The sequence below is a fragment of the Miscanthus floridulus genome, chromosome 6 (assembly GCF_019320115.1).
Source record: "Miscanthus floridulus cultivar M001 chromosome 6, ASM1932011v1, whole genome shotgun sequence".
Classification (NCBI taxonomy): Eukaryota; Viridiplantae; Streptophyta; class Magnoliopsida; order Poales; family Poaceae; genus Miscanthus; species Miscanthus floridulus.
In genome coordinates this window covers 138,792,387-138,934,161 of record NC_089585.1, presented here as the reverse complement: position 1 = coordinate 138,934,161, position 141,775 = coordinate 138,792,387, and the positions used below count along the sequence as shown (strand labels likewise).

At 47.0% G+C, this 141,775-nt stretch overlaps 9 protein-coding genes and 1 pseudogene across 15 annotated transcripts; 5 read left to right on the top strand and 5 right to left on the bottom strand.

Annotated features, from left to right (window-relative positions):
• Positions 1–2,306: 2,306 nt before the first annotated feature.
• On the top strand, positions 2,307–6,073 carry LOC136459866 (protein TIFY 9-like). The gene is made up of 5 exons (XM_066459706.1): positions 2,307–2,586; positions 2,708–2,795; positions 2,899–3,007; positions 3,309–3,369; positions 5,847–6,073. Exons 1-5 carry the CDS (start codon positions 2,558–2,560, stop codon positions 5,860–5,862), a joined length of 303 nt encoding a protein of 100 aa, XP_066315803.1. The 5' UTR covers positions 2,307–2,557; the 3' UTR covers positions 5,863–6,073.
• A 2,100-nt stretch (positions 6,074–8,173) lies between these two features.
• Positions 8,174–48,020, top strand: LOC136459864 (protein TIFY 9-like). 7 transcript variants are annotated; one of them, XR_010760277.1, is made up of 6 exons: positions 8,174–8,241; positions 8,325–8,605; positions 8,756–8,864; positions 21,702–21,759; positions 41,326–41,486; positions 42,558–42,662. XR_010760277.1 is itself a non-coding variant. In XM_066459702.1 (5 exons), the coding sequence occupies exons 2-5, from the start codon at positions 8,468–8,470 to the stop codon at positions 47,672–47,674; spliced, it is 321 nt and encodes a 106-aa protein (XP_066315799.1). In that variant the 5' UTR covers positions 8,174–8,241; positions 8,325–8,467; the 3' UTR covers positions 47,675–48,020. The 7 variants fall into 7 exon arrangements, 6 of the variants coding, with proteins under 6 accessions (XP_066315799.1, XP_066315800.1, XP_066315796.1 ...); XM_066459702.1 differs by lacking the exons at positions 41,326–41,486; positions 42,558–42,662 and adding an exon at positions 47,659–48,020; XM_066459703.1 differs by lacking the exons at positions 41,326–41,486; positions 42,558–42,662 and adding an exon at positions 47,217–47,620.
• A 9,193-nt stretch (positions 48,021–57,213) lies between these two features.
• LOC136459863 (E3 ubiquitin-protein ligase At3g02290-like) lies at positions 57,214–61,560 on the top strand. Its single transcript, XM_066459698.1, has 6 exons — positions 57,214–57,417; positions 58,282–58,419; positions 58,557–58,682; positions 60,474–60,906; positions 61,002–61,111; positions 61,244–61,560. Exons 3-6 carry the CDS (start codon positions 58,563–58,565, stop codon positions 61,268–61,270), a joined length of 690 nt encoding a protein of 229 aa, XP_066315795.1. The 5' UTR covers positions 57,214–57,417; positions 58,282–58,419; positions 58,557–58,562; the 3' UTR covers positions 61,271–61,560.
• Positions 61,561–61,789: 229 nt separating this feature from the next.
• On the bottom strand, positions 61,790–64,665 carry LOC136459862 (uncharacterized). Its single transcript, XM_066459697.1, has 6 exons — positions 64,420–64,665; positions 63,494–63,665; positions 63,044–63,394; positions 62,747–62,935; positions 62,475–62,657; positions 61,790–62,390 (listed from the first exon to the last, which is right to left on the bottom strand). The coding sequence occupies exons 1-6, from the start codon at positions 64,566–64,568 to the stop codon at positions 62,145–62,147; spliced, it is 1,290 nt and encodes a 429-aa protein (XP_066315794.1). The 5' UTR covers positions 64,569–64,665; the 3' UTR covers positions 61,790–62,144.
• Positions 64,666–67,996: 3,331 nt separating this feature from the next.
• On the bottom strand, positions 67,997–73,874 carry LOC136457117 (probable glucuronosyltransferase Os01g0926400). Its single transcript, XM_066457162.1, has 2 exons — positions 73,444–73,874; positions 67,997–69,300 (listed from the first exon to the last, which is right to left on the bottom strand). Exons 1-2 carry the CDS (start codon positions 73,544–73,546, stop codon positions 68,156–68,158), a joined length of 1,248 nt encoding a protein of 415 aa, XP_066313259.1. The 5' UTR covers positions 73,547–73,874; the 3' UTR covers positions 67,997–68,155.
• Positions 73,875–78,400: 4,526 nt separating this feature from the next.
• Positions 78,401–95,901, bottom strand: LOC136457116 (pre-mRNA-splicing factor ATP-dependent RNA helicase DEAH10-like; annotated as a pseudogene).
• A 13,058-nt stretch (positions 95,902–108,959) lies between these two features.
• Positions 108,960–115,704, bottom strand: LOC136457115 (probable glucuronosyltransferase Os01g0926600). Its single transcript, XM_066457161.1, has 4 exons — positions 115,318–115,704; positions 110,367–110,755; positions 109,963–110,204; positions 108,960–109,874 (listed from the first exon to the last, which is right to left on the bottom strand). The coding sequence occupies exons 1-4, from the start codon at positions 115,406–115,408 to the stop codon at positions 109,361–109,363; spliced, it is 1,236 nt and encodes a 411-aa protein (XP_066313258.1). The 5' UTR covers positions 115,409–115,704; the 3' UTR covers positions 108,960–109,360.
• Positions 115,705–117,859: 2,155 nt separating this feature from the next.
• On the bottom strand, positions 117,860–121,460 carry LOC136457114 (probable glucuronosyltransferase Os01g0926700). The gene is made up of 4 exons (XM_066457160.1): positions 120,951–121,460; positions 119,841–120,229; positions 119,183–119,424; positions 117,860–119,059 (listed from the first exon to the last, which is right to left on the bottom strand). The coding sequence occupies exons 1-4, from the start codon at positions 121,063–121,065 to the stop codon at positions 118,546–118,548; spliced, it is 1,260 nt and encodes a 419-aa protein (XP_066313257.1). The 5' UTR covers positions 121,066–121,460; the 3' UTR covers positions 117,860–118,545.
• A 9,359-nt stretch (positions 121,461–130,819) lies between these two features.
• LOC136461339 (uncharacterized) lies at positions 130,820–131,511 on the top strand. The gene is made up of 2 exons (XM_066460675.1): positions 130,820–131,046; positions 131,133–131,511. The coding sequence occupies exons 1-2, from the start codon at positions 130,820–130,822 to the stop codon at positions 131,509–131,511; spliced, it is 606 nt and encodes a 201-aa protein (XP_066316772.1).
• Positions 131,512–137,117: 5,606 nt separating this feature from the next.
• On the top strand, positions 137,118–140,605 carry LOC136459861 (uncharacterized). Its single transcript, XM_066459695.1, has 6 exons — positions 137,118–137,538; positions 139,053–139,311; positions 139,487–139,523; positions 139,604–139,709; positions 139,868–139,981; positions 140,110–140,605. The coding sequence occupies exons 1-6, from the start codon at positions 137,443–137,445 to the stop codon at positions 140,251–140,253; spliced, it is 756 nt and encodes a 251-aa protein (XP_066315792.1). The 5' UTR covers positions 137,118–137,442; the 3' UTR covers positions 140,254–140,605.
• The last annotated feature ends 1,170 nt before the right edge of the window (positions 140,606–141,775 follow it).

Genomic DNA, 141,775 nt, shown 5'->3' with positions numbered 1-141,775 from the left:
TGTTTTTTCAGCGAAGCGAACGGGGCCTATGGTACATGTGCATGCTTTTGGAAATGAAAAGGGCAAGGGAATAATAGCCTTTCTTGTTCTGTTGTGCACGCAGAGATGATGCCCATGGCAAGCAAGAGATCTTTGCAGCGCTTCTTCCAGAAGCGCAAGGAGAGGTACGCATGCATATGCACCTCATTTCCTGCACTATATTATGTGATACTCTCTCCATTATTTTCATTTATAAGTCGTTTTGGTTTTTTTTGGACACACAACTTTCATTATTAATCTAGACACATATCGTGTATTAGGTGTATAGTAAAGTTATGTATCTAGAAAAGTCAAAAAAAATGTATAATTTGGAACTGGGGATGATATATATTTAGGTCTCATCATGATAAGTTGTTATTTTGTTTTGTTGCTTCTAGTAGTGCAATTGTATAAAATTAGTCAATAAGAAAGTTTAATTTAGAACAACGTTTGAGTTGACCATGCAATTGGTTTTCGCGCACCGGAGCTGACTGCAACATGACAGCCCAACCTTGTTGATTCCATCGACGTCCCGTGACTCGTGAGCCAATGAAAGAACAAACTGTGGGAGATCCTTTCAGTTCATCCTCGTAGGCCATTGAAAGAACAAGCACGTTTGAGTTGACCTACGAGTTGTGCACTCGTAGGTAGGGGGGTTTCCCATTTCTGATAAGATGATGAGAGGGAATTCAAAAGGGATTGAGAAAGATTAAAAAGGATTTGATATGGATTCAATAGGGGAGTTGGGAGGAATCCCAAAAAGGATCCGAGGGGAATTGCTATGGATTTGTGCACTCCAAATTCCGAACAAACTCAAACACAAAACCGACTCAAGAGCACGGGCACTCTCCTACAATCAATTCTATATGGATGCAACGTTTTGTTAGCGGGTTGGACTTAGGTTCGATCTAGCGACTACATGATCCACACATTGCAGAATTTTTTTAAAGGTTCTTATTTTTTGTTGCACAAAAACCCGGAATGTTACAACACCTATATAAACAATCTTCCAAAGCCTAGGATGAAGTAAGATAAGATGCATCTTCATTTGATATGCCCAATCAGTATAGTGTACCGTATCAAAATGAGGCGTTTTACCGGTATTGAGCAGAGCCAAGTGCATATTAGGAACTTTAGCAACTTGACAATAATCAAATTGAACTCTAGCAAACCAATCTCTTGAGTATGTTGTGTGATTAAAAAAAAATCCTAGAAAACTTGATGTTCTGGTATTGGACATGCACTGTCTCTGTGTGTCTCCATGCAACGTATTTTAATTGGAAAACTTAACCGTGGCATCCCTCTTCCTATAACGAAACATGGGTACTAAAGTTATTTCTGTCCTCCATTAATCTGTACAGGTAATTCAGCAAACAAATGGTACAGGAAATTTCCTATTACAAAACTGAGGACTGAACATGGCACACATATACGGCTCAACAACCATGGCTCTGTTTTTCTTTCCCCCTACTAATTTCATCGCAAACTGTGAAGCAAGAATTCTCAGTCTGATTTTCCCGGCCTCAAGAAAGAAACCGAGACCAGCGTCTGGTACAGCAGGCCGGTGAGGCACACGGTCATTCCGAGCCGGCGATCGCCGGACTCGGGTATTCGTGGTACTGTAGCTTTCGAGCATAGCCGTAAGCCTGTAAGTTTCGTTGGCAGATAAAGGCCGATATGGACACAGTTTTGTTGTCTCCTCGATCTGGTCACCACCAATAATCCTGCTCCGTGTACATGGCCACTAGTAGCCCACTACCATATATTACACGTGCTCATTGACATTGAAATAAATTTCTTCCAGATAATGTACTGTAGAGTGGGATGAATTTCTCTCCTGGACGTACACAGCGTGCCAGCACCTCTGGTTGAAAACAATTTTTCTATCTCTGTCTGTTTATCTATCTGGTTATCTAGACTAGAGTACTCACACGGTTCCAAAAAACAAGTATACATATATACATATATCGTTTTTTTGACAATTTATTTTTAATTTAATTTTCATATAGATATACTATACTTTTAATATATAATGAGTATTATTATGAAATGTATTTTTACAATAAATATATTAGGACTTAGGAGCTAGAAATGCTGAAACTATTTTGCTTGTCTCTGTCGTAGTGTCGTTCTCCTCTCTACGTCGTTGTGCCTGCTCTTCAACGGGCAGCACCCACGCGGCTGATGTCGTCGATATGTCCGATCGAGCAGGGCTGCAGGGGCACCCATCAGCTGATTCGCAACCCCAACTCGTGCTTTTATCCTCATCGTCCTCACCTCCAGCTCCAGGCAACAGTACACCGTGTGAACACAGGCATGCATATCACATCCCCTAGCTATTATCTGATACCGTATATAGTTGCTATATAGTACACCGTGTGGCCGGCCGGCTCCTAGTAGTCCTATATAGTTGCTGCGGATTTGTCCTTCTGTGTGATCACGTCGGTCGGGCTCTCAAAGCATATATACCGCTTGGCCTACGACCGGCCGGCGGCTAGTCGGCGTGCATAGGATCCTCGCCCTGCTGCTGACGACGAAGATGGCCAGCTCCTCCGGCGACTTCACCAGGTAAATAATAAAACTCAAATCCGATTCCGATCTTATTAGCCGCCGTAGGCGGTAGGCCGGCCTGCTGCCTGACTGACCGACTGAACGCCGCTGTTTGTTATTACGTCCATATGGTACACAGCGCCGCCGGCGCCACGGCGACGACGACGAAGCCTCTGACCATGTTCTACAACGGCGGCGTCGCCGTGTTCCATCTCCCGCAAGATAAGGTCCATGCATCCCGATGGCTTTCGTTCTGTGTGTACGGTCGACCAGTCTTGCCTCGCTTTCTCTCATGCCTTGGCGTGTGCATGCATCCGGCAATGGCGACAGGCGGAGGCTCTCATGAAGATGGCGGCGGGTGATGAGGACGGCGGAGACGACGGCCGCCGCCACCGGCGGCCAAACCACGGCGAGGAGTTGCTCGCCAAGTTGAGACAAGGTAATAGTAGTAGACGATTATTATTAATCAACTCTAGCTAGCTATCTACAATTTTCTTTGTAGCCTCCAAATATTTCTTTGTAGCCTCCAAATAATAAACCTGCGGTCAGATTTTTAGGCAGCCTGTATTTTATTTAGTGAAGATGCATGGATTATATATTCCACGATTACTACTTTTCTTTTTGCACTTATGTAAAGTCTAGTGCATATCATGTCACTATGTCATATAGTACATGTGCATGCTTTGGGAAATGAAAAGGGCAAGGCAATAATAGCCTTTCTTGTTCTGTTGCGCACGCAGAGATGATGCCCATGGCAAGCAAGAGATCTTTGCAGCGCTTCTTCCAGAAGCGCAAGGAGAGGTACGCATGCATATGCACCTCATTTCCTGTACTATATTACATAATATATACTCTCTCCATTATTTTCATTTATAAGTCGTTTTGGTTTTTTTTTGACACACAACTTTCATTATGTATCTAGACACATATCATGTATTAGGTGCATAGCAAAGTTATGTATCTAGAAAAGTAAAAAAAGATGTCTAATTTGGAACTGGGGATGATATATATTTAGGTCTCACCATGAGTTTACTGTTCTAAACAAAGCTAGCTAGCTCAAACTACACTGACAAACGAGTGGTTCTTTTTTTTGTGAGGGAAACAAATGATAAGTTGTTATTTTGTTTTGTTGCTTCTAGTAGTGCAATTGTATAAAATTAGTCAATAAGAAAGTTTAATTTAGAACAACTTTAAAGTTAATTTTTTATTGACATATGAGAAAGTATATAACAAACGAGTACTCCCTCTATTCTAAATTATAAGACGGTTTGACTTTTCTAGATTCATAACTTTTATTACGCTTCCAGATAAATGTTGCGTCTAGATACATAGTGAAAGTTATGAATGTAAACATGCCAAAACGTCTTATTATTCAGGACAGATGAAGGTTTTTTTTTCCAAGGAAACAGACAAAGAAGTTGTTAATTTTGATTTGTCATGCATGACAACTGTAGTACATTTGTTTTGTTGCTTCCACTAGTACACACAGTATACTAGCCGTGTAAGTAAGCCCGTGTTCAGTTACTACCCAAATCCCAAAAAGTGCTACAGTACCCGTCACATCGAATCTTGCAATACGTGTATAGAGCATTAAATGTAGACGAAAAAAAACTAATTGCACAGTTTGGTTGGAAATTACGAGACGAACGTTTTGAGCATAATTAGTCCATGATTAAACACTAATTACAAAATAAAAATAAAAGTGCTACGGTAGCCCAAATTACCAAATTCACCCAACTAAACACGCTCTAAGTAGTCATGACATGAACCCATCCAGTAGACTGTAGAGTGCTATAAATATAGGCGGCGTGAAGCACGTTTGAGTTGACCAAGCAATTGGTTTTCGCGCACCGGAGCTGACGCAACATGACAGCCCAGCCTTGTCGATTCCATCGACGTCCCGTGACTCGTGAGCCAATGAAAGAACAAACTGTGGGAGTTCCTTTCAGTTCGTCCTCGGACGAGGCCATGAGGGCAAAGAGTTCCGCTTGACGTGAACTTGATATTCCTTTTCTTTTCGTTGCAGTTATCGGTTCAGCACGTATATAGAAAGATTCAGAGCAATTCCAAGAATCTCTCTAACATTAAATTTTATTATGTTTAATTAGAGGCTCATTTTATGAATACTTTTTATATATCTCCCGTGTCTCCATGAACAGTCTCTATGCTCCAATAACTTGTCATAATTTTTCTTGTGTGAAAAAAAGTCATGAGGGAACTAAGGACGTGTTTGGATCACCGGACTAAAGTTTAGTCCGTCATAAGATAATAGGCACATAGACTAATAAAAAAATTCTAATGAGTTCTAGCCATCAATTAGCCTCTTTTAGTTCTTATTAGTAGTCCATGATTAGTTCATATTTAGTCATTCTATTTTATCCAAAACCACAACTAAAATTTAGTTTAGGTGATTCAAATATCCCATATCACATATATGAATTCAGAGAGCGATGTAGCCTCTCCATTAACAGAGAGCAAGAAGGGTGGTTTTAATTTTTTTGTTTTATTTTCTAAATTTGGTGATAAAGTGTCATGTCTCTTGAAGATGCTCTTATCATGTGCCACCACCAACAAGACGTTGCGGTGGTTTGTCGTCATCAATTCCTGCTGGTACACTGTGTTCATAGGTCAAGTATCAGTATAGGACATTTTCAAAAAAAAAAGAGAGAAAAATGTCAGTGTAGGAAGTCTAAGCTACCATGTATACTCCGTTATTTCTGTGAGTACAGGTTGCAAAAAGATAATTTACGTGTTTTGACCCCGATGCAGTTAGGGGATTTGTAACTAACATGTGGTAAAACTAGTACTCCCTCCGTCCCAAAATAAACGATGTTTTAGGTTTGTCCTAAGTCAAACAATTTCAAGTTTGACCGTATCTATAGACAAAAACATCAATAATTATGACACTGAAGAGGTTGGATATGAAAATATACTTCGTGATAAATCTAAAAATACTTATTTGGTATCATAAACATTAGTAATTTTTTTTGTATAAATTTGGTCAAACTTGAAATAGTTTGACTTAGGACAAAAAATAAAATATCACTTATTTTGGGACGGAGTGAGTACATTGTATCAATTCCTGAAAGAATGCTGTAGCCCTCAGTTAGCTTTTGGCTAACCTGTTGTAATGTTGTTTGGCTCTGTTAAGTTTTAATGCAAGCGCTGGGGAGCTCTGCTCCACAGTTTTCGTTCAAAAAAAATCCTGAAAGAATATGATTTTAGTTGTGTCGCTGAACTGCTGAAGTTAATTTAAGCATGTTGTTTCGTTTCTGCAGGCTGTATGGGCCTTGATCACCAGCGGCTGATGGTAGTGGGCAGCCAGCTCAATGATGAAGGGCCTACTTTTTTTAAGTTACCACTTAGAAATGCATATGGAGGCCCGCTTGGTTTAGTTACCACTCAGTAATGTATATATGGATTCCATCTTGTTGGTCATGTATTAGTACATGTTATTCTATCCATTCACAACTTATGTCGTTTAAAATCTATCCACAAATATTAAGATGAGGAATGCATATATGGATTCCATCTTGTTGGTCATGTATTAGTACATGTTATTCCATATTTCCATCCATTCACAACTTATGTCGTTTAAAATCTATCCACAAATATTAAGATGAGGACGTCTTTAGTGATCTGCTAGCTCAGAGTTAGTTGAATCAATTTTCTCGCTAAACAGTACAAAAAAAACAAAAGAGACTAGCGTGTAGCGAAGATATAGTCTCGCACGCTTTACGATGCATACCTCTCCCATAGCTTGTAGTAGTATTTATCACCTTAGACCTAGTGCTAGCCCATATTATTGGAGACGCCTTGAGTACCCACTATTAGAGCAACTCTAGCAGATGCCCTCAAGTTACAACCACTACTTTTGATTTTGAGAGCTCCCCTCATTTTAGCTTGATTTTCTACCCAGCACTAGCCCTCAAATCCATTATAACAAACACTTGTATAAGGGACCCTCAAATCTAATGCTCAATCTTATGGTCTCTAATTCAAAACGAAGGCACACTAAAATCGCATGGCATACAACTTAAATCCCCATCCTCCTTGGTTAGTCTCATGCACAATTTATCTTATAAATTGTTGGGGGTACCTTCCACCTTGAAATGGCAGATTGTGTGTGTAATGGATCATTTTTTTTTTGAGATTACACGATACAACGAATCCGTTCACAATGCACGCACACTCACCCCGTGAAGGCACGCACGTGTTAGCACTAAACTCCATGCTTTCAGATGATAAAACACATCATTAACAACTTCTTGGGTGCTCTTCCTTCGTTCCCCACTTTGTTGCGTGCAGACCACCAACACCACAGTAGTAGAAAAATCCTCTGTTGATTATCACAGTTCAAATCCCAAATTTTTTCTAGTATTTCTCTGATGGAGTATAAAGACAATAACGTACCCCTCACTTGATCCAAATTCAACAGCAGCCAACGTAGCCTGTTGGTTCCGTGGCTAATAAAATCCGACAGCGACACAGTGATAATAGTATATCTCCTCGATCTGGTCGCCACCAATTCCTGCTCCTACCTTATTTTACACGTGCTCATTGACATTGTAATAATGCACTCCACTGTAGAGTGGGTGAGATGAATTGTTTCCTGGGCCCTGTTTAGTTCCACCAAATTCTCAACTTTGATACTATGTAAAAAGAAGATTCCCCATCACATCAAATTTGCGGTATATACATGGAGTACTAAATGTTGACGAAATCAAAAACTAATTGCACAGTTTGGTTGTACTTTGCGAGACGAACGTTTTGAGCCTAATTAGTCAACGATAGGATAATTATTATCGAATACAAACAAAACGACAGCTACAGTGATTTCGGCGGCGCCTTGGCGCAACTAAACGTGGCCCTAGACGTGCACAGCATGCCATTGCCAGCACCTCTCTAGTCTAGGCCTCGTTTAGATTGCGGTTAGAATCAGTATTTGGCACTGTAGCACTTTCGTTTGTATTTGATAATTATTGTCCAATCATGGTCTAACTAGGCTCAAAAGATTCATCTTGTAGTTTACAATCAAACTGTGTAATTAGTTATTTTTTTATCTACATTTAATACTCCATGCATGTGTCCAAAGATTTGATGTGATGGAGAGAGTGAAAAAACTTGCAATTTAAACGAGGCCCTAGCTGAAAAGGATTTCTCTATCTCTATCTCTGTTTGGTATCTAGGCCTTGTTTAGATTGCAAATTTTTGCAATCTGGACACTGTAGCACGTTTCGTTTGTATTTGACAAACTTTGTCCGATCATGGACTAATTAGGCTCAAAAGATTCGTCTCGTGATTTACAACCAAACTGTGCAATTAGTTATTTTTTTACCTACATTTAATGCTCCATACATGCGTCCAAAAATTAATGTGATGGAGAAAAAGTGAAAAAATTTGGAATTTTGAGGTAATCTAAACAAGGCCCTAGCTAGAGTATTCATTCATTCATTCACAGCAGGCCTCGTCTCCTCGACTCCTTCCTCTCTGTGTCGTTGTTTGTGCCTGCCCTCCAACGGGCAGGGGCACCCGACTCCAACTCCTCCTCGTCCTCACCGTACAGGCAGGCAGGCATATCATATCCCCTATCTGATATCTCCATCAGCTCGATCGGCCGGCCGGCTCTTGTATAGCTGCTGCCGATTTGCCTCTCTGTGTGTCATCACGTCGGTCGGGCTCAAATTAACCATCCTCCTCCTCACCTCATCTGATTATATATTGCTCGTCTCATTTTTTGCGTCTCTCTGCTGTAGTGCTGTGTGTGTGTTTGCCCATGCATATCGATCCATCCCTATACATCTCCAACCACCGTACAGCCTTGGCGTGTACCGCCGGCTAGTCGTCGTCGTCGTGCGTGGGATCCGATCCTCGCCGCCGGCCGCTGCTCACGACGAAGATGGCCAGCTCCTCCGGCGACCTCACCAACGGCGGCGGCGCCACCGCCAGCGCCCCGACGACGACGACGACGACGACGAAGCCTCTGACCATGTTCTACAACGGCGGCGTCGCCGTGTTCCATCTCCCGCAAGATAAGGTTCGATTCGTCATGGACTACACGTCCATCCTGAATTCCTGATGGCTTTAATTCTGTGCGTGTATCGATCGGGCGATCAGTCTCCCCTCGTTTAATTTTCTCATGCCTTTGGCGGCGTGTCTATGTACATGCATGCGGCCATCACGACAGGCGGAGGTTGTCATGAACATGGCGGCGGGTGAGGACGGCAGAGACGACGACGGCGGCCGCCACCGGCGGCCAAACCACGGCGAGGAGTTGCTCGCCAAGTTGAGACAAGGTATAGTACTAGGCCAATACTCAACTCTGTTTAGATATAACTGTGTACAGTTCTTTTTTCGAAACCAAATAAATCTGTCATGCTTAACCATCCTTTATTAGGTTATATATCGTGGAATATATAATCCATCTTTGCTATGTTTGCTATGTTTACATTTATCTGAAAATTGAAACAAAAAGAAACTGTGACAAGGATTGTAAATGGTCTTTATAATAACTGCTATAAACAGCTAAAGTTACATCATTTTTATGTTAAGGAAACAACCAGAAACCATGTGAGGGGGGAAACAATAGCCAAGGTGCAAAGCAAAATCAGATGTCTCAAGATTCAGACTAAAAAATCGACAGATTTTGATGTACAGATTATAATCTATGAACATATTACGTACTCCCGCAGTCCTAACACTACTGGACACGGGTTCTTTGCCGAGTGCCCTAAACACTCGGCAAACCCAAGTTTGCACTCGGCAAAGAGTTTGTCGAGTGTTACACTCGGCAAAGACCCACCGGCATAGCTTTTGTCGGCAAAGGGTTCTTTGCCGAGTGCAATATATCGGGCACTCGGCAAAGCCTTTGCCGAGTGCCACGTCAACACTCGGCAAAGAAAAGTTGACCTAACGGAGACCGTCCGTCTGACGTCCCCTTTGCCGAGTGGTAACGTGTCGGGCACTCGGCAAAATATTTTTTTATTTTTTTCCAAAAAATTCTTTGCCGAGTGCCATAGCGTCGGCACTCGGCAAAGTACCCAGTTTTGCCGAGTGCTATGGACGAGGCACTCGGCAAAGTGCCCAGTTTTGCCGAGTGCTTTGGATGAGGCACTCGGCAAAGTGCCCAGTTTTGCCGAGTGCCATGACTATAGCACTCGGCAAATCTGGGACCTGAGTCGGTTTTGCCCAGTTTTGCCCAGTTTTGCCGAGTGCTTTTTTGCTTTCCATCTTTACAGACAAACAAATCACATATTCACAACCATCACATGCCTAAAATCACAATATATATCACATAAATGCCTCGTCCATAGCAATATCCATCACATACACGATATAGATCACAATGTATATCACATCCACATCCATCACAATATCCACATCCAACACAACCATCACAATATCCATCACAGGATCCAACACAAGTCTAAGTCCATGAAACATAAGAAAAGAGACCAATCCAAGGTACCTACTGCCACCCTTGCCACCCGGAGTGTGAAGAAGGGCCACCTGGCCCCCCGGGCTGTGGAGGAGGGCCAGCTGGCCACCTGAACTGTGGAGAAGGGCCAGGTTCACTTGGATGCATCGAGTGGTGCCCTTGAGGAGTCGGGTTCGAACCTGCGGACGGTGGCTGCGCAAAGGAAAAGCGAATTCATGAGTTTCTGCAGGAGGGTCGCACAAGCTAAAGCAATAAACAACCATACTCACCGGACTAGGATCAGGAGTATGAACCACTGGAGCGAGGAGCGAAGGTGGCACGGCTATACCCGTCGTGGCCTGAAGGTTCGCCATGAACGCGTAAAGGTCATGCAGCCTCTTCTCCTCGGCCTCCCTCCTTCGCTCTTGCTCCGCCTGCTCGGCCGAGTGCCTGGCCTCCAGCCTCTGCACCTGGGCCTGCAATATTTCACCCGCAATGTTTCAACAATGCAAAGACAAGATATATGTAAAAGCAATGAACGACGAATAAAATAGGCTAGCCTGGAGTTCCACCACCTGCTGCTGTGCACTCTGCTGCCGAGGTCGTATAGGGAGGGAGGAGCTCGTGCTCCTTGCTCGAATCTGGGAGAGGGTGGGAGTAGAGGCCGTGTCAACTTGGTTGTCCGCCATCCAGTACCGGCCGTGCTGCTTCCCTCCTCCAAGCCTCATCACGAGGTCCGCATCTAGGGGCTGGGAGGCCAGATCGAAGTCCTCCCCATGGCGCGTGCGAGCCGCCGAGGAGTACTCGCTGAGCTTGCTGTGGACGCTCGTGTTGGTGTACGCCTCGGGCAGGTCCTCCGGGTTGTAGGTGAGGTCCGGGGCTGTCGCCTTGCCCTTGTGTGCCAGGGCGTACGCCATGAACTCATTGCACTCCTGGCCACCATGCGACTGGGACTGCGAGGAAAACACCAAGATGATTACAAGTAATGAGAATTGAGCGTTCGAATGAATAAAGAAATAAATATAAAGAGCGTTACCCATGTCCTTATAGTATGCTGTTGTGAAGTTTGACACCTCCTCCATAATGAATGCCGCTGCCACGGACGCCTCAATTTTGGCTTTATTTCTACACTTTTTGTGAAGAACCTTTAGACATCTCTCGATTGGATAGCACCAACGGGCCTACACGGGAACCCCCATTCGTGCCTCGTACGGTAGGTGCAAAATCAAATGCTGCATCGGCACGAAGAAGCCGGGTGGAAAGATCTTTTCCAACTTGCAGAGCAACACATGTGCCACTTTCTCTAAGTCAACAACCATGGCTCGAGATAACTCCTTGGCACAAAGCTGACGAAAGAAATAGCTCAACTCTGCCAGCACGCGCTAGACATTCTCGGGGACATATCCCCGGGTCATGGCAGGAAGAAGCCGTTCAATCCATATGTGGTAGTCATGACTCTTCATCCCTAAGACTCGCATAGTAGACAAGTTCACTCCCCTCCTCAGATTCGCCGCATACCCATCAGGGAACATTAACGTCTAGATCCACCGCAATACCTCCTTCCTTTCATCCTTTTTCAAGATGAAATCGGCATGAGGCCTTTTCCATTTCTTGCCGGGCGCAGGAGGCTTCATCACTAGCTTTGGTCTATCGCACAACGTCGCCAGGTCTAGTCTAGCCTTAACGTTGTCCTTTGTCTTATCAGGAATGTCCATGAGTGTTGCCCAAAGTGCCTCGGCGACATTCTTTTCAGTGTGCATTACATCAATGTTGTGTGGAAGAAGGAGGTCATTGAAATAGGGGAGCCTAGTCAAGCCCGATATATGAGTCCACATGTGATCCTGACCATATCCAATAAAACCACCTTTGTTGTCATCAATTTTGAGAGCCTCTATCTGAGCACAGACCTCGGCACCGGTCATCATCTGAGGTGCAGGGTCAGTGACTCGAACACCTTTCGTAAAGTTCTTGATGTCTCGTCTGAATGAATGGTTAGAAGGGAGGAATCGATGATGTTGGTCGAACGAAGAGAACTTGCCACCCTTCTTCAACCAACTGAACCTCACAGCTTCCTTCCATACTGGGCATGGGAACTTCCCGTGAACACACCACCCGCAGAATATGCCATACGCTAGGAAGTCATGCAGGGAGTACTGGTACCAGACATGCATTTTGAAGTTCCTCTTTGTAGCTCGGTCGTATGTCAGTACCCCATTTTCCCAAGCATCGATCAATTCGTCAATCAGAGGCTCCATGAACACTCCCATATTGTTCCCCGGGTGTCCAAGAATTATGAGCGATAGGAATACGTTCTTGGGTTGAAACATGACGCCGGGGGGAAGATTTAGGGGGATCACGAACACGGGCCAACAAGTGTACGGGGCCACCATCATTCCATACGGATTGAACCCGTCTGTTGCTAGCGCTACACGTACATTCCGAGCCTCCTCAGCTTTACCGGGATGTTTACCATCAAAGTGGACCCATGCATCACCATCGGATGGATGTACCATCTTCTCAGAATTGTATCTTTTACCATTTTTGTGCCATGTCATCTGTTTGGTGGACTCCTCTATCATGAATAGCCGTTGGATCCTTGGTATAAAAGGAAGGTACCGTAGGACCTTCTCGGGGATATCAAGCTGCTTCTTCTGGCCATCACTAGAGTCTACCTCTAGAAACCTAGAGGATTTGCACTTTGGACAGTGCGTTGCTTTCTCGTGTTGTTTCCTAAATAGGACGCAACCATTCAGACAAGCATGGATCTGCTGATATGACATCTTCAGTGCACGAAGAAGTTTCTGTGACTCGTACATGTTCTTCGTCAGAACGTGACCCTCCGGAAGCAGGGTCCCAACAACTACCAACATAGCATCGAAGGCGTCTCGACTTAGGCTATACTGCGACTTGAACCCCATTAGGCATCCAATGGCATCCAGTCACAAAACCTCGGTCTTTTTGTGAAGGGGCTGCTGTGCCGAAGACATCATGTTGTAGAATGCCTTTGCGGTTTCCTCTGGTTCCTCCTCCATTCCTTCACCAAACTATGCCTCATGAAAGTCATCCATCATGTCTGGTACCCCGGCATCACCATCAAAATCCTCGAGGCATTGTCTCACCGCCTCCTCTCTCATACGATCTGCTTCACCATAGAAGATCCAGCGGGTATAGTTTGGCGTGAATCCAAACTTGCAAAGATCTTCCCCCACCTTCTTCCTATTTTTTCTTTTCCTGTTGTCACATTTGCTACAGGGACACGGCATCCGACTCGCCCCTTGAGCAGCTGGGCCAAATGCATGGTCTAAGAAAGCAGAGGTATTGCACATCCATTCTGGGGTCATCTCTGCGTGGCCCGTGTACATCCAGTCACGGTTATCCATCCTCTAACATATATATATATATATATATATATATATATATATATATATATATATATATATATATATATATATATATATATATATATATATATATAAGCGAGTAATAAAACCAGCAATTGCATCTACACGGCGTTCCTACTATCTAATAGGTGAAGGATAGGTCCTAATCCCACCCGTGGATGCGTAGATGAGGTTAGTCTCCATGCTCTACTCCTATCCAAGACGGAATTTCGGCAGCACCTCCCCGTTGTTCTCCCGATACACGTCCTGGCAGGGAGAGTGTGTATCCGGAGAACAACAGGGAAGAGCTACCGAAACTCGGTCTTAGACCAGAGCAGACCATGGAAACTAACCCATCTACGCATCCATGGGCTGTCCAAAAAACATGGACAATCCGAAACAGATACGGTCGTAGATATGCAAAGATCCGCATACCTACGACCGTATCTCTTTCGGACGGGAGACGCCTAACTAGGTTACGCAATCTAAGACAATGATACGAGAGGAGGGCTTATTTATACCTAGGGTGGCAGTGGAGTTAGGCTAGCGGGGCAGTGGCGAGTCGAGGCAGTGACGAGGCGATGTTGTGCAGGCAGACCCGCAAAGCCGACGAAGAGGATCGGGGTCGCCGAGTCCCCTCTGACATGCTCTTCTCTGCAAAAGAAGAAACACAATATTATAAGTTGAAAATTTTGGCAGAACCTCCCCTGTACGGGGAGGTTTCCAAAACCTGCAAGAAAAAACCAGCACGATGGCCGACAACCACATATCAAGGGAACAAATACGACACGATGGCCGATAGCCAGATATATATTAATCCACCGCCAACACACCACCACCTCCACCACCACGACCACACCACCACCACCACAACCACCACACTACCACCACCACCACCACCACGACCACACCACCACCACCACAACCTCCACCACCACGACCACACCACCACCACCACAACCACCACACTACCACCACCACCACAACGACCATGACCACACCACCACATCCACCACAACGACCACACCACCACCACCTCAACGAACACACTACCCTCCTTCTCCACCTCCACCTCCACCTACACCTCCACCATTGCACGCCACCACCACCTCGACCTCCACCTAGACCTCCTCCTTCACCAGCATTGTACACCATGAAGCGAGGGAAGGGCATACCTGGACGTCGGAGGGACGTCGGAGGCCACGGACGGGGCGAGGGTCGTGGACGGGGCGGCGTCAAGGGGCCGGGGCAGGGCACCTCCTCCTCCTCTCTTCTCGGTCTCCTCTCTTCTCCTGTTCCCCTTCTCCTCTTCCTCCCTTTCTCCCACCTTCTGCTTGGAACAGGGGCGGGCACGGCGGACAGCGTGGACAGGGTTAACGGGTGGCGCGGGGTCCTCCTCCTTCTCCGGTGGCCGGCGGATGGTGCGGAGGTTCTCCTCCTCCTCGGGGTGGGCCGGCCGGCGGGCATGGGCGGGCGGCGCGGTCGGGGCGGGGCACCTCCGACGGGTTGAGGCAAGCGGCGAGGTGAGGCTCCTCCGGTGGCCTGCTCCTCCTCCCTCCTCCTCTGGCGGCCGGGGGCCGGGGGCGCGTGGGGTGGCGGTGGTGGGGTGGCCGGTGGAGGGGTGGCGGTGGCGGGGGCGCGCGGGGTGGTGGTGGCGGGGTGGCCGGGGCCAGGGGCGCGCAGGGTGGCGGTGGCGGTGGCGACGGCCGGGGCAGCACGGGGCGGGGCGGCGTGGGGAGGCAAGGCGGCGGCGCTGTGTGTGGTGTGTGTGAGTGTGTCGGCCGGAGGCCGACGTATTTTTTTAACCGCCCACAGCTTTGCCAAGTGCCAAGATCTACGGCACTCGGCAAAGAAGATTCCCTTTTTTTTATTTAAAAATCTTCGCCGAGTGCCAGGCGTTAGGCACTCGGCAAATTTTTTTTTATTTTGGCCACCAATTTTTTTGGTAGCCCTACAACAGTACCAGGAACCACATATTCAAATTTTGCACATTTTTACTGATTTTTTCTATATTTCATTAGTTTATTTCATTTTGTTGATTTTTTCGGAAAATACGAGTTTGAACTGCAGGTGCATCGAATATTGGATTTGAATGATTCGAAAAATGACATTCATGTTTGTGAGTGTAAGTTTAGGCCAAATCCAGGAACTGACCTGAAATTTCGATCAACTTGCTCACGGGGCAACGCCACCAAATTGCGTGCGAGTTGTTTTTTAATTCCATAAAATGCAAACGAAATCGAAAAAACATGAAACTTGTGGAGATGCCGTGTTATCGTATGCGTAGGCTGTGGTAAAAATTTGAGAAAGTTTCGAGCACGTTGTCACATACCATGCTTACAAACCAGGACATCTCCACATGTGATCAAATGCAAATGAAATCGAAAAAACATGAAACTTGTGGAGATGCCGTGTTATCGTATGCGTAGGCTGTGGTAAAAATTTGAGAAAGTTTCGAGCACATTGTCACGTACCATGCTTACAAACCTGTAGATGTCCTGGTTTGTAAGCATGGTACGTGACAACGTGCTCGAAACTTTCTCAAATTTTTACCACAGCCTACGCATACGATAACACGGCATCTCCACAAGTTTCATGTTTTTTCGATTTCGTTTGCATTTTATGGAATTAAAAAACAACTCGCACGCAATTTGGTGGCGTTGCCCCGTGAGCAAGTTGATAGAAATTTCAGGTCAGTTCCTGGATTTGGCCTAAACTTACACTCACAAACATGAATGTCATTTTTCGAATCATTCAAATCCAATATTCGATGCACCTGCAGTTCAAACTCGTATTTTCCGAAAAAATCAACAAAATGGAATAAACTAATGAAATATAGAAAAAATCAGTCAAAATGTGCAAAATTTGAATATGTGGTTCCTGGTACTGTTGTAGGGCAACCAAAAAAAATTGGTGGCCAAAAATCAAAAAAAAATTGCCGAGTGCCAATCTGTGGCACTCGGCAAACTTAATTATTTGCCGAGTGCCTAATGCCTGGCACTCGGCAAAGTTGACGGCGTTGGATTCGTTATGCCTCTGACAATATTTGCCGAGTGTTCTAGTTTGCCGAGTGCCTATATTTTGCCGAGTACTAGGCACTCGGCAAAATAACCTTTGCCGAGTGTTTTATTTTGCCGACGGCTGCACTCGGCAAACTGAGTCTTTGCTGAGTGCCCGATATTTGGCACTCGGCAAAGTATTCGACACTCGGTAAATTACCAGTTTCCCATAGTGTAAACTAAACTTTCTAAAAAATTTCAGACATATTAAAAACTTTGGCAAAAGACGTGTGTATCCCCATCTCCTTTCTTTTTCCAAAGGATATATCCTTCTAAATTTGGCAATTATCCTTTGCATGCATCCATGATTAGGTTCTGCATTAGAAGACAATGTCCCATTTTTAACTCCGCCTATATTGTCTCAACATAATAGGTCCCAAGCCCTGATAAAGAAGGAGGGTTGTGATAGGCGTGGCGAGCCAACGTTAAATCTAGCCATTCTAATGGAGATGAAACCCGAAAGAAACCGTTGGGGCATAACCCTCTTAGCGACGCGCCATATCGGAACCCGGGTATGGTGTTAAATGGGCAAGGGCTGGGTCGGCACCCCCTTGGTGACGCACCGTGTCGTGATCTGGGCATGTTGTCAAGTGAGCAAGGATCGGATCGTCGCTTCCTTAGTGGCGTGCTACATCGGCGCCCGAGTGTAGTGAAAAATGAGCAAGGGTCTTCACATCTGAGTCAACGGGTGCGAAGGGTAAGGAAGCTAGTCGAACCAACTATGATCCATTTAGGTAGTTGGAATGTAGGGTCACTTACAGGTAAGTTAAGAGAATTAGTTGATACCGTGACTAGGAGGCGTATAAATATATTATGCGTTCAAGAGAGTAAATGGAAGGGTCAGAAGGCGAAGGAGGTGGACAATACAGGTTTCAAGCTTTGGTACACATGGACAGTCATGAATAGAAATAAAGTAGGAGTTTTTATTGATAAGAGCGTCAAGAATGGTATGGTGGGAGTGAGAAGGCAAAGAGATAGGATTATCCCAGTCAAGCTTGTCGTTGGTGATATGGTCTTGAACGTAATTAGTGCGTATGCCCCTCCCCCCCAAGTAGGCCTCGATGAGAGTGCTAAGAGACAGTTCTAGGAAGATTTAGATGGCCTGATTAGAGCTGTACCTAGTAGTGAGAAGTTTCTATAGGAGATCTTAATGGGCATGTAGGTACTACAAGCGCGTAGGTTTCGAGGCAGTTCATGGAGGTTTTGGGTATGGTAGTAGGAATCAGGAGGGGGAGGAAGTTCTAGACTTCACGGTAGCTTTTAACCTGATGATAGCCAACACTTTCTTTAGAAAGAGAGAATCTCATCTAGTGACCTTCAGTAGCGAACAACACTCTAGCCAGATTGACTTTGTCCTCGCAAGAACAAAGGACAAACGAGCATGCTTGGGTTGCAAGGTGATACCAGGGGAGTGTGTTGTTTCTCAACATAAGCTTTTGGTGGCAGACTTTCGTTTTCAGGCGCGTGCCCGTAGGGATAAACAAGCCAAGATTGAAAGAACAAAGTAGTGAAAACTAAAAGAAGAGACGTCAGAGGTATTCAGGAAAAGGGTTATCAAAGAGGGCTCTTGGAAGGAAGAAGAGGACATAAACAACATGTGGGAGAAGATAGCAACCAACATTCGGAAGGTGGCCTCAGAGGTGTGTGGAGTAACCAAAGGAAGTGGAGGCGAGGCTAAAGATACTTGGTGGTGGAACGAGGAAGTCCAAAGGGCTATTAAGAAGAAGAAAGAATGCTATAGACACTTGTACCATGACAGGAGTGTGGACAACATAGAGAACTACAAGGTGGCAAAGAAGACTGCAAAGCGAGCTGTAAGTTTGGCAAAGGGTAGATGAAAGGGGACCGTGACGCCTAAGAGGGAGGGGGTGAATTAGGAAACTTCGAACTCTAACTCTAAACTATGGTCTCTTTTTCTAACCTTAGCAAAACATATGCAAAAGATAAACTATCTAGATGTGCAACTATGGTTTTGCTAGTGTGTTGCTATCTTTACCGCAAAAGGAGTTATTGCAAACAATGTAAATGCGGAAGCTAAGGAGTAAGTAGAGATTTGCAAACTCCCCGTCGTCGACTCCGGTATTTTTACCGAGGTATCGAGAAGCACGCAAGCTTCCCCCTAGTCCTCGTTGGAGCCCCTCGCAAGGAATCCCTCGCAAGGGCCAAGCTCCCGATCGGGTAACTCCATGGATAGCTCCGGGCCTTCCCCATGCGCAAGTGGGTCTTCGGTGTGCCTTCCGGCAAGCCTCTACCGGACCACTCCCCGCCATCTTTACTATCAAGCTTTCGGCCAAACCACCACGGGCCTTATTCCCTTTGGTACACGGTGGCGGCCACACCACAAACGCGGTTGGTGTGATCTCGCAAGACTACAAGCCCCTCCAATGTACAACAATGGTGCGCGCAAGCACCGAGTGGTAAGAGGTATGCAAACCTCACTAAACACTAGGCCTAAACTTAGAGCAAGCGCATAAGCGGTGGTCTAATCAACCTAAGCACTTCACAAAAGCACCTACGCTAATCACCTAATGAATCACTAAGCACTATGTAAGTGGAGATCACTAAAATGGTGTATCAACACCCTTGGTATGTTCCCTCAGCTCCACTGTACTCAAATGGCCGGTTGGGGGTCTATTTATAAGCCCTACTGAGAAAGTAGCCATTGGGGAGGAAACCCGCTTTTCTGTTACTGACCGGACGCTGCTGTCGTCCTGACCAGACGCGTCCGGTCACTCACAATGGTCACTTGATCTTCAGCGCGGTCAACTGATCGGATGCTGATAGCGTCCGGTCACATGCCACCGGACGCGTCCGGTCGCAACTTCGCCGCTCTGGAACCTCTCTGTACTTGATCAGACGCTGTAGTTGTTGTGTCCGATCATTTTGCCGCCAGCGTCCGGTCAGTACTGAATGTGTTGCCGGGATGATGAACGGTGCCATCGGTGCATCCGGTCACTTTCAGTCCTCAGCGTCCGGTCGCTGCTGCTGACGCCTGCTGTTGCCGAGCCTCTTGATCAGACGTGTCCGGTCACTATAAGGCCAGCGTCCGGTCACTCTGTGAAGCTCATTTCTTCGCGATCTTAACGTTCGGCTTGGTTCATATCTTCGTGCTTGGACTTTGCTTGATATCTTATGTCCTCTCTTGTGCTTCTAGGGTCTTGCTTAAGGTGTTGATTATCGGATTATCACGTCTTGCACCCTATTGAACTACAAAATAATCACTTGCAAATTCATTATTCCAATTTGGTTGTGTTGGTCATCAAACGCCAAAATCCAAAGTAAATGGGCCTAGGATCCATTTTCCTTACAGTAGAGCATACGAGGATCTTTACCAACATTTGAGTACGAAGGAAGAAGAGAACGACATTTAGAGGATGGCTAGGGTTCGTGAGAGAAAGATAAGGGACTTCAACCAAGTTAAGTACATTAAGGAAGAAAGGGAGCATCTCTTGGTGAAGGAGGATGAGATCCGACATCAATGGCAAGATTATTTTGATAAATTGTTCAATGGTGAGAATACGGACACAACTTTTCAGTTGGATGACTCTTTTGATGACACCAATAGGCGCTTTGTGTGGAGAATCCAAGAATCTGAGGTCAGAGAGACGTTTAAAAGGATGAAAGAAGGTAAGGCGATGGGACCGGATGGTATCCCAATCGAGGTGTGGAGATGCCTCGGGGACATAGCTATACTATGGCTAACCAAGCTGTTCAACCATATTTTTCAATCGAACAAGATGTCTGACGAGTGGAGGAGAAGTATATTGGTACCGATCTAGAAGAATAAAGGGGATATTTAAAGTTGTAGTAATTACCGGGGAATTAAGTTGATGAGCCATACTATGAAGCTATGGGAGAGAGTTATCGAGCATCACTTGAGAGCAATAACGCGGGTCTCTATGAACCAATTTGGTTTCATGCCCGGAAGGTCAACCATGGAAGTCATTTTCTTAATAAGACAAGTTATGGAGCGGTATAGGGAGAAGAAGAAGGACCTATACATGGTTTTTATTGACATGGAGAAGGATATGATAAAATACCCAGGAATGTTATATGGTGGGCTTTGGACAAACATAAAGTCCCAACGAAGTACGTCGGGCTCATTAACATGTACAACAATGTTGTGACTAGTGTTCGAACAAGTGATGGAGACACGGATGACTTCCCGATTAGGATAGGACTACATCAAGGGTTAGCTTTGAGCCCTTATCTGTTTGCCTTAGTGATGGATGAGGTTACAAGGGACATACAAGGGGACATCCCTTGGTGTATGCTTTTCACGGACGATGTAGTGCTAGTCGATGAAAGCCGGACAAGAGTGAATCAGAAACTGGAGTTATGGCGGGAGACTTTGGAGTCCAAAGGTTTTAGACTCAGTAGAACTAAAACTGAGTATATGAGATGTGACTTCGGCACTACTACTCGGGAGGAGGAAGATATTAGTTCGGAAGGTCAAGTAGTGCCTAGGAAGGATATCTTTCGATATTTAGGATCAATGCTACAGAGAGACGGGGATATTGATGAAGATGTTAGCCATAGAATCAAAGCAAGGTGGATGAAGTGGCGCCAAGCATCTGGTGTACTATGTGACAAAAGGGTACCACAGAAGCTAAAAGGCAAGTTTTATAGAACGGCGATTAGACCTACTATGTTGTATGGTGCAGAATGTTGGCCTACGAAAAGACGACATGTTCAACAGATAAGTGTCGCGGAAATGCGTATGTTGCGTTGAATTTGCGGTCATACAAGAAGGGATCGAGTTCGGAACGATGATATATGTGATAGATTATGGGTAGCACCAATTGAAAAAAAGCTTGTCCAACACCGGTTGAGATGGTTTGGACATGTCCAACAAAGACCTACAGAGGCACCGGTGCGTAGTGAAATCTTAAGCCAGGATAGTAACGTGAAGAGAGACAGAGGAAGACCGAAGTTGACTTGTTTAGAGACAATAAAAGGAGACTTGAAAGGATGGAATATACCCAAAAACTTAGCCTTAGATAGGAGTGCTTGAAAAATAGCTATTTACGTGTCTGAACATTGATTGTTTCTGCTGAGTTTCAACTCTAGTGTATCCTAACTTGTTTGGGACTTAAATGCGTTGTTGTTGTTGTTATAAAGTTATTTATTTTGTGACTGTGAGAGTAGTATAATACACCTTATTTCTACTTTTTTTTGCACTATAAGTGTAGTGCATGTCAATGTCAGTAGATGCATGCTTTGGGAAATGAAAAGGGCAATGGAATAATGGCCTTTCTTGTTCTGTTGGGCACGCAGGGATGCCCATTGCAAGCAAGAGATCTTTGCAGCGATTCTTCCAGAAGCGCAAGGAGAGGTACGCATGCATGCACCTCATTTCCTGTACGTAGTATATAATATTAGGTTTTTCATCATGAGTTTATTGTTCCTAACAAAATCTAGCTAGATCAAAGTCATCAAACTATATTACCAAACGAGTACTAGCACGTACTAGTTTTTTTCCAAGGAGGAACAAACGACAACAAGTTGTTACTAATTATTTGTTATTATGTATGACAACTGTAGTATACTATTTGTTTTGTTGCTTCTAGTAGTGCAATTGTATAAATAAATTAATTAAATTAATAAGAAAATGCAACTCAGAACAATTAATTCTAAAAGTTGATTTATGAGGAATTGAGAGAGTATACTAACAAAGAAAACTACTAGTATTTTTTTCAAGGAAACAAACGACAAGTTATTATCAGTTTGTCATGCGTGTGACACTGTAGTACAATTTTTGCCCTTTCCTTCTAGTAGTACAGTACCGGTAGAATACTAGATTGCTACGTATAGGCGGCGTGAATAAAGATGGCAACGGGGAATTCACAGTCGGGGAATGCCTCCCCATCCCCGTCCCTGTGGGAAGATAAATTCTCCATCCCCGTCCCCGTCCCCGCAAAAGCTAACGGGGGAAGCTTTCTTCCCCATCCCCGTCCCAGCATGGGGAAAATCCCCGTCGGGGATCCCCGCCCCGCATTAGTTTATCATCATCACCATTCACATAAGGCGTTGATATGAAATTAGGGTACAACACGAATTACAATCCAGAAATAGCAATCAAGAAAATATAAATAGCCAAATAGCAAGATCTTGAGTTGGGAGTAGGGACGCGGAGGACAAATCCATGGACCACGGTGGTGGTGATAAGTCTTGATCTGAAGCTCCAGTAGCTACCTACTTCAAGAAGCCACTACTATCCTTGGGGAATGGGGAAGCACGCACTGTTGCCAGTGGGGAGCACATGGACACAAGCCGCTGCTCTTGTGGAGCACGCGCGGCTGCAGGGTGCAGCTACCCATAGTGTCTGCGCGTGGATGCGCCGTCGCTACTAGAGGATCACGCGGATGTGCCGTCGCCAGAGGTGCACAGATGGACAACTTGCGGGCTTGCTGGAGCCGTCGTGCAGTAGTGGTGAGTGGTGACGGGCACCTGGAAGCCTGGCGACGGCGGGAGGGGTGGCTAGGAGCCTAGGATAGGGAACTCGAGGGTGGAGAAGTTAGGGTTATCGGTGTTATATAGTTGGATGATATTGGGCCTTCATGGGCTGGTTGGACCATCAACAAAGAAAGTGAAGTTTGTGTACTAAACAGGGCGGGGGAGCATATATCGGGTACGGGGATTGATCCCCCACCCACGTCCCCGCCAGACCCGACGGGGGGCAATTTTTCTCCGTTTAGATCCCCGTGGGGATGCCCATCTCCATCCCCTAAATAGGGGAATTTCCCACGGGGAATCGGGGGATTGGACCCGTTGCCATCTTTAGATGTGAAGCACATTTCGATTGACCAAACGATTGGTTTTCGATGAAACCGGGAGCTGACGAACTATGCTGCTACATGACATCCAGCCTTGTTTATCCCATCGGTGCCCCCGTGACCTGGTTGTGACTCGTGAGCCAATGCAACCACAAACTGTCTGTGGATCAATGCATCATGCATGCTTTCTTTTCGTCTTGTCGACTTGTTGTCCAACTGCGGCACGGCTCCCTTAGTCAGTGGCGTAGCCAGGATTTATAGCTATGGTGGTCCATTGTCTAAATTTTTTTAACCACTATAAATTTAACTTGTCAGTACACAAGTATATGAATTACAAAATACAATTAAGGGAAAAAGGACATATAGAGTTCATAAAATAGACGAGTATAGCTTTCTTAACGTAGAATTGATCGAAATATTACATATCTATAATAGTTGAAGAAGAATGTCACTACTTCTTCTTCTTCTTCTTGTCAGGCCTTCGCCTTCTAATAGCCATAAAAGTGTTGATGATCTCTTCTTCACTCAATTGTAAGAACATATCCCGCTCAATAAAAGTCACTAGATAATCATTGAGAAGGCTATCACCCATCTTATTTCTCAACTTATTCTTGATAAAGGTCATTGCAGAAAATATTCTTTCAACACTTGCAGTAGCCACCGGTAGAAGCAATACCAATTTGATAAGTAAATAGACCCAATGATAAACTTTATCCCTCTTTGTTTCAACAAGTTTTACTGAGTGGTCAACAAGATTGTTTAGGCCTTTGAACATTTCATCTTTTCTCATGTCATCAATAAAAGTTTCAAGCTGCAGATCGAGTCTTAGCAAGTCAGAGCTTGAAAAATCATTAGGGTAAAATTTAGCAAGTCTATGTACCTTGTTTGCATCAAAAGAAGCGAAGGAATTTGCTGGATTCAAAGCAGCCATACAAGTAAGCAACTCCATATTTACCTTATCAAACCGACTATCAAGCTCTTGACTAATTTTATCAATGACTCCAATATATACTTCTCTTCTGAAGTGATCATCATTTGTTTGGTCCTGAGCAAAACGTGTTGATCTTCCATATGGCACATAATTATGTTCCATTCCAGGAACTTGAATACCATATTTGTTGCAAAATATTGTAACCCTTTGAAAAAATGAAACCCACCCTTCAGACCTCATTTGCTGCATTTTACTCTTTGCCAAACGGACAAGTGACATTGCATTAAGGATATCTTGGTCTTTTCTTTGCAAACACTCAGACAATTCATTTGTATGTCCAAGAATATCAAGCATCAAATGAGCACTGAAAATGAAATCAAATGACTCAAATACTCCAACCATATTATGTATTTTTGGCCATTCACCCCTTTGTGAAGTATCTCATCCAAGAGCTATGAGTACATCATGAATTGTGGGATACATAGCAATCATGTTGACCACAATTTTATAATGAGAGCCCCACCGAGTGTCACCAGATCTAGGCAGCCCCATCTCTTGATTTAACCCACTTCCAGATTCTAGTATACCACACTCAAGTGCTTTAATGACATTGGCATATTGGTGATGTCAAAGCATGCCATGACGCTTACAAGAGCTACCAACAATATTTAGCAAGAGGGATACTCGATCAAAAAACCACACACAATCATCATTGTCTTTGGCAACAGCAACAAGAACCAATTGGAGTTGATGTGCAAAACAGTGAACATAATAAACAGATGGTGATTCTTTCATAATGAAGGTTTTCAGCCCTTTAATCTCTCATTTCATGTTACTAGCCCCATCGTAGCCTTGACCATGGATTTGAGTTATAGTCAAACCATGACTAACTAGTAAAGACTGAATTGCTTCCTTAAGTGATGAAGAAGTAGTATCATCTACATGAACAATTCCAAGAAACCGCTCACATGGTCTTCCTAATTTATCAACATAACGCAAGCAAAGGGCTAGTTGTTCTTTATGAGAGACATCACTAGACTCATAAGCTAAAATTGTATAGTGATCATCCCCAATTTCCTTAATGATTTGATCTCTAGTCTCTATTACACAACATTGAATAATTTCTTCTTGTATGTCTGGGCTAGTTAATGTGCAATTACCTAGAGCATTCTTCAAAACAAACTTGTCGACCTCTTCATTATTTGCTGCAAGCCACTTCAAAAGCTCAATGAAGTTCACTCTATTGCTAGACTCTTCACTTTCATCATGCCCATGGAATGCTAATCCTTGCCGCAAAAGAAATCTCAAACATCTAAGTGAATAAGTCAACCTAATCTTGTAGAGACGGCGCTCCTCATTATCCACCTTCATAATTTTATCATCAATTGCTCCATGGGGAGTCATAAATAAGTTACATCTTTCTTAAGCTGCGTTGTGAGCACTTGTTACACCTCCCACATGTAAATCAAGTGCATCATTTCTATTCCAATTTCTCCAACCACCTTCAACAAATGCAGATTTCTTACTTTTCTCCTTTCCAAACAAGTAGCACACAAAGCAAAATGTTGCTTCCTTCTTGACACTGTATTCAATCCATGGATATTTATAAAACCACATAGGATTGAATTATCAATCCCTATTTCCAATTTTTCTACTTTCAAATTGATGTGCATAAGGTTGGAATGGACCTTTAATAATATATGATCGTCGAACTGCATCTTGATCATTGACTGGATAATTTGCAATGGGTTGTCTTTCCCTGGATCAAGTGGAAGCCGACTGATATCATAAATAGGTTCTTTTTGGGCAACTGGAGGTGGATTTGGAGGCATTGGAGTTGGAGTTACATTTTCTTCAATCACCCTATCTTGATCTGGTCCATCTTCTTGTTCAGACATTGAAGTTGGAGTTACATTTTCTTCAATCACTCTATCTTGATCTTGTCCATCTTCTTGTTCTTCCATTTGCTCTTCTGGAACAGCTGCAGCCACAGAAGGAGATTGAGAACAAGCCTTCTTCTTTGACTCATATTTCTGGAAAAGAGAGGCAATATCACCACTCCTCTTCATTTTTAACAAATCTACATGAGAATTATATGACGTTTCAATTTACCAAACCAATAATCCAATACCGTAAAAACATATAATTAAAATTAAATCAGTTTTATATACCCATACCTTGTGCACTTTTGCTGTTCCTGGCTTGCCAATTGTAGAAACGTGGATCCTCTGAATCTCCGATCCTAGCTGAAAGAAAAAGGAGAAACGTGAGTACAGAGTATGGCTTTGGCTTATCAAATAGCAATTGAGTCTTCATCTTAGGCTTTTGATGTACATACCCGATCCTAATGGCTGCTGAGTTGCTGGTTGCTGCTCACGGCTTAGCATTTGCCGTCGTGGACTCGAGGTCCTCGTGGAGTCGCCATGCCCTGTGCTCGATCCGATCTTGATGGCCGCACCCACACCGTACGGAGGAGAATACGTGAACCATCAGTCTCTCGCGAGTCGTGATTCTAGAAGGCTGGCCAAGCGACGTACACGATCAATTCTCCAGTACAGACTACATGGATGGGCTTCGGTTGGGCTGAGCGCAGGGTGGTCCGTGGCCCACAGGGACCACCCTGTAGCTCTGCCCTACCCTTAGTCCCGTTCGGTTCCTCCTCGCATGAGGGTGAGAGTTCGTTGTGTTTGATGTGGACTCTTGACATTTCTTTTTCTTTTCATTGCAGTTATTGATCGGTTCTGCACGAACTCCATGAATATTCTCTTTATTTATACTCTTTCTAGATAAATCAATTTCTATAGTGGTCTTAGGTCAAACCTTTTTAAGTTTGAACATTATTATAGAAAAAACATCAAGATTTATGAAACCAAATTAGTATAATATACACCATGTCGATGAAATATGGTCGGCAGTCTACCTAGGGGTATGCCCAGGGTAGTAGATTATCAGCAGACAGATGCGCAAGCTACAAATAAGATGGTGACGCAAGACAAACATGAGGTTTTATCTAGGTTCGACCATCGTGAAGGCGTAATACCTACGTCCTGCGTCTGATTGTATTGATGTATGTCAATGAGAGATGTTTTTTAGAGGGGTCCCCTACCCGCCTTATATAGTCCGGGGGGTAGGGTTACAGATCTAGAAACTAATCCTAATCAGTTACAATTGCCATAGGTGGCCGGATAAGGATTCCTATTCTAACCGACCAGGATCTTGCTTGATCTCCAAATCTACCTTGATTCCTTGTGCGGGACTCCGAACAGATTGGCCGGGCCACGCGTCATCTTCTAGTGGGCCAGACCCCCTGGTCCGGGCCGGCCCAAGCCTAGCCGTAAGGGTATAGGGGTTAATACCCCCACAGCTAGTCCCCGAGCACCATGTATTATGCTACGACACGCTGTTCGATCTCCTTCGGCTAATGCGATCCGTCTTCATGTCATCTCCATCTGGTTGAAACATTGACCAAGCGAATGTGCCAGTATTCTGGTCAGAATAGAAAGCAGTAGACCACGATTATAGCCGAAGATTCCGGTTGTCCAAAGAATGCATGGTGCTCTAAAGAAAAAAGAAAAAGATTTCTTTCCTGATGAAGTGTGCCCACTTGTATTTCTGAAAAGAAATGTAAGTGACCCTTGTACAATAGTAGTTATGGCCAACAGTCAGAGCGTAGGGGTCGATAAAATAAACACATTCACCGCAAAGTGAAGTGTGCCCACTTAGTCCCCGAGCCTGGTAGTAGGTGACGTAGGCACGTGGTGCTAGGGTCTAAAAAGAATTCCCACTGAAGTTGAGAATCCAATCGTCGTACAAGCAATACGAGATGCACTGGTAGGTGCATCGTACCGATGTAGTCACTGAGCTTGCTGGAAGGCGAGGTATCAGCCTTGTAGCAAGGTCTAAATAAATGCCTCTCAACTGTATGTGAGTACAAATCACATGTAGCCGAGGAGAGCGGTCTTCGAGAAATGTCAGGAGAGTGGTCGGGGCAGTCCCCGAGCATGAGAGTGGTCGGAACAGTCCCCGAGCACGATGATGGTCTGGATAGTCCCCGAGCACGATGGTGGTCTGGACAGTCCCCGAGCACGATGGTGGTCTGGACAGTCCCCGAGCATGATGGTGGTCTGGACAGTCCCCGAGCACAAGGATAGTCGCGACAGTCCCCGAGCACGAGAAGTGTGGCCAAAAACCATATGTCACTTGTACTATTATTTTTTGCATTTATTTATTTACTTGCTCTGTCAAGTCCAATCTGACACGTCTGGTCAAAGAAGTAGACGGGTATAGCACGTCATACCGCCTTTATGTCTTTTCAAGCAAACAGTTGCGTGGCTCTTGTAAGTAGGTGCGTCAGCGTGGGCCCTCCCACACTGGCAATGAAGAGACAAATATATTGGCATAGATCTCGAGGCTGTGAAAACAATCGTCTACGGCGCGTGCGCACGTCTCCCAAGAATCTCGGGCAGATGAAACGACATAACTCTTGGGTTAAATATAGTATAAGATAGGTAAGTTACTTTTTACTGAACCCCATTGCCATTCGCAGCCGCAGCCATCTTCTTCCTCTCGCCAACCCTAATACCTCAGAAATTACCACCCATCAATCCTCCACCATTTCCTCGTTCATCGGCAAGGCCAGAGTCATGGCGAAAAGCGATGCGCAGAAGAAAGCAGGAGTCATGGCGAAGGAGTGGTGGAAATCAAGAAGCAACGAGCAGACCATTGAAGACCTCGTCACCATGGGGGTACCCCACAACAAGGAGCTCATAGGATGGCGTGCGCCGGAGGGCGAGGGGTACCCCAATCCACAACCAGGTGAGATCATGGTGTTCGAAGACTTCTTTAAGCGGGGATTTGGGGTTCCGGTACATCCTTTTCTTCAGGGGCTCTGTCTTTACTACGAGATTGGGATTTGCAATCTGCATCCCAACTCGATCCTCCTTGTCTCCACTTTCATACATCTTTGCGAAGCATATGGCGGCTTCCAGCCATATTTCGATTTCTTCCGCCATCTCTTCTGTCTGCGGAAGAAAGGAAGCGGCGGTTCGAAGATAGCCGGGGGTGTGTACCTCAACCTCCGTGATGGCATGAGATCCCAGTATCTGCACTGCCCATGGAACACGTCGCTAGACGACTGGTACAAGAAATAGTTCTATATCCGCGAAGAGCCGAACACGATTACATTGTGAGGCGTGGGGTACATTCTAGAGAAGAGGACAAGCTGGTCAGAGAAGTCCGAGCACCTGGAACAGATTCCAGAAATATTTGGAATGATCCCGTGGAAAAAACTGGATGGTCCGAGCATGGTCGGGAACTTCATCAACCGACGAATCCAGCCCTGCCAGAGGAGAGTACATCCTAGCTATGAATATCAAGGTAGCGCGGACCCGACGATGACAAGGCAGGAGGCGGTTGACAAAATTGAAGTCAAAGCCAGAATTGGAGAGCTATTTAACTTAGCTGATCCAAATTATGCCAGATTGAATGACATCGAGCACGCTTTCAAGCTTGCCCGACATCCCCCGAAGGTAACTCGTCTTACCCTGTACCCGTAGGTTTATATTGTGGTAGGATAAGTGGAAACTTACTGTGTTCACCCATTTTTGTTACCCAGGTTAATGATCAGGATAGAGCGACAGTGTTTGCGTCGCCACCCCTCGGAGTGGAGTGGCCACAAGGAGCTGGTCCCACCACCCAGACCAGCGTCGAGATCAAAGAGGAGGACGTCGACTGGGCGATGCTCGGAGCTAGAGAGGAGGCAGCGGCCCTAGTCGCTGGTAAGCGACCGGCTGCCCCCAAACAGCCGAAGAAGAGATCAGCAACCACCCTGCTCACTGGGGGGCGCTAAGTATCAATGAGCCCAAGGAGGGCCCAAAGGAAAAAACTGCCAGCAAGCGTCGACAGGCGATTTTTTCCTGGTCGGACGATGACGCAGAGGAGGGAGAGGACGCAGATACCTTTCAACTTGTCCCTCGAAAGAGGAGGAAACAACTGGAGTATATGGAGCAGGGTGTCTCCTCCGTGCCTATGGGACCCACATTACCGACGGCGGTGAAGGATGCAGTCGGGTCGACCTCGGGAGTACCTGGGCAAGGAATGCAACCGGCGACGAGAGAGACAACCCGACCGACCACACCACCGACCACTACAACGCGAAGGACAAGCGATGGAGGTGTCAGGCACCAAGGCCCAGCGATAGTGCTGGATGTAGAGGGAGACCAGGAGTCACCCTCACAGCACGTGGAGCAAGTGCGGTCGAAGAGACGTGCATTCGCCACATCATTCCGCGCTTCTAATATGTAAGTATTTGTAACCTTATTATAAGTTAGCAATTTGCATTGAATATGGTTGCCTTCTAAACTTTTCTTGGATGTACTAGTCCGGTGTCCATAGAAAGTCTGGACCAGCTAGCCAGAAGTGTCGTGGTGCCACCAATAAGTTTAGAGCAGACTGCCCAATAGCCAGCCACCGAGGAAGCCATAGCAGAAGATCCGTCGGGGCCCCAGCAAAGGAGCAGTCAGACAACAGTCCCCGAGCAGGTGGTCGAGGGACCAACTGAGCTGGGCATGAGTGCTCCGAGTGCTAGACCTGCTGAGGGCAACACTTCAACATCGAGGGTGACGGAGCAGACCGAGGAGCAACAACCGGAGGTGAGAGCACAGCCCACATTCACCGACGCTGAAGCCCGTGGGAAGGCTTTGGTGATCGCAGAAGCTGCTGACGCCGGACCAGCATCGAGACCCGAAGAAGAGCTCGAAGAGGACAAAGTGGAGGAGGTCCTGGGCCATCTGTAGGACAAGCGACAACATGTGTATGTGTCGTGTTGGTGGAACAACCAATGGGTTGTCCATGAGGAAATCCTAGAGGTCGAAGAAACCAAGAAAGTTGAACGGGCGGCAAAACGGCTGGTGACGGAAGTGCAGGTAAGCTTCGCTTCACCCCCTGATCTCGCTGTCTAGTCGCAGCTATCTTACTTAGCTATCTGCGCATAGGACTTAATGAAGACCACAAGGTACTGGAAGAAATGCTTTGACCAGATCAAGGGAATCGCTGCAAGCAACAAGGAGCTGACGGCGGAGGTGGAACGCTTACGCCAGCGACTTGAAGCCGCCAACCATGAAAAGACGATGCAAGAGTCCCAGAACCAGAACCTGGTCATCCAGCTCAGTAATAAAGAGCGGGAAATAACAAGTAAGTAGCCACTTTATCACAACGATGACTGACAAGTGCTGTTGCGTTGTTGGTAGTAACGGCTGTAGTGCAGGCTTAGAAGCCGAAGTGGTCCATCTCCGAGAGGAGAATAGTCATGCGGTCGTGGAGTGTGATTGCCTGAAAGAGGACAACAGAAAACTGGCACAAGACCAGTCGCAGCTCCAGGACCACACTACCAAGATGACAGAGGAGCTGAAAGGTAAGTTTTCCAAACCCCTTTGCCCATTTTTTTTGCCTGCCATAGTTTGGCGTAATATAGCGTCTTAACAGCATGTACGGTTTGCAGTTATAAAAATCAATGCGAAGAAGCATCTGGAGGCCATGATAAAAGACCATGACGGCTGGAAGGCGCAGTGCCAAGAGATCACCAAGGATCGTGACACCTGGAAAAACCGGTGCCAGGAGGTGGCAACGGGCATTTTGCTGGTCCTTAACCTCATCGATCCGACGCTAACAGAAGACGTGCCAAGGACGCCGCAGCTAAGCTTGATCGAGAGATGTCGAAAGGCATGGGGATGGTTCTAGGAGTTCGTGAAGGAGGCGGGTGAGTACATAGGCACACATGTGCTAAGCATGGTACGTGCTCACTACCCCTTGATCGATCTCAAGCGCCTGGAGGCTAGATACCTAAAGGAGGTAGATCTAGATAGGGCTGAGGAGCTACGGATGACCCAGCTGGACTTGTCGGCGAAAATAATTAGCGACATTAACCTGTGTGGAGGCGCGACACCATCTGTACAGGGAACGACATCAACAAGTCAGCTGGAAGCGCTGTCATTTTTAAGCCAACCGGCGAAGCCTATGGGCTCGACCAGCCAGGCATCGGTGGGGCCATCTTCTTTAGCTCGATTAATGCCAGAGTCTCCGAGACCCTTGCACGATGTCAGGCCTAGCGAGCAGCAGGTGCCGCGTGCCCTGACCAGCCAATAGTATAGGCTATAGCTGTAGAAGAAGATGTAGTTGTGTTATTGTAAACTTGGACCTTTTCAGGCAAGCTTGTAATAACATAACTGTATATCTACATAAGCTTGTTTGTTTTGTAGAAAACGTATTTAAGCTTGGATATCATGTTGGTGTAACTAAGTGAGAACATGTTAGCGTTCTGTTTAGTTGTACCAGTTTAGTTGACACGTCATCCTGAAAGGTTTGTATGGCCCTAGTTTGTCTTGTGGTCAGAGTGTGAGGTGCGTAGCTTGTACACACGTAGACACACACAAGTCAAACCAGAGAGGACCTGCCGATCACCTGTAGCGTAGAGAGCAGATCCCATGCACACGTTGGGAGGAACCGGAGATAGGGCCTGCTCCGAAAACCCGAGAAGGAATGGTGGTCGGTTTTAACTGGTTGAGTTAGAATAACAATAGACTTCGAAGTGACACATTAGAGTGGTCGGAGAAATCATAATAGCTTTATTGAATTAAATCAAAAGTACAAGAAGGGTACATATCTCAGTAACTAAGCATAGAAACACCTAAGCTTGTCGATGTGCCATGAATTGGGTACGTCTGTATCGTCCAGGTGAGCTAACCTGTAAGATGTTGGTCGTGTAACCTCCTTGATCATGAATGGCCCTTCCCATGGGGTTGCGAGTTTGTGGACGCTAGCCTGATTCGTCTTCCACTTCAGGACCAGGTCCCCGACCACGAAGAACCACTCCTTGATGTTCTTGTTGTAGTACCTACGCAAAACAGCGAGGTATTTGGCTGTACGTACGCAAGAATTGAGTCGCTTCTCTTCTGCACTATTCACTTTTAGCTCCCATACTTCAATGGCCTTGTCTTCATCGAAGTTCTCTACTCGTGCTGATCTGAAGGCTATATCCGCTGGGAGCACTGCCTTAGTGCCATAAACCATAAAGTATGGTGATACGCCGGTATTACGACTGCGCTGGGTTCTAAGGCCCCAGACCACGGCTGGCAACTCTTTGAGCCATCTTCCGGGAGCTTTGTCATTTTCTCTATACATCCTCTTCTTAAGTGCGTCCAAGATCATACCATTTGCCCACTCGACCTGTCCATTAGCTCTAGGGTGCGCCACCGAGACGTATTTTACTACTATGCTCCTTTCATCGCAGAAGTCCCAAAAAACGTTCTCGGTGAACTGAGTACCTAGATCAGTGATGATGCTGTTGGGTATACCGAAGCGGTGGATGACCTAGTCGATGAACGCAACAGCCTTTTCTGAAGATGCCTTGACCAGGGGCATGTACTCTATCCACTTGGAAAACTTGTCGATCAGCACAAAGACGCATGTAAATTTCTCAGGGGCCGGTTTGAAAGGCCCGATCATATCCAGTCCCCAGCATGCGAAAGGCCAAGAGGATGGTATTGTCTGAATCTCGTGTGCTGGCACGTGGATTCTCTTGGTGAAGGAACTGACAACCTTCACAATGGCGGACTAGCTTCTCTTCATCGGCTACGGTTGACGGCCAATAGAAACCTGCTCGAAAAGCCTTGCCAACCAGCGTTCTTGAGGCCGCGTGGTTGCCGTAGGAGCCAGAGTTGATTTGGTCTAGGAGATGTTCACCATCCTCCTGGGTTATACACTTCATCAAGATTTCCTCCTTTGTATTCTTACGCCACAATTTGCCATCGACGAGCAGATACTGCTTGCTGCGACGCATCAGGCGTTCATTTTTTGTCCGATTGGTGTAACCGCTACCATCTGTCTAGTACTTGATGAAAGGTACTCTCCAGTCAGGGTCCTTAGTGGTTGGAGGTGGTTCGGTGGTGTTTGACGCTGGAACCGTAGCCACCAATGGCTGGTCTAGAGGCTTGTCGACCGTGGGATCTTCTTCATCGATGGAAGGCGTGAGCAGGTCTTGAACAAATACGCCATGTGGGACTTTGGCTCGGGATGATCCTAACTTTCACAATGCATCTGCTGCTTGATTTTTGTCCCAGACCACATGTGTGTACTCAATGCCATAGAACTTGCCTTCTAGCTTTCTGATCGATTTGCAGTATGCATCCATCTTTTTGCTAGTCGTATCCTAGTCCTTGTTGAGTTGGTTGATGACCAGAGCCGAGTCTCCGTAGACATAGAGATGTTTGACACCGAGCTCGACCGCAATGCGCAGACCATGTAGGCATGCTTCGTACTCGGCGGCGTTATTAGACGCCGGGAAATAAATCCTGAGGACGTATCGGAGCTGCTCCTTGGATGGTGACATGAAAAGGACTCCTGCTCCTGCACCATCGATGTTGAGAGAGCCATCGAAGTACATCTTCCAATACTCAGTGGGCCCCTGAGAGGCAGGTGTGCTTAAGTCTGTCCACTCGACGATGAAATCGACAAGTGCCTGAGACTTGATTGTAGTACGGCTTGTAAATTCCAAGGAGAAAGGGCATAGCTCCATTGCCCATTTGACGATGCACCCGTTCGCATCCTTGTTGCGAATGATGTCTCCCAGAGGGTACTCGGTCATGACCACCACACGGTATCCATCGAAGTAGTGTTTCAACTTTTGGGATATAATCAGTATGGCGTAGATCAGTTTCTGAATCTGTGGGTACCTAGTCTTGGATTCATTGAGTACCTCACTGGTGAAATAGATTGGTCGTTGTACCTTGTAGATGTGGCCAGGCTCGTCGCGCTCGACCACCATGGCAGTGGAGACCACCCGATTAGTTGTCGCAATGTAAAGCAGGAGGGTTTCATCTTCTCTGGGAGCAGTAAGGACCGAAGGTGATGTAAGGAATTGCTTTAGCTATGTAAAGGCAGCGTCTGCTTCCTCCGACCACTCAAACTTCTTGGTTGCTTTGAGCAGCTTAAAAAATGGCAGTCCCTTTTTGCCTAATCTTGATATAAAATGACTGAGGGTAGCCATGCATCTGGTGAGCTTCTGAACATCCTTCACCTTTTTAGGTGGCTTCATGTCCAAGACAGCTTTTACCTTCTCTGGGTTAGGGCGTGTGCCGTCATGACTGACGACGTTGCCGAGCAATATACCAGATGGAACACCAAAGATACACTTCTTTGGGTTTAATTTCCATTGGAATGTGTTAAGAGCTGTAGAGGTATGTTCGAGGTCGTCAACAAGGGTGTATGCTTCCTTGGTTTTAACAACTACATCATCAACATAAGCCTTGACGAGGTCATCTTTTATCTCGTCGTTGAGGCAGGCCTATATGGCGCGTTGGTAGGTAGCCCCAGCGTTCTTGAGCCCGAACGACATGGTCGTGTAGCAGTAAGCGCCGAAGGGCGTGATGAAGGATGTCTTGATCTAGTCGTCCTTTTTGAGAGCGATCTGGTGATAACCAGAGTAGCAATCGAGAAAGGAAAGCAACTCGCAACCGGTAGTTGAATCTACGACCTCGTCTATGCGAGGTAAGCCAAAGGGGTCTTTAGGGCAGTGTTTGTTGAAATCAGTGTAATCAACGCACATTCTCCATTCATTATTCTTTTTGCGTACAAGAACCGGGTTGGCTAACCACTCCAGATGATACACTTCTTTGATAAATCCGACTGCCAAAAGCCATGTAACTTCTACCCTAATAGCCTCCTTTTTGTCACGAGCGAAACGTCATAGCTTCTGCTTGATAGGTTTGGCCTTGCCGTCGACATTTAAGGAGTGCTCGATCAAGTTCCGAGGTACACCAGGCATGTCAGCGGGTCTCCATGCGAACACACTCACGTTGCTCCTTAAGAACCTAACGAGCGTGTCTTCCTATTTAGGATCCAGGTTGGCCCCGATAAGGGCCGTTTTGCTAGGATCACCATCGACCAACTGGATCGCTTTGTGCTCTTTAGACTTGATGTTCTTGTGTGGGGCCTCGAGCTCTGGGATCTCTAGGTGGTCGGCTGGCGTCTTCTTAGCGTCGAGCGTGGTCTCGGCCATGTGAATAGAGAGGTCGTGAGCCTCTGCTATTTTGAAGCTATCGTCCTCGTAGGTATAAGCTGCGTATACGTTGCCCCTGAGAGTTAGAACCCCTTTCTCGATAGGCATCTTGAGCATCAAATACCTATAGTGAGGTATGGCCATGAATTTGGTGAGCGCTGGTCGACCAAGGATAGCATGGTAGGTGCCGTCGAAGTCAGCGACCACGAAGTTGACGTAGTCGGTGCGAAAGTGGTCCGGGGTACCAAATTGCACAGGTAGCGTGATCTGCCCGAGAGGTGTGGAGCTCTGTCCGAGGAGAACACCCTAGAACTGTGCCTCGTATGGCTTGAGATCAGCCTGGGTTATCTTCAGGGCTGGCAAACTATTTTTGAATAGTATATCGATGGAACTACCGCCGTCAATCAGCACTCTATCGAACTGGACCTTGTTGATACAAGGATCGAGAACCAGAGGAAAACATCCTAGCTCAGGTATTGCGGCCCATTGGTCCTTTCTGCTGAAGGAGATCTCACGGTGAGACCAAGGAGGGAGCCGCGGATCGGCGATGAGGTTGTCGGCGTTGGCCACGTTCAAGCAAGCGTGGGCGAGCAGCTTGCGTTCTCGTTTGGTCTCGATGGACACTTTGCCTCCAATGATGGTGTGGACGCGATCAGTTGGCTTGACGTACTTGTGACGGGGATCTGCGTCTTCATCGTCATTGTCCTCGTTACGCTGCTCCCCTGCGTCGTTAGGCTTGTCGGATGTATTCAGAGCCTGTTGGCACGTGTAGATAGATTTGAGGACATGGCAATTCTCCATGGTATGGTTTGACTTAGGATGGAGCTGGCAGGGTCCTTTCAATGCTTTGGCGTAGTCTTCTTCGTAGTTGCGACGTCCGCCACCTTTTTTAACGGTGTTGACCTCACCGTCGTCTTCCCGAGCATGCTTGCCCCTGTAATCGTCACGGCGTTTACGCCGCTGATTACGTTGGTCGCAGGAATCGTTGCGCTGGTTGTGGTGATCAAAATTATCGTTCCGACCATGGTTGCCACGGTAGTCGTCGCGGTGTGGGGGGTGGTCGGAGCATGGAACCCTTGCTGCTTCTTCGATGATTATCTTTTTAGCATCATCGGCATCCGCATATTTTTTTAGCAGTGGCCAGGAGCGCTGTGACTGATTCAGGTCTCTTGCGGAGGAGCTTGTCCCTTAGGGCGTCGTGGAAGCGGAGACCAGTGGTGAAAGCCTCGATTTCCTCATTGTTGGAGATTGATGGGACCTTGATGCGCATCTCCGAGAAGCGTCGGACGTACTCGCGCAGTGGCTCATCTTTGCGATCTCGAATCCGCTACAGATCATATTTGTTGCCGGGTTGCTCGCAAGTAGCAATGAAGTTGTCGATGAATGCTTGCTTGAGCTCTCACCAAGAATCAAAGTAGTTTGCCGGTAAGCTGACCAGCCACTAGTGACCTGCATGGCCAATGGCGACCGGGAAGTAATTAGACATGACGTGCTTGTTAGCCATGGCTGATCTGCACGCGGTTTCGTAGAGCATGACCCATAATTCAGGGTTCTCCTTGCCGTCGTACTTCTGAAGTTTTTCGAGCTTGAAGTTCTTGGGCCATATGACTTGGCGAAGGTGTGGAGTAAAGTGCTTCAAACCCGGAGGGCCGTGGGTAGTATCATATTCCATACGGTGATAGCTTTCGTGGGATGCACGATCGTTGGCTGTTTGGTTAATGCGATCGCGCAGATCGCGTTCTCCGAGGTAATGGCGGAGATCGTTATTGCCATCATGGCGATCCCGGTTGCCACCCTGGTTAACCCTGCGACCGCGGTTATCACGGCGATTATCGCGGTTGTCTTAGCGGTTGTCGTCCCGGTAGTCGTGGTGGTTGTCATTCTGACCACCATCATGGCCACCGTTTCCGCCTTGACGGTTGTCTGATGGGTCGTTGTTGCGCGAGCCACATTGGTTGGGTGGCTGTGAGCGACTTGAGTACTGGCGGCTGTGGCTTGATTCGACTAAGATGGATGGAGCCCGGGCTTGATTTACAATCTCTGCGGTCTGGGCCATAGCAGCCGTCAGGTAAGCTTGTATATCATCATGAACTGCCTGGGTTTCCGGGGTATTGGGTAGTCGTTGCATTATCACCATAGCAACAGCTATGTTTGTAACACCATAGGTGTTTGTCACTAGTTAAGCAATGGGTTTAAGCTCAACCTTGACATATTAAGTGATGATGAAGATGTCAAGGTCAAACCTATGAAAATGAGCCCCAACCTAAACTCGGATATTGCACCCTTGCTTTACATATAGGCCCTTTTAAAGATATATGATTGGCTGGTGTTATTGGAATATCTTCATGTGTCTCACATCAATACCCATCTATATGGATCACTAGAAAAGTTTCATGAAGTTTGGAATCAAAAAGTCACATGAAATGATAAGTTATATCCTTATTGGAATGACTTTACTAAGTGCTTGAATTGCACTATTAAGTGAATGGAAATGTAGGTCATCAACCAAACCTTGCAACCTTGCCCAAATGACTCTGATTGAACTCCACAACAAAAGTCATGAAGGGTTCATATTGAGCAGAAGTCAAGAAAATGCCTCAATCGGTCAATAACTCTAATTTAAGCTTTACAGCGACGATACTTTGACCTATGTTGACCAACCACTTACAGTGCTTGCATGGAGTTGCACCTTAAATAAAAGTTGAAGATTGAGTAGAGTAGAACAAACTTTGTTTTTGGAACAAGAGCCAGATCAACTTAGAACTAAGTCAAACAGAGGCTCGAAAATTGAATCAGCGGCTGTTTTCAGACTTAAAATTTTTCTAAGTCCGGAATTCATCGTCGTCGCCATTGGCGTCTCGCGTTCTCCGAAATTCGTTAAGCAACTTGAGTTGGTCTAAAAATAAAAGTTGAAGGTTATATTATGGAGAAGAGCATGCAAAAAGTTGCACTGAGTTTGACCGAGTTTTGACCTCCTAAAGCGAATTCCCGTGACCGTTATCAACATGTTGACACTATCATATTAAGGCTTAATTAACTGCTGATCTGTTGCTCAAATGACTTGGCACCCTTAATAAGAAATGTAGAGCAGACCGAGGTGAGCAAACTTCGTTTTGGGCCCATGGACCAAATCGGCCCGTAGCTAGCCCAAACCTACGCTCCACCATGTTCACTCCGTCGCTCGCCAGGTGTTCGCGAAAATGCCCCAACGGATGCCGCGTGCCCCGTGCGTGGCGGCCATGCACGAGCAGCGCCCCCACCTCCATGCCGTGTGCCCCTGCGCCTGTTGCGGATGAGGAGAGCCCCGGCCGAGCGCTCCACTTCCTTCCTCACTCGTGCTCGCCACCTCTCGCTCCTCTGCTCGCGCTCATCGTCGCCGTGTGCGCAAAACGGTGCGCCGCCGCCATGGCCGAGCGGTGAAGCTTGCCACCACCGCATCCCCGCCGCTCTAGGCTCCCTCGCGTCCTACCGTGTGCGCCACCACCTTCCCCGTCGTGCGCCACCCCTTCTGCTCCACTTTTCCGGCCACCGCAGCCGTCGTAGCGCCGTCGCCGCCGGAGCAACCACCGGCGCTCCACCTGCTCGTGCGGTCGGCAGGCCACAGGCCGCCTCGGGCCGAGCTGGGGAGCCCAGTGGGTGCGCATGGACCCTTGGTCCCTCCCCGCCACTTTCCCCGCCACCGACGAGCATCCTCCGGCCGGCAAACGGCGGGCTCCTGCGCAGCTCCTTCAAAAATCGCGAGCAGGGACCTTGGCTTCGAATTCGAGTTTAGGGAGGGGCCTTTCTGTGAACCTGTAGACTCAGATGAATAGTGCCGATAAGGACCTATTTGTAGTAATTTGCTGAATCTTTGGAAATTCATAGTAATTCATAGGAAATTCGTAAAATAGCAAAAGAGGACTTTTTGGAATCCTTGTGAAATTCTCTATGCATTAGATCTATAATATGGCATATTTTAGTTTCAATATTTTGCGGTAAAAATAGATTTGTGCAGTAAGGTTGTAATGCTAGTTGAATTTGTTATTTTCCATAACTGTAGATCTAGGGCTCCAAATGAAGTGAATTTTTTATGGCATGCTACTCATGTGATAGTTGATGTGTGGTAAAAATTTCATGAGTATTGGGTGAAGTATGAGTAAGTTATTGGTTTATCTCGCTCTCACATGATTTCTTGCAATAGCAAATTGTCTTTTTCGTAGAGGCAGCTATACTTATGCAAATGGTATGAAATTTGTACAGTAGACTATTGAGAGGATATGTGAGCCACTGTAATTTTTGTAGAATTTATTGTATATTTTTGGTATATGTTCATTAAGTCACCTTGTTATCTAAAATAAATTAAGAAATGCATTAAAAAATTTATTTGGTCATGGACACTAGGTTCTCTGGTGTTCTTTAGTCATGTGTAACATGTTGGTAAAGTTGGTTTTGCCTAATTATGTGTTTGCAACATAAGTTAATATTTATTTTCTTGCAAATGTGGTTTATGGACAGATCTGGGAACTTAGCAAAGTTCTTCATGACAATGTGCTTTGTTGTGAAACTTGTTTATACAAAAGTTGTAGATAATTTATGTATCTAGCTACTGTTAAAATTTGGTATCATTTGGCCGAGTAGTGTTTGAGTTACAACTGTTTAAAGTTAGAATACAGGATTTGTTGCTCTCTGTTTTGTATGAACCAGTTTCTATAAATGTATAATTTCAACCTACTTAATTTGGGAATCATGCTGTGATGGTTATAGATAAAATGTAGATAATTTCATAAGCTTTCCAAAATGTCTTCTTGCAAGTCATTTGGATTTGTGTAACTCCAGTTATAGCTAAATCTTGTAGCTGCTGTTTGCATGTCCAGAAATTGGCAGATTCCAATTATAGTGTTTGCTTGTATATTGTTAAGTGTGACTTATGCCTTGAATGATGACTGAGTTAGAGCACCTGAGATCTTGGGAAACTTGTGTCATGCTTGGTGTTGTCGCCTTCTTTGCCATCTTAGCATGATAGATTGTGTGATGTTTAAGTTAAGCATCGCAAAGTACTTAAGTGTGTTAGTGTAAACTATGTTTGTCTTGCTTGCTATCTTATGATGCGTCTCATGGTACTATTCTTCATATTTATGCACTTGTATATTGCATCTCATCTAGGTACGCTAGATGCACCACGTGAAGGATGCGATGTTGGAGCCAAACCCGAAGATTTGGTTTGGTGGATATATCCCGAAGATGGAAGGACTAAGCAAGTGCTAGGACCGGAGATGTCACCATGACGATGCAAGCTAACTGAACTGACTTGTGTCGGATCCCAGGCAAGCCCCGGAGCATATTAAGCCTCCTAATTTCCGAAATGCAGTTAAAGTATTATTGTTACATATATATATTGTTGCATTAAGTTTAGGTGTTGGATGCAAACACTTGCTGCATTGGTTATTCAATCCTTGTCCAGATATTGATACCCTGAATCCTATGTAGCTCAGGCTCGTGTAGTGCTTAGCCCTGCTTAAACACGGTAGAAGTCAGGTGATTTCCTATCACCTGCGAGATATAGGGATATACATATGGCACGGTTGGCTATATTTGCTATTGTGAAAAAGAACCTGTCTTAATTTGAAATGAAGACCGGGCGGAGGCTTGCTAGTTTGTAGTGACTCCGTCTGTGTCGCTTAAGGACTGAATCTTGGAGCCTTTCCTGTTCATGTTGAACGCATGGCTCTCTCTTAGTTGGCCGTGTCCGAAGACCGACCACGAAGCCGAGTAGCTCACCTCAGGCCGGGAGTCGATAAGTATAAAGTACGCCTCGGAAGGGAGCCGTAGGCGTGAGTCCAAGGGTAGGTGATTTAAAAGTCCTGATCATCCTGGCAGAAGGGTAATCCCTGAGAGTGCTGGCGCTGATCGAACCCGCGAATTTGGTTCCTGAGTTGTCCCAAAGATGACCCACGGCTACCCTTGCAAAGTATGCTAGGGTGAGAGTTAGGAATACCCCCTCAGCTGAGTTGTAATTCGATTCGAGTCGCCGTCTCTCCCGGTTAGTGAGAACTTGACGGGCTTATCTCCAAAGTAGATACACTAAATAACATAATGGTTCAGAAATGATGATATGATGATGACAGCCTTATTATACCTGCTATGGTTAATATTGTTTGCTCCTAATAAGTGAGTGCTTTAGTACAGGTGCAAATCTAGTGGACATGTAAATGATGATAAACTTGATGCGAAGTTTAAATTGGTTACTATATTCATAAGCTCTTTTATGCAACTGTGTCCAGCTAGCCCACCTCATAAGCCTTGCATGACCCTTGGTGTCATTTATTTTTGGTTTCCGACGGGTAAGTCTGGCTGAGTACATTCGAGTACTCAGGGTTTATCCCACCATGTTGCAGGTGAAGTTCTCGGCCTGTTGAAGATGGTGGCTAACCGCCGATGGGCTCGGTGATTCTATAGTTACTTCTCATCTATATGCTTTTGTCGGATGATGTCACTTATGCTAGCAATGTATTTGGAACATATATTAATGTAATCTTTTGAAAGCTATGTTGTTTTCACTAATCGGTTTTGAAACCCAAACTTGTACTATTATTTGTGAATTCATTTGTAATATTATTTTCCGCTGCAACCCTGCGTATGTGATGTGTATTTGCTTAATCACGCGATCTTGGTTGTGATGTTGATTTACTGAGGTCTTTCGGGACACTCGGCGGACTACCGGGTTTATATGAGTGAAAGTATGTGTGTGTCAACGTGTTAGCGGGGACAGCCGTACTTGATCTTGTATAAATTGGGCAGTTCTGTTACAACGTTGGCGCTTGGAGTCCTGAAGACCTACTTGTCCCCCACCCTATCAAAGTCATTGTTAAGGTCGCGCGGTTGGACCCTTATGCGTCGTGCCTCCTCTTCTGCCTCGGCTTCGATTTGTCGGTGATTAAATAGGTCAATATTGCGTGCTTCGCGTGCTAGCCTTTCTTGTTCTGTTTCGTCAACTATCGGTGGTTCGTCATTACTGACAACATTGATCAAGTCTCCTCGCCTTGGTGGGATAGATGGGAATCATGGGAACCCCAGGGCATGGTCTGGGATATCCAGATCGTATTCAACGCCTTCATTGTCATGATCCTGGAGCTCGGTGTGGACGGTGCCATTAGATGCGATGCCGGACGAGGAGCTTGAGCCACCCTCTTGAACTGTGTGGACCGATCCTTCTTTATAATCCTCAATCCGGACCATGTTGACGAAGTTGCGTAGGCCGTAGGGCTGGGCCTTGTAGTTCTCCATCGAGGCTTCGTACTCGGAGAGCTGGAGACCCGTTGCGGGGGCTGGCTGGCGACGAACAGAGCGCCCTTCAGGAGTAGAAGTGACCACGAGATCCGTACCGAGTCATGCAGGACGACTGGCCCGAGCTGGTCGGGTAGATCTATTGTGGGTTGTGGTTACCTGCTCATTAGGTTGACTTTGAATCGAACTTACCAGAGCTAGGGTTTCAGCAAGTTTGGTGCCGACCCGATCGATGGAGTCGAGCAGGTCGGTGTTGTCGATCTGCCTCCCTTTGTAGCGAGGAAGCGGACGACGGGTTGTCGGCGTGGCTAAAGACGATGCTGGCGTGGCCGGAGCTAGATCCACCGCGGTCGGAGCCATAGCCGATGCAGATGAAGCAGTGGTCGACGCAGATTGAATCCGCGCCTCCTCCGTGGTCATGGCGATGTAGTCGTCGGAGTCAGTGGTCCAGGTGATCTGGTCGATGGTAAGCGTGAGGCCGTTTGGCATAGCCATGGAACCGGGGATGATGACCATCTTGTTCGTCTGGAGAGCAGTACGCACAGCCCCTACCTGGCGCGCCACTGTCGACGAAATATGGTCGACAGTCTACCTAGGGGTATGCCCAAGATAGTAGATTATCGACAGACAGATGCGCAAGCTACAAACAAGATGGTGACGCAAGACAAACACGAGGTTTTATCCAGGTTTGGCCGTCGTGAAGGCGTAATACCTACGTCCTGCGTCTGGTTGTATTGCTGTATGTCAATGAGAGATGTTTTTTAGAGGGGTCCACTGCCCGCCTTATATAGTCCGAGGGGCAGGGTTACAGATATGGAAACTAATTCTAATCAATTACAATTGCCATAGGTGGCCAGATAAGGATTCCTATTCTAACCGACCAGGATCTTGCTTGATCTCCAAATTTATCTTGATTCCTTGCGCGGGACTCCGAACAGATTGGCCGGGCCACGCGTCGTCTTCTAGTGGGCCAGACCCCCTGGTCCGGGCCGGCCCAAGCCTAGCCATAAGGGTATAGGGGTTAATACCCCCACACACCATAAAATATATATTTTTCTATAATTTGTTCATTTTGTGTCATAAATATTTGTGCTCTTTTCTATGATTCTGGCCAAACATAAAAATATTTGAATTAAGACAATTATAAGAATTGATTTATTCAGTGACGGAGGGACTATACTCCAACGACTTATCATATTTTTTCTTGTGTGAAAAAAAATTCATGAAAGAACTAACATATATTGAATTTAAAGAGTGACGCCCTCTCTAATAGTGAGCGTGAAAGGACCTAGGATGCTGCCTAGAGGGGGGTGAATAGGCGTTTCTGAAAATTAACACCTTTAAATGCGGAAACAATTAGAAAGGGGAGTTTCCAAAATGAAAACTCCAAATCAAGAGTACTACCACCCCTCACAAGTTAGCCACAAAGTAAACAAGGTATAAAGGATATATCTAGAAGCTACAACCCTGCAACACCAAGTTAGAACAGAGAATAAATATTTTCAGTGCAGGCAGGAAATACCGGACGTGTCCGGTATACACGATTTCTGCAGATCAGCCCCGAACTTGCTCCTTTCGTTTTCTATCTTCAAACCAAACTGCATGCACCTAATAGAGATGACAATATACACAGAGAACCTGCAGCACAGCTAGAGCAACACAAATATCAAATGGAATGCGAATTAAGACACGATATTTGTTTTACCGAAGTTCGGACTCGTTCGAGTCCTACTCTCCGTTGAGGGGGCTGCGGGCGACCCAGCGAAGGTCAGCCCTAGAGGGTACCACGAAGGTCACTCTAGCCGGAGTCTTTTCCAACTCCTTTTCCTCCTTCCACTAATTTGATTCCGAGGCGGCGGAATCGACCGTTACAAACTTTCCGAAGCAACCACAATCTCTCGGTTGCTCTCCGGCGACGCCTAGCCGTCTAGGACCGAAGAGTCCAAGAGTAACAAATGTGAATCACGAGATTAACAATATGCACAAGTGCTCAAGTGGTGGCTTGCTCTCTTTTTCAAATTCTCTCTTAACCCACAAATTGATTTTGCAATTTGGATCACACACTCACTAAGAGAGGGTTTAGGAGAGTTGGCAAGGCTCAAAAACGTGTGTCTATCTCAGCAGAATCAGCAGCCTCCAAAGGTGGAGGCTTGGGGGTATTTATAGCCCCCTTGAAAAACTAGCCGTTTTATAGCCGTTGCAATACCGGACACGTCCGGTATGCATACCGGACACGTCCGGTATGACTCATACTGCGCCAACGGTAACTAAGTTACAGTGAAGTTGTGAGGCGTCGGAACTCCCGAAGAACGCTGGGACTTCCGACCATCGGAACTCCTGACTCAAGTCGGAACCCCCGACCCTCAGTAATTTTGAAAAACATGTAACTGAGTTAAAGTTAGTGAGGTGTCGGAACTCCCGACCGTCGGAACTCCCGACTTACGTCGGAACTCCCGACCCTCATGGCTTTTGAAAACTAGCCGTTGGCTTCTGGTCATCCATACCGGACACGTCCGGTATGACCAGGACAGTGAACCCTCCAAGTCGGTCGAAGTGCGACACGTCGGAACTCCCGACTAACCAACCCGAGAACAACAATTTTACAGCTGCTGGACAAATACCGGACACGTCCGGTATGAATACTGGACACGTCCGGTATTGCCAGAACAGCAACAAATCAGTTAGCTCTTTTGTCTCTCAAATACTCAAAACTCACATGGGTTGGCTTGAGCACTTATGAAACATTATCTATCAACATGATGCATCCCTCTTAATAGTACGGCATACCTATTAAACTCAAGATAAACGGAAATATGAATTTGTACCACTTGAGTTGTTCTTTTTGAATTGATGCCGTCCCTTCCAATCTTCATCAAGTAAGGGTGCTAACATGTTGATGTTGATCTTTTCACTTGAGCATGGCCATCTTGAGCATGTGACTTGATTCCATTCATCAAGTTTGAATAATCCCAAATGTATCAAGTCACTTCTATCAAATACTTCATTATAGATTTGATCCTTCACATCAATATGACCATCTTAGCTTGATTAGTACCTCAACTAAATGCAAGTACTTTCTTCTTCACCCTAGCTAGGTTCTTCGGCCGCCAAGCCGTCGCTTGCCCTTCACCCTTGCTTAGTACCTCGAAGCCTTTCCTTGCTATCTTCACCATCTCAAGCCATCAAGTCACATCTTGTGTTGAATCATCCATTCATATGTATTGTTATCCTTTTTCATTTTAATTTAGCAAGCTTCAAATATGAGACCATTCCATATGCAATCCCTCATGTCTCATTAACTAATAATCATGAACTTGCTTTCTCATAGTACATGGAAATCCCACAAGAAATAAGCCTTCACATGAATTCCATTTGCATTGTTGTCTTGTGCTTGAACTAGATTGTTTATACAACAACACATCATTTTGGCTTTCATTAAGTACCTGTGAGATAACCTATTACCTGTTCACACTTAGCAAACGGGTTAGTCCTTTAATCACGTTGTCATTCAATCATCCAAAACCCACAAAAGGGCTAGATGCACTTTCAGAGCGAGAATGGTAGTTTTGAAGAAAAGGAAAGATGGGAAATGGTTTCGAGAATCTATTTTGAGCCTGATTTTTTATTTTTTTTTCTAAATTTTGTGATAAAATGTCATGTAGAGAGTTTTTTTTTTTTTGATGCTCTTATCATTCGCCGAAGAACGTTAGACGAACCAACCAGTTTTAAAGTCTCTAACAGCTACTTGTTCTTTAATTTTTTTTCTCTAGAGATCTTGTGCAATAACCAACAAAACGTTGCGGTGGTTTGTCTTCATCAATGTCTGCTGGACTGCTGGTACATTGTGTTCATAGGTCAAGTGTCAGTATATGAACTGTCTAAGCTAACGTGCAATGTATACTCTGATCGGTTGTTTGTGCGAGAGATAATAAGTTACATTTTGCAAAAAAGATAATTTCTTTGTTCTGATCACAATGTAGTTAGGGATTTAAAACAATCTCCATTCATGAAAGAATGCGGTTCTAGTTGTGTCGTTGAAGTTCATTTAGACATTGTTTGGATGCATGCGTATTCACTTCAACCCACATGTGTTGGAGTGAAATGGAATGAATTTTAGTTTAATTTCACTCCAATCTACTTCGACACATATGGATTGAGATAAATACATGCGTATCCAAACAAGACCTTAAGCATATTGTTTCGTTTCTGTAGGCTGCATGGGCCTTGATCATCAGCGGCTGATGGTAGTGGGCAACACTCATGATGAAGACGAGGAAGGGCCCACTTTGTTTCGTTACCATTCCACTTAGAAATGTATATGGAGGCCCGCTTGGTTTAGTTACCACTTATAGTAAAGTACAGTACGTATGGATTGATCTTGTATTAGTACGTACCTGCGTGCATGTTATTTTCCCTCCATCCACAACTTTTGCCGTTTAAGGCCTCATTTGGATGTATATGTATCTACTCCAATCCATATGTGTTGGAGTGGATTGAAATGGAACTTAGTGTAATTTCACTCCAATCCACTTTCACACGTGTAGATTGAGATGAATACATGCACGTCCAAACAAGACCTAAAGTGTATCCGCCACAAATATTAAGATATATATATATATATATATATATATATATATATATATATATATAGGGAGAGGCTATTCAGTAGCCAGCTACAGAATAAGTTATTCTGTAGCCACCTCCATTTACCATAATTTTATATACTAATTTACGATAATGTCAATATATATTTACTATAGTTGGGTTACTATAACACACTGGGATATTTACCATAACGTTACAGTAAACCACTTAGTAAAGAGTTACTATAATCTCATAAATTAACATAATAATTATCGTAACTCAAGGTGGCTACAGAATAAGTTATTTTGTAGCCAGCTACAGAGTAGTAGTTCTATATATATATATATATATATATATATATATATATATATATATATATATATATATATATATATATATATATATATATATATATATATATATATATTCACTATTAGACGCTGCTAGTGGGCTTAAGTTTGTGTTGTGTTCGGCCAAGGACCGTGCGCCTAGGGTTGTCTCTTTAGCAGCGTGTTTGGTATAGTCACTGGCCTTCCATATTCGGCATGCCCTCATCCCGCAGGCGCCAGCACCGCTGCTGCTCATGAACAAGATTACAAGAGTGGCGATTGTGGTTGCCAAGGAAGAGCAGGATGCCGCTAACTGTGCCTTCCACGAGCACGACGCAGAGCTGGTTGTTGCTTTCGTTCATGCCCACATGGACCGCGACATGAACGTGGTTTTCTGCTCTTGCGTAGGTCGAGGCCACTGAGTAAGAGGTCATCATCTCAATGCATTGTGCATGCGCCGACCGCCTCCGCTCCAAAGCCTCCCTTATTTGACCATTTATCCGATCCAACTCTCAACATCCACGATGCCATGGTCCAACATGGTGGCGCTGCCATTGTCAACCTTCATGCTTAGTAGGGCTGCCAATGTTCAAAACATCAGTGCACTTGTGCCCGTCGTACTCGTCCTCACCTTGTAAACAGTGTTCTTGCGGCACCGCCCTTTTCATTCTCGTCTCCGGGTTTTGTTTCGCTGACCGGCCCCGTTCGTTGGGCTGAATTTGCCTAAAAAAACACTGTTCTGATTGAATTATTGTGGAACAAGCCGGCTACAGCACCACTACCGGAAACAGTGACTTTGCCGTGTGCCACAGGCACTCGGTAAAGACAAAAAAGCACTCGACAAATGGTTTGTCGAGTGTCAAATTTGACACTCAACAAAAAAAAATAGTTTGCCGAGTGTTTTTTCAAAATACACTTGGCAAAGGATTATTGTTTGCCGAGTGTTTTTTGGAATTACACTCGACAAACCTATTTTTCAAAGAAAAATAATAATTTTTTTCTCAGCATACTATTATTGTTTGTCGAGTGTTTTTAGGAATTACACTCGGCAAACCTATTTTTCAAAGAAAAAAATTAAATTTTTTTCTCAGCATATTTCAGTTTAATAGCTGTCATACAAAACACTCTTAGTACACCATATCTGTATGCACATCGTGCTCCTGGCAACATAATTCTCATAATAACCATATGGACATAGAAATGAAGATGACAAATTTAAAAGACTAATGATAGGTATAAGTTCAAAAGAATCAACATCCAAAAAAAATTCAAAAACTATGCTACCAAAATAGTGAAGGTAAAACCATCAGCGTCCCAGTAGACATGTCTTATACTCCATTCTTCATGAAACTAGCTTCTTCATTGCTGCAAAAAGAAAGAAATGTGAACATAGTTTGTTGTCTCACCCTTAGGTATAGAAGTAACCACATGTTTACACACGGATAAGTAACTATATCATTCAAATTCACTGTGAACTTTGATTTTGCAGCAGCTAACCAGTGCACAGCCAACTCCAATAGTTATTCTTTTATTTACTTTTCTGGTCACAGGCGGTAAGACTCTACCGCTTGCAGCAGGCCCGCCCTTCTATTGTTATGCTTTTATATATTTAAATAAATTTAATGTTTGATTTTTTTTTAAATTTCATTCTTTCTTCAAAACGGAGAAGGGAGATGGAGCAACACTTGGCTGTTTGGAATCCTGGTTCTACCCAACATCTGGCCTGGCTCTGGCCAGCTCGAGCATGGCTGCTGTGGTGCAACCTCGTGTGTTTGTTTCCCTGAACCAAAATAAACCGGGCCGAATAGTAGTGACAATATAATTTTAGTCAGGTACTAACCCATTCTCTCTTGTGGTGACTGAACTCACTGAACTGTACTTCTATCACTTCTAGATTCAGTCTCCCATTTATCACCTAGTGTCCCACTAGCTTAGTGAATCTCGCTGCTCGAGCTTATTGAAAAGATTTAGAACCTTTCTGGAGACCAATCTGAAACCAAAACAATAGTTTAGAGAAGCAAATTTCAGTGATGTGTCATGAGATACATAATTCCAGTGATGTGTCAGTTCGTTTGTATCCATGGACAGTGAGATACATATTTTTTCAGTGATGTTATTTTAGGTTGAGTGCATCACTGTTAACTCTGCTGAATTTGGAAAGGCAGTACAGCAGAATCACAACTGAAAGTGTGTGGAGCAGCTGCAGCTAAATAAACACAAAAAACTATGCCAATCTCGATATCACTATAATCTGAAACTCCAGTCCAGATGTAGTGTTTGACATGTGGAGATCCCTCCTGAAACTGAAACTTAGAGAAGGATCTTGATACACAACAAAATAACTTGCAACTAACTCAGACGCTCTGTTCTAGAGCAAGAAATTGTTTCAATACTAAAAGGTAAAGGTGAATTCTGCAAGCTTTAAACTTTCTAATTAAACTCCTACAGAAAATATCAGATCACTCTATCCAAATTAAACTTTCTAATAAAAATCCAATCCAAGAATGAGCTTGTTGAGAAGTCACTTGTTGTTATACTTCACCCAAAAACATTGCAGCAGGGAAGACGAGCGGAGTCTCTGTGCTACAGCTACCAAGCCAAAGGCGGCGGGCGGCTCCTACCTTCACCGAGAGACTACCTGTTTTTATCCGGCGCTCCTGCCTTCCCGCTTCAGCGCCTCCTCCTCTCCTGCTTGCGGCTCCAGGTGCCGCCGATGGGGAAGGGAAAGGGGACGCGGCCTGCAATCGAATTGATGAATCGTATCAAGAAGCAGAAAGAGAAGGGGAAGGAGAAAGAGATGACGCGAAGGAGAAGATGGGGGAGCGCAGCTAGCTACTACTAGTACGTACGTTACAGTTCCAACTTCAAACCTGGAACTGGAAGGATTGACCGCATGCAGGCGTTCCCGCACATGGAGTGGCTCGTCGTCAAGGCCTGCGCCCTCGCCCGCGCGGTGGTGGCGGTCGTTACTGGACCCATATTCGTAGGCACGGATGGATCGCTTATCATCTATCCGAGTATCATCGTATCGTTCGAGTGTTATTTTTGTAATTTTTTCCGCGGTGGTGGTGTTCAGTCCCACTAGCTGCGTCTCCCGGCGGTCAGCGGCATTTGGAGCGGCTCCGTGCGCTGCCCACGACGGTGGTGACGCCGCCAACCGCACGTGCCCGCACCGTGTATGGCCTCGTTGACGCGGTGTGTATGACTGGAGGACGTAGGGGCCAGCGGGAGGGTGCGGCCGTTGCCGGCGTGTCCGCGTGTGGGCACCTGTTCCCCGCGGAGCACACAGACATGGCGCTGCCGTGGGAGATGAGAGAGAGAGAGGGGGGTAGGGTCTATTTTTTATGAGAAAAATAAAAGCGAGGGGCTAAATGAAAAAAAATGCATGCCATGATAGCATGCCACATCAGCAAAAAGTGTGCACATGGTTGACATGAGTTTACGGTGCATCACTTAACAAGTTTAGGGATTCAGAAATACATTTTCAAAGTTCATGAAAATATGTGGCACACGTTTATAAGTTCGAGGACTCATGGTGCATTTAACTTTTTTTTTTCTCTCGAATACGCACGAGTGTGCATATCATTGTACTAGGAGAGTGCCGTTGCCGGCCGTTAGTTTTCTCTCAGCGCTGCATTTTTAAAACCAACGATCCTAGGTTCATCATGGCTGTGGACAACCTGAAGAATGCCGGCCTAAGTTCACGCCGCCGAGGCCAGTGGCCGGCGGGACGCTCGACCGGCTCTTGTCGTAACAGCCGGGAACATCACGTCGAATGCTTCGATCTCACTGGCCGACAGGTTTCCGTTGAAGAGTGAGTCGAAGGAGCGCTCTGCCGCGGAGGACGGTGGCGCTTGGGGTGGAAGGATTCCCATCTTCTTCATCAGGAGCACCTCCCCTCGTTGTGCCCCATCCGCTGGACCGCAATGCGCCTGCTCCTTTGTGGGATGACTGCCTTTTTGCTTGGCGGCTTCTGCTTGTGCGGCGATGCAATCAGAGGCGGTTGCCGCTTCCTCTGGACCTCAGCTGTGAATTTGGAGAGTCGACGAGCCGATTCTCCTGGAGTTGGAGTCGGTTCAGTCGGCGGGGTCTGCACGCCTGTAGTGGTTGTTGCAGCTCGAGCGGGTGTAGTCGTGGCCCGGGCGTTGCCTGGAGTGGACGGTGAGGGCTGGGTATCGACTCCGGCAGTAAGATGATGAGGAGCAGCCACGTGTTCTATCACCTGCGGGGCTGAGATCGGTGACTCAGTAGCCACAGGTGTGGCAATCGTCGCCGCCCCAATTTCTCTCTCTTTGGTTGATTCCTGTTCGTTTTGTCGTAAACGATCGTTGATTATTTATTTTTGGCTGGTTTGGTGCGAGAGAAGAATATTATTCCAGCTTATAATCTACGATCATATACGAGCAGACGAACAGGCTGTCTGTGTTTGGCGTCGTGGCATTGGCTTCTTCATCGTCGTGGCATTGGCTTCTTCATCTGCAGCCTGTACTGATGCTTGAGGGAGCGTCTCTGCCTCATCTGCAACATGAATCGCCTGCGCTTCTTTGGTGTCGCCGGTGAGCCCTGCCTCGAGGACCATGGGGTCCAAGGCCAGCTGCACTCCAGCTTGGATGTCAGGCTTTGGGTACAGTGTGAATTCAAATTGGCAAGGGTCCCGCAAGGAATGGCAGAGCTTGCTTGCCCTCAGTTTCTCCGTGGTTTGGCCCTTCTGCAGCAGCACCGTTGTCGGTACTCCGCGAGATCGGGTCAAGGAGGTTGGCAGGGGCATCTTGCTTTCCTTCTTTTTGAAGTGGTGGAACAAGGGCCCTGTTTGATACTCTAGCTCGGCTAGAGATTAGAGCTAGTTTCTAGCTTTAGACTAACCCTGAATTAACTCTAGCTTAAGGGGTTGGGATGTAAGGGTTAGATTAACAATAAATATACTTTTCTAATCATTTGGCTCATTTAAACCATCTTTGCAGCTGGATTTGGTGTGGCAGGTTCTTGTGTGGCCTCCTCCCGCACACTGACCTGTGCGCGCTGGAGACCCACTTGGAGGCGCGAAATCCGCCGTCCACACGTTCTACCAAACACAAGCAAATTGCAGCCACGCAGCGCTATAAGAAAACGCCCCCTGCAGCGTCTCAGGCATGGCAGGGGGCCCCGCGAACCGCTGGAAAGCAACTGCAGCCTTCACGGCTCCTGTCTGTCACTCTAGTCTGTAGCGGCATGAACCACGCATGCTTACGTTGTTCTGGCAGCCCGAGGAGCAGCCCGTGCGTGCCCGGCAACGCGAGGTGAAAACTACGAACCCAGCGGATTTCTGGTCGCTCGGCTAGGACGGCCGGTCACCGCGAAAAAGCGTCGCGAAGGCGTCCGTTGGTGCGCTCGGCGTGGGAAGCGATGGGGGGATGGGAGTCGCGAGGATCTGGTGCGGGTGGAGTAATAAAAAAATAAGAGTTTCCAGTGGGCCCACCAGAACTAGCCCAAATAATCACCTCTTTTGGAGATAGTTTTTTGAGGTGGGCTGGTTACAAATAACCCACACTAGCCCTCCTGTTTGGATACTTTTAGGCTAGTTGAGCTTAAACTAGCGTAAACTAGCTCTAGCCCCTGGATCAAACAGGGCCAAGGCAGTGTTGGGTGACATTTGCCGTCCGGCCACCCTCTGACCCGAAGCCGTTGGCCACGGCCGGCTCGCCGTCGACGAGCCCCCGTGCGCACCGGAACCCTTGGATGCGCGGTCCGGCGCCCCGGTAGAAGTGGTGCCGATCGTGGCTGCGGCCACCGGCTTCAGATTCCGACGGCGAAGGCAATGGTGACGGGACCGATGGGTCGAAGTCCGTGACGCTCCGAAGATGAACGAGGACGCGGCGGTAACCCAGGACGTTCTCGCGCCTGATGTACAGTGGCAGGTTGCCGAACAGGGGCGCAGCCACCGCACCGACGGCTCTCCTGAATCTATGGGATCATCTCCGTCGGCCTCGAGCAGACCGTCATGAAGAGCCACACCACATTCCTTGATTGGAGAAAAGTTTTTTCCTTGACGTCAAGTTCCACAACTTTGTAAAAGAAGAATTTATATGTTAGTTAAAATCAAACGGTTGAACTTTAAGCAAATTTGTAGAAAAATATATCCATATTTATGATAATAAGTTAGTAACATTTTCAATTTATCATGTAATATAATTTCTAATATATCTATTTATTATCTAAAAAATACTACATCTATGTTTTAATAATTATTGATACTTTTCTGTATAAATTCAGTCAGATTCACGATAATTTTACTTCGAAAAAAAAGTTGAAGTTACGTGCCTGCCGCACATAGACACCGCAACAACGACACGGTGCCTATATGATCTTTTTTTCGACTTAGGCTGTATTTAGTTGAGCTAAGCTCATTTTCTGAATTTCCGACCTAATAGATTTCGGCGGACTAAATAACTTAATCATACCGTAATATCATTTATGGCTTTGTTTGGATATTGTCGGATTCACCTCAATCCTAGTGTGTTGGGATGGATTCCGGTGAAATTTAATTCAAATTCTACTCCAATCCACCTCAACACATGTGGATTGGTACAAATTCGACTACATACAAACAGGGTCTTATCAAGGACCGAGCAGGCCTCGGTTGGCTAGCTACGCCGGCGTGCGAGCAGCCCACCCGAGTTCGATCCCTGATCGACTCGCATGCCTCACCGTTGCCTGAGTTTTTCCCGGGATTTCTGCCTCTCGCGCGTGATGCCACAATAAGATCGTGACGTGCCCGTCGCCTACGAAATCAGTGGATTTCGGTGATCTCAAGAAGGACGCGGTCTTCAGATCTGGGTGTAGTTATATGTTTGTTTGTACACGGGTGGTGTGAGTAGTGTGCGTGTGTTGAGTGGGCGTGCGCGTGTACGAACATATGCTACAGCTGTACCCAGATGAGAGGCATTCAAAAAAATAACAGGGTCTTATCTATGAATTAATCCATGATGTCTGCTTAATTACTTAGCGTTCAATGCAGCACACATGATGAAGTGGTTAGCACTTAGAAGAAGACAAAAAGAATGTGAAGGAAGATGTAATTGCACAACAGCACAGTGCCGGTGTGTGACGTGGCACATGTTGCGAGAAGGGTAGTTAGAGCATCTCCAAGAGTGCCTCGTATCCCTTCCATATCCATGATTTTTGGAAAAAAAAAAGGAGAAAAACTCATCTCCAAAGTACCCCACGTCCCTTACCCATCTCTTGGCACGGTAAACCGGCCTCCTCCACGCGTAAAAATATGCACACCAAAGTCGCGCAGATCCAGACTTCCCCGCGCCATTGCTGTCTCCCTCGTTGGCGCGATTTTTTTTTTTTTTTTTTTTTTTTTTTTGCCGCGACTCTCCATGCCGTCGCCCGTCCAGGGGAGAAGTGTTACTGCCGCAGATCAGGGACAAGGTACATACTATCTACTGCTGGATCGTTGCCGATGTGTGCTGATTTGCCGGTCGTAGGGCTTGTTGCAGGCGTATGGTGATTGGCCGGTCGTTGGGCTTCCTGCCGCCCGCCCGCCGCCGCCGCTGCCGTCCTTGGCATGGCCGCCGCCGCCGGGATTGGCCTGGCAGCCGCCGGCGGCGGGATTGGCCTGGCCGTGGCCGGCTGCTGGATCTCTGCCACCGGGATTTGCATGTACATATCAGGTACGTGCCCGGCTGTTGCATCTCTGCCGCCGGGATTTGCATGTACCGTGGTACTGTTGCTTGCCGGCTGGTACTGGTACGGCTGCTTGCCGGCTGATGCTTCCTGGTGGCCGCCTCTGCTCAACGAGGCCACTAGCCTGGCTTGCGCCGGCAGACGATTGGGGGTCGCGACCTTGCGACGGAAAAAAAAAACGAGCACGAAAAAGGGTGTGGGACTAAGATTTTGATTTTTTTGAAGTTAAATACAAGGTACTGTCGAAGATGGCCTTCTTTTTTTCTCCCAATATGTTTTTGGGAGTTAAAAAAACATGGAGTTTTTGGGAGAAAAATATGGGACACTCTTGGAGATGCTCTTAGCACCCACCGTCAGTGGTATTACATTGTTTAGGCCACGCAGCGACATGCCACTGACCATGAGTAACTGGCGTGTCGCTGTAGTCACGCTAGTACCTTCGTTTGTATGCTCATTTTTGGCGCAACAAAATATGAATTTTTTTTTACTATGTTCACTTTTATCTGTGTTAAGCTAAACTTTAAAAGTTGAAAATTAATGCAATATCAAGATATGTTTCAATGATAATTTAATACATTCATTTGATGCTTTAGATGTTGGCGGACCGTTTTATAAAATTTATCAAAATTAGATCATTTTTGTTTATTACAAAGCTAAATTTTCCTAAATTTAGAATGGAGGGAATATGGTGAAAAAATAGGATTATACAGTGTATTATAGTTTAGAATTGAGAAAATATGGTGGAGAAAAATGGAATTCAAACCGCGTTCCCTTATTCCGTTGTGGTATCGGTGGCTTACTATCCCTTAGTGCATTCTCTCTATAGAAGTTTTCTATTCTATCCGCTCCAAATTATAAGTTGTTTTGACTTTGTTAGATATTCAGTTTTTCTATGTATCTCGGGAATGATGTGTATCTAAGTATATAGAAAAAAACTATCTACTAAAAAGCTTTTATAATTTAGAATGGAGCAAATGCATGGTTTAAAACTTAAATTATGTGGTTAGTGGAGAAAATGAGAGGAGAACCAAGCGCATATACTAGTGATTTCTTGTGTGAAAGTTTATATCAACATGGTATAAAAGTTTCAATTTTCGTTCCACCGTAGTACCTTTTTTCAAAACATGTCCACATTTTGTACTGCCAAAATTTAGCATCTGGCGTGAGCACACAGCGACTCGCCAACGCACGGGGAGTCCGCACGCGCACCAAACCCTCCCATGTCCGAAGTCCGATCCCCTCCCCTTCCTCTCCGCTTCCCAGTTCCCCCACTCCCCAACTCCACCGCGCTCCAGTCTCCTCCGCGTCTCGCCGCGCCCGCCCGCCAGCGCCGCGGCCCCTCCCGATCCCGTGGACGTCCTCGCGCCGCAGGCGGCGGGCTGCACGACAGGTGAGCTCCACCCACGCGCCCACTCTCTCTAGTCCTCTTTTCGTCGGTGCCCAGTTCCTCGACCAGCCGCAGTCTGTCGGCGCTGCTCGCCTTCCCTTTGCCCTCGCTCCCGTAGTCCCCTCCCAGCGCGCTTCTAGGACCGCGTACCGTCGCGATTGCCTCGCGGTGGGAGTGGGGGTGTCGGACAACTCTCGGTGCTTATCAGCGCAAGATGCAGATCGGCCGCTGATGCAGCTGTGCTCGCAGATGCCAGTGCTCTCAGCAAGTGCCTCGCGCCACTCATAGCAGGCTAGCACCTTTTAGTTCCCTTGAGAAGCTGTAAGGATCTAGCGGCCTCATCTTGAACACATGTATTTCCGGCCCAGTGGCTTCATTCCTGGCTCGCCCAAAAGAAAGAGAATGTGTACTCTATACAGAAATTAAGTGTGGCGTTTTGGGTTACAGTTGTGCCTCCTAGTCTCTCGATCTTTCTTTCAGTTAGTATTCGTGCATCGATTCAGTTAGTAGAATGCACTCATAGCACGGTTATGAATCGATGCCGTAGTTGAATTTCGGCTGCATGCCTGCATAGCACGGTTATGAGCTCTGCAGGATAACGACTTACAGACCCATTGTATCCTTCTTCCCTGTAACTAGGAAGCTGAATAAGGGGAGTCTGTATGGTAATTTTGCCTCCTGATTGGTTTGGTCATCCAGACACAGCAGTCTGCTGGTTCTGGACTTCTGGTAATTGTAGGCGCGTCTTGTGCATGTAACTCTTCTCATAATAAGCCAGTAATCACCCCGGATCTTTCAAAAAAGAAAGTAAGTTTTTTCCCCTCAATGCAGTAATCTAAAGGCGATTCCTTTGTTTTCGTTGACCAGCTTAGGGAATGTTTTACCAGTATTGTTCATGGTAAACTCAGAGTTTCCATCAACTGCTGGGAAACGTGAACTTGTATCAGCTCCATCTTTAGTGTCAACCAATTTCTTCTACAGAGGGGCAACAGGACTACTTCAAAGGTATTTCCTGAAACCTTATTTCATATTCATTTAGATAATCAGCATTATGATCACATCTTAGATGTGGAAGCTACAGAACTTGTTCTATGTGATTGTTTAGTTGTGTTCTGATACTTTGGATCTGTACATTTTTTCAGTGAATTATGGGTGGGTTCTGCTGCTGCCTCAGTACTGAAGATTTTGGGGAATATGTCTATCCAAACAACCCTATCTATAGGCAATGCATATCCTTGAGGCATTTTTTCCACAATATTTTTGGCGGGGTAATATGAACTTTTATCCATATTTTCAAGTATATTCTAGGCTGTACAACATAAAGTCCCAACGAAGTACGTCGGGCTCATTAAGGACATGTACAACAATGTTGTGACTAGAGTTCGAACAAGTGATGGAGACACGGATGACTTCCCGATTAGGATAGGACTACATCAAGGGTCAGCTTTGAGCCCTTATTTGTTTGCCTTAGCGATGGATGAGGTCACAAGGGACATACAAGGGGACATTCCTTGGTGTATGCTTTTCGCGGACGATGTAGTGCTAGTTGATGAAAGCCGGACATGAGTAAATCAGAAACTGGAGTTATGGCGGGAGACTTTGGAGTCCAAAGGTTTTAGGCTCAGTAGAACTAAAACTGAGTATATGAGATGTGACTTCGGCACTACTACTCGGGAGGAGAAAGATATTAGTTTGGAAGGTCAAGTAGTGCCTAGGAAGGATACCTTTCGATATTTAGGATCAATGCTACAGAGAGACGGGGATATTGATAAAGATGTTAGCCATAGAATCAAAGTAGGGTGGATGAAGTGGCGGCAGGCATCTGACGTCCTATGTGACAAAAGGGTACCACAGAAGCTAAAAGGCAAGCTTTATAGGACGACGATTAGACCTGTTATGTTGTATGGTGTAGAATGTTGGTCTACGAAAAGACGACATGTTCAACAGATAAGTGTCGCGGAAATATGTATGTTGCGTTGGATTTGCGGTCATACAAGAAGGGATCGGGTTCGGAACGATGATATACGTGATAGATTAGGGGTAGCACCAATTGAAGAAAAGCTTGTCCAACACCGGTTGAGATGGTTTGGACATGTCCAACGGAGACCTCCAGAGGCACTGGTGCGTAGTGGAATCCTAAGCCAGGATAGTAACGTGAAGAGAGGCAGAGGAAGACCGAAGCTGACTTGGGTAGAGGTAATAAAAGGAGACTTGAAAGGATGGAATATACCCAAAGACTTAGCCTTAAATAGGAGTGCTCGGAAGACAGCTATTCACGTGTCTGAACCTTGATTGCTGGGACTTAAAGGCTTTGTTGTTTGTTTGTTATTCTAGGCTGTAACCAACTGATCCAAAATGTCACATGTTACATTGATTGATATGTGTACTTTGATACTTCTGACTCCATGCAACTGCTGGCAGTAGCATGTTCATATGATTTAGTTCTAACTGGTGGGGATTTAGATATTCGCCACTAGTTTATTTTCTTCAAAATGGTACATTTTTCTCTTTTCTAAAGGGCGTACCCAGTGCAGAGAGCTCCCGCTCTGTGCGGGGTCTGGGGAAGGGTGTTAGTGGCAAGCCTTACCCTCGCCTGTGCAATGCGAGGAGACCGCGACTCGAACCCGGGACCTTCCGGTCACAGGTGGTAAGACTCTACCGCTTGCGCGAAGCCCGCCCTTCACATTTTTCTCTTTTCTGTCAATAGATATTCTGTGTGGTGATAGATGCATTGGCCTGTTTGATCGCATAATGTTACAAACTGAAGAGTACTATATTCCTCTTTTAAAGTATTAGATACAGCGCTAAAAGGAAACAAAGTCACATTGAACATTCTGTAGTGCTATGAAACCCAAAACAGCAAAGCTTGTTGAGACAATGCGAAACATGGATGAGCAAGGGGTAGGCACATTTGACATGGCTAGGTAGACCTGCTGGTGTTCTTTTACGAGTTATTGTGGAGAAATTATGTTGTGCATCTTAATGGCACTTCCGTATTATTTTCTTTATCCATTTTCATATATAAGGTTTCTTCTAACTATAGTATTTCCTCTATGTAGTATACCGCAACATTCCAGAGGCTTGAGTCTAGGCCAAACAACCCAGCCCAAGGGGTTGCTCCACTGGGATCCACTAATCCAAGTGTCAATATAAATGACAATTCACTCGCTGAAACTTATCACCTTGTTTCTAGACCACCTCCATATGATACTGATCCTAGATATGCCCGTGTTCAAAGAGAGGGATTAGTCTCCAGGCGTGAGAAATGCATAAATCTTGCACAAGAAGAGTCACTAGCCCTTAGACGAAATGGCAGCAGCTCTGGTATTGAGCATGTAGCTGCTCAGAAGAAACGCAGCAGCACTGAAAACGAGGGTGAATATAAGGTCCATCGTTCTGAATCAACTAAGAGTTTGTCTGCAAAAGCTTATAGTAGCAGCTATGCAGTTGGCGCTTCAGAAGATGAGGATGTCTGCCCTACTTGTCTAGAAGGTTTGTGTTCGTATAGATCTGCCTGAACACATAGCAGTTTATCTTGGTGCCTGAACATTTCGTTACCGATTCATTATGATTAATTCCCTGTGCAGAATACACGCCAGACAATCCAAAAATTATAACAAAGTGCTGTCACCATTTTCATCTTGGTTGTATTTACGAATGGATGGAGAGAAGTGATACATGCCCAATTTGTGGAAAGGTATGATACTGATGGTTCTGCACTATTCCTGTTTTTCACATCTCATAATTGCTAATCACCTATCATCAGTTCCTAAGATGTAATTTTATTTGCTGAGCTGACAATTTCTCCTCCAACCTGATTACACTGCAGGAAATGGAGTTTTGCGAGAGCCCATGATAGCCTTTCGTTTTACATGATCTCACATCGGAGCAAGGGAACGGTCTACAGACTACAGTATGGAATGCTGGAGAATTGTAAATAATAGTTATTCCTTATGCGATGTCCAAATAGGACCCTGTTCGGCTGGCTAGAAAAACGGCTGATGTTGATGCTGATTTGTTGTGAGAGAAAAACATTGTGACTTCGCTGAAACGGTACGGTTGATAAGTTCAAGCGAACAGGGCCTAGATCTCTTTCTCGAGATCAGTTTCTTACATGTACTGCAATGATTATCTATCTTACTAAAATTCATGCTAGAATTTGCTTGCCTAGTCTTTGTTATATTTGCAATTGGTTGCTCATGGATGGAAGCACGGATTTAACCTGATCATAGTGATTGTCTGGTGGTTGCTGTAGCCGATCTCATGATGATGAATCTTTTACCTAAGTGTGTAGAAGTGCTATGAGCATCCTGTTGCAAGCCATCAAGAACGGATTATCGCATAGTGCATATAAATGCAATAGCAAACCGTGAGCTTTAGTTCAGTTCAAAGTGGCAAGCATGAACCATCAGGCCTCATCAGAGATTGACCAGCCACATATAATGTTTTGGGTAAAATAAAATTTACATTTCCCAGATGTACATTCCATAAAACAAAGAGGACGCATACAGACTAAAATAACTTGCTCAAAATTATTTATCGGATACCCGCATAGCAGTTACAAGCCATGAACATTGGTTACACAATGACGACCAGGCAAGCCTAAAATACAAAGCCGATTCAGAAAATTGAGAGCAAAGGTACATCACATCGTAAAAATTAAGAGAGCCAGCAAGCTAGCATTTTATTTAGTAAAATCGTTAACCCGCCGGTACCCAACCATTTCAGTTTTACACACTTGCCGTCTTGAGGCTGTTGCCCTTCTCTTGCAGGCTCACAAGTAGGCTGTCAAAGCTCTTCTTAAAGGAGTCCACACCTTCAAGCTCAAGCTGCTTTCCGACCTCATCCCAGTCAATGCCAAGCTTCTCCAAGGCGCTGTATACACCTTCTGCCTCAGACACAATCGCATCAACTGTCCTTGAAACAGTGCCATGGTCTATGAATGCCTGCAAAGCTTGGTCGGGCATCGTGTTGACCTGAAAGTGCATCACTCCAGAGTTATTTTTGTGATGATAAGAAACAATGCCAATTCAAGTGGGAAACTCGTCGTGAAAACATACCGTGTCAGGTCCAATGAGACTGTCCACGTAAAGAGTGTCAGGATAAGCTGGGTTCTTGACACCGGTGGATGCCCACAGCAACCTCTGTTTCTTGGCACCTTTCTTGGCCAACGCCTCCCACCTTGGACCAGAGAATTTCTTCTGATAGAGCTGATTTGCTAGTTTGGCCTGTGCGACGGCAGCCTGGTAGAACAAAGGATGGTTGTATCGCAGAACTTTGTGAACAGTTTAGGTTCTAACATTAAGAGGTGGTTAATTCTAATTTTATTTACCTTTCCTCTCAAGGCAAGTGCCTCAGGTGTTCCAATCTTCTCAAGCATTTTGTCAATAAGGGTGTCGACTCGGCTGACAAAGAAGGATGCAACACTGGTAACTCGGGATAAGTCACTCAAGCCAGAAGCCTCTAGCCCATCAAGGTAAGCATCAATCACAGCCTCATATCTCGCAATAGAGAAAATAAGCTGCAATGACAGAAATGAATTTGTGATCAATAAGCTTATCACAGCAGTCACACTAGAGTTTTACCACAATAATATGAAAGCAGTGGCAAGGCAGTGCTGAGCAATTACCGTGACGTTGACGCTAATGCCATTAGCGATAACTTCCTGGATGGAAGGAACACATTCCGCAGTAGCAGGGATCTTTATGTAGACATTGGGGCGGTTGACCAGTTTGTGTAACCACTTTGCTGCCTCAACAGTTCCTTGAGTGTCATTTGCCAACCTAGGAGACACCTCCACGGAGACATACCCATCAGCCCCATCAGTCTCGTTGTAGATAGGCTCAAAAAGTTTGCATGCGTCTTGAATATCCTTTATAACGAGTTCCCAGTAAGCACTCTCCGCGTCCTTTCCAGACGAAATGAGCTGCTTGAACTGATCATCATATGCGCTGGACGATGAAATGGCCTTTTGGAAAATCTGCATCGTGTTGAGAACATGGTCAGGAGTGAATGCACAACTATGCAAGAGATCAATCGATCATACAATGCAAAGCAAAAGGTGGAAATGGAGGATTACCGTAGGGTTGCTGGTGACCCCACGAACACCGCTGGCGATAAGGGGCAGCAAGTCGGTGACAGGGCGGCAGAGGTTATCGTACCACGGGGACAGGCCCTGGAGCTCGTAGAGATCATGAAGCGCGGTCTTCTTGGTCGGAGCACCATTTCCTTCCTTGGCAGAAGCCATCGCACTGAAAATTGCAATTCACCAAGTAAGGTCATGTCCACAGACCATAGGTTAGTTGGACTGCAAAAATGTGGTGTGCGCAAAGGCATTCATATTATCCCTCTTGAAGCAAGGGTTGTGTATGCAGCTAGAATTCTTTCGACGCTAATGGAAAGCGTTGGTGCTTTTGGCAGTGTATTGCCGCCGCCGCTATCAAGAGGTCTACTACAGCAGCAGCGAGTCAGCAACACAGGAGAAAGAGGAAGCTCCCGGCACGGCAGTGACAGCACCCCAAGCCTCCGGGCACGGCAGTATTGCACCCCCACACCTCCACACGGATCTCGCACCGGCACGGCGACTGGAGAAGCTGGTATGCCAGAAGGCTCCCACCCGTCCATTTCCCAATCAAACGGCCGCAGAAACGTACGGGAGGCTCCATCCACGACCGGATCGGGGGGCCGTCCGTATCGCCACATCAGGCCAGGCGGCGTGATGGACTACGCTCCAAATCGACGCGGCAGAACATCAGCCATTCAGCCCGCGATCTAGCCGAAGATGCTCTCGGTCTCCAACACGAAGAATCCAAAGCACGCTGGGAACGAACAGCTCGAATCTAATTTATCAAACCTCGCGAGAATTAACCACCCACTGACTCAAGCACGGGCACGGATACGAAGGCCACTCCAGCCAACCAGACCGCGAATCCAATTCCACTGACGAGATGAGATAGAGCGCGCGGGCGCGGAGGAAAAAAGGGGAGGGAGGGTGGAGTCACGCACATGATGGGGCTCCTGGCTCGCCCGGCGATGGAGACGCTGACCCGGCGCGGGGAGGGGGCGCAGGCGATTGCGGCGGTGCGGAGGGACGCCGGCCGGAGCGGTGCCACCGCCGGCCGGGGCGCGGCTAGCTTGGACACCGTGCCGGTCATCGCAGCTCGCCGGGGTTGGTGGGAAGTGCGAGGAAGGGCGGATGGGTGGGTTGGTCGCTCACGGGGTTGTTGCGAGTTCTTGGAGGCTCTCTTCTGTTGCTCGTCAGCATCCCATAAGTAGCAGACGCCTCCGTGTGTTTCCGCCCGCCGCTTTTACACGGACAACCCTGCTTGATCTTTATTTTCGTTATTCCGCTGTCCCGCGTTTTTTTTTTAAGAAACTTACGTGCCCGTAACACGCACGCATACTCACCCCTACGAACACACGTACGTAAACTCTATCTCTATAAACATCTTCAAGGACTGAGTTGATAGATCTTGAGATTCACGAAGTCACTAAAGGCACTTCACTGTCGATGGAGACGTTGCCTACCACTAAAAGCATACGCCGTCAAATCCTGGAACGCCGACCATTGAAAGCATATCACCGTTAAATCCTGAAATAAATCTAAAAAAATACGAGCACATATGCCAAGTGGAGGACTTGAACCCGAGTGGACGGATTCCACCACACGGAACCCAATCTATGATCAGTTCGTCGCCCCGCGTATTTTGTCAAACACAAAGACGCGGCCGACTTCTATTCTCTCCCACGAATTACACGACGTAGACGCTCATGTATATTTACTCTCTATATAAACATAGATACACGCACATACAAATATGGGTGGAGCCAGAGCAAATTTGAGAGGATGTGCTTACGTGAGCGCAAGGTTTTTTTTTTTGAGATGCAATATATGGTCAAAATTTAGCTCTTATCACTATTTTTTGATCTTTCTATGGGTGCACCTGCACCCAACACAGGCCCTGCATATAAACTTTAACGAGTATCTTTGCAAGAGTGAGCTGGCATTGATCGACGAAGTTCTCTCGTAAATTGCATAGTAACACTCATAAAACACATACTTACATTTACTCTTTATGAACACAGACGTCTCCCAAAGAAAAAATAACATTGATATGTCATGAAAAAAATCCAAAAAAAAATATATGAACAACCGTTCCAAGTTGAGTACTTAGAATCGAATGGGTAGAATCCACCAAAAGAAAACTAACCATCTAGATTACGCTCTATTCACCTCTCGTCTTCCCATTGCTTCCTCCTCCACTATTTGGCGTAATCCGTGCTTATTTAGATCTTATAGGCTAAAAACTCTACAAAGTTTAGCTCTAGTGCATTTAATATAAACAGAAGGGGCTAACCGTAGATTAGTCTTGGCTAGGTATTAGCCAAGTATAACTAGATAAAAGAGCTAATAATCTATTACTACAGATGTATGCATCTATTATTCGAGATCTAAATATGTGTGGTCTAATTTTTAGGTTCAACTAACAATTACCTTTAGCTACCGAACAGTCGCTCGCACGTCTCCTCACATGTGAAACAACACAAGAAATTAAGATTCGACGAGTTCAATGAGACGCAACCGATGTACACAACAAGCCATCTTCTTCCTCCTCCTTAGACTGAAAGCGACGATCTAGGTTTTTGACAATGATCCGAGAAATAGGATGTATGTAGCAAAACTAACACATCCATTCTTTTCTTCTATAAAAATGGTTGCAAAGGGGAAAAGAGGAGTGGGTTGGTGGTGTAATTGATGTGTAGGGCTGTTGAAGATATTTTCGACGTTTCACACACACGTTGCTTGACCTTGATGGATATACTATGCCATGGCTTGGTTTAAGAGTTCGACATAGTTTTAATGCGATTTCACAATATATACCATTTTATGTGTCCATCTCTTTTATGGCATAGTATAGTCTGTCAAAAACACTTTCACGTCTAATTTTGCAAGGCAACCATGCATATCTTTCATAATTGATTTTATGTAGAATATATTCACAAAATACTTGACACTTATAATTTTTCTGCAAGCATTTTGTATAATTTATATGTTTTAAAGCTAGATAATTTAAAATTGTTGATGTTTGTAATTTTTAGGATTTCACTAAATTATGTCATAAGTGACATATTTTCATGACCTGAGGAGTACAGAGCAGCAGTTTCGTACTATTGGTGTATCTGGTTTGAGAAATAACATGAAACAAGAATCTATTAGGAAACACCGACGAACAATGTACTAATAATAATAAATCAAGCGAAAGTCATGACACCAGGAAGTCTTCTATTTAAAAGAGAATTTAACACTAGGGAGGAGCTCAGTAGAATCTTGCTTATTTAGCGTATGTATTTGAAATTCAATTCGTGCCCAAGGCCCAAGGGATGTATGTATGCATTTAGGTCCGTGGTGTTTATTGTATTCATGCTTCAAGTCAATGGCATCGTAACGTGAAGGCAAACGTGACGCAAGCAAAATGCAAATGGCGGACTTGGGGCGGCCCTTGGACCAACGAAAAGTCCAACAACCCTGATGGGCCCCCTGGCTGCTACACGGACGAGTCGCAGGCTCGCAGCCAGCCCGAGAGATGCGCACAGGATGACAGCAGGCGGCTGCATCCGCGATGCAAAAAACCGTCTAGGTTCTCTTGTGCTGGGAAAGTGGGAAATACTAAAAATACGACCATTCGAAGATAGCGCAAGTATACATTATAAAACCACCTAATATTTGTATGAGTCTTCCATCACAGTTTTAACCATTAGACCTATAATTATTTATATTTAAACTGTACTGCGTAGCAATACTTGCAATGCCGTTGATTCTATGTGCTTCCCAGTTTTTTTTTCTTTTGTGATGTTGCAGCTCCTTTGGTTGTAACTTGCTGTTCTCTCGAGCCAGTTCCACTCATTGCGGGTTTGTATTGAACTCTGATTCTTCTTAATGAAATACATGCTTTGAAAAAGAAAATGCCGTTGAGTCGTGGAAATTCAACGGGAACAAACGGCCCTGAAGGGGGGAAATGAAGAAAACTAGCGTTCATTCGCTCATAGTACATCAAAATCCAACGGGCTCACGCAGAAATGGTCAGTACTTGGGCTTCGGAGCAGGCCACTACATCGGTGTGCAGTGTGCTGCCTGAAACTTGACCCATCTGGCCATCCCAAGGGCCACTTGACCCTTTGAAGCATTGCCGTGACAGTCTGCCGGTCGGCCGTGCTGGGCTCAACCGCCCAGCATGAGAGCATACCAACTGGTAGACGACGCCCCTACTGACAGCTGAAAGATCATCGTCCAGATCGGGATCTTCTGCCGTTCAGAGCTCAGGCTCCCAGCTCCCTACAGGGTCGTCTTCTGCCATTGGCAGAGCTGACATTCTGATTGCATTCCCTTCAAACAGCTTTTCGGAGAGCAGGAGGAAGAGCACTGTCGCTTTGATGGATGTGCATTACGGTACAGGCAACCAAGAAAGAAAAAAAGCACAAACAGGTTAATTCAGCTAGATTTACAAACGCGAAATCACATCACATTTGAACCATCGATGTACTATAAGTTAGTCTGAGCCACACTAATGCTGCTTCTCACATCTCCCGACGAATATACCCTCTATATATTGCTGCTGCATGTAAACGGGCCGTGGTACAAAAACTAATGCGTGATACATGATCCATTCATCGATGATTCGATGTCAAAGAGGACAAAAGAAAGAAAGAACGAACATGAACAGATGCACAACAAGTCCGCACACTACCAGGGCTTGAGGTCGCTCTCGAGTCCGGCGTCCCAGTCGAGCACCTTCTCCCCGGGCTGCAGGAACACGCCCTCGCCGTGCGGCAGCTTGCGCGCCAGCCCGTTGAGCACCTGGTGGAAGGCGTCCCCGGGCCTGGCGGGCTGGTGGAACAGCAGCGCCTGCTTCACCGAGTCCCGCGCCAGAAGGCGCTGCCTCTGGAGTATGTCGGTGAGCGGGATGGAGGTGAGGATGGAGTCGAGCCGCGGCACGTCGCGCTCCGCCACGAACACGCTGATGTCCTCCCAGGGGATGGCGTCCGCGAACGGGAGCACGATGTCGTCGGCGATGATGACGGGGATGCACCCGAACACCACCGCCTCCACCAGCCGGGGGCTCCACGGCGCCCACCCCAGCGGGCACAGGCAGAAGATGGCGCGCTGCATGTCCTCGTAGTACGTGGACGGGTGCTCCGTCGAGATGTCGAACAGCGGGTTGTCCTTGAAGTTCTCCCACACCGACGCGCGCGCGCCCCTGGCGTAGTACCCGCCCTCGGGGTCGTTGCCCATGTCGTAGAAGAGGCCACGGAAGTAGACGAAGATGGAGCGCGGCGTCCCGGGGCTGATGAGGTGCGCCTGCATCTTGTGCGGGTCGGCGTAGGGTGGCACGGTGATGGACCCGTCCTGCAGGCACACGTGGTTCCGCTGCCCGAACGTCTGCACCAGCGTCGCGCGACGGAGCAGCGGCAGGATGCCACGCTCCATGGCGCGCTCCTCCTGGTAGTGGAAGCACGCGCCGAAGTCGTGCGGGGTGAGGAAGAAGTGGTCGGCGCCGTCCGTCCGGTTCCAGAACGGCCACGTCGTCGCCACGTACCGGATCGCGCTCCGCATGATCCGCGGCGCACGGAACGGCAGCGGGAAACCCTGCGGCGTCAGGTCGCAGGTCGTGTACACGGGCGTGTAGAACCAGTCGGCCTCCTCAGGGTCCAGCGTCCGCACCGCGCTCGACAGCAGGAACTGGTGCATGAAGATCTCCGCCGCGAACATGTGGTGCAGGCACCGGCTGTCCTTGTCCAGCAGCATCTTGTTGTACTTGCGCGGCATCTCGTACACGAACACCTTCAGCTTCCCCACGGGGTCGTCGTCCAGCACGCCCACCGCGTTCCCTGCCATGGCAAAGCATCGTTCGTTCGCTTGTTCATTCACGCCACATTAGAAGAAATCAAATCAATTTGGGCAGGTTTGTTCTTCTCTCTCACACAAGGGAAAAAAAAGGATGCAATTCTACCTTCATCCCTAGTCATCAAAATTTCTCTTAAGTTTGATCAACTCTATAGAAATCGTGATAAAATAGATATTGCTGTGAAAATATATCATATAGACAAAATTTCTCACAAGGAAAAAAAGGATGCAATTCTGCCTGAAATGTGCAGGAAGATAGGATCTAAGCATAACCAGTTTCAGTACTGCTACTAACCTGAGTTCAAATTCAGAATGGATATATAAAAGGTGGAATGTGATTATAGTAACCATTCCAGTACTAGTAGGGCATAAAAAGACACGAGTACCGCTGAGTACAAATCTTGTTGGAGTTGTTGCTTTCACATCACGTGGAGAAATGAAATAAATTTGGACAGGTTTGTTCTTCACTAGTCATCAAAATTTCTCTAAAGTGTGATCAAGCTTATAGAAATCGAGATAAAATAAGTATACTATCAAAATATATCTTATGGTGGACCAGATGATACTTATTTGATATATAAACATTCATATTTTTTAAAAATGATCAAAACAACGTTAGAATTGCATTCTTCTTCGGATCAAAGGGGGGCTACAGTCAATTAATGAATTCATATAGCTGTTATCATCGGTGCAATGCGCCCTGAAATGTGCAGAGAGATGGGATCTCTGCAGAACCAGTTTCAGTGCTACTACTAAACTGGAGTTCAGAACTTCAGATTCAAAATGGATATATAAAGAGTTTTTTGGATTGCTACCATTACAATTTTACAAGTTTGGAGAAACGCTATTACTATTCGTCTATTTGAAACATGCCATTACGATTTTTTTCCAGCTTGAATTGTGCCATTTTCTACGTATTCGACAGCGTCGGGCCCACGCACAGGTGACTAAAGGTCAACGTATTCTCGTATGTCCAAAAATACCCCCGTTGTATCTCTCCCTTCACTCACTGACGTGTGGGCCCCACACGTCAGCTTCTTCTTCAAACTCCAGCCGGCCGTGACTAGCTCGGCTACGGCAAAGCCCATGGGGGAGCCGGCCCTCCTTGCGCTGGACCCCTTCGCGCACCTCCCCTTCCTAATTTCAGGCGCCTGTCGACGGCGACAGTTTCGCGTTTGAGGTCTGGACCTGAACGTCGACTTCGATCTGGAGGACCGAAGGTGGCGTCCGCCGAGAGGTGGCCCGCGCAGCCTACCGCAGTGTTGCGTCCCCTACCGCGTCACTTTCCCCACGCGGCGCGCGCGGACCCCGAGGCGTGCTACAGAGCTGGGACCCCACGTTTGTCAACCCCTGCACCTGGTTCCACTTCCACGTCACCTGCGTCCGCCGGGAGGTGGCCCCTCGCAGCCGCTGAGGCTGCGCACGTACAATTCCTGGTGGCGCGGCCTGGGGCGGCACACGGCTGGACCTGCGGGCACCGTGTCCTGGCCTGCGGGCGGCGCGGCCTGGGGCGAACAGGAGGCGGCGGGGTGGCTTGGGGAGGTGCGGCCCCGGGGGCAGCAGCCGCCGGCGTCGGGCAGGCTCCCGGTGGAGCTTGGTCTGAAGCATAGAAGAGACTAGAGAATGAAGAACAAGCTGACGTGTGGGGCTCAACGTGAGTGAGTGGACTGAGAGAGAAGCAGGAGGGGTATTTTAGACATACGAGAATACGTTGACTCTTAGTCACCTGTGCGTGGGCCCGTAATGGTAGCAATAAAAAAAACCATATATAAAAGGTGGAATGTGATTATACTAGTAACCACTACAGTACCAGGGCATAAAAAGACATGAGTACCGGTACCGCTGCTTACAACAAATCACGGATCCCTTTCGGCTGTCCACTAACCACAAAAATTTGAACTTTAATCACGGATCCCTTTGGTGTCTACTTTAATGATACGCTATTCTCATCCCCTCCCTTCTTTATCGGTACACACAGATCTGGTTGTTAGCATGTCCGGTTTTCAAGGGGAAAACCGTTTGAAGGCGCTAGTGGTCAGTTCAGTTGAGCGAGTGGATGGCCACCGCTCAATCTAGCTGCCACTTACATCCCAGGCCCCGTTCGTATGCCCTTAAACCCGATTTGATCCGTTTCTTTTTTCATCCGAAATAGTATTTTTCTCTAAAAAAATTCTCTCACAAATTCCTCCAAACCATCTAAATTCCTCCAGAACCATACCAACCGAACACCTCCAATTGTTTATGGTTGTATCACAACAGTTCCAGCTCTTGCATTGCAATGCCCTCAAATCAAAAGGAAGGGGGAAAAAGAATGCTCTTGCATTGCAGTCAGTGGAATGCAAATTGTACAAGTTAGACTGACTCCAACGGAGTACCCAAACCCAAAAATAAGTCTTGTACAATGCTTTTGCCTATCAAAAAGTGGCTCCAACGGATGACCCATCCACGCGACGCACTTTGCCTGCCCCGGCCAAGCGAAATGCAAAAAGCGTCGCTCTCTCCTCGCAACGCAAATCTCGGCCGCACGCGATGGAGAAGCCGGACCGCTGCCGGAGCTTGAAGCTGTCGGAGCGTCGCGCCCTCTGTCGCTGAAGTCGCCGTCGCGCGTCGTAGTGCTCTGCTTCCCCCCCTTCTTCCCGCCCCTGCCCTGCTTCCCCGCTCCACTCCCTCCCTCTCACGCCGAGCACCACAGCTGAAGCCCGAGGCGCGGCCACCCTGCGCCCGGGCCCAGCCCCTTCCTGCCCGCCCGGCGCTGACGAGCCTCCGCGGGCTCCACCTTCGCCGCCACCGAAGCCGGGGGCTGCCGTCACAGCCGCGCCCTCCGGATCCGAAGCTGAGGCGCGGAGGGATGAGGACCGGGGGCCGCCGGCGTGGTTCGCCGCCCTGGTCGCCGTCAGCCTCTACATCGTCGTGCGGTCCGCCGCCACCTTCCTCTTCTTCTCCCTGCTCCCCTGCTTCTCCCTCCCTTCAATCCGCGCCGAGGCAATAGCGCCGTCGAGCGCTCTCCCTTCCCCCTCTCCCCTTGCAGCACCCGCCGGGGCTAACCGCCGCCCCACCCGAGCCCATAGGGGAGCCGGCCGTGGTGCAGGGGGGGAGGGGGGCTGGCCGCGTCCGCGACGAGCGCCATGGCGTCGGTGGCCGTCCGTTGCGCCGCCGTCTTGGAGGAGCCGCCCGGACGGAGGTTTTGGGTTCGCTGTTGTTGGAGAAGGAAGTTTTTGGTCCGTGACCCTTGCCTGTGCGGGACTCAAATCCTCGGATAGGTCTCGTGTTTGCCTTCCCACCGTTGGAGACAGGTCTTAGGCGCCACACTACAGCGGTTGTCCCCACAGGAGTCGCCAATTCTGCATGCTGTTACTCGTTCGAGAAACGAATTCTGGAAGGTGCTGCTTCATCCTAGCTTGAAGCAGCGCTATGGATGCGTGGCTGGGAAGAAGATGGTACAGAGCTAGAGATCTGAAGTTCTGAACCGTGATGCACACTGATAGTTACTGCTCTCCTGCTCCTGCTACAGTACAAGCTTCGCTTCACCTACCAACCGATCTCTTCCGCAAAGCAACAAGCATGCATTGCTTGATGCAGTAGGAGACGGAAGCATTTACTCCTACTGAGTACGTACAGAGTATAGCGGCTACTAGCTATACGATTTGCAGGTACAGGCGTACAGCTGTGTACTGTACAGCTGGTGCCAGGCAGAGCGGCCACACGGTGGGTCACAGGGCGCGAGCCGCACACACGCGGCTACCGTTAGAGACAGCCACAGCAACCACGGTTGCTCGATCCCAGAAGGAGAGGCTGCCAATTCCAATTCCAATTCCCAAGCCGCGTGCAGACCAGGCGGAACGGGGCGCGGCGCGGCAGCGAGCACGAGACCCGGGGCGGGGCCATGAACTGTCGGGCGGCGGCGGCACGAGGCAAGGCACAGGCAGGCAGCGCGATCAATTCGGGCGCGGATCGCGCCGGCATTGCGGTCGGGAGGAGCTCGCGCGGCCAAATCTGAATCTCGTGGTGGGCCGGAGGGGGGATGGCGGGGAGGGCTCGGCTGGTGTACGAGTTCCGGCGGCGAGCCTTGCGATTCCGCGGACGAATTCGGAATGGAAGAGCAGGAGGAGGCAGAGGAGGGCACGCACCTGAGATCCTGCTGGGCTTGTGATGCTGCTGCAGCGGCGCCGCCACGACACAGGTGGCGACGAGCAGGACGGCGGCGGCGGCGGCGGCGGCGCACGGCCCCATTGGACTTGATCCTGATTCTGCTGCTGCAGGCCCCCGAGAGTAGCAGGGAGAGCGGCCTGATCCGACCCCCTGTCGCTGCCGACTGAGGAGCTGCTGCTCTGCTGCTGGCTACTCGCTCGCTTGCTTGCTTGAGCGGCCCTCCTCTGCTCTGTTTGTGTTTGTTTCTCCGCTGCGGCTGCGTGGGCGGTAGGCTGTCGCCGTCAGGGCCTGATGACCCCGGGAGGGAGACTAGGGATGAGGTGAGGCGAGGCTAGTCAAGGGCGCGGCGGTGGCGAGCCAATGGCAATGGGGGAGAATTGGGGCGCGGAATCTGGTGCTGCTGATGCGCTCCGCTTCGCTCGCACGCAGCACTGACGGCAGCCAGCAGGGCGGGGGAGGGAGAGGGAGGAAGAAACCAAAGAAAAAAGGAGAGGGCGGACGGCGGGGATGCCTGTACTGTCAAGTTACAGTTACTACTAGTACAACATGGATGGCCTTCGGGCGCTGCACGCGGCGGGTGGCGTGACGCAGAAACAAGACAGGCCGGCCCTTGGAAGGCAAAAGAGGGGGGCGACCGAGTCCGGGTCCGGGTGCGGTGTTGTGCGGGTCCAATTGCTTGCTCGCACAAGCGTCATGCGTGGTTGGTTTGTGGAGACTTGTCTCTGCTCTCCTTCGCTTATAATTACGGGGGAATTACTTGCCCAACTTGTACCACTAATCATGTGCCTAATGCTGTGCCATTGTGTAGCCAAGGCAGCCTACATGGCTGCAATAATAGTGTGTTGTCGCCACTGTTTTTTTTTTTGGGAACAAGATGAGCATAGAGAAGAGATTGCCGGAATTCTTCTAATGAAATCATGTACAAAATTCTCAATTTGTTACAGAGACGGCGTGTGCGCTGCTGAAGGAAGGCGATAGAAGGATCTTGGACAGCAAGTCTCCCATGGTGAAAAGCTGGTTAGAGGGTTTCTCGAAGCGAATTACTAATTAATTATTAAACACCTGGACGTGGAGGACGTTTCGTAGCTGAGCCTGCACGTCTCCAGTGTTGTCGTTTCTGTTTAGTTATGTATATAGGCGTTTGTGTTCGTTCTGTTGGTTGCTGCTTGGCATCGTGCCAATATTGTAAGCTGGTAATATAATCCCAGCAGTGTGTGGATTGGTTATAAACACGTTCTGTTGCTTTCTTAAAAACCAGGGTTTTACCTCCGTCAAAACAATAGCAGGACATGTTTGCTAATATATACTCGTATTAGAGGGCTAAAGGCCATACCAACGTCGTAACCCTAATGGACTCCTAACTATGATTTGGAGGCAGTGGGGAAAGTTTTTTAGATGAAACACTAGCGATATCATGTTATTGAGAACTTAGATCATGTTTGGATCCACCTAACTAACCAACTATTAGTTGTGTTAGTTAGAAAAAAATCAGTTAATAACTAATTGTTAGCTGAACGGTAGGTAAGATATTAGCTGAGCTTATTATTAACTGAGGATCTAAATAGATCACCAGCTAATTTTTACCAGCTAATATACTCATGTATTGCCCAAAAGGTTGGCAGCACGTGTTCCCCTTTTCTTTGAAAATGTGATTGATGATTGATTCGATTGATTACATTACTGTTGGCGTCCTTGAATCACGCAGGCACGTGGGCCACGGCGCGGAGGCGTGCCAGTGCGGATCACCTGCTCCCTACTCTCCCTCTCCCACGTACAGCCTGCCTAGCTGTAAAGATGTCACAGAAGAGATGGCCAGCCAAGGCACCGTGCAGAGCACAAGCTCGCCACAAACAACACAGTTATGGCTGAAAAACAACCTAAAATAATGTTCTGCCTGATTTATTATTATAAAAAAATATTATTTTAGTTAAAAAAATAAACTGAAATATACGGATTATATGAGAAACGAAGATGACAGAAGGGAGTGGGCAGCTAGGGGTGGTTGGCCTGCTTTTATAATCTTTTTTTTAATGAAAAGCCTGCTCATTATATCACAGCTCCATCAGATAATAAGCTGCTGCCAACACCACCTTGGTGACGGGGTTTAGTTACTTAGGTCCTATTTAGATCCTACACGTTCCAAAGTTTAGGCACTAAACTTTAGACCACTTAAGCTTATGAGACTCTAATCATATGATCTATAGTCAACTTCATAGAAAGAGCATTAGTTCCTTGGATCATAAAATTTGAGCCAAAGTGATTTAAAGTTTAACGTTTATCTTTAGAGCAGCTCCACAGGAGCACCCGAACCGCAGTTGTCAGATCAGAAGTCGAATTGAACTTGGGCAGACCAGTCGAACGTTCCTGTAAAATAATTAGTCTTGTACACGCGTGAGAAGAGAGAGTTTTGCGTGGCTGCGAGAGGGACGGAGAGAATTTTTTTAAGTACCACGAATCGATGCTTGTATTGGAGCAATCGCTCTGGTTTCGTTTGGTTTCCACGGTTCGCTCTAGCACTACGGGTGCCCTTACCTAGTCAACAACTAAACGTTTTCATAGGATCCAACTACGGTCTTATTTCGTTGGTTTGTTTATAAACGAGCTAGACAGTAATAGAGGTAAAACTTAGACCGTTACCTTTAAGCATGCGAGTCACGTCGGATCGTGGCAGCATGGCATGATACGGAGTACTTTTCTCCCCTTAGCACAACTACGATCTATGGTCTACCGGTTCATCTTTGTGTCGTGCCAGTTCAAATGCGACCGAGGCGAAGACAGCGGGGATGAGGAACGCTTGTGTGGAAACCTCCTCCGATCCCTCGTCCCGCTAGGAAGCTTGTTTCTCGTGGCATTCAGGTGACGTTTGGGTCGATGCTTTAGTGGGTCGTTGGTGTTGTTTTATTTTGGTGGTGGTCTGTTGTCACCTCGTGAGTGTTTGAGGTTTTCTTTTCGTTTTTTTATTGTATTTGGCTCCTTCTCGATCCATATAAGCCCGGCATACTCCTCTCGATGGCTTTGCTTTTCAAAAAAGAAAAGGAACGCTTCTCTCACCTGCCCACGGTGCGTGCGGTCTGCGGTGCCCCACACCCATGCATCATCGGCCATGTTGGCTTCGCTGAAAAGCATATGTTTGATGGTTGGTTTCTGACCGACTGACTGGTGCTGGTTTGTTGTGAGAGAAAAATACTGTTGGCTAACTGATTTGGATTGACTAAAACCAACAATCGAACAAGCTAATAGCTGAAAGTATTATTCGCTGAATTATCGTGAAAGAAAAATAATTTTTCTTCACTAAAAACAGTACGGCTCGTGAGAGCCGCGAACAGGATCATGTCGGTACGTCCGGGCTCTCGCCATTAACCAACCCATTAACCAACACCCATGTGCTAATGCCTATTCCCCGTACAGCACGCACGACACTTATATTATAAAACCCAACCGCAAAAGAGAAACCGCCTCGTGTTCCACCATTCATTTTCCTAGTCACGTGTAGGAGTATATATCCTTTCAGCTCAAAGCTGTGTCACGTTTCTACTATCTTTTTCTTTTTATATAAAATCGTCTGCTCACTTTCCCGTCAGCTGAAAACCTCTTGTCACGGGGCCGTTTCGTACCGTTTCAGTGAAATAACAGTATTTTTCTCTTACAATAAATCAGCATCCACGTCAGCCGTTTTTTCAACCAGTCGAACAGGGCCTACATTTACAACGGCTTAAAAGTAGCAACACCGGGGCGTCAATAAGTCGTAACCAAATGGCGAAATAGCAGTGGAATTTTTCATGTCAAAATAAGTAAAACCGGTTCTTATAAAATTTCTATATGATTTTTGTAAAATTCTTGTGCTCAAAGGAGACCTAGATGCGTGCTTCTTTTTCTCGGTGACTAATCGGACATTGCCCTACGTTTTGTTGTGTTGGCGTTGACGATGACGACAAGGTGGCATAAAACACACACAAGCTAGGGCGGTCAAACGCTGATGGGATATATCTCAGTGCGTCAGCAACAGTGTAAATTACATATGGGCATATATGGCCTTGTTTAGTTCGCGAAATTTGGATTTTGGGGCTACTGTAGCACCTTCGTTTTTATTTGACAAATAGTGTCCAAACATTGACTAATTAGGCTTAAAACGTTCGTCTCGCAATTTCCCACCAAACTGTGCAATTAGTTTTTCTTTTCGTCTACATTTAATGCTCCATATACGGGCCGCAAACATTCGATGTGACAGATACTGTAGCAACTTTTTGGATTTGATATGCCATACGAAGAAGCTTTTCTAGAACGGCATAAATAAAGTCTGGGGAAATTAAGTGTAGTAGGTTAAGGCTGATGAAGACACAGAACGACGCGACGACATGAACATCTCCTCAGTCTCTGAATGTGCAACGACAGAATTAAATACAGTAGGCTACAAAAATGTCCATCACAGTAGATGGAGAGGTCAGAGGTGACAATTCTTCGTTGATCCTCTAGTGCGCTTATTAACGGCGTTTTAGAACCCGTCAAGACTGTGACCGGACAACAAATCACTGGTACGATCGGCATGTGGAGTCAAGAACCTGACGCACGTAAATGGACTTTGGAACAGCATAGCTTCCGCAAGTCGAGAACAGTGATAGAATAGATTGGTCCACATTAGTACAGTTAATTACAGTGGTTGAAAAAAATTAAAACAGATACGACATTTCACAAACAGATAAGTGTCGTGGAAATGCGTATGTTGCGTTGGATTTACGGTCATACAAGAAGGGATCAAGTTCGAAACGATGATATACGTGATAGATTAGGGGTAGCACCAATTGAAGAAAAGCTTTTCCAACACCGGTTGAGATGGTTTAGACATGTCCAACTGAAACCTCTAGAGGCACCGGTGCGTAGTGGAATCCTAAGCCAAGATAGTAACGTGAAGAGAGACAGATGAAGACCGAAGTTGACTTGGGTAGATACAATAAAATGAGACTTAAAATGATAAAATATACCCAAAGACTTAGCCTTAGATAGGAGTGCTTGGAAGACAGCTATTGATGTGCCTGAACCATGATTGCTTCTGCTGGGTTTCAACTCTAGCCTACCCCAATTTGTTTGGGACTTTAAAGGCTTTTTTTTTTTCGTTGTATACGACATTTCACAACGCTACCTTTTGTCTACCTGCATTCCTTTATATTTTAGAACAGATATTTGACTTCAGCAATTTAATCTCTTGCCTAACAATATTTACTTAAATATTCAGTTAATCAAAGCGACAAAGGCTAATGCTTGGATCTCATGGTTTAAAGTTTAGTTGGTTAAAATTAAGAGCTAAACTTTAGATCACTTTAGCTTATTTGTATGGTCTAATGAACTAACGATTTTTTTTTGTGAGATTGGCTAAATTTTAGACTGTGATACAAACCTAGAGCCATAGCAGCAATAGATTTACCGTCGCAAGTACTTTAAGCACATCAAAAGTATGCTAAACATGTAACTTATTCCTAGCCATTTGTATAAATATTCACAGAGTAGGTGAACGGTTCAACATCGAATAGTAAAGTCAAAGCCATGAATTATTCTAAAACTGGCGCCATTACTTAGTTTCTCATGCTTTCTTAAAGGTACTATTTCTTTTTCTCGGTACATGACTACATGATTCTCCGGCTCTACATTTAGTTGAGATGGAGTAGGAGGGCATTAAATATCTCGGTGCATGTCAATAACAAAATTCGGGAAAACTACGTAAAGGTGAACGAACACTCGAAACAAATAACGAGTTCTACAAACTATTCCAACAAAATTAGGCAATGGTGAGCGAACACTGGCAAGCAATCGCAGGTAAGTCTTTCGGTGATATCCAAGGGTGTGCATTTGTTAGGATATAACTTAAAAGTTCAAAATTTAACTGCCCTCAGAGAGCATTTGTAAGGATGATTGCTCGGCAGTGGTACCATGCTTTAATATAATAACGAATTGCATAAATATAAATAATTCATCATTACCATAAAGTCCACTGATCATTACTCCTCGGTAGCGTAGTACTGTGGGGCGAGCTCAGACAGCCACAAGGGGTCAATACGGGTCTCAGGTTCTTGACATAGTTCTGTGTCGTCCGAACTAGCTCGTTGAAGATGACACAGTCGGGCTTGGTCCTGAAAAGCACGGATGAAGGGTGGATCTGCACGCTCTGGCCAGTTGCAAGGGCCCTGCCAAACAACAGGTTAAACATTAAAGATGGGGAGAATCGTACTCATCATCACATTCTTAACATGCAGCATTCTTCAAGTTTTGGTTGGTGTGATCTAAGTCCCCGATTAATCTTTGTTCAAGACGCAGGGAAAAGATATCCATGAGGGGCAATCGGAATGAAAACATATAACATGAAATGATACCTGTATGATCCATCTGGCTGTCGCATCGCTGCATTCAGGAAGAAAGCAGAGGTAAGGCATCTCCGAAACAGAACCATGTCGTCTCCACATGATGACAGGTCCAGCCCCATTTGTTGGGCATGGCCCTGAATTTGACTGCAAAGAACAAAAAATGCTATGTCAAATTGCAGCATAAATGGTATTGAAAAACCGTACAGTCTACCGTTGGTGGCTTAGACATCTGTGGGCTGTTATGTTTTTTTTAGCTATTTTGTTTCTGGCAGTTTTCTGGGAGGTTGAGAGGTGTCTTCTCTTTTCAATGTAGGATCTTGAACTTGTCTTGTAAGCTGGTGTTCCCAGCAGTACCGTTTGCTTTCAATATAAGCAGGGCCAAGGCCTTTGGTCTAAAAAAAACCGTACAGTCTGATTTTCATTTTTTACAATCATAAAAGTCTAAAACAGTCCTAAAAGTCTAAAACATACAGTCTTCCATTCCATTTTTTACATAAATGATATTCAATCTGATTTTCATATCTCAATCCCTCCAACCATAATAAAACCAAACTACCGTCCCCTTGTTTTGCAATTCAATGTTTCATGTGTGCAGCCAGGTTGAGCATAGGCTCACCTACACCACATCTGAAAACTTAAAGCAAAAATGCACTTTGTGCATTTCTAAATTTATGGAAAGAAAATGCATATATGTAGATCATATATAATTAATGTTGACACAAAATTTCATGGCAAAATTGATCATATGCCTTCTGTATTTTTGTGTAGCTCACATATGATCAAGTTTATCATTTTTTGTCAACAAAAATTATAAGTAATTTGTCTTTTTGTGTAGCTCACATATGGTCAAGTTTTCCCACCAAAACTCTGTGTCAACAGTGTCCACGACCTAAAGAATATATTTTTTCACTAATTTGAAATTTTACAGTTGTGTTTTGAAAATGGGGTGTATGTACACACAAAAAAAAGACAATGCTTATCTTTACCCCTCTTTCCCAATGCTTTGCCTACTTCATTAGGACATTGGCGGGTGTGCTTAACTACTTATTACGACATTTTAACTCCCTATACGCCTACAATAGTGTTTCTGTTATGGTCGGTAGGACCTATGAGAGGAGGAGTCGTAATACTGGCTAAGTCCAGGGAGTCTGTTAGATATTTGCAGTAGTTTAAGGAGGAGAATTAGGAGAGATTGGTTATGGATTGTAATCTGGCCTATAAGGCCCTAAACGGTTAGATGAAAGGGGTTAGCCTGGGATTGAGAATTCATTTTCCCCTGGGCCCTCAGGCGTTACTGTTCATCGTCATCTCTGTGTCACCCTCGCCTCCAAACCCTCGGCTGCAGCACGGCGCCGTTCCGCCGCCGCCCTGCCCAGCCACGGCTCGCCTTCTCCCCTCCATACTTCCTCCGCAGCAAGGTGCGCCGTAACAACCTGGTATCAGAGACCATGTCTTTCTCCTCACAGCCACCCTCTCTGCCCACCACCACTGCAGCCGCCGCCATCGCATCTACTACAGCACCACCGCCCACCACCACCGCCGACATAGCCAACACCACATCACAGCCGATCATCCCCACCCTCCCGCTGGCTTACTCCCAGCCGCCGCCACCGCAAACGCCGCAGGAGGCCTTCAACCAACTTACGGCCGCCATCTATGGGATGCAGCATCAACTAGGGGCCCTGGCCCTGCGTGTGACTGCGCTGGAGGATCGCAGTCCCGTCCCCTCGCTGCCCTTGCCTCTGTACGGCATGCCTGGATACGGTGGCCTCCCGGCTCCGCCGGCAACAGCGCCGGTCATCTCCGAGCTTGGCACCACTTCGCCATATCACATCCCGTTCCAGCTGCAGCGCTCGCAACCCCAATTGCCGCCACCGTGCCCACCCCCATCCACAGGCGTGCCCATCACCCAGATCAGCTTCCCGCCCTCCCCATCACCTGTTCCATCCCTCTCGTCCATCATCAATGGATCCAGGGCTTCCCCGTCCACCACCGTCCCCATCCAATCAGCCCCGTACCTTTTCCACACGCCGGCTGGCCATGACACCGCATTCACTCCCCGGTTTCCCAAGCTGTCCCTACCCATCTATGAAGGCACCGAGGATCCTCTCGGCTGGCTGACGACCTGCGAACAATTCTTCCATGGATATCAAACTCGACCGTCAGATCGTGTCTGGTTTGCGTCTTACCACCTCAAGGGGACGGCCAGGCAGTGGTACCTGGACCTGGAACGTGATTCGGGACGCCCGGAGTGGGAGCAGTTCAAACAACTCTGTCAGCAACGGTTCGGCCCTCCCTTCAGCACCAATCACCTGTCCGAGCTGGCGCGCCTCCCCTTCACCTCCACGGTGGAGGCCTACGCGGAGCTGTTCCAGGCCCGGGCAGCGCACGCGGGTGCTCTCACACCGCTGCAGAAAGCGCAGCTGTTCACCGGTGGCCTCCCAGAGCAAATCCGCGCTGATGTCGAACTCCAAGAGCCCCCAGACCTACAGCGCGCCGTGCGTCTCGCACGCGCATATGAGCGGCGCAACTCGTCAGCCCTGCTGGCTCTTCCGGCGCCCCCCCCCCCCCCCCCCACGAGCGCCGCGCCGGTTTGCGGGCAATCAGAACGCGCCGGCTCCGACTCCGCAATCCGCTTCAACATCATCGTCTTCGCCTCCCCAGCCGACGCGCACTTTCAAACGCTTGTCCCCGGAGGCCATGGCGGAGCGGCGCAAGCAAGGGCTCTGCTATAACTGTGATGAGCCTTATGTTCGCGGCCATAAGTGCGCCCGCCTATTCTACCTTGAAGTTGCCGACTTCATTGAGGAGGAGCCGGCTGAAGATGACCCTGCTGCTCTGGCCATCCAGGGCCAGGGGCACCCTCAGTTTGATCCGGATGCCCCTTTGATCTCCCTGTCCGCGATCACCGGCATACGCACGGCGGACACGATGCAGCTGCGTGTCCAGGTTGGCGACCACGAGCTCACAACATTACTCGACTCCGGCTCCACGCACAATTTCGTCAGCATGAACGCCGCGCGCCGCGTCGGGCTCCACTTCCACGACAGCAGCGGCGCCCACGTAGTGGTTGCCAATGGCGACCGCGTGGCTTGCCGTGGCCTGGCACGCGACGTCGCCATCAAGATCGGCGACGAGCTCTTCTCAGTGGATTGCTTTGCCATTCCGCTGGACTGCTATGACATGGTCCTCGGGATCACGTGGCTTCGCACCCTTGGACCCATACTCTGGGACTTCGATGACCTTTGCATGGCGTTCACTCACCAGGGGCGCCGCGTCCTGTGGAAAGGCATTGGATCGACGCGCTCTGACATTCCTCCGACAGGCCGTCTGCACGCCAGTCAGCTCTTCCCGGCCAAGGGGACGGAACCCATGCTGCTGGAGCGTCTGCTCGATGCTTATGCCGATGTGTTCGCAGCCCCGATCGGACTCCCTCCTGCGCGACCTTGTGACCACCGCATCCATCTCAAGCCGGCTGTTGATCCTGTTGCTGTTCGGCCTTACCGTTACCCACAGCTTCAGAAAGATGAGTTGGAGAAGCAATGTGATGAGATGCTTCGGCAGGGGACCATCAGGGCCAGCACCTCCCCGTTCTCAGCACCAGTCCTGCTTGTCAAGAAGCATGACGGCTCCTGGAGGCTCTGTGTCGATTACCGCGCCCTGAACGCAGTGACGATTAAGGATAAGTTCCCTATACCCGTGGTGGAGGAGCTGCTGGACGAGCTGCATGGGTCCAAATTCTTCTCGAAGCTCGACCTACGCTCCAGTTATCACCAGGTGCGGGTGCACCCCGCTGATGTTGCCAAGACGGCATTCCGCACGCACCAGGGCCATTTCGAGTTCCTAGTCATGCCCTTTGGGTTGTCCAATGCGCCATCAACATTCCAAGCCCTCATGAACTTCGTTCTCAAACCGTTCCTCCGTCGCTGTGTCCTAGTGTTCTTTGATGATATCCTGATTTACAGCGCCACATGGACGGAGCACCTACAGCATCTGCGCGCCGTCCTCGACATCCTTCATGAGCACCAGCTACATCTGAAGCGTTCCAAATGCTCCTTCGCTGCTGCATCAGTACATTACCTGGGGCATGTCATATCACCGGATGGCGTGGCCATGGACGCTTCCAAGGTTGCAGCAGTCCAGTCCTGGCCGCAGCCGCGGTCAGCCCGTGGCCTGCGTGGGTTTCTCGGTCTAGCAGGCTACTACCGACGTTTCGTCAAAGACTACGGCATCCTCGCTGCGCCACTCACCAGCCTGCTGCGCAAGGAAGGCTTCAGCTGGTCCGACGACGCTGAAAAGGCCTTCTCGGCGCTCAAGGAGGCCCTGTCCTCCGCGCCGGTGCTTCACTTGCCAGATTTCAGCAGCGAGTTCACGGTCGATTGTGATGCGTCGGGCTCCGGATTCGGTGCAGTTCTTCACCAAGGCGCCGGCCCCATTGCGTTCTTCAGCCGCCCCTTCGCAGCTCGCCATCTCAAAGTGGCTGCATACGAACGCGAGCTGATCGGACTCGTCCAGGCGGTGCGGCATTGGCGCCCGTACCTATGGGGCCGTGCTTTCGTCGTCCGCACAGATCATTATGCTCTGAAGTTCATGCTCGACCAGCGGCTGTCCACGATCCCGCAACATCAATGGATAAGTAAACTGTTCGGATATGACTTCCGTGTCGAGTACCGCCCGGGACGGTTCAACGTGGTCGCCGACGCCCTGTCACGACGCGATGGTGATGCTCCGCTGCTGGCGGCGCTTCCGGCTCCAGCTCCAGCCCTCGCCATGGTGTCGGTGCCCACCTTCCACCTCTTCGAAGTTCTTCGACAAGAGCTGGAGTCGTCGCAGGAGCTCCGTGACCGCCGGGACGCGGTCGCGGCTGGCGCACAGGGCGCTGATTGGTGCGTGAAGGACGGCCTCCTCATCCACAAGGGCCGTGTCTTCGTTCCCTCGGCCTCGGCTGTCCCGGAGGACGTGCTGCAGCAGGCACATACAGGCGCCCATGAGGGCATCCAGAAGACGCTGCAGCGACTCCGAACTGAGTTCTTCATCGAGCACGACCGCCGTGTCGTTCGGAATTTCGTCTCCACCTGTGTCGTCAGCCAGCGCAATAAAACAGAGACCTTGCACCCGGCGGGCCTCCTACAGCCGCTGCCGGTGCCGTCTCGTGTTTGGGCGGACATAGCCATGGATTTCATCGAGGCTCTTCCCAAGGTACACGGCAAAAGTGTTATTCTAACCGTGGTTGACAGGTTCTCCAAGTATGCCCATTTCATCCCTCTGGGGCACCCGTACACCGCGACATCCGTCGCCCGCGCTTTCTTCCACGATATCGTCCGCCTGCACGGGTTCCCGGATTCCATCGTGAGCGATCGCGATCCCGTGTTCACCGGCCAAGTTTGGCGGGATCTGTTTCGCCAGGCGGGCGTCCAGCTGCGCATGAGTACTGCCTTCCACCCCCAGACGGATGGGCAGTCCGAGGCGGTGAACAAGACCATCGCCATGTATCTGAGGTGTCTTACTGGAGATCGGCCCAGGGATTGGCTGGACTGGCTGCCGTGGGCGGAGTTTTGCTACAACACCGCCTACCACTCAGCTCTCCGCACATCGCCGTTCGTCGTGGTGTATGGCCGCGCTCCTCCAGAGCTGCTGCCGTATGCTCCTGGTCGCGCCCAAACTGATGTCGTGGACTCTATCTTCTCCGACCGCGATGAGTTTCTTGCCGAGGTTCGTGCTCGCCTTCTGCAGGCCCAGGAGCATGCCCGCGCGTACTACGACGCCAATCATCGCCGGCTGGAGTTCCAAGTGGGGGACTGGGTGTGGCTTCGCCTTCTTAACCGCCCTACTCAGTCCCTCGCGCCGGGCCGGCGTGGAAAGCTTGCTCCCAAGTACGCTGGCCCGTACCAAGTGCTGGAGCGCGTGGGGGAAGTGGCATACCGGCTCCAACTCCCGCAAGGCGCGCGCATTCATGATGTCTTCCATGTTGGCGTGCTCAAGCCTTTCCGAGGGCCTCCTCCGTCGACGGTGCCATCGCTGCCTCCTCTTCGGCACGGTCGCCCTCTGCTTCGGCCTGATCGTGTGCTCCGTTCCAGTCTTCGTCGCGGCACCTGGCACGTGTTGGTCCAGTGGGCTGATATGCCAGCTTCAGAAGCAACGTGGGAACCAGTTGATGATTTCCGCGCAGCCCATCCGTCATTTCAGCTCGAGGACGAGCTCTTTTCGAAGGAGGGGAGAGATGTTATGGTCGGTAGGACCTATGAGAGGAGGAGTCGGTAGGACCTATGAGAGGAGGAGTCGTAATACTGGCTAAGTCCAGGGAGTCTGTTAGATATTTGCAGTAGTTTAAGGAGGAGAATTAGGAGAGATTGGTTATGGATTGTAATCTGGCCTATAAGGCCCTAAACGGTTAGATGAAAGGGGTTAGCCTGGGATTGAGAATTCATTTTCCCCTGGGCCCTCAGGTGTTACTGTTCATCGTCATCTCTGTGTCACCCTCGCCTCCAAACCCTCGGCTGCAGCACGGCGCCGTTCCGCCGCCGCCCTGCCCAGCCACGGCTCGCCTTCTCCCCTCCATACTTCCTCCGCAGCAAGGTGCGCCGTAACAGTTTCTGTACAAGTACTGTGAAACAAATGGAGCAGAAACTACAAACTAACCTGTGAAGATCGCGAGCATGTCTTAGAGAGCGGTAGTTGATGAAGTTTTCCCTGCACCACCTGTTCAAAGCCTTTTCCATTGTTTTTTCTTTGGCATTTGCATTTCTGCTCTTCTCCAAGCATTCTGCAGATGCTCGATAGACATTCACCAATGTGATATGGTCTCCTTCGGAGCTTTCGAAACCCTTCCTGGCAGCTCTTGCCTATAGAACAATAAAGTAAATGGGTCAATTATTGCACTAATAGAAGCGAGTCACACACTGATGTCTTACTCATCACAAAACACATCGAGTTTCTTTATGTTGTGTCCAACAAGGAAAGGGTAGCACAAAGGAAATGTGAGCAAAAACAGATTGAAGCATATGCTTATTTATCATTAAGAAAATGGTAATCATGATTTAGGTCTAAAGGTACTTTAGTGGTCAAAGTTAAGTTTGACTACTCAAATTCTAGAATGGTATATATGATATATATTTCTGAATGGAGTACATTTTCTTATATAGTTTGCCTACTGGCACTTATCTCCCAATTCCCACTACCAACAAGCTAGTAACAGGAGAATTTGACGAAAAGTGTGCCCCGAAACTACAAAACAACACTTGTTTGCAAGCAAACCCCCCCCCCCCCCCCCCCCCCCCCCCCCCCCCCCCCCCCCCCCCCCCCTAAAAGAAGTGAATCAGAGGGAATAACTCCACAATATCATATAAGAAACCAATTGCGACATACATTTTACAAACTGCCAGTAATTCAAATGGATACCTCTTCTAACTTGTCACGCACGGAGAAGAAAATTGATTCCACTGAAAGCATAGATACAACAATGAGCATTTCTTCCAAGCACTTGAATTTGCTTGATACTATTAATGCCTTGGAGTACATTGGATCCAAAGGCAGCCTAGCCATCTGATGACCAACTGGATCTGAGAGCTTATAATCATCAGTCAGAGCCCCTAGTAAGATTAACTGCTCCAGTGATTTCAAAATAGCAGTCCTGTAGTAGGTTGGACACCAATAAGCAAAAACTCAACACTGATATAAAGCAACAAGCTATTGAACTTATAATTGCTGAGAAGCCTCTAGGTAAAAACTTCAACTTGTTTGTTTCTATTAGGTGTTACCACTGCAGGAGTGCAGATCATAAGGTTCATAAAGAAGTCTATGTAAGGGGTTCTCTTTACCTATAAAGTTAAAGCTGAGGTACATGTGTCAAGCAATAAAATACATCAAATACAATAACATAAATTGCATCCTCTCATCAATGATATTGAATTTCCCTGGAGACAGTAATATTCCAGTATAAAATTCAGGCACAAAAGCACACAGAACAAAAATTATTCTGAGCATTTTCTTTTACATAGAAGCAGACTTTAAAAAAAGTACCTTGATGGTTTCTCCATAAAATCGAAACCTATGATGTCATCAATTCCAAGAGCCTTGAGTTGCAGAACAATATTTGAGAGGTTACACCGCTTGATCTCAGGCACAGTAGAATCCACCAGTTTATCAAACTCACTTTCTTGGAACAATCGGAAGCACTTCCCTGGTTCCTCGCGTCCAGCACGACCACTGAGGGTAGAATGAGGATGTTAGAAAGGCATGCAATTAAAAAGGGACAAGTATTGATTTATTTGGTTGAATATCTGCAAAGTACCGATATGACTTATTAGCAATGCAACAGATATAAGAAATAAGATACAGAACACTGAGTCATCACATGGAGATTCATTCTACAACTACCATGCTAGCATGCTGACAACCGCTCCTTAATAGACTTTGTGACCTCATATTTAGGCATGAAAAATAAAAAAGCAAGATACACATACCTCCTTTGAAGAACCTGCGCTTTAGAGACTGGGATGATGATTAGTGACTCCATTCCAGTCACAGGATTGTAAGCACGAGCTTTTACCATCCCAGGATCTATAACATATTTGATGCCAGGTATTGTTACTGAAGTCTCAGCAATATTTGTAGCTAGAACTACCTAACAGAGGCAAATCAGCAAAACGTCAAGTTTGCTTAACAGACTGGTGCGGGGCTTTCAAGATTAAGTGCAACACTGAAAACGGTTACATAGGAAAACAAATTACAAAATGAACCTTGGAGAAGATTGAATCTGCATGGAAAGAACAATAGAACACGAAAACAGAAGGGCTGTTTTTAATAAAAGTATAATTCTAGTCACAAACACCAATATCCATGAACAGTAGCCTAAAACAAAGGTAAAAGTTTTCATCTGCACCTAACATTATATTATGGCCTTTGTGAAAGCTAATAATTTTCCCATTGCTATATGGCTGTTCTTATACAACAGTGAGTGTACATGTAAGGAAAAGAATTAAAATGTTCTAATGTCCTCTAATGCCATAATGGAGATGAAACCCGAAAGAAAATCGTTGGGGCGTAACCCTCTTAGCGACGCGCCATATCGGAACCCGGGTATGGTGTTAAATGGGCAAGGGCCGGGTCGTCACCCCCGTGACGCGCCGTGTCGTGATCTGGGCATGGTGTCAAGTAACCAAGGATCGGGTCGTCGCTTCCTTAGTGGCGCGCTACATCGGCGCCCGGGTGTAGTGAAAAATGAGCAAGGGTCTTCGCATCTGAGTCGACGGGTGCGAAGGGTAAGGAAGCTAGTCGAACCAACTAGGATCCGTTTAGGTAGTTGGAATATAGGGTCACTTACTGGTAAGTTAAGAGAATTAGTTGATACCGCGACTAGGAGGCGTGTAAATATATTATGCGTTCAAGAAACTAAATGGAAGGGTCAGAAGGCGAAGGAGGTGGACAATACAGGTTTCAAGCTTTGGTACACAGGGACAGTCGCGAATAGAAATGGAGTAGGAGTTTTGATTGATAAGAGCCTCAAGAATGGTGTGGTGGGAGTGAGAAGGCAAGGAGATAGGATTATCTTAGTCACGCTTGTCGTTGGTGATATGGTCTTGAACGTAATTAGTGCGTATGCCCCCCAAGTAGGCCTCGACGAGAGTGCTAAGAGACAGTTCTGGGAAGACTTAGATGGCATGGTTAGAGCTATACCTAGTAGTGAGAAGCTTTTTATAGGAGGAGATCTTAATGGGCATGTAGGTACTACAAGCGCAGGTTTCGAGGCAGTTCATGGAGGTTTTGGGTATGGTAGTAGGAATCAGGAGGGGGAGGAAGTTCTGGACTTCGCGGTAGCTTTTGACCTGATGATAGCCAACACTTTCTTTAGAAAGAGAGAATCTCATCTAGTGACCTTCAGTAGCGGACAACACTGTAGCCAGATTGACTTTGTCCTCGCAAGAAGAAAGGACAAACGAGCATGCTTGGATTGCAAGGTGATACCAGGAGAGTGTGTTGTTTCTCAACATAAGCTTTTGGTGGCAGATTTTCGTTTTCAGGTACGGGCCCATAGGGATAAACAAGCTAAGATTGAAAGAACAAAGTGGTGGAAACTGAAAGGGGAGACGTCAGAGGTATTTAGGGAAAGGGTTATCAAAGAGGGCTCTTGGAAGGAAGAAGACGACATAAACAACATGTGGGACAAGATGGCAACCAACATTCGGAAGGTAGCCTCAGAGGTGTGTGGAGTAACCAAGGGAAGGGGACGCGAGGCTAAAGATACTTGGTGGTGGAACGAGGAAGTCCAAAGGGCTATTAAAGAGAAGAAAGAATGCTATAGACGCTTGTACCATGACAGGAGTGTGGACAACATAGAGAAGTACAAGGTGGCAAAGAAGACTGCAAAGCGAGCTGTAAGTGTGGCAAAGGGTACAGCGTACGAGGATCTTTACCAACATCTGAGTACGAAGGAAGGAGAGAAGGACGTTTATAGGATGGCTAGGGTTCGTGAGAGAAAGACACGGGACTTCAACCAAGTTAAGTGCATTAAGGATGAAAGGGAGCACCTCTTGGTGAAGGAGGATGAGATCCGACATCGATGGCAAGAGTATTTTGACAAATTGTTCAATGGTGAGAATATGGACACAACATTTCAGTTGGATGACTCTTTTGATGACACCAATAGGCGCTTTGTGCGGAGAATCCAAGAATCTGAGGTCAGAGAGGCGTTGAAAAGGATGAAAGGAGGTAAGGCGATGGGACCGGATGGTATCCCAATCGAGGTGTGGAGATGCCTCGGGGACATAGCTATAGTATGGCTAACCAAGCTGTTCAACCATATTTTTCGATCGAACAAGATGCCTGATGAGTGGAGGAGAAGTATATTGGTACCGATCTACAAGAATAAAGGGGATATTCAAAGTTGTACGAATTACCGGGGAATTAAGTTGATGAGCCATACTATGAAGCTATGGGAAAGAGTTATCGAGCATCGCTTGAGAGCAATAACGCGGGTCTCTATGAACCAATTTGGTTTCATGCCCGGAAGGTCAACCATGGAAGCCATTTTCTTAGTAAGACAAGTTATGGAGCGGTATAGGGAGAAGAAGAAGGACCTACACATGGTTTTTATTGACTTGGAGAAGGCTTATGATAAAATACCAAGGAATGTTATGTGGTGGGCTTTGGACAAACATAAAGTCCCAACGAAGTACGTCGGGCTCATTAAGGACATGTACAACAATGTTGTGACTAGAGTTCGAACAAGTGATGGAGACACGGATGACTTCCCGATTAGGATAGGACTACATCAAGGGTCAGCTTTGAGCCCTTATTTGTTTGCTTTAGTGATGGATGAGGTCACAAGGGACATACAAGGGGACATCCCTTGGTGTATGCTTTTCGCGGACGATGTAGTGCTAGTTGATGAAAGCCGGACAGGAGTGAACCAGAAACTGGAGTTATGGCGGGAGACTTTGGAGTCCAAAGGTTTTAGACTCAGTAGAACTAAAACTGAGTATATGAGATGTGATTTCGGCACTACTACTCGGGAGGATGAAGATGTTAGTTTGGAAGGTCAAGTAGTGCCTAGGAATGATACCTTTCGATATTTAGGATCAATGCTACAGAGGGACGGGGATATTGATGAAGATGTTAGCCATAGAATCAAAGCAGGGTGGATGAAGTGGCGGCAAGCGTCTGGTGTCCTATGCGACAAAAGGGTACCACAGAAGCTAAAAGGCAAGTTTTATAGGACGGCGATTAGACCTGCTATGTTGTATGGTGCAAAATGTTGGCCTACGAAAAGACGACATGTTCAACAGCTAAGTGTCGCGGAAATGCGTATGTTGCGTTGGATTTGCGGTCATACAAGAAGGGATCGAGTTCGGAATGATGATATACGTGAGAGATTAGGGGTAGCGCCAATTGAAGAAAAGCTTGTCCAACACCGGTTGAGATGGTTTGGACATGTGCAACGGAGACCTCCAGATGCACCGGTGCGTAGCGGAATCCTAAGCCAGGACAGTAACGTGAAGAGAGGCAGAGGAAGACCGAAGTTGACTTGGGTAGAGGCAATAAAAGGAGACTTGAAAGGATGGAATATACCCAAAGACTTAGCCTTAGATAGGAGTGCTTGGAAGACAGCTATTCACGTGCCTGAACCTTGATTGCTTCTGATGGGTTTCAACTCTAGCCTACCCCAACTTGTTTGGGACTTAAAGGCTTTGTTGTTGTTGTTGTTGTTGTTTCTAATGTCCTCTAATCTAGCCTATAATGGTTGAGATAAGAGGACTAATAATGCCTAGGATATTGCCATTCTAACACTTTGGTTCATAGTGACCTTAAAGTGTGCTCTTTTCACATTTATTAGGGCAAGCAAAATGTTCAAATGACAGTTAACACAGTTTTCCTTTTAGTTGTTCCTGATTACAACAATGTTTACCCAGAGGACCAACAATAGCAAGATGTATTCTATATTTCACTTTATAACAGCAAGATCAATCCTGTACTCGGGGTTTTCCTATGCCTTCCTCTTCTTTTTTTAATACAAGTTAAGCAGTTCTCCTGCGTGTTTGAGAAAAAAATGGCATTATTTAACAAAAGGTTACGTAGCTAGTTTAGTAGTATCACATTAGCACTAAAGAAACCTGCAGACATTTTTGGAATTATGAGAAACACGTGCAGAGCTTTGTTTAAAGCCTGCAAAGGATTTCAGACAGACTATCAACATATGGACATTACTAATCATCCGTTTCATTATAAAGGGGCATCATTTTTTTCACATATATAGATGACAACTGATTAAGATGAAATAATTGACCTTAATCTCCAAGTAACAAGAAGGTTTCACCAACCAGGGAAACAAACCACACTAAAAGCATGTACACAATAAATTATGCTACATGATTCCTTCATAAAAAAATGATTGAGTAATCAATGATGCTCCCTCTGATTTCATATATTGGCCATTTAGACTTGTGAATAAAGATTTAAGGAAGAGGATCAAACAACCTTGGTGACCTTCATTTATACTGCATCGGGAAGATGGCTTATTCATTTGTGAGGGGTAGTGACATTTATTAAGCAGGGGAAAGGAGGGAAGCAAAGGGTAAAAGTGTAAATTAGTTCTAGGATGACTTGTATTTAGAGAATACTTGAGAAGGCTGAAATGGAGGTATGCAATTATTTTAAGAAGGACATGACAAATTCAGTCCCATCAGTACCCAATTGATGTTTACCTTGCGGGTTCCAGCTGGTGCTGGCTTAAAAGCATTCATTTGCTGTTCTGATGGGAGAGATGAATAGACAGGTGTAACCCATATCTTACTACTTTCTGGTGGAAATAAACGAGCACGCTCATGAATAAGTCTCCAGTGATTCAATCTCCTCTTGGCCAGTTAGAAATGCGAGAATGTCTCCAGGCCCTTCCTCCAAATGGATCTATCAAATCAAACATTTAAAAGTGAAGTTCATATACAGAAAAGGAAGGATGAATTGAGTCACAGTTGGATAGTAGGTTATGCAAGAAATCAGTCATCATTACGATTCTATATATTCACTCATCATGTTTTCTGAAGCATTTTTTTAATTTCTTTCTGAAGTCCCATTTATTGAGACTTTTATTTTCTTTCTTTCTTTGTAAGCCAACTATTGCATGGAGCAAAGGATGGTGCTCACCTGAAAGATGGTAACTAGTGTGGCATCCATATAATCCGACTCAAGCTGATAAGTATATAGTATGTCGACCGGATATTGCCGACCTTGAATATGTACAGCTTTAGCACAACCAAAATAATCAGAAAAACACTTAGCATCCAAACTAGCAGACATAATTATCAGCTTTAGAGGAGCACATCTTATTCCCTGGCATTCCTTAAGAGTTAAATTTTGAGAATGGCCCTGTACATCAGGCAAAGTCTTCCCATTTTTATTGGCGTTAGCTCGGGAATGTTGCACTTTTTTCAACAAACCCAACAAGACATCAGTATGAACAGTTCTTTCATGAGCCTCATCAACAACTATAACACTGTACTTAGATAAGAGTGGATCCAAAAGTGCTTCCCTGAAAATTCAAAGTAATCATTCAATTAGAAAAAGGAACTTCATGCATCAAACAGAAAAAAATAATTGTAGATTTACCATGCCACACTATTGCCACAGATATATCAGTATGTAAAATGATATGGTATAATTGAATGGAAAATTCCTTAATATAATGATCCACAGCTCTCCTGCGTGTTCGAGAAAAAAAAATGGAAAATTCACTTTAGAAGGTTTGAACAAACTCATAAAAAAGACCCACATTGTGCTAAACATTGCAATGCAGGTGTATGGACAGCTACCATGGCAAAACGCTAACATATAAGAGTTGCTTGAAAGTACAAAATAAAAGGAACATTATGAGAGAGAAAAATGGAATTATGTATCAATGCATTCTATTCTTCAGTTCCTACTTCATAAAACAACTATATATGGGATTGTACATATTAAAAGGGAGACCTGAAGGCTGCAGGGCATATCATGTGTACACCTTCCAAAAACATACCCATCATTGTTGGAACTTAAATTATTGGGATGGGATGGTGGGTTTAACAGTTGAGACAAGAAACCTAAACCTTTTGGTTCTCAAATTGCTCACTACAAAAGCAATCACCACATCAAAGAGGATTATTGGATCAAAAGACTAACGTACATCCCAACATAAAAAATGGTTATCAAACAAGCAACAAAGCAGTAACGCATCATTACCTCAGAAGCAAACCGTCAGTCATGTATTTAATCCTTGTTGCATTGGATGTGGAATCATCAAATCTGATGGAGTATCCAACCTTTTTGCCGAGCTGGTCGTTGCATTCCTCCGCTACACGCTTTGCTACTGTGACAGCTGCAACTCTCCGAGGCTGAGTGATGCCAATGACTTTACCATCCTGACAAAACCCACCATCGTACAAAAATTGTGGAAGCTCTGCATGACCAAATTAAAGAAAATATTGCTTCTTCAAAAAATCAAAATAATAAAAAAAAGATTGGAGAAAAAATTATAATACTAGTATTGTATGTTTCTGCAATTACAGATGAATATGTAAACAAACCGATTTTGTAACATGTTTTTGTCAAACAATCTGTACAAAACCTAAGAATAACTTTACTAAGCAAGCAACACCACATTCCCACTTGGAACGACATTACAATGAGATTATAGCAGGAAGAGTCCATTTCACTTCTACAATAGCCCTTTCATTAATACTGTAATGTGACTGAATACAAATGTTTCCAAACCCACAAACACAAACAATCCACTGCACCATTTTCACTAATTTATTGAACAAAAGGCCAAAACAGATCCATCTGAATCAGTTCAGAGCCTATTCACACTAACAACCAAAAGTTTCAGAAAGGGGCATGATTCTATCAATTACTTCATCCAAGCAACAATTGTGAAAAGGGGGAACACAGAAACGGACTTACGAGTAGTTTTGCCACTCCCAGTCTCGCCAACAATGATCAGTGTGTCGTTCTTCCTCACCTCCTCAACTAGCCTTTTCTCCACTAAACCAACAACAAATTTCAGTTCCCTGAGCTAACACCCCAAAAAGTATCACAGAGAAAAGACATCTAAAAGCTCTGCAGGCAAACCTGACGCAATGGGGAGCGACTTCCGCTGTTGCCGAATCAGCTGTCTCCATCTGCAGCAAGCCAACCAACACAAAAGGCTCAATCCCGAGGCCAACGAATGAAACAATCGGAAGAGAACAGCATGTCAGCGTCGACGAGATAAGAGTTGGCACCTCGCGAATTGCTGCTGCTTCTGCGGTGAGGCGCCGGCAGAGAAGGACGGCATCTCCGAAGACGACGCCGACTCCCGCCCCCTGAACCTTGCCACGGCGGCGGCACGATTAGCCGGAACCCGCTAGCCGGCGACGGAGTGTGGGGAAGTGGGGGGAGAGGGAGGCGGGAGGGTTTAGAGTTGGTGGTAGGGTTTTTGGTGCCGCGTGGGAGACGGGTTCACTGCCACAACAAGCTCGGATGAGCTGCCGAGCACAAGGCGTAGGGCGGCGCCGGCGGTCACCAGTAGCGCCACGAGACCGGGTGCGCGCTCGCAGGGCGGACGCAAGGAGGAAAGAAAAGGCAGGTGGTGAATGGGGAAGGGGAACGTTGTTGGAGGTTTCAGTACTTTAGTATGGGTGGACTGAAAAATACTCTCGATTCTGAATTACAAGTCATTCAAACTTGTTTCGAGAGTTGAAATATCTTAATTTTTTATTAAAATTACAGAGAGAATTATAAAAATTTATAATATTAAATAGATATACTATAAAAATATAATTAATAAAGAATCTAATGATACTTATTTGGTATCACAAATATTATTGTTTTATTGTATAAATTTAGTCAAACTTCAGTTGCTTTGACTCTCAAGAAAATTGGAATGACTTATAATTTGAGATAGAGGGAGTGGTAGGCTAGTAGCACAGTACTATCTCCTTCCAAAGTATAAAACTTTTTTTAGCTTTTCTACATATATTAATTTTATTATGTATCTTTGTTATGTATCTAGATATAAGATGTATTTAAGAGCATAAAAATTTTGTATATTAAATAAAAAAAGTAAAACGTCTTGTAATAATTTATAATGAAGGGAGTGGTTATTTTTTTCCATATTCCCTATTGGGCAATATTGGATGTGGATCAAGGATTAATGGGTAGTAGACTAAAATGCCCATGTAATGTGTGCAGGGACAATTTAGTAATTTCGCAAGCCATAACCTACTAGAAAATAGCGCGGCTTTGCCGCACCTTATATAGAATTTGGGCCAGTGTTTGACCACCTTTTTGATGGAACGTGCAAGCGCATTGTGCACTGGTTATTTAGGTTGAACCTTGTGATGGATATGCAGTTCTCAATGCGTGTTAAGAGTCAAATTATGATTTTAGTACAAATTTTAGGAGTCACAATGTACTATATTTCAAAACGGAGGGAGTAGAACGTATTACGTATATGACTGTCAGATATAGATATATTGTTTACATATTACACATAGATATATAAAATAGATCACTTTTTCATAGATACAGTTTTAATCTGTCATCCTTGATCATCCTGCCATAAATTGCACAGTTCAAGTGATGTTGCTTCGTGGTCATCATGAGAATCTTCTAAAGAAATCAATACAGGTTGCCAGCCTTTCAAAGTTTCAGAATCCACTTTGTACACTACTAAAAACCACCAAGTATTACTTCCAAGTAATGATGGCTTTAACCATATAGTACATTAACCTATTTAATAAGGATAGATAGCTTAGCAGGTATCAAAACTTGATCGGGCTAAGCATAGAATATGAGGAATGTTATGGAAACCAATAGCCGGAAGAAAACCACTTTTAAGTTGTTTTAACCCATAGGGACGTCTTGTAACCCATTCAACTCAAAAAGGTATCAACGAGTAAAAATGGCAGGTGTAGTATTATTACTTGAAAAAGGATTATTTTCAGGTAGTAATCCTCAAGTGTTACGTGTCTTAGTTTTCAGTTGTTAAAAGAAGCTCTGTAGCTCAACAGATCGCAAAGTACGAACCTAGATATATATTATAAAAATTAAATGATTAGTCAAATACTAAATGACTATTTTCTAAGAAAGCTTGGAATTCAGTGCTCCCCCCGGGTTCGGTTCTTTGGTTGGTTGCTGCTCCATGAAAGAATTCAGTGCTGAGCAAACCTCCACAACAAGCATGTCCTGGATGACGACATTTGCGAACTCTGCGGCCAATCCGCTGAGACATGTGACCATCTCATCTTCCAATGCACGGTCGCTAGATCTTTCTGGAACCACCTTGGATGGAGACACCTGCCTATCCCTCCTGTCAGGAATTGCCCAGGCCGGCTGAGGTGCCATCAAAGCTCTTTTCTACAATGATTCTCCTCTGTTGCTGGCAAGTTTGGAACCATAGGCACGACGTCGTCTTCCGTCAGCAACAGCCTTGCCTTCGGCGGCTGCTTGCTACTGCCAAGGAAGCATGTCGCCTCTTGAGCTGCCGCCTAAAAGTCGAAGATCGATGGATAGTTGACAAGTGGTGCGCAATGTTTGTAATGAACTAAGCTCTCCTACCTCCTCATTTGTAATCTAAATATGACTACGGGTCCTCGACCCTGTAGGTGCCTTGGCACCCTCCATCCACCGGCTCGTCGGAATCAATGGAAAATCCATTCAGGTGGGGCTCTCACCCCTCCGGTGATGTCTTCAAAAAAAAGAAAGCTTGGAATTGGAAATCGGATATTAGCGAGGCATCCATGTGAGGATAAGATATTTTAAAAAGCGCATTCGACTAATGTCATCAATTCCTAGGATGGTGAATATCATGCATTCAATTGATAACAACAAAATTCAGCTAACTACGTTCAAATTGTAGCTTAATTTTTGTTTTACATAAATGAAAACAGCTATGTATTGCTAATTTCAATTCTTACACAAATTTATAGATACATTTACAGCATGCTGCCAATCCCTGAATTCATACGAATTGCTAATGATGATAACGTACCTCGGTTAGTTTTCTTGTGTCTTCTTTCTGGTCTTCTGGTCTTTTTTAGAATAGTAAAAAAATGCCATCAAGATAATGGTGTTAGCCAAAATATTCATATGTAATGCTTAAATATATGAATAAGGATCACTGAAATATTATTTAAGCTTAAGCTATCTGAAAGTAGTTCACTTTCATTGAGAACAATGGAAAAACTTGAGTGGTTGAATGGTATTTTGTTACTCCTTCGTTCAGTGAATTGTACTACTTAAATTAAGTTACATAGATTAGATTATCAGATTGGTTGACTGTGCATGGGAATAACCATAATGCCACCAGAGTGAGAACCTTAGCCAAAGTAGCAAGTGAGCTGCCGTGAAAAGGGTATGCGCTGGCATCCCCGTGGATTGTCAAGCATTTGTCGCTAACAAGGGCTGAGTGCTATGTTAATATTATTGCACAAACCCTGTCGAGGGGAGTCTGAACAGGGGCTTCTGTAACTTAGTTGGTGCTGCAATAACCAATTAATCTGAGAAAGTACCAAAGCTGATTTTCCAAATATATAAAGCAGTGAAGTCCAAATCCGATTGACCCATATAGAAGAAAGGATAAGCATATTATTGTGTATATATCTTAATGTGGACAAAAGCCTTTCTTTAGGGTATGAATGGACTATAGAATATTAATTAATATCTAAAAATCTATTGTAGCAAGCCAAATAAAATTGTGAACATAATGCTGAACAGAGGGAAAAAAAACTTAGCCGGATGGTAACACCGTGGCTCTAGACAACACGGGGCAGTATCTAGATCAACCGAACTTCAGTTCAGAAGAGGTCACACCGTGCGAAGAGGCATAATTTTCTCTCTTAACTTGGCAAAAAACACTTACTATGACAACTTTAATTCAGGGAAGAACAGCACTCCATAAGTCCATAACATGCAGACTACCAAGGCTTATCATTTTTGGAGATGCAATCCATCTGATTTCCTGAGTGTATTGATTATGAGCACTGAACGAAGGATGAGTGTATCACTATATACATAAATAGATGTAGATGTCATAGAAATGCACTGGTTCCTGTTCATCATCGTATCAGGATATGCACTAATAGTTGTCATAGCAACGCAAGGACAGAGAGCCAAGGGAGAAGCCTTAATCCTCGTTATCCATCTATATAGAATGGGGTCTTTATTAACTTCTTTCCTAAATACACAATCCAGGAGATTGTCAGCAAGAGAGCTATTGGATATATTGCTGAGTTTTATGTTGTGAGTTTCATTTCAGATATTGATCTCGAAACGATAGCAAACTTGTTCTTTTTTAAGGTTGGTATAGCTGGTTGTCTTCCTTTTTTATCAATTATCATTAGGACCTCAAATAAAAGACCCTTTTATGTTATGCTCTTGCTTTCACAAAACTTTGACAATGGAAGTAAATTTGTGGCCAACTAAAGCTGTTGTCTCAGATTTATCGTAATCTGATCTAATTAGGGGTAAGCTCTTTATTAAGTGTAATCTGAAACATGTTAGCTATTGTGTGAGCAGGACTGCTATGTAGAGAGGAATTAATATATCTTAAAACCGTAAGTAATTATTAGGAAATAAGCCATAATGCCAAATGTGTTTGGCATAATCCTGATACCGATAGATAGAAAATGTACACCGTCAGTTTCAGAATTTAGGGATGCATTTTTTTCCTATGGATTTTACAATTTCTTGTATGAACAAGTACATACACACTGAATTATCTAGCTTGTACTATTCACCTCTTTGAAGCACGGAGAGGCTTGGATGGCCGCTCCAGCACTGCTTCTCCGGCGGCCAGCAACGATACTGCCTGATTGGAGCAGGGACGAGAAGCTTCACAGGCGACCATGCGACGGCTGGCTCTGAGTATGGCCTGCCTCCGTGTGGATTTTGTAGGGTAGTAGCCCTTCCATGAAAAATCACGAGCAGCCACAGTTGTGGCAGAGATGCAGCTTACTGGAGGGCTGACGGCGGGAGTGCTTGCGGGTGGACGATGACTTCTTAAATCGGGTGCGTACGGAAGGGCACGACGGCGCGGAGGCCACGGAGCTGAGATGGATCCCGTCCGGCACTATCCGCGGAAGAGGCACGCGGCTCGCGCCGGCCGCGGCGGCGCGCGCCCGATTGGGGCGGTGAAGCCCAGCAGGCAGCGCTCTTCGATGGAGGTGCGGGACCGTGACGCTTGACGAGAGCCCGGTGGCCCGCAGCCACGGCCGAGTTTGGCTCGCCCGCGATGGGGGAAGGAGGGGGATGCGAAGGGGAGCGGGCGGAGTCACGTGAGGCCCGCGAAGGTTCGCGATGGGCAGGGATGACGGCGAAGCGGGTAGCAGACCCGAACCAACCCACATCAGACGGTCCAGATCTTTGTCCCGTCCGATCCAACGGTTAGCGGTTAACAGACGACGTGGCCCTATCCGTTAAACCGCTTTATACAGGAATCGTATTGAGAGATTTCACACCCATACCCAACCACCTAGGTGGGATATGAAGTTATCATATCCATATCTCAAACTATGAAAAACATGCATGCTACTGTTCTATACTTACATAGCTAGTATGCTCGCTGGATGGATTTTGGGCTGATAAGCCCGGCTGGTGCTGGTTTGTTGTGAGAAAAAAATACCGTACCATGGCTGATAAGTCCTGACCGAAACTAACAAACGAACAGGCAATCTATTTTAAATTTGAATGTATGTTATCCCTAAGATAATAGCATATAGTAATAGTAATACAATGATAGAATGAACAGCCAAACTTATTCTTGATCGAATCATACTTATTTTTGTTTCTAATCTTGCCATAGTTTTTCATTCTAATCGGATCTTACAAAACCTTATATTAAGATCAATCATAACTCTACTTTTACATCTTGAGTCGTCCATGAGTCCTGGTCTAGGCATTCAAACGCTCTGGTTCAACAATTGTCCCGATGTGGGGAATTTCATCCAACAAAAGCAAGTAGATGATGATGAGTTTGCTCCTGGCACTGGATATAATTTCGGTAGTGATTCTTCGTCTGATACTACACCAATCCACGATTTTGTTCTTATAGGAGAACTCAAGAGATGCAAACAAAGGGAGAGTGCATCTGGAGAAGAAAGCCGCGCAACAAGAACGAGGTGTACGTGCATTGCGCGCCATGATAGGAGTATGCATGTTGTGTTGTGCTCTACCAAGAAAAAAAAGAGTCTCGATGGCGTTTCCAAAACTCTACAAAATTATGGTTTTATAAACACTGCAATTTCAAAACTCCAAAATTTATTCTATTCAAACAAACCCTTAGACTCTATTTGACAATCCCTAGTTTAACAAGTAATTTCAACTCACAAACAGTATGCTAAACATGTCATTTATGTTAGGATCGATGGATGTGTACCTCTCTGTGTGTAACCCGTAGCCTCCGGGTAACATTCCATTCGCCGTGCGCGGTTGCGCTGTGACCTCGCGGACGCCGGTGTCGAGGCAACTCCGGCTCGGTGGCGAGGTCCAGTGGCCGGTGGTGACTCACAGGGGCGAGGCAGAGGCGAAGTCGGTGGGCCATCCCGTCGCTGGCAGCACGGCTTTAGATCGGTATTAGGGTTTCTGTAGGTGGGTGTGGCGGCTCCAGTGAACCTCATAGTCCGAGCCCTCACCTCCACCTTCCTTTTATGTGTGTTGTGCGACAGGGGCCCACCAACCGGATTAGGGTTGGGCTCCCCCGATCAGGGAGCCGAGATAAGGGCCCAATAGGCCGTTGGGCCTATTGGTAGAGATCAACTAACATTCTCCCCCTTGATCTCATTCCATCTTTCACTTTCATATCATTTGCTTTTGTTCATTCCATTACAGATTAGCTTATAGAGCATGTCTCATCGTCACGGTCCATTGCCGATAGACTTAACAGCTACAACTCACTACTCTGTTCTGAAATAGATACTTATCTTTGGGCCTTCTTTTGTCCAGGAATATTTTAGGCTTTCCCTTAAACCCAAGCTAGCTACATGTTCTCTGAACACCATGTCCTCTGAACATGTTGGGTGGTAAGCCTTTTGTAAGCGGATCCGCGAGCATCCTTTCTGTTCTTATATGCTCAAGACTTATGACTTGATCCCGGACTTAATCTTTCACAACATAACACTCTATGTCAATGTGTTTGGCAGCACCACTTGACTTATGTTGTGAGCATACTGTACTGCCAGATTATAATCGCAGTATTACTTTAAGTGGTCTATAGATGTCGTCAACCACCTTCAAACCGGGTATGAATTTTGTTAGTTAGTTCACCTGCCCGTTGCCTCATAACACGCTACAAACCGTCATACATTGTGGACGATGTAGTGACAGTTTGCTTTGAGCTTTTCCATGAAATAGCTCCCCTTTGCGAGATGATAGAAAATCCACGTCTGGATATGCATTCACTCTCGCATAATCAGAATCTGAATATCCCACCATGTGGAGTCAATCAGATCTTCTATACGTCATCATAAGGCCTTTCATTCCTTGCAAATAATGCAAGACTTTCTTTACTAATTTCAGTGTTCTATTCCAGAATTGCTCTGGAATCTGCCAAGTAAAACCCGGTAACAAATGCCAAGTCAGGGCGTGTACATACTTGAGCATGTTGCAAGCTTCCGACAGCTGAAGCATATGGAACCACTTTTACTTTATCGATTGAGCTCATATTGGTTCCTGGGGCATTGAAAATCTCCATATCTATCGCCCTTGACTATAGGAGCAGGTGAGGGACTACATTTCTGCATACTGAATTTCTTTAAGATCTTTTCTATGTATGCCTTTTGTGACAGTCCTTATACCCTTTTCTTCTATCTCGGTGAATCTCGATCCCTAGAATGAACGAGGCTTCATCAAGATCTTTCATATCAAATTTCTTTGTCTCCAGTAGTAGACTGACATCACTACTAACAAGTAAGATATCATCTACATACAGGACAAGGAAGATAAACTTCCCAATCTTAAACTTTGCATAGACACAATTATCCTCTACATTCTCTTTACTTTGTATAGACATAATTGTCCTCTATATTCTCTTTAAACCCAAAATTCTTTATTGCCTGATCAAACTTCAAGTACCATTGTCTTGAAGCTTGCTTTAATCCATAAATGGATTCCTTTATGGCGGCATCCCATTCGTTCTTTTCCTTCTATGACAAAACCTTTCGGTTGTGCCATGTAAACATTTTCCTCCAAGTCTTCGTTGAGAAATGCCGTCTTTACATCCATCTGATGTAATTTTCAATCGTAATGTGCCACTAATGTCATTATGATTCTGAAGGAAACTTTACATGAGACTGGAGAAAATGTCTCATTGTAATCAATCCCTTCTCTTTGCACAAAACCTTTTGCCACAAGTCGAGCTTTATATCTCTCTATATTCCCTTGAGAGTCATGTTTAATCTTGTAGACCCATTTATAGCCTACTGTTTTGACTCTTTTAGGAATTATTTCCAAGTCCCAAACTTTATTAGCATTCAATGATTTCATTTCATCTTCCATGGCCTCAAGCCACTTTGATGACTGATCACTACTCATGGCTTCTTCAAACGAGGCGGGATCATCCTCCATTTGAAATTCTTTAGTGTTGTACACTTCATAATCAGCAGGAATAGCTGATTTTCTAACTCTTTTGAGACCTATAAGGGGCCTTCACATTCGGCACATCTTCTATTTTGAGGCTGTTGTTGCTCCCCCTCATGTGTGGCAATAGGTTCTATAGAATCCTGAAGAATAGGTTCCTTATCGTCATTTATTGTTGCCACAGGTGGGATAACAACAGGTGCTAGCACCATAGTATCTAGCACTATCGGTGCAGCTACAGCAGGTAGTGAGAAAAATGGCTCATGAATCATTGGAGTGGATGCTTACACCCGCTTCACTTCAAGGTCAATTTCTCGAGCTACCATGCTCCCCCTCATCTTTTCATCCTCTAGGAAAACCGCGTGTCTCGTTTCCACAAACTTTGTATGTCTCTCTGGACAGTGGAAAACGAAAACCTTTTGACTTTTCTGTGTTGCCAATGAAATAGCACCTTACTGTTTTGGGATCTAACTTCTCAATGTTTGGGTTAAATACTTTAGCCTCAGCAGGGCTCTCCCACACACACGCAAGTGGTTTAGTGAGGGTGTTCTTTCTGTCCACAACTCATACAGTGTTTTAAGCACCGACTTTCTTGATACTCTATTGAGAATATGAATGGAGGTTTTAACGCCTCCATCCACAGGCTCAACTATAAGGTGGAGTAACTTATCATACTGTCCACTATATCCATCAGGGTACGATTGATTCTTTTAGCTACTTTATTCTGCTGAGGTTCGCCTGGTATAGAATACTGGGCTACTATACCATTCTTTTAGGGTATGCCGACCGTAGTACTCCACCACGGTCAGACCTGACTGTCTTTAATCTTTAATATCTTAAATTTATCCAATACATCTTTTCTTTCTTTGATTGGATAAATATAGTCATAATAAGAGTAATCATCTGTGAATGTTATGAACGAATCATAACCATCCACACTCTTTACAGGAAAGCTGATCACAGATGTCTGTGTGAATAATCTATAAAATTCCTACGCTTCTTTACATACTTTTTCTTTTATGCATTCTCTGCATTGTTCTAAATCTGAGAGCTCTAATGGAGGAAGAATATCATTCTTAACTTTTCTTTTTATTCTCCCCCTCGAAATATGGCCTAAACGACATTGCCATAATTTCGATAACGCATCGTGAGCTCTCTTATGCCACCACTTCAGCTGAGTAGCATGTCTTTGAAGAGCCAGTGAACTGACTCTTTATTCTATCGAGGTACTCGGTGACCGTGTCACACTCTGGGATTTAGCCTACAATTGCAGGTTTAATCATGTTTTTTATCACAGCCAAACTTTTTCTTGTTGGCAGTGATTCATTTCCTATGCCCAAGGAGTCATAGGATATCTTTTGGGATTCAAAATCCCTCTCTTTAGTTGCCCAAATGGCATCATTCACTTTTGTCTCCCTCACCGATGCCACAAACTCAGTGGAACACGGTGAGGTGACTACCCAGTCCACCTCAAACAAGATGGAAAACCAGGTTAAAACTTTTCTTAACATAGAAATAACATCATTTGTATGCCTTAATTCCAACGTTGGTCAAAATCAAAACATACAATTATTCTTATACACTAATTCTATATCACCGTTGGGCAGAAATAGAATTAATGCATAAATCTTTAACTTTCACAACTGTTCTTACACATTAATTATACATCACCGTTGGGCAGAAGTAGAATTAATGCATAAATCATTAAAATTAACATATGTTCTTATACACTAATTCTACATCACCGTTGGGCAGAAGTAGAATTAATGCATAAATCATTAACATTACGATATTGTTATTATCAACGTTGGTCAGAAAATAACAATATCATAATCATGTCAAATCTCTTTTTCTCTCCAATTAAATACCACATTGGTTCAAAATAACTGGAGAATCAACGTTTTCTTTAGCAGCGGAAAAATCTCTTTTTCTCCAATTAAATACCACATTGGTTTAAAATAACTGGAGTATAAGCAACTTTTCTTTGACTGTGGAAAAACTCTCTTTTTCTTGAATTTTACTCAAAGGTAAAAAATACTTTTTCTATTTTTCTTTTGAGCCAATTTGCATTTTTCAATTTTCTAGGAAAAAGAAAAACGAAACTGGGCTCATGGTTTACTGTTTCGGCCCATAGCATCAGAAACGGCACACGGTCCACAGCCGTTTGCGCCCTTTCCCGCGCGCTCCCCCACGCCCAGGCCGCAACCTGGGCCTGGGCCGGGAATTCGGCCTGGCGCGCGCACCCGCCTGGGCTGAAAGCCGGCCCGGTGAATCTACGCCGTCTGTCTGATCGGACGGTCGCGCGCGCGGATAGGGCGAACAAAACCCCCCGCGGCCGCGCCCTCCAAAACCCTAACTCATTCTTTCTTCGCCGCTCTCTCTCTCTCTCTTCTTTCTCTCTTCGCCGCTCTCCACTCCTCTCTCAGCCGCAGCGATGACAACCGAGCGAGTGACCGAGGTGGAGCAGCGAGCCACGGCGCCGTCGCCGGCCCCCTCGCCGGCGCGCGTGCTCCCCGACGGGTGAGCACGCCGCCGTCGAGCGGCCTGGCCGCGGTGCCCTCGTTTGCCGAGCCCGGCGAGCAGCAGCCCCGGTTCGGCCTTTCTTCTCCCGCGCCGGCCAAGGGCCGGTTCGGGTGGGTTTCTTCTCCCTTCCCTTTCTTATTTCCCTATTTCTTTTCGATTTGGTTCTTCTCATCCGAACTGATGTGGGGAATGGGGTTAGGGTTAGGGTTTCTTTTCTTTTTAGGGTTTGATTCCGATTGGGATGAGGGGGTTAGTCTTTCTGTTTTCTTTTGATTTCTTTTCCTTTTCGGAGTTCATCCGAATCTCTTCCCTTCTTCCCCTTCCTCGTTGCGAGTTAGAGTTAGGGTTCCGTTGAACCGATTCGGTTTTGATTCAAGATCTTCGAGATAGGCCCCTTTCCCACGGTCATTTCTTGGGTTAGGGTTCGGCTCGAAGTGCCGAGAGCCCTCTCTGTTCTCTGATCCGAATGGATCTTGTTTTCTTTTCTTTGTTTGACCGATTGGGGTTAGGGTTTGTGTGCCGACCCCTGTTCTTTTCTCTTCTTTTGAATTTCCTTTCTTTTCTTTTATTTCTTTTCTCTTTTGGATTTAGGGTTCGGCTCTGTTCGTCTTAAGGCCGAAACCTTTCTTTTCCCCCTTCCTTTAACCCAATTAGGGTTAGGGTTAGGGAGTGTTCGGTTCTTTTCTGTTCTTGCCGTGCGCCGGTGTAGAACAGCGGTGCGGCCATCTTTCCCCCCGTGCAGTGGCGGTGGATTTTCTTTCTTCTTTTACCCGGTTAGGGTTACACACTTGTAACTGGCTCTGATACCATTGTTAGGAATCGTAGGATTGGTGCCTCTCTGTGTGTAACCCGTAGCCTCCGGGTAACATTCCATTCGCCGTGCGCGGTTGCGCTGTGACCTCGCGGACGCCGGTGTCGAGGCAACTCCGGCTCGGTGGCGAGGTCCAGTGGCCGGTGGTGACTCACAGGGGCGAGGCAGAGACGAAGTCGGTGGGCCATCCCGTCGCTGGCAGCACGGCTTTAGATCGGTATTAGGGTTTCTGTAGGTGGGTGTGGCGGCTCCAGTGAACCTCATAGTCCGAGCCCTCACCTCCACCTTCCTTTTATGTGTGTTGTGCGACAGGGGCCCACCAACCGGATTAGGGTTGGGCTCCCCCGATCAGGGAGCCGAGATAAGGGCCCAATAGGCCGTTGGGCCTATTGGTAGAGATCAACTAACAATTTATTCCTAGCCATTTGTATAAATTAGGCAAGGGTGAGCAAACATCGTAGCAATTGACGAGTTGCACAAACTATTCCAACATGATCCTTTTTGTGATAGGTCACACTTCATTGATTTCGTCAAGACTAGAACTGGGATTAGTCAAGAACATAACATGAGAGGCTTTGCAAGTCTTGAACTGATTTAGAATCAATTGGCCTTAGATTCGTCTAGCCTTGTTACAACCAAAAACACAAGCTAAAGGAAATGACACAAACAAGAGTGCACTGAAAGACAATAAAATGGGCGAATGAGAAAAAAATGGCACAAAAAAGAGTGCACGTACTGAGAGACAAAATGAGTGCAAAAGAGAAAGACAATAAAATGGGTGAATGAGGAAAAAAATGGCACAAAAAAGAGTGCACGTACTGAAAGACAAAATGGGTAAATAAAAAAAAAAAGCTGCGGTGAGCGTGGATCGGACACGCGACCTTCAGATCTTCAGTATAACGCAGTCCCAACTGAGTTATCCCCGCTTTTGTTGCACTGATTTCATTTAGTCTTACTTCACTATTATCCTGTACCCCATCTTGATAAGCTGTGGATGGCGAGAGGGCTTCTTGCTTCCTCACTCCTATACCGAGAAAATGGAAGTACCAGGGGCGGATCTAGAGAAAAAAAAACGATTAGAACCACACTGAATATAATTATCAAGTCAAGCTTGTATTTGATGATATGCGAGGACCTCATAAATTTTGAGTGGCGGCATGTGCCATCACTCGACATAACCTAGGTCTGCCCCTCGGCCTTCATACCATCGCCGTTTTAGAACTTTGAACTAGGAGAATTGAATCCTCTGGTTATAGTTATAGATAAATGCCCACTTACTTTGAAACAAGGGAGAGCAAAAACCAGGGGTGGAAATCCCCTTATAAAGAACTAAGATGTTAACTCTATGGATTACCCCCGAGAAAAAGTCTAGGATTTCAGAGGGATTAGAGTTCCAAATTTGGCCGAAGTTGTTATAAGCCAAAATTCGTCAAGATGAACGTTTGAACTACTTCAGCAGTACTTTTAACGAACGAACAGTGCTTTTCTCTCACAACAAATCAGCATAAGCTAAATTTCAGCAAAACTAACAGAGCCGACGGCCCTAATGCACGAATCCTTCTCACTGTCACTACAATCCTCGGGACAATCGTGCATGTTCATGCCACTTTTGCCCAAACATCTATATACTGGATTTTGATCTATGGAGGATTGGTAGGAGACTTGATTTATGCTCATTTCTCTTACCAATCCCAAACATCTCGGCGAAATCCTTTGCTTGCTACCACACCAAGAACAGACATGGTACAATTTTCATTTAACATTCAGGACTGAAACACGTCACCGTTAGCAGTTACATGGATTGGGGTTAAGTTAACCTTATTTTCTCCCCCCATCAACTGTATATAACTTAATATAATACAACAGCCATACATTACATGATCTGCGATCTATAAATAGGCTAACGCTAAAATAAAGGTCAAAACAGACACTGTCACACAGGCAAAGCAGACACATCGCCTCAAAAAGAAGCAAAGGTCCTGGTGGGCCGGAAGATGCTTTACATTTACATCAATGGCATGGGACTATGGGAGTACTCGTCGTCGTCGTCGATCAGCCTCCCATCTGGTTGTGCTGTGCCGTGTACACAAGAACAGCAGCCGTGCTGATGGTAACATGCCACTACACCTACCACGGCTTCAGGTCGCCACGAGGGGCCTCGGTCCAGTTCAGCACCTTCTGCCCAGGCTTCAGGAACACGCCCTCGCCGTGCGGCAGCTTCCGCGCCAGCCCGTTCAGGATCTGGTGGAAGGCGTCCCCAGGCTGGACGGGCTGTGGGAACAGCATGGCCTGCTTCATGGATGGATTCGCGAGGAGCCTCTGCTTCCGGAGGATCACCTCCATCGGTATGGATGTCAGGATGGTGTCCAGCTTCGGGACGTCGTCCTCAGCCACAAAGACACCAATCTCCTCCCACGGGATTGCGTCCGCAAAGGGAAGGACAATGTCGTCAGCGATGATCACCGGGATGCAGCCGAACACCACCGCCTCCACCAAACGGGGGCTCCATGGGGCCCAGCCCAGTGGGCACAGGCAGAAGACGGCACGCTGCATGTCCTCATAGTAGGTGGGTGGGTGGTCTGTTGAGATGTCGAAGAGCGGGTTGTTCTTGAAGTTCTCCCATACCGATGCACGGGCGCCCCTGCATTGCACACGGTAGGTACATCAGGACTCTTTGATTCAATGGTTCATTAAGTCTTCTTGTTAGGGTGTGTAATTAAGGTGTGTACCTTGCATAGTAACCACCCTCAGGATCATTTGCAGTGTCATAGAATAAACCACGGAAATATACAAAGATCGACCTAGGGGTCCCTGGGGGAACAAGGTGGGTTTTCATCTTCTGAGGAGGAGCATATGGTGGGATGGTGATGGAGCCTTCCTTTAGGCAGACATGATCTTTCTGCCCAAAAGTCTGGACCAATGTAGCACGGCGAAGCAATGGAAGGACTCCTCGCTCGATAGCCTTCTCTTCCTGAACAATGGGTATTTACGAATATAAGGGTAGAAAGTTATGCATTGGGAAATGAGTTCAAATTCCATTTTATGAGTTTCCAGGCTAGGTTCATTTGGTCATCCCACATTGCATTGGCAATACATCTGAGGATTCATGGTTTATTATGGCTCTAAAGCTCACCTGATAATGGAAGCATGCACCAAAGTCATGTGGCACAACAAAGAAGTGATCTGCTCCCTCTGTCCTGTTCCAGTACGGCCATCGATTGGAAATGAACTGAATCGCGCTTCTCATTATTCGTGGAGACTTGAAGGGCAAGGGATGGCCCCATGGTGTGAGATCACATGTGGTGTATACTGGAGTATAGAACCAATCAGCTTCTTCTGGATTTAAAGTCCGGATCGCACTAGACAATAGGAAGCGGTGCATAAAGATCTCTGCAGCAAACATGTGGCTGAGACACCGAGAATCTTTAGCCACCATCTTCTTGTTGTACTTGGTCGGCAACTCGTAGACATACACCTTGAGCCTCCCAACGGGATCATCTTCGAGCACATCACCAGCGCTTCCTGAAATTTAATCAGGATCGCAAAGAAAATGTGAGAATTCTGAACTGTAACACCACAATCCTAATCTCAAAGCCATTACACTTTCGCTGCGATGCATAGTTGAAGCTATACTAACCAGTAGCCACAGCATACAGTTTGCTATGAATTTCAATGAGCTTTACAACCCAAAGTTTACTACTGGTAAGCAGAATTAATTTTAATAGGATGTAGCTATATTGTTTTATAAAGTCAAGAAGGTCAGTGTTTTTTATTAGTGACCTCCAACCCAAAAGAATAGATAATTCATGTTGTACTACCTCCGGTCAACTAAAGTTGAGGTTCCAGACATGATTTTTGACTTGCTTGTATATCAGTTTCGCTGTCTGAAATGTCATCTTTTGCTGACCGGAGGGAGTAGCTATTAAACATTCAGTTAAGTTTGCTAATCTAGTAATCTGTACTAGTTTCTACTGCTAGAGGTGTCCTTGCTTAAAGTTTGCTACGTCTACTTGACATGGCCTTGGGTCTGGCCATATATACTTGGAAAAGAATCGAAATACACTTGTGCAGCGACAGTGAAGCTCACTGTCGGATATCTATACCCGAGTATCCGAGCCAAAGGATTAATGAGCGTCACGTCGGCTCATCCGATGGTTAAGAACGCAACTGCGACCTCGTCCAACTCCGAGTACGAGGTTTCCGCCTCGTCCGACCCCCAGGGGCCGGGCCACGCCTCGTCCCACTCCGAGTACGAGGTTTCCGCTTCGTCCGACCCCTAGGGGCCGGGGCACGCCTCGTCCAACTCCGAGGACGAGGTTTCCGCTTAGGCGTGGGCTCCGACTCATCCGGTCCAACGGGGAGGGCTCCGCCTCGCCTGACCCCCGAGGGTCGGATTCCGTCTCGCCCGGCCCCCAGGGCGAGATTTCCGCCTCGTCCATTCCCTGGGGGTCGGATTTGCTAGCGGACAAAAGCAGTGGCCCCAGGGTGGGACACGAACCGCTTCAACCACTACGGCATGGAGACGAACGCCCCGGAGCATGTCTCGGACCGATAGATCGAGCAGTAGAAGCATCGAACAATTGAACCACAGAGACTTGGGAGCTCCTCCCTCTCTCACCAGTTTATAACCCCCTACTACAAACTCAGTGCTGGTAACACGAGCAGCCCAAAACTGGACATAGGGATATTCGGCCCGAACCAGTACCCTTGTGTCTTCTTAGCACACCATCCGAGCCAGACGCGCAATATACAAATTTACTCGTTGGTGTTTACTCAAAACACCGACAGTTGGCGCGCCAGGTAGGGGAGTTTTTTGCGCGTCTCGACATCTATACTAGGCCTCGGATGGCTAATCGCAACGTCAACTGGGTCCCGGGGGCGCGCGTGCGTTTCGGGAACCTGGACTTTCGTCATTACGACGGAGGGGGGGGGGGGGGGGAGTTGGTGCGGTCTTCCGCTGCCACACAACCCCTTCTCTTCATCGGCCTCGACGCAATCGCCGAGGCGCCCGAGGAGCTGCAACGGCCTACAACGGAGGTCCGCATCCCCGGAAGCAACCAGCTCCTTAGCTTCAACTACGGAAGGCCGCGCACCACGATTTCGGTGCACGAGCGTCTCGAGCTCTACCACAACGCGCGACACCCTCGACGCTCGCAGACGCGACGCACCCTCAGAACAACCTGACGAGGATGTACCGGTCCATCAGGCCCAACAGGGCGGCGGGCCGCGCACCGCGGTTCCGGTGCATGAACGTCTCGGCCTCCACCGCGACGCCCGCGACACCCTCGACGCCTGCAGGCGTGCCTGCGGCGATGCGAAGGAGGGGGCTAGCCACGGCTACCATCGACGTCGTGGCAGATGCTATGACGGCTGTGAGGACCGAAGCCTGAGCCCCGACTTGACGGGACTTTAGGCCTTTAGCCGACACACCCTCAAGGGCAACGCAAAGCAGGAAGAGGACGCCGACGAAGGCGCCTCCAAGCCTCCCAACAAAAGGAAGAACAAGCGGCGGCGCGGGAGCTCGCTAGTGGCCAACGCCGACCGCATGGGGGGGGGGGGGGCGGAAACCCGCGGAGGGCACCCCGAGCCACTTCGAGAAGCTGCTTGAAGGGTCATGCCTGAACCATGCTTTCCCCGTCAAGCACATGTACAAGGACTGCGTTCTTTTGAAGCGGTTCTTGTCCGGAAGTTCTAACAAGGGGAAGCATAGGACGGAGCCCAGCTAGACGAAGCGCGCGACGTCGCCCTCCTTCGCTCGGCCAAGTATGCAAGGACCGCCACAAGCTCTCCCCACCGTACGAGGGACTGCGCGTCGTTACGGAGATGCTCCGGCCAGGCGCTTGACAAGCTCAACGTGCTCCTGACGAAGGCCCCGATCCTGGTCCCGCGGGCTGAGGGAGAGCCGCTCCTACTCTATGTCGCAGCTACGACTCAGGTGGTCAGCGCCGCCTTGGTTGTGGAACGGGGTGAAGAGGGACACACCCTCAAGGTACAGCGCCTCGTGTACTTCATGAGGGGTTACGATCACAAGACGAACCAACCCCTTGACTGGACCCCTGCTACGCGCGGAGGCTCGGGGGCTCGGCATCACAAAGAGACCAAACCCGCGGTTGCAGACAAACGACGAGTGTCATACGCAGCTCGCTATCTTGCAAAGCGATAATAACGAACAGTACCCCGTGCGCCCTCAAGCAACGGATCGCAAAAAGCCTTTGCAGAAGTGTCTCACTACTCCAAAGGCTCGGGGGCTACACCCACCAGGTGCGCTCGCGCGCACCCAGTGGAAAACGGATTACCAGCGCGTCTCCTCCTCAGGGGCTGGGCGCCTATGTCTACACGGCGCGTCTCCGCAGCCTTGGCCAGTCCCCCACATGGAGGTTGGGTGCCTAAATCCTACTCGATTATCCTACGCGGTAGAACGAACCAAGGGGAAAAACGTTGAAGTTCCAATAAACGACCCGCCTCCACGGCACAACGGCCACAGGAGCGAAAAATCGCAAAAAGCCTTTGCAAGAGTGTCTCACTCCTCCAAAGGCTCGGGGGCTACTTTCGGATATCTATACCCGGGTATCCGAGCCAAAAGATTAATGAGCGTCACGTCAGCTCATCCGATGATTAAGGACGCAACTGCGTCCTAGTCCGACTTCGAGGACGAGACGAGGTTTCCGCTTCGTCCGACCCCAAGGCGTGGGCTCTGACTCGTCCGGTCCCACGGGGAGGGCTCCGCCTCACCTGACCCCCGAGGGTCGGATTCCGTCTCGCCCGGCCCCCAGGGCGAGATTTCCGCCTCGTCCGTTCCTTGGGGTCGGATTTGCTATCGGACAAAAGTAGTGGCCCTAGGGTGGGACCTGAACCGCTTCAACCACTAGGGCATGGAGGCGCACGCCCGGGAGCACGTCTCGGACGCATCCTGATGCAACTGACGGTCGCATCAGGCCATGCTGGGAGACTCACGTCGCCCACCGCGTCAACAGGCCGGCACTGTGCTGCCAACTCCCTGTCAGACCACCGTCCAACATCAGTCAACCGGCGTCAGTTGGCTGATACTATACCGCCAGCCCCCCTATGGCCTCTGTCAGAGGACCCTTTTGACCATTCCGTCCGCTCGGATGGGACGGAAGACAAGAACGACGCACGACTCCCGCACGCATGCTGCAGCGGCCAATAGGACCCCGATGCGACGCCACTGCCACCACGATCTACAGGGTCAGCAGGACCCACGCGAAGAGGAGGACGGCTCATCTCCGGGAGCCTTATTTCTCTTTCTTTTTTCCTCTTCCCTTCGGCTGTAACCACTGCTTTCCCTTGGCCCATAAAAGGGAAAGCAGGGCGTCCCACCCCAGGACTGATGATCGAACAAGTGCATCACACAGCATCGGTTCATCGCACCGTATCAAACACCGAGCAATCGAACCACAAAGACTTGGGAGCCACCTCGCTCTCTCGCCAGTTTGTAACCCCCTACTACAAACTCAGTGCTGGTAACACGAGCAGCCCGAAACTAGACGTAGGAAAATTCGGCCCGAACCAGTATAACCCTTGTGTCTTCTCAACACACCATCCGAGCCAGACGCGCAATATACAAATTTACTCGTTGGTGTTTACTCAAGACACCGGCACTCAGCCGCTGAGGCAGCATAGGCAAGGCAGGATTTATATTAACCATTGCTCAGATGCACATAATTTGAGAGCACGCAATGCAGTATGCAGAGAAGTCACTAAGTTGACCTGAGGGTCTTGAAGCACATTCAATTGTCAATTGTGTCAACTGCCCAGCCGGGGGATGGGATTTCATCGTGCACAGTGAGCAGAACTGACAAGGAAGGAATCATGGACTAGGCGAAGGAAAGCGTAGAACCGCCTGAGCCAGGAGCTGATCCAACGGCAGATCTGCGCCCGCCCGCTCGTGTGGCCAAGGCTGCTGCTTCACAGGATTCCAATCGCAACAGCAGATCCATTTCCATCCACCGGCGCGCGTCGAGAGGCAGGAGGGGGAGCGAGGCAATGCGTAATCTGAGTGGCGCAAGCAAGAGGAAAGGGGAAGGAGAGCGAGCGAGGCGAGGCCCGGGCTGCGGGCGGCGTACCTTCGATCCGCTCGGTGTCCTGCGCCCTGGCGACAGCGACGGCGCCAGAGCAGACGAGAAGCAAGACGGCGAGCGCGGGCCTCATCCCCATTAGTCGCCCCTCGCCCGCCACCCTCCGTCGGCGCACGAGGAACGGGGAGATCGAGGCGAGGCTGGCTTCAGACTTCAGAGGATTGGGGCAACCGACCGTGGAAGCAGCAGGAAGCTCGTGGGATTGATTGATGCTGCTGTGAAGGCAGGGACAGGGACACCCGGACAGTGAGGTGGTGACGAGTGACGAGAGTACCGAGCCGAGGAGTCAAAAGGGAGGCGGATGGCACAGGTGTGGCGATGATGGCGGTGGCTTGCGGGCCGTCGCCGTCAGTGACGAGCTGTCGGTGGAGGGGAGAGGACAGCAGGCAGCGACGAGGTGGTGGGTGCCAGGTTGCCCTCATCGAGTCGAGAGAGCACACGCTAGCACAAGGGTGATTGGGTTCACGCACTAAAATTCAGTCTGGTTTGGGTTGGTTTCAGCCAACCCAAATCAATCAATTAATAGTATTTTTTTTCACAGTAAATCAACATCAGCTAGTCTAAATCAGCTCAGAAACTAACCAGCGAACATGCCATATATTTTCCGAATATTTGGGTTCACGGGCTAAATTTTAGTCTATGTCTTCTCGAATATTTGATATGAATTTAAAGTATTAAATATAGATTAATTATAAAACTAAATGAACAGATCGAGACTAATTTACGAAATGAATTTATTAAGCCTAATTAGTTCATGATTTGATGATGTGGTGCTACAGTAAATATTTGCTAAAAATATATTAATTAGACTTAATAGATTCATCCAATAAATTAATCTCTATCTATATATTTAGTTTTTTTAATTAATATCTGAACACGCCCCGCGCCATTTTGACATGTCACTCACTACTGCCTGTCACTCAGTGTTCAGATGGGTCTATCTATGGGCCAAAAGAATCCATGGAGTTTTATGGAATTTTGAGGGTGCTTTTTATTTTGTCAGAGTTGTCTGATCAGCGTCATTACTATCGTTTCTGAAAAAGAGGTCTTCATCGTTATCGAATTGCTAAGATTATGGCTGGATCTTGATGAACTACATACACATACAAGGTGAATTTCTAGTGAAAAGCTCGCGGCACCCGTATGAATAAGATGGCGTCCAAGCAATTATTTTGGCGGCACAGGGTGAATGAGGTTAGCGAGCTGATGAAACGGAGCGATCGTCGATCAGGCCAGGCCGGAACGGGGGTTATTATCATATCACTAGCTAGCTGCTGCTGCTATTCTATAATGGGGGTGTTTGGTTGTTTAGTGGCTTTTAAAATTTATGTCATATCGAATATTTAGATACTAATAAAAAATATTAAATATAGATTAATTATAAAATCAATTACACAGATGAAGACTAATTTGCGAGTAGAATTTTTAAGCCTAATTAATCCGTCATTAACACATGTTTACTGTAGCACCGCATTGTCAAATCATGGACTAATTAGGCTTAAAAGATTCATCTCGTAAATTAATCACACGTTGCACAATTAATTTTGTAATTAGTCTATGTTTAATACTTCATATATTAAATATTCGATGTGACAGAAATTTTAGGGCGTCCGTCCAAATACCCAACTCATCCCTTTCTTCCTTTCGTTTCCTGTCGTCCTTCTTTGGTACCAGGACCAATAACTACTCGTAGTAGCTGCCTCGTGCCACTGTTAAGAACTGTCGGTGCAGCACTGCAGCTGTGACCTACTCGCACGATATGCAGACATGCTCCCGCCTGCCGCCGCACCTTCTTTTCTTTGCGTGTTGCTTCGGCACAATAGTACAATTCATGCATCATCATCATCATCATCTATTCATCTTCCTGTTCTCCTTCTCCCCTGTGGCCTAATCTGGCCTGCTTGACCTCCGCCATTTCGCCGCCTCATCCGCCCAGTGCCGTCGTTTAGGTTAGGTGCTCCGATCCATCTCGTCTTCTTCTCCAATTGCTGATCGTCGACCTTGCTATAATCATTCATCACGGCCTGCCGAATTGCTTCTGTCGCCGGCTCGCCGCCGCCTAGTGCCATTGCGCCTGAAAAGCATTTTCTGCGTAGTGTCCTGCGCATACCGAGTCAAGACTGAACTTTATGCGCTGCGGTTACAAACCATTGCCGCCTAAACCGAATAGACAAACCATGCATGTTTACGATTTCTGCACCATGATTTCTGTTTCGTTCGCAGACATCTCAACTGCATGCAGGTGGAGGGTACAAACAATGGCTAATGGCTCAATCATTCTAGCTACTCCTTTTCTTTTCACAACAACTAGTGTTAGGGTCAAGTAAGTATTGACCAACCAACAAGTACTGTCAAATTATATGCATCAAAGTTTTACCAGTATATTCCTATTTCAGTTTTCACACATATTTTGATATTACAGTATTAGAGTTTCTACAGACCAACTGATAATACTTAACTGTAGGATAAATTATTGGTCAAGGTACCATGTCAGGAACCTTCCCAAATCATAGTACAACCTATACAAGTTAAGAAAATGACTAGCTCATACACCTCATCGGCGGAAAAAGAGGGAACGTGCTGATGTTGACTCCATTTCTAACCCTTCTAGCACCCACTACTTATATTATACTAACAACCAACAACCTTTCTTTAGGTTACTGTGCTCACGTCACAACTTCCTTGGGAACTCAGCAACATTCAGACAAAGACTGCAGCGACATGCTGCCCTGAGAAGTCATCAGCCATCAGCAAATCAGACAGGCTTCCCAATGATCTTGCTTCAAAAAGTAGTTTCACCTTTGCATTAGATGATGAAAGGGAAGCGAAGGAAACTAAGTCTTGCAGCACAAACACGTTGTCGGTCCATGTGCAGTATATATGGCAATTGTCAGCTCGATCAGGAGGATAATGAGAATGAGTTCAGACATTCAGAGTGAGTAAAATGTTGTAGATTTCGACTATGGTATCCACATGATTGACAAGGCTGACATTCTCATCACCTAGTGAAAGGAGCAAAAAAAAGAGAGAAATGAAGATATGTGGTATAGCAGCTATATATAGGGAAAGAAGAAAGAACATACAAAAATGTACATTTGGTTTATGATCAGCACTATGCAGCCATGGTAACTTAAAGGCGCACGTATGTATATCACCATGTCCTCAATCTTGCTTTTTTTCCCCCAAAAAAAGTTCTAGTAATATGGCAAGCAGATGCTACCAAGGCTTCAGGTCGCCTGGCGGTCCTGCGGTCCAGTTCAGGGCCCTCTCCCCGGGCTTCAAGAAGACGCTGTCACCGTGCGGGAGCTTACGCGCGAGCCCATTCAGGATCTGGTGGAACGCATCTCCCGCCTGAGCAGGCTGGGGGAACAGCATGGCCTGCTTCATCGACGGGTTTGCAAGGAGACGCTGCTTCCTCAGTATAACATCTGTTGGGATGGACGTCAGGATGCTGTCCAGCTTCGGGACATCCTCCTCGGCGACAAACACACCGATCTCCTCCCACGGGATGGCGTCCGCGAATGGCAGGACAATGTCGTCAGCGATGATCACCGGGATGCAGCCGAAAACCACGGCTTCCACCAGCCTGGGACTCCACGGAGCCCAGCCCAATGGGCACAAGCAGAACACCGAACGCTGCATATCTTCGTAGTAAGTCGGTGGGTGATCAGTTGAGATGTCAAAGAGCGGGTTGTTCTTGAAGTTCTCCCAGACTGATGCACGAGCACCTCTGTAGAACATGCAGAATGATCAGAGATCAGACCCAGGACGCCGTATTGCAATGACTGACTGGGGAAAAAAGAGGCAGACATTGAGGGAAGCTGCATCACTTGCAAACAGATAGATGATTTACCTCGCATAGTAACCACCCTCAGGATCATTGCTGGTGTCATAGAACAGACCACGGAAGTACACGAAAATGGACCGAGGGGTGTCTGCGGGGATAAGGTGAGCCTGCATTTTCTGGGGAGGTGCAAATGGTGGGATTGTGATGGACCCGTCCTTCAGGCAGACATGGTTCTTCTGTCCAAAGGTCTGAACCAGTGTAGCACGCTGAAGCAAGGGAAGGATTCCCCGTCCAATTGCTTTCTCTTCCTGAAAAATTTTGAAGCGCTTGTGTTACAGAAATATTGAGATGTTGGAACAGCCAGTAACGAAAGGTGCCAACTGGAAGTTTAGCAAGTTGTCATTTCTATTAGGCAGTTAGGTAATAACCATGAATCTGGATATCAGTATGACAACTAGCAAATTTTACAGCATGAGACATGTTTCTTCAACAAGAGACAAAGAACATGTGGATCTGAATTAGTTTAGTCAGAGTAGTTCATTCATAGTGAAACAAGAATCTTGATGCCCACAATGCCCCATGTTCTGTGACGCAATTAGATATGCCCCAGTTGTTTCAAATGCTGGTATTCAGTACTTGTCTATTATTGCTTAGCATCTAATCTTTATTAGTGGAAGAATAAATAAATGCACGCTGCAGCTACTTCATGTACTGGTTTTTGTACCTGATAATGGAAGCAAGCACCAAAGTCATGTGGTGTGACAAAGAAATGATCTGCACCCTCTGATCTGTTCCAGTAAGGCCAGTTCGTGGCAATCAGCTCAATTGCGCTGCGCATCATGCGAGGAGATTTGAAGGGAAGGGGAAGACCCGAAGGAGTCAGATCACATGTGGTGTATACGGGCGTGTAGAACCAATCTGCTTCCTCAGGATTAAAAGTCCTGACAGCGCTTGACAACAAGAACCGGTGCATGAAGATCTCCACAGCAAACATGTGGTTCAGGCACCTAGGATCCTTCTTCAGCAGCTTCTTGTTGTATTTACTGGGGAGATCATAGACGTAAACCTTGAGCCTCCCAACAGGGTTATCTTCTAACACGTCACCAGCACTTCCTGCATTTTTATTGGCCACAGCATTACGGCTTTGCACAAAGGTAGGGAAAAGAATATACTTGGTCTTAGAAGTTAGAACCATGCTAGGGATCACAGGATCATAAAAGTAGAATGATAGAATGAAAGTGTGCCAGGTACTAGTAAGCTTTATAGGTGTAAAATGAATTTTTGCACCTATGCTAAACTGAATAAATCATAACTGCCATCATGAGTCCGTTATTGCTCAGTGACTGAGTAGGATTCTATTTGTCCAAGCTTGACGAACTACCAACAGAACACCATGAAAGAGGTATAGAAATTGTAGGAAATAAGCATCATATTGCATTCTACATTTTCCACGACGGATTCAAGGAGCAGCTCAGCAGCATGTAAAAAAAAACTGTTTTCTGCTAAATTTCGTGAGAACCGGATCAAATTGCTATGAATAGAACACCGCAGGATAAACCTGCATTCAGTTTATCTGTAACTTATTAGCATACGAAATCAGGATCGAACTTCAATGAATTCAGGATTCAGAGGCCTGACAGGTCAACTGCCACACTAATCGACGCCAAAATTCTTGCTTTACCAAATTATTACTAGCAAATGCACAACAAACACCCAACTAGACAGACTAAGCAGCTTGAGCTCTACAAACTGACAAGAATGTGCCTATCAAAATCAGAAATCAAGATGGAAACCAACGCAAGGGAAAGAGAGGTCCATGTCCATCATCTCTCACCTGAGATCCTCTCTGTCTGGTGGCCCTGCTGGACCGCCTGGGCCTCAGCCCCAAAGAAGAGCGCCGCCGCCGAAGCAGCGGCAAGAATGGCGATGGCCAAGACCCACCGCCTCATCTTCTTCTGGACCCCTCCCCTCCCCACGAGCCTCTTCCTCTTCCCAGCGAGCACCCGTTGTCTGTCTCTACTCTCCTCCCCCCAACCCTCTCTGTCTCCCTGTCTGGTCTGGTCTAATGAGCCAGGCAATCCCCCAGGGGGGTAATTAAAGAAGAAGAGATCCCGGCCAACGGGAAGCTTTTCGGCCAATTCTTCTCCTACCAAGCGGCGTTTGGTGGGGAGCGAGAAGGTGAGCGGTGGCTTTCCTAGGCTTCCTTCCTCCTTCCTCCAACGCGCGCGCACACACGCACAGCACAGCACAGCTTCAGGAGGACGGAGAAATAGGCCGGGTTCTAATACCACTTGGAAGGAAGAAAGGGATGAGCGAGAAAGGAGGGTTAGGAAGGCTGTCCGCGGCTGATTCTTCTTTTGCTGTAGTATGATATTGCTATATAGGAGTACGAATGCATCTCCCCTTTTCCTCCTGCTTTCCTAATCTTTTTCCACGCACCAATGATGAGCTGTAGTCCTCCCCTAATAGGCTAATAACTAATGTAATTGTGCTCCATGAATGGAGGTTTGGTGAGGGGCTTGCCCCCGCATCAGATGTCAGGTTTCTTTCCTTTTCTTCCCTCTCCCTACCGTCCTGATTTCACCAAACTTGGACTGGACCTCTCACTTGTCTCGTGCCTTAATTAACAAAAACGTCTGGCAGACCCTGATTTCTTCATTTCGTCAAGAGAGAATTGCATTGCTATTGCTATTGCTATTGCACCACGGGCCCCTGATTTTTTTATCCTGTCAAAACTCACCTCCTCCTTGCATCCTTGTCGCCACGGTGTTTAACACTCCTGCTGCTTCTGCAGTCATTTTCGGTTCCTTTTCACCACTGTTCCAACTTCCAAGCAATGTTTTATTTTTTTTCTCTTGGAAGAAATGTGCAATGCTGAGCGCATGTTTAGTTGGCTCAAAGTTGGAATTTGGGTTATGGTAGCACTTTCATTTTTATTTGATAAATAGTGTTCAATCATAAACTAATTAGGCTCAAAACGTCGTCTCGCAATTTTCAACCAAACTATGCAATTAATTTTTTTCGTCTATATTTAATGCTCTATGCACATATCGCAAGATTCGATGTGATAGGTACTGTAGCACTTTTTGGAATTTTAGGGTAGAAACTAAACACGCGTTGACTGCGACTGTTCCCTTGCACATGGGGCATGCATGCATGATGGAGCACTGTCATGGGCTCATGGCTCAGCATGACTCGTGAGAGGGTTTCCTTTTCTTCGGTGATGATAGTTGCAGCCAAAGCAGAATGCCGCTTAATGCTCTCCTTCTTTTCGTTTAATTAACAAAATAAATAACTTTTTGTTTACAAAAATTATTAAACTGACAACAAAAGCAAGAAAAAGAACATTGGGTGCTTGTGGAACGAACGTTGATGGCATAGCGGATTTGCTTTCTTTCTTTTTTTGAGCAACTCATAGCGGATTTGCTGAAAGGGATTAGCAAGCTGCTGCTACGACTATCCGGGCCATGGGTTTGGTACACGTTTATCATAGTGTACTAGGGTTCGATTATCAGGGGTGTTTGGTTGTCCCTCCTAAATTTTAGTCTCTGTTCTATCGGGTGTTTAAACGCATGCATGGAGTATTAAATATAGACTAATTACGAAACTAATTGCATAGTTTGCGACTAATTTGCGAGACGAATCTTTTAAGTCTAATTAGTTCATGATTTAGCGATGGTCACTACAGTAAACATGTGCTAATGACAAACTAATTAGTCTTAAAAAATTTATCTCGCGAAATGCTGACAGATTATGTAAAATTTTTTTATTAATATCCGGATCAAACACCCCTTATTCGGAAATCGGAAGCGGGATGAAACCCGGTCCCAGCAGGCCGGTCCAGAAAGTCGTACTGCAACTGCAAGCAATCCGGCGCTGCTCGTCAACAGCGTGACAGTGGCAGTGGCAGCACGATGATGAGATTCCCTTGCTCGTAGGGAAGGGAAGCGTCCTCTTCTTTTGTTAGTTGCTCTTAATAATCTCCCTTTGTTAGTTAATTGCTCCGAATTGTCACAAGGAACACGAGAAAAAAAAAAGCACTCCACATCACTACTGTATTCCTGTTGCACGCCGTTGGAAACTGGACTGGCTTAGTCTACAGTAGCATCTTTGTTTTGCATATTGGTTTTTTTTTTTGGAGCAAATGTTTTGCATATTCCCTACGTACTCAAAAATGAAGTTGTTTTGGACAAGGCTAGGGTCAAACATTAGGAATATAAGTCATGAATAACTTTTAAGTTGTTGAGTTTGGAAATGTGAAAATCATATGTACAGGTTTATCTTGAAAAATACTTTCACAAAAATTTACATATATCACTTTTTGATAAATATCTTTATAAAAATAAATAGTTAAAGTTAGGCTTTAGAGACCGTGTCACTGTTCAAAACGATTTTATTTTTGAGTACGGAGGGAGTATTGGTTTGTCTGTCTTGTCTCTGATGACCAAATTAGGAGGCTGACGGTAGGAAATCTGTTCATGTAATCTCCTACAAGTAAAAAAAATAAAGTGTGGATATTTTTTGATGCGGCATTTGTTTTGGTTCGTCCGTCTGCCCACGCCTATGATCCCACGACATCTCCTGCATGCTACTTGATTGAATATTGCATGCCATGTGATAGAGGAATCACGGCAAAATAAAAAGTAGAAAATCATTGTGCTATCCATATACATATTGCATGTTTGCATGCACCGGCATACATGGCAACGAGCGAAAGGAAAGATAATTAACACAGAAGGAAAGAGAATTAAGACAAAAGGATCATCTTTGCATTTCTGAGAACCTTGCCAAATCTGCCTACATTTCATTACTTCCCCTCTTTGCATTTGCAAAAGGGATAACTTTTTTCTCCTTTCATTTGGTTTCACGCTCACGTGTTCCATCGTCCTCGCTTGCTGTTTCTTACTGAAATTGCCCTTGGTCTATTCATTTTGAATCATTTCCCCATATCCCCGTTCCCCAATCCATGGTCCATCGCGACAGTAGACACCAGACATAATTTTTTACGTGAACCATAGTTGATGTCATCTGTCTTCCATGGCTCAGCCTCCCAATCCCAAGAGAAGGTCCATACCTCTTGCTGACTGGAGAACCGGCCTGCCAGAGGATCTCCTCGAGTTCATCGGGCAGCGTCTCGCGTCAGGCCACGACACGGCGTCCTTCTGATCCGCTTGCTCCCCATGACACGCTGCCGTCTCGTTCACGACCTTCGGGCACTCCTGCTGCTCCCATTCGACCCCGACTCGGATCGCGTCGGCTTCTACTACGTCTCGGAGAAGGTCTTATCCAAGACGCTGCCCGACGTGCATGGCAAGGTGGCGTGCGGCTCCTCGTGTGGCTGCCCGACGCTGCTGAATCCATTCGTCGGTGCCCGTGCCCCCCGTGTTGAGCTCTCGCTAGCAGGCGAACACGTCGCGACGGCGTCCTCATCGGAACGCGTGTCTAAGGTCCACGACCGATGGGTCCTCCATCCCATTAACGGCTACGAGGACGCGGATGCCGCAGGCAGAGCCATTAAGCTAGAAGACATGAGGGACGTGTTCTTCCGTGAGATCGTGCTCTCGACGCCACCTGACGCCGCCGGCCACGAGTGCGTGGCCATGGCCATGCTTGGGTGCTCCACGGAGGTCGTGTTCTGCCGGGTTGGAGTCGACAGCGCATGGACGCTGCTCGACACAAAACTGGAGTTCTCCGTGGGGTCCATCGTCCACTGCCAAGACAAGTTCTTGGCGATCGACTGCACTAGAGAAATCTCCGTTTGCAGCAGCAACGCCGCCGGCGTTACTCCAACCGCGACGCTGCTGCCATCGCTGTCGCCACCTGCGGGGCTCTGCCACCGCAGCTACCTGGAATCAAACGGTGAGCTGCACATTGTGGGTGCCATGGTGAGCACGTTCTACGAGACATAGAGCTTCACCTATAGCAGCGCGATCTACAAGTGCGACCTCCACGACCATATGCCGGAGTAGTACAGGGTGAGGGACATCGGTGATCAGACACTGTTCGTGTCTAAACATTTCAATGAAAGCTTCAATGGAACAAGTGTATTCAAGTACAAGGAGAACAAAATCTACATGTCTGAGCCATTGTATAGGGATCTATACGACTTCGTCCATCGATTGAAGATCGTTGATATTGCTACCGGCGCATCCGAAGTGAAGCCCGTTCAGAAAAAGATGCAGGGTTCTGAGGCTCTAGATTGGATTCGACCTAATCTCTGGAAGGATCATTGCAAGACATCAATCATCTCATGGCTTCGGACAATATCGCAAAGCTACTAAAAACTGTAACCGTGCCCTCACCTCAAACATTGTCCAGATAAATGGATTACAATGAAAGAAATGGATATCGAAGATTTCTTCGTGCCAATATAAAACATTATCTTAGCCGCATCACGAAAATGTATATAAAGTAGAGTTTGTGAGCCTGCGACGCCGCGCACTCCGTGACTATGTTAAATCCATAAACTTTGTTTTTTGGATTAAATGTCACTTTAACATTGGTATTTAATTTTTACAGTATTGTTATCTTATCGTACGATCCGTATATTTTTAATATAAGTTATTAGTTATTTCGTAGCAACGCACGAACATATAGTAATATATAAACCTTGCACGCTTCCGCATGGTTGGGCCGGCTCGGTTGACTGACTCTGGGCCCGGTCCAAGGCTGTCGGTGGCGTGTGAAGGGAAGTCGGGAAGACGGCAGGCGTGGGCGCGTGGCGTGGTTGCCACTACAATGGCGCGCGTGTATGTATGTGGTGCCGGTCTGCCGGAGCATCAACAATGTGGGGTGCCGGTTGACTTGGAACAAGCCCTAGTTAGATAGTTAAGGACAGGGTTAGGCAATAATCGTGAGTCAGGACAGGACAGGACAGGAGAGAGTCCTACTTGCTGCCGACTCTCCTTGGAGCGGAATATACCTGCACACTGCACCAAACTCATACGAGTAGTAGTCGAGAAGAAGTGGTTGGTCAACCGCGTCATCGGTTGAAGATGACGACAAAGCCCGTTCGGCCGGGGCAGAGCATGGAGAGCGGCGGCGGCGGTGTCTGACCGACGCCAGGCCGCGCCGTACGGTACGTACCAAACGCGGAGACGGGAGGTGGCTGGTGGCTGGTGACCACACCACACCACGTGATGGCCAGCGAGCTCGTCTGGGTCTGTCTGGCATGGCCATGGCGGCGGCGGCAGGAGCGGTGGTGGCCAGACGTAGGCTACGCGGGCTCGTTTCGGACGCGTCGATCCAGCCAAACACCCAGCTACTCCGCACGCGGAATCAGGCGGTGGCGCGGCCCTTGTTAATTAACCACACTTGTTAAGATTGCGCTGCGCGCCTGCGTGCGCCGATCAACAAACGAACTATATTATCAAGTCTGTCTAGTTCAACGCATGAGGTTCCGGCGGCCAGCTAGCAGCGTCGCCGTCCCCAGCTATTTGTAATTTCAGACGAGCGCCTGCCAGTGCCAGGTACTGACGTTTCATTAACTTGGTGGACGGGGAAGAAGACGAGGAAAGGTACGTGTCTGGTGACCCTCGTCCCTCGTTGCAAACCGAGACCAATGGGAACCTCGCCTTCGAGGGTCGTGCGTGCGTGTCCAAAACTTTAAAGTCAATGCGCCCGATGACCTTGAGTACTCGTCGGTATCGCAAATAGCGGTCGTTCTGGCCACGGACGGATCTGAGCGATTAGAAGTCGTTCTGGCCTCCAACGTAAAGTTTGGACGATGCTGCCCCTTGCGCTTCGTATCTCTCGCCGTGCGTTAAGAGCTCGCGCTTTGCATCCCGCGCCGCGCGTTAAGAGCCCGATTGATCCCTTGGCTTCCCTCGCGGCGTCAATAGGCCAACCGCTCGCCGCTAAGAACACGCGCGGCTGCCGCCACCGCACACCATCTCCACCTCACGCCGCACGCCGCTCGCTGTTCGCGCGCTCGCCGTTTGCGCGCTCGCCATTGCGCCGTACGGATTGCTGTGGAAGGAGTTGGTAGAAAGAGAAGAAGCTAAGCCATGGCTAGATGAACAAGCAAGGCAAGGTAGTAGTACTCTAGGCAGTCGAACCGATGCCAGCATTTTAATACTGCAGGCAGCCGAACCGTTCGACCTGCTGAGCGCTGAGCGCCAAACGAACAAAAAAACGCGCCCAGGCGAAACAAAGAGTGAACGAAAAAAGTCTACACACGCGGCAACTGAAAAAATTCGCGTGGCATAGCGCACAACCAGCGAGTGTCCAAAAAATAGTGCGGACAAGGGATTCGAACGCTGGACCACCAGCCTCGGTCCGCAGATCGCTTACCACTCGGACTATGAGAAATTGTTGTACAGGAGACACCCGCAGTTCTATTTAATAAGGGCAAAGAAGGAAACCCCCTAATTAATCACTCTTTGACACTCCTTGGTAAGCGTAATCCTGTCCTAAACGACTTCTAATTGCGATACGGAGGGAGTACTTATACTTATATAGACAGAATTGAGAATTGCTTCTTTTTCACGGGAATTAATTATAGTTTGGCAACGTCCGCGTAGATCAGAAGATGGCAACGGGTATGTACCCGATGGGTACTGGCCACCCGTACCCACACCCGCCAGATCAAAATCTTACCCGTCGGGTTACCCGTACCCGCAGGCGGGTAGAAAATTCATTCCATACCCGCACCCGACGAGTAATTCTTACTCGACGGGTAATTCTTACCCGACAATATACCCGAGTTCACACACCAAAATATAATAGCTTCCAGCAAAACAAATCAACAATAGAGCAGCAAAACAGAAATATGGGCTGGTGGAGTGGAGTGAGGATGAGGATTAGGGTTTGAGGGAGTTCTGGAATATATATACTCATATGCTTATATGGGCCAAATATGGGCTATATGCTTATATGGGCTAAAATTGCAGAGGTTGGATATTATTTATGCGTGTTTTTTTTACCCACGGGTATGCGGGTATGGGTGGTATACACCCACACCCGTACCCGCATACCCGATGGGTACAAGAATCCGTCCAATAACGTACCCGTGGGTGTAAAATGTCTTCCATACCCGCCTCCTTATCGGGTAAAACCCGTCGGGTACTCGGGTTTCGGGTACCTGTTGCCATGAGATCAGATGGGCCTCTCAACTCTCAATACGGGCCACGGCAGGCGATGGACCCAACCCATCGGTCAAATTTCGTGCCATTTGGGGCTGGCCTGTTAATACACAGGGCCTTCGGGCTTGGCGGCCGTGGCTCCATTGGTTCTCGTCGCCTCACCATCAGCCTAGCCATCCGCCGCGGCGAGCAGGGTCGCTCGCTCATGTCACCATCATCTAACCCTCTCAAAAAGGAATGCAAATATGAAATATCAGCCCGTGTTTAGTCGGTGGAAAGTTGCGAATTTGACTACTGTAGTACTTTCGTTTTTATTTGGCAATTAATGTTTAATCATGGACTAATTAGGCTTAGGACGTTCGTCTCATAATTTCCAACCAAACTGTGCAATTAGTTTTTTTCATATACATTTAATGCTTCATACACATATCGCAAGATTCAATGTGATAGGTACCGTAGCATTGAAACTTTTCGCGAACTAAACCAGGGCACTCGTGAAGGGAGTAATAGTATAAATATGTATAAGTTTAATAATAGATTAATTTCGAAACATATCTCCGGCGACTGGTTGCGGCAGCTCCCTTCCTGGGCTGGTGGTGCTCAGATCCGGCCCCTCTGGGCTCGATCTGATGCTTCCCCGGTCATTTGGGTGCTGTCGCGGCCGGATCCACGCGGGGACTGCGCGGTTCGTGGCCCAGCTGTGCCAGGTGCTCAGAGCTCCGATGGCCGTGGCTCAAGGAGCTGCGGGTGACTTCGAGCCGCGTCAGGACGGCGCTGCGGGTCGCGCGAAGGCGGCGCGGATGGCGGCGCTGCGGGTGGATCCGGTAGGGGAGCGCTGCGCGGGTCGTCCGGTGGCGACTCCAGCTCCCCTTCCGCCGGATTCGGCACTCCTGCGGCTGTGGCCGCTGCCGTCCTTGCAGATCCGGCCGGTGGCAGCGGCGTGCGGCACCGGCAATAGGGACAGAGGCAGGCGTTGGCTTTGGGGACGGCGGCCAACGTCGGCTTCGATGATGGCGGCTGGCTCCAGCGTCGGCGATGGCAGCCGGCAGAGGGAGCGGGGTTGGCTTCACTGGCAAGGTGGCGGCTGGCACAGTAAGTACGGGCCTTGGCTACTGTCGCGCATGGGGTCGTGGTGCCATGGCGAAAGCTATGTTCATTGGACTGATGACGGCGACGCCTTCGGGCGTCGTATTCTTCCTCGAAAGCGTCCATCGATTGGCCCTCTACCCTTTGCGTGACGTGCTCTTTCTACGTGTGAAACCTTGACCTTTCAGGTCAGGCGACGGTGCTGGCGATGGTGTCGTGTCCCTCCTTGGAGGCGTGACAGCCGCCACCATCGTGGCGAGTAAGGTGAAGGCCTTGGTGAGGATTTAAGTTTTCGGTATCCTTTGCGGCGGATGGTGGTGGGGAAGAGGGCCTCAGCGCGGCGATTGGAAGGTTACACGTATGTTTGGTAGTTGGTGAGTTGTGACCACGAAGTTAGTGAGAATGCCGGTGTGGGAGACTCCCCACGGAGTTGGCGAGGAGGCCGACGTGAGAGGTGGTGGCCAGCAGACTTGTGTTGCCGAGGTGACTTGCGTGGTGTGGCGCGGACGGTCCCGCTCAGCGGCGGCTGTTTCGGCGCAAGGAGGCTTATGACCGGTGGCCAGAGGTCATGTGTGGCACTTCTACCTTCAATGAGACAGCTAGGCTACTGGAAGCTATAGTGTGTGCACGTGCATCTTGGTGGGCGAGGGCGGCTTGGTGTGCACCAGCATACATGGCAACGAGCAAAAGTAAAGAGAATTAACACAGAAGGAAAGAGAATTAAGACAAAAGGTTCCTCTTTGCATTTCTGAGAACCTTGCCAAATCTGCCTACATTTAATTACTTCCCCTCTTTGCATTTGCAAAAAGGGACAACTTTTTACTTCTTTCATTTGGTTTCACGCTCACGTGTTCCATCGCCCTCGCTTGTTGTTTCTTGCTAAAATTGCCCTTGGGTCTGTTCATTTTGAATCATTTCCCCATATCCCCGTTCCCTAATCCATGGTCCATCGCGACAGTAGACACTAGACATCATTTCTTGCGTGAACCATAGTTGATATCATCTGTCTTCCATGGCTCAGCCTCCTAATCCCAAGAGAAGGTCCATACCTCTTCCTGACTGAAGGTCTGGCCTGCCAGGGAATCTCCTTGAGTCCATCGAGCAGCGTCTCGTGTCAGGCCACGACGCGGCGTCCTTCCGATCCGCTTGCTCCCCATGACGCGCCGCCGTCCCGTTCACCACCTTCAGACCGCTCCTGCTTCTCCCGTTTGACCCCGACTTGGACCGCGTCGGCTTCTACTATGTCCCGGAGAAGAAGGTCTTGTCCAAGACGCTGCCCGACGTGCATGGCAAGGTGGCGTGCGGCTCCTTGTGTGGGTGGCTGGAGCTCATGGACGAGGCGGCGTCCGTGACGCTGCTGAATCCATTCGTCGGTGCCCGTGCCCCCCGTGTTGAGCTCCCGCCAGCAGGCGAACACGTCGCGGCGGCATCCTCATAGGAACGCGTGTCTAAGGTCAACGGCCGATGGGTCCTCCATCCCACCAAAGGCTATGGGGACACGGATGCCGCAGGCAGAGCCATCAAGCTAGAAGACATGAGGGACGTGTTCTTCCGTGAGATCGTGCTCTCGGCGCCGCCTGACGCCGCCGACCACGAGTGCGTGCCCATGGCCATGCTTAGGTGCTCCATGGAGGTCGTGTTCTGTCGGGTTGGAGTCGACAGCGTATGGACGCTGCTCGACACCAAACTGGAGTTCTCCATGGGGTCCATCGTTCACTGCCAAGACAAGTTCTTGGCGATCGACTGCACTGGTAAATCTCCGTCTGCAGCAGCAACGCCACCGGCGCTACTCCAACCGCGATGCTGCTGCCATCGCTGTCGCCACCTGTGGGACTCTGCCACCGCAGCTACCTGGAATCAAACGGTGAGCTGCACATTGTGGGTGCCATGGTGAGCACGTTCCATGAGACACAAAGCTTCACCTACAGCAGCGCGATCTACAAGTGCAACCTTCACGACCGTACGCCGGAGTGGTTCAGGGTGAGGGACATCGGTGATCAGACACTGTTCGTGTCTAAATATTTCAATAAAAGTTTTAGTGGAACAAGTGTATCCAAGTACAAGGAGAACAAAATCTACATGTCTGATCCATTGTATGGGGATCCATACGACTTCGTCCATCGATTGGAGATCGTTGATATTGCTACCGGCGCATCCGAAGTGAAGCCCGTCCGGAAAAAGATGCAAGGTTCCGAGGCTCTAGATTGGATTCGACCCAATCTCTGAAAGGATCATTGCAAGACATCAATCATCTCATAGTTTCGGACAATATCGCAAAGCTACTAAAAACTATAACTGTGCCCTCACCTCAAACATTATCCAGATAAATGGATTACAATGAAACAAATGAATATCGGAGATTTCTTTCTGCTAATATAAAATATTATCTTAGCCGCATCACGAAAAGGTATATAAAGTAGAGTTTGTGAGTCTGCGACACCGCGCACTTCGTGACTGTATTAAATTCATAAACTTTGCTTTTTGGATTAAATATCACTTTAACGTTGGTATTTAATTTTTACAGTATTGTTATCTTATTATGCGATCCGTGTGTTTTTAATATAAATTATTAGTTATTACATAGCAACGCACAGACACGCAACCTAAAAATATATAAACCTTGCACGCTTCCGCATGGTTGGCCCGGCTCGGTTGACTGACTCTGGGCCCGGTCCAAGGCTGTCGGTGGCGTGTGAAGGGAAGTCGGGAAGACGGCAGGCGTGGGCGCGTGGCGTGGTTGCCACTACGATGGCGCGCGTGTATGTATGTGGTGCCGGTCTGCCGGAGCATTAACAATGTGGGGTGCCGGTTGACTTGGAACAAGCCCTAGTTAGATAGTTAAGGACAGGGTTAGGCAATAATCGTGAGTCAGGACAGGACAGGAGAGAGTCCTACTTGCTGCCGACTCTCCTTGGAGCGGAATATACCTGCACACTGCACCAAACTTAGCCCTTGTTTAGTTTGCGAAAAGTTTTCCCAAAAAGTGCTACAGTATCCGTCACATCGAATCTTGCGGTATGTGCATGGAGCATTAAATATAGACAAAAATAAAAACTAATTGCACAGTTTGGTTGGAAATTGCGAGACGAACGTTTTGAGCCTAATTAGTCCATGATTGAACACTAATTGCCAAATAAAAACGAAAGTGCTACAGTAGCCAAATTTCGCACTTTTCGCGAACTAAACACGCGCTTATACAAGTAGTAGTCGAGAAGAAGTGGTTGGTCAACCGCGTCATCGGTTGAAGATGACGACAAAGCCCGTTCGGCCGGGGCAGAGCATGCAGAGCGGCGGCGGCGGTGTCTGACCGACGCCAGGCCGCGCCGTACGGTACGTACCAAACGCGGAGACGGGAGGTGGCTGGTGGCTGGTGACCACACCACACCACACCACGTGATGGCCAGCGAGCTCGTCTGGGTCTGTCTGGCATGGCCATGGCGGCGGCGGCAGGAGCGGTGGTGGCCAGACGTAGGCTACGCGGGCTCGTTTCGGACGCGTCGATCCGGCCAAACACCCAGCTACTCCGCACGCGGAATCAGGCGGTGGCGCGGCCCTTGTTAATTAACCACACTTGTTAAGATTGCGCTGCGCGCCTGCGTGCGCCCATCAACAAACGAACTACATTATCAAGTCTGTCTAGTTCAACGCATGACGTTCCGGCGGCCAGCTAGCAGCGTCGCCGTCCCCAGCTATTTGCAAGGGCCGTTTAGATCCGAAAATTTTTGGGTCGTGGGTACTATACAGTGTCTAATTATGGACTAATTAGGTTCGAAAGTTTCGTCTCGCGATTTCTCACCCAACTGTGCAATTAGTTTTTTTTCGTCTACATTTAGTACTCCATGCATTGCCGCAAGATTCGATGTGATGGGTACTGCGCAAAATTTTTTGGCTTTTGGGAGGAACTAAACGGGGCCTAATTTCAGACGAGCGCCTGCCAGTGCCAGGTACTGACGTTTCATTAACTCGGTGGACGGGGAAGAAGACGAGGAAAGGTACGTGTCTGGTGACCCTCGTCCCTCGTTGCAAACCGAGACCAATGGGAACCTCGCCTTCGAGGGTCGTGCGTGCGTGTCCAAAACTTTAAAGTCAATGCGCCCGATGACCTTGAGTACTTATACTTATATAGACAGAATTGAGAATTGCTTCTTTTTCACGGGAATTAATTATAGTTTGGCAACGTCCGCGTAGATCAGATGGGCCTCTCAACTCTCAATACGGGCCACGGCAGGCGATGGACCCAACCCATCGGTCAAATTTCGTGCCATTTGGTGCTGGCCTGTTAATACACTGGGCCTTCGGGCTTGGCGGCCGAAGCTCCATTGGTTCTCGTCGCCTCACCATCAGCCTAGCCATCCGCCGCGGCGAGCAGGGTCGCTCGCTCCGCTGCCTGCCGTACTCAGGTGTCATGTCACCATCATCTATCCCTCTCAAAAAGGAATGCAAATATGAAATATCACTTGTGAAGGGAGTAATAGTATAAATATGTATAAGTTTAATAATAGATTAATTTCGAAACATATCTCCGGCGACTGGTTGCGGCAGCTCCCTTCCTGGGCTGGTGGTGCTCAGATCCGGCCCCTCTGGGCTCGATCTGGTGCTTCCCCGGTCATTTGGGTGCTGTCGCGGCCGGATCCACGCGGGGACTGCGCGGTTCGTGGCCCAGCTGTGCCAGGTGCTCAGAGCTCCGGTGGCCGTGGCTCAAGGAGCTGCGGGTGACTTCGAGCCGCGTCAGGACGGCGCTGCGGGTCGCGCGAAGGCGACGCGGATGGCTGCGCTGCGGGTGGATCCGGTAGGGGAGCGCTGCGCGGGTCGTCCGGTGGCGACTCCAGCTCCCCTTCCGCCGGATTCGGCACTCCTGCGGCTGTGGCCGCTGCCGTCCTTGCAGATCCGGCCGGTGGCAGCGGCGTGCGGCACCGGCAATGGGGACGGAGGCAGGCGTTGCCTTTGGGGACGGCGGCCAACGTCGGCTTCGATGATGGCGGCTGGCTCCAGCGTCGGCGATGGCAGCCGGCAGAGGGAGCGGGGTTGGCTTCACTGGCAAGGTGGCGGCTGGCACAGCAAGTACGGGCCTTGGCTACTGCCGCGCACGGGGTCGTGGTGCCATGGCGAAAGCTATGTTCATTGGACTGATGACGGCGACGCCATCGGGCGTCGTATCCTTCCTCGAAAGCGTCCATCGATTGGCCCTCTACCCTTTGCGTGACGTGCTCTTTCTGCGTGTAAAACCTTGCCCTTTCTGGTCAGGCGACGGTCCTGCCGATGGTGTCGTGTCTCTCCTTGGAGGCGTGTCGCGTGACAGCCGCCACCATCGTGGCGAGTAAGGTGAAGGCCTAGGTGAGGATTTAAGTTTTCGGTGTCCTTTTGCGGCGGATGGTTGTGGGGAAGAGGGCCTCAGCGCAGCGATGGGAAGGTTACGCATCTGTTTGGTAGTTGGTGAGTTGCCACCACGAAGTTGATGAGAATGCCGGTGTGGGAGACGCCCCACGGAGTTGGCGAGGAGGCCGACGTGAGAGGTGGTGGCCAGCAGACTTTTGTTGCCGAGGTGACTTGCGCGGTGTGGCGCGGACGGTCCCGCTCAGCGGCGGCTGTTTTGGCGCAAGGAGGCTTATGACCGGTAGCCAGAGGTCGTGTGTGGCACTTCTACCTTCGATGAAACAGCTAGGCTACTGGAAGCTATAGTGTGCGCGCGTGCATCTCGGTGGGCGGGGTGGCCTGGTGTGCGCCTGATGTAGCTCATCTCGTGTCAGTTTGGCAGCCTGCGGCGGGTAGCCCTGCTTTGCAGTGGCTACTCCGGTGTGGGACAACGTCATCAGAGACGGCGCAAGCGAATCTAATTGCGAAAGGGCTACACGGCTTGCAGCGGAATACAGCGGCTAGCCCTGCTTAGCAGCGGACTACTCTGTGTGAGACATCATCAGCAACGACGGCGCAAGCACTGACGAGGGCATTTTCGTCTTGACGACTTTGTCTTTCGAAGGGTGACGGTGCAGTGTGGTGACCAATTCGTTATGATTTGGTGGCGGTGAAGCGTGTGTTCCATGTAGAGTTGCGGCTCGTGTCGATGTCCCATTCTAAACGATCAGAGTTGATTTTTTTTCTACTTTGAGTTAGGGTTTCGGTGCGTGTTGATGACCCAATCCAATCGACCGGAGTTGTATCTATTTATTTTTGTCCGGTCTGAACTTCATCTACTTTTTAATATAATCGGCAACTCTCCTGCCTGATTCGTTTCAATAAAGAGACAAATTTTGTCTATTAATCTATACCAAATATTAATATTAAAGAGACAAAATTTGTCTATTAATCTATACTAAATATTTTGTCGCCACCTAATTTTTTGTTTCTTTCGTCCCGCATTTTTTTTACATTACATCTCACAAATCGCGCTATGCACGGTGAGTGTCAGCGCATGTATCATTTGTAACGCCCCAGAATCTAAACGGGTCAGATCCACTCTACACGGGGAGTGAACCACACCTAACATCATCCTACTTATGCTTTTATCATCGCTTCGCGTAAAAGATTAATCCAGAGATAGTGGAATGGACTCTAGAAGTATTATATAAACAATAAAGATGGGACTAACCCCCATATATCATTAACATGTACATAGATCACAAATAAGCCAAATTGCCAGATGCGACATGCGCTCATGTCCTCCGTGTCTCATATTGTATGTCACCCACACGTTCTCTTACGAGTTAGGACAAACTCGCGTCGATGAAATTCTTACGTCGTTCCTTCGAAATATCTGCTTTGCAAACATGCCCTGAAACTGAGGGGAGGTACAGATACAGCTGCGCGTCATTTATTCACGCACATCAATCAGTCAGTCCGTCGTCGTTGTCGCTTCATCCGTCCGTGCGTGCATCGAGTTGGTTCCTCGTTGGAAGGAATGGAAATATCACTTGTGAATAACGAGTCAAATTATTTCAAATTTATTTAAATATATAAAAAATAATATTATAATACTCCAGGTTCCACAAACATTGCCATTATCGCTTTCCAAAAAATCAAAGGTTTTTTTTTTAACTTTGACTAAATATACATAAGAAAATATTACTAATAAGTATGGTACATAATTGATATAATTGAATAGACCGTCGAGCATATTTTCATAATAAATGTATTTAAAAATATAAATATTACTAATATTTTCTTTGAATCTACTAAAAACTGATTTCTATGCCATCCTAACGTCATTCATGCGAAATTCATGCCTGCGTTGCAAACCGAGGGGAGGTACAGATACAGCGGCGCGTCATTTATTCACGCACATCAATCAGCCAGTCAATCATGGTCGTTGTCGCTTGGTCCGACGTCCGTGCATCGAGTGAGTTGGTTGCTCGTTGGAAAAGCAAAGAAGACGTGGCCTGTTCCGGCCGCGCGCCCGGTCTCAGCGCGAGCCGTGCCGCGGTGCACGGGAGTGTGTGTCCGTGACCGCGCGAGTGACCGGCGGGTGGTCGTCGCTGAGGCGTGCGGTGCTGGCACTGAGCACACCAACAGCAGGCGACACGGCACGGCACGGCACCGCAGTCCAGACTCCACACTCCCGGACCCCCGGACCAGTGAGCCGTGGCCCGTGCTCGCGGAGGGACTAGGGCGACGATGGAAAGAAGACGACGACGACGACGACGCAGCGTTCGCGTACGTCGTCGCCTCGGCTCACACAAGGGGCCAAGGAGAAAACCAAGAAAAAACGGGCGCGTCAGGACAAGCAGGACGCCCGTACGGTGGACTAGTAGCAGCATTATTGGTGCATATATCATCAGGCTGTCCGGCTCGCTGGCGCCCAGTCCGATCCCGATCCCCACTCCTCCACAGCTGACTGACGACTGGTTGGGTTGGGTCGCCTCGCCGTCGGTCGCTGTAGCAGCAGTCTGGCAAGCTAGCTAGCCATTCCACTCCACCTCGCTCGCCCGTGGCCCGTACCCAGTCCAGTCCTCGTCCACAAGCTGCTACCGCGTGCTTCGCTTCCTCTTCCTCTTCCTCTTCAGTTGAGGTCGTAGCGGCGCCTCCTGTCCTCACCCCCACGCTATCTATCTCCTTAATTATATTCCTCCAACTCGGCCGGCCCTTGTGCGAGCAAGCAGGAGCCTCGCTCGCTGCTCCTGCTACCTGCTAGATCCATCCAGGAACCAGGAGGGCCAAAAAGAGATGGCGAACGCTGGCGGCGGGGCGGCCGGGGAAGGGGAGTGGCTCAAGGTCGCCCAGCTCAGGGCCCTCGTCCAGGCGCAGGACCCCCGCGCCAAGGTCAGTCAGTCGCCTCCATCTCATGCATCTTCTTGTTCGTGCCGGCCATACGTCCGTCCTCGGCTTCTGTTTGCGCGCTAGTGCCATCAAGCCTCATGAATCATCCATGCTCTTCACCAGCTTGCTCATCCGCCTTGAGCACAGTGTATAGACAAGAAAATTTTGGGTTTGCATATATATCAGGATCCAGGGGAACCGTAACGAGTGCCACGTATAACCGTTTTGTATCATCAGTATCACGGTGTTTATATGCTTTTCTGTTGACGTGAATTAAACCACAAAGTACAAACCGTCTGCGTTGGACATTGTGTGTTCCTAGTTCCTACTACTCCTTCATCAGTCAGTTCTAAAAAGAATGGAAGAAGATGTACGTCCAAAAAAAAAGAGAATGGAAGATGCAGTCCGAGAGAATAGTGTTGACGATATATATATCAAGTTTGACTTGATTTATATATAATAAAAATATCAATAGTTATCATACTATAAGTAAATATTATTACATGCATCATGAAATATATTTCCATCATATAGTATACACTTATTTGAATGCATACGTATTGGTACTATTTTCTATACATCCACTCAAACTTAAGATAGCTTTATTACTTTAACCTGACTCTACAATTGTATCGATTTTGTTAGAAAGATGGTATATATATTATGCCATTATGGCAATTTTGCAAGTATAGAAAGACCAGAGATCGTGTCCCAATTTTATCTCCTACTAGATCTCATCGACGGGTGGGTGTCCTGTCGCTATTACAACTATACCAGCCGTCCAGTACCGGTAACTAAAGCACACATCTTCATTTATTTGTACAAGTTGGATGATGCATGACAGCTGCAACTGCAAGTCGTACTGCCAGTAATAATACACAGGCTTTCCCTGTTTACTGTTTACATTCTACAAGTAGAAGCTAGTTAAGCTTCTTTGGTACCTTTTCTACTATATTCGCTCCAAATTATTAAGTCATTTTGATTATTTTTGTCATCTATTTTGCTATGTATAGATTATATCTAGATACATAGCAAAATTGTTGTATAAAAAAAATCAAATAGACTTTTGGAATGGAAGGAGTATCTCTTTTTTAAGTGTCATCAAATCGACTTATAATTTGAAATGGAAGGAGTATCTCTTTCTTTAAGTGTCGCTAAGGTCTTAAAGTTTATCTGTAAATAAGTTTGATCAGATTTGTAAAAGAAAAATATTAGTAATGTTTGTATATTTAAATAAGATTGTTATAAAACAGATTCAATGGTCTATTTAATGATATTAATTATGTATCCTAAATATTATTTTTTATATATTTGGCCAATCTAATACTGTTTGATTCTTGGAAGTCAGAGTAACGGTTAAAAAAGGACGGAGGGAATGTTTCGTTAGTTTCGTGTACACACAGCACACACACATTCTGATGAAACCAGTAATATAACTGACCCGCCAATGCAAATTGAAGTGAATTCATATATAACTCTAAATATTAAAAAACATGGACGGATGGATGGGCGTGCAGGAGGTGGACAACCTGACGCTGCGTCGGTTCCTGCGCGCGCGCGACCACAACGTGGACAAGGCCGGCGCCATGTTGCTCAAGTTCCTCAGGTGGCGGGCGGAGGCGGCGCCCGGCGGCTCCGTGCCGGAGGAGCAGGTGCGCGGGGAGCTGGAGCAGGACAAGGTCTACATGGGCGGCGTCGACAGGACCGGCCGCCCCATCATCGTCGGCTTCCTCGCCAAGCACTACTCCGCCAACCGCGATATGGCAGAGTTCAAGAGTACGTCACCATGCATTATTCTCCTCTGCAGTCTGCACTGCACTACTTGGCCGGCCTTGCTTCTTCATCAAAACGCATGCAACATGCACTGCACATACATTCAATTCGTGCGCGCGGAGGTTTCCTTGGCTGTTGAATGAGTGCGCGTGCCCTTCTCCTTCTTCTTCCTCTGCAGGTTTTGTGGTCTACTTCTTCGACAAGATCTGTGCCAGGTAAATTAAACGCAGTGTTTGTATGTCTCTGTGTCCAGCAATGGGGATTTACATATTGCTGATGAAATGCGGTCATGCAGGATCCCCAGAGGCCAGGAGAAGTTCCTGGCCATCATGGATCTCAAGGGCTGGGGCTACGCAAACTGCGACGTCCGGGCCTACATCGCTTCCATTGAGATTATGCAGGTGCGTACGTTAATTGCTTCTCTGCTTTTTCACTCAACGGCCCGTACGCACGCAATTTGCAACAAGAGGCTGCTGCATGCATGCTTGCACACCATCAGACAACGACCGCTCAACTTGCTGAATATGTCGAATCGATGACACCCGGCCTTCTCGCGCAGAACTACTACCCGGAGCGGCTGGGCAAAGCGCTGATGATCAACGTGCCCTACATCTTCCTCAAGGTGTGGAAGACCATGATCTACCCCTTCATCGACGCCAACACCAGGGACAAGGTGATGAGTTGCCATGCCACGCCATGGATCCATCCATTTGCCTCTGAAAGAAGCAGCAGCAGCTGTATCTGTATGTAGTAGTAGCTCATTTGCCTAATATATAGCTGCCCCGTTGCATGCATTTGCAGTTCGTGTTCGTGGAGGACAAGAGCCTGCGGGAGACGCTGCGGCGGGATATCGACGAGAGCCAGCTCCCGGAGTTCCTCGGCGGGAAGATGCCCCTCGTCTCCCTCAAGGACTACGCCCAGCAGCCTCAGCCCGTTTGCGAGTGAGTCTGTCGTCTGTTAGCGATGCCCGGTGACGTGAGCGCGAGCCAAAGCCCAAAGCTGATTCGATTTTGACTAGCTACAGTCTACAAGAGGGAAGCCTACTAGTCCTGCAAGTCTGCAACGGTGGTGTAACTGACTAACTGTAACTGTTAGTCTGTAACTGTAAAATGCAGCTCTGCCCTGCCTGCTCGCATTATTCTCCGCTAGCCGAGCTCGGTGATCATCATATTCAGCTGCAGGTGATCGAGCAAGCGTGCCAGTACCTGACGCTGGGCTGAACGGAAATGAAAACAAGGATGGGATGGATGCAACATCATGACTAAGCAATATAAGAAAGGAATAACAGTTCTTGCAATATGCAACATCAGTCTCCGATTTTTCAGTAAGCCAGGGTCACTCGACGCCGAACGCGCGGGATAATGGACTCGTCTTCAGGGTCCAAACTCTCTCTTCCTTACAATTAAACTAACCATACCCAGCACGTTTATATTTTGTAAATCCAAATGATAAACCAGCGATTCACCGATGACCGATGGATATATCTATCGTTCATGCAACAATGCAATAAGTCGACGGCCTTGCTGTTGTGATGATGTCCCTTTTGAATCAAAGTTGCTCAGGAGGGATCCCCTCTCCCTAGTTTGCATTCAGAAAGAAAAATCATAGCCGAACTGTCTGCGTTTCACTACGTGGTTATTGCAAAAAAGAAAGAATCCTATCGATAACTGAAATGGCAGACACGAGACTAATCGACAACTAAGGGTCCCTGTTGGCACTGCAGCAGGTGGTCCTTATTGATACTGTGGCCACTGAACTTTATTATGACCTATCGGCAAACGATGGCCTGATAGGCCTCTATCCACTGCCAGAAGGCCCATAGCACTATTCTCTCTGTTCGGCTGGTGCTGATACGATCGTGGATTATAACTGCTGGCTGGTTTGGTGTGAGAGAAAAATACTGTTCTAGCTGAAAATTTACGATCGTTTACGACCAAGCGAACATGCCGATTGTTGTTCCTACTGCTGGATCTCCTGTTGTTACTTTGATGTTTTATTAAATTAGCAAATATACCCGTGCGTTGCAACGGAAAAAAAACTATCTAATGTTAATGGAAAAATATAATCTTAATAGATTTTTTTCTTTAGTCGTAAGGCACAAAAAATGTACTCATAATGATATGAACATTATTTTCATACTATCCAAGTGTTTATAGAGTTAGATATCGAGTTCCGTGACTTTTTAAAGACCAATAAAAAATGTATTTGTAATATTTGACTAAAGTCAGCAAGGAGGTAGTTGTCATTGCGTCAATAATTGATTTGTCCGTTGATGGTTTTAGACCTCTCTTGATTTCAACATGGCAGGCCTCTTTGAGGATTACAAATACATTTTGGAGATATATTTTTTATTAGATTGAATGATAATTAAGCTACTCAGCTGATTTAGGTTCTAATAGTAGTTATTCCTAATAAAAAATCCTATCAATAATTTAATGGTGAAAATACTTATTTATTAAGAATAAGG

Excerpts from the sequence above, each read along its gene's own strand:
- LOC136457117 (XM_066457162.1), bottom strand. The coding sequence starts at position 73,546 with ATGGGGCCGTGCGCCGCCGCCGCCGCCGCCGCCGTCCTGCTCGTCGCC. Across the intron at positions 69,301-73,443 it reads CAAGCCCAGCAGGATCTCAG|GGAACGCGGTGGGCGTGCTG; the intron begins GTGCGTGCCCTC and ends TTGCCATGGCAG.
- LOC136459866 (XM_066459706.1), top strand. The coding sequence starts at position 2,558 with ATGGCCAGCTCCTCCGGCGACTTCACCAG. Across the intron at positions 2,587-2,707 it reads TCCTCCGGCGACTTCACCAG|CGCCGCCGGCGCCACGGCGA; the intron begins GTAAATAATAAA and ends TATGGTACACAG. Across the intron at positions 2,796-2,898 it reads TCCATCTCCCGCAAGATAAG|GCGGAGGCTCTCATGAAGAT; the intron begins GTCCATGCATCC and ends CAATGGCGACAG.
- LOC136461339 (XM_066460675.1), top strand. The coding sequence starts at position 130,820 with ATGAGGGACGTGTTCTTCCGTGAGATCGTGCTCTCGGCGCCGCCTGAC. Across the intron at positions 131,047-131,132 it reads GACTGCACTGGTAAATCTCC|CTACCTGGAATCAAACGGTG; the intron begins GTCTGCAGCAGC and ends CTGCCACCGCAG.
- LOC136459864 (XM_066459699.1), top strand. The coding sequence starts at position 8,468 with ATGGCCAGCTCCTCCGGCGACCTCACCAACGGCGGCGGCGCCACCGCC. Across the intron at positions 8,606-8,755 it reads TCCATCTCCCGCAAGATAAG|GCGGAGGTTGTCATGAACAT; the intron begins GTTCGATTCGTC and ends CCATCACGACAG. Across the intron at positions 21,760-42,535 it reads TTCCAGAAGCGCAAGGAGAG|GGTTTATCCCACCATGTTGC; the intron begins GTACGCATGCAT and ends TCGAGTACTCAG.
- LOC136459863 (XM_066459698.1), top strand. The coding sequence starts at position 58,563 with ATGGGTGGGTTCTGCTGCTGCCTCAGTACTGAAGATTTTGGGGAATAT. Across the intron at positions 58,683-60,473 it reads TCCACAATATTTTTGGCGGG|TATACCGCAACATTCCAGAG; the intron begins GTAATATGAACT and ends TCCTCTATGTAG. Across the intron at positions 60,907-61,001 it reads CTGCCCTACTTGTCTAGAAG|AATACACGCCAGACAATCCA; the intron begins GTTTGTGTTCGT and ends TTCCCTGTGCAG.
- LOC136457114 (XM_066457160.1), bottom strand. The coding sequence starts at position 121,065 with ATGAGGCGGTGGGTCTTGGCCATCGCCATTCTTGCCGCTGCTTCGGCG. Across the intron at positions 119,425-119,840 it reads GTGCTTGCTTCCATTATCAG|GAAGAGAAAGCAATTGGACG; the intron begins GTACAAAAACCA and ends AAAATTTTTCAG. Across the intron at positions 119,060-119,182 it reads GAGGGTGGTTACTATGCGAG|AGGTGCTCGTGCATCAGTCT; the intron begins GTAAATCATCTA and ends CATGTTCTACAG.
- LOC136459861 (XM_066459695.1), top strand. The coding sequence starts at position 137,443 with ATGGCGAACGCTGGCGGCGGGGCGGCCGGGGAAGGGGAGTGGCTCAAG. Across the intron at positions 139,312-139,486 it reads CGATATGGCAGAGTTCAAGA|GTTTTGTGGTCTACTTCTTC; the intron begins GTACGTCACCAT and ends CTTCCTCTGCAG. Across the intron at positions 139,710-139,867 it reads CTTCCATTGAGATTATGCAG|AACTACTACCCGGAGCGGCT; the intron begins GTGCGTACGTTA and ends CTTCTCGCGCAG.
- LOC136457115 (XM_066457161.1), bottom strand. The coding sequence starts at position 115,408 with ATGGGGATGAGGCCCGCGCTCGCCGTCTTGCTTCTCGTCTGCTCTGGC. Across the intron at positions 110,756-115,317 it reads GGACACCGAGCGGATCGAAG|GAAGCGCTGGTGATGTGCTC; the intron begins GTACGCCGCCCG and ends ATTAAATTTCAG. Across the intron at positions 110,205-110,366 it reads GTGCATGCTTCCATTATCAG|GAAGAGAAGGCTATCGAGCG; the intron begins GTGAGCTTTAGA and ends CCCATTGTTCAG.
- LOC136459862 (XM_066459697.1), bottom strand. The coding sequence starts at position 64,568 with ATGACCGGCACGGTGTCCAAGCTAGCCGCGCCCCGGCCGGCGGTGGCA. Across the intron at positions 63,395-63,493 it reads GGGTCACCAGCAACCCTACG|ATTTTCCAAAAGGCCATTTC; the intron begins GTAATCCTCCAT and ends AACACGATGCAG. Across the intron at positions 62,936-63,043 it reads GCATTAGCGTCAACGTCACG|CTTATTTTCTCTATTGCGAG; the intron begins GTAATTGCTCAG and ends CTGTCATTGCAG.